This window comes from Eretmochelys imbricata, chromosome 13 (assembly GCF_965152235.1).
Source record: "Eretmochelys imbricata isolate rEreImb1 chromosome 13, rEreImb1.hap1, whole genome shotgun sequence".
In the NCBI taxonomy this organism is placed as follows: Eukaryota; Metazoa; Chordata; order Testudines; family Cheloniidae; genus Eretmochelys; species Eretmochelys imbricata.
This window is the reverse complement of record NC_135584.1, coordinates 21,237,115-21,381,293: the sequence shown is the minus strand read 5'-3', so window position 1 is coordinate 21,381,293 and position 144,179 is coordinate 21,237,115. Positions and strand designations below refer to the sequence as shown.

General features: G+C 44.5%; 1 protein-coding gene across 1 annotated transcript; it reads left to right on the top strand.

Annotated features, from left to right (window-relative positions):
• The first annotated feature begins 47,623 nt into the window (after positions 1-47,623).
• TOP1 (DNA topoisomerase I) lies at positions 47,624-132,924 on the top strand. Its single transcript, XM_077831922.1, has 21 exons — positions 47,624-47,782; positions 48,531-48,555; positions 78,064-78,166; positions 98,567-98,693; positions 99,247-99,302; positions 102,869-102,964; positions 104,329-104,404; positions 105,584-105,684; positions 112,228-112,343; positions 115,201-115,322; positions 117,000-117,122; positions 118,726-118,913; positions 119,636-119,780; positions 120,880-121,023; positions 122,706-122,891; positions 124,729-124,797; positions 125,625-125,739; positions 126,977-127,104; positions 128,734-128,828; positions 129,960-130,109; positions 131,482-132,924. Exons 1-21 carry the CDS (start codon positions 47,750-47,752, stop codon positions 131,582-131,584), a joined length of 2,301 nt encoding a protein of 766 aa, XP_077688048.1. The 5' UTR covers positions 47,624-47,749; the 3' UTR covers positions 131,585-132,924.
• Positions 132,925-144,179: the final 11,255 nt, after the last annotated feature.

Genomic DNA, 144,179 nt, shown 5'->3' with positions numbered 1-144,179 from the left:
AATGGGAAGGCCACATTCTCAGTCAGGGAGGTCTGAAGTCCACATACACACAGAGATGCATATGCACTAAAATGAATGAATATGCTACCTGCTAATTAGGTGCTTAGCTGTCTTCACACTCAGTTACCCACAGTGTGTGTGTGAGTTAGCTAACTGCATGCAGTTGTGGTGCACTTTACTATCTGAGGTACTTCTAGGGCTCCTGTTACCATAATATCTGAACACCTCCCAACCTTTGATGTTTTTATCCTCATGACTCCCCTGTGAGCTAGGGAAGGGCTATGATCCATCTTAGAGGTGGGGAACTGAGGCAGAGAGACTAAAGCCCAGATCCCCAAAGGTATTTAAGTGCCTAACTCTCACTGATTTCAGTGGGAGCGAGGCATCTACTTACCTTTGAGGCTCTAGGCCTAAGAGACTTGCCCAGGGTCACATAGGAAGTCTGTGGCAGAGCAGGGAATTGAACCTGGATGTCCCAAGTTGCAAGCCAAAGCCCCAATGACTGGTAGGTTGTGTGCAGACCTGGGCCTCCAGGTTATCTTTTTCAGAAGCCCGTAAAAGGCCATTTTTTTTTCTTTAATTTACAACAGAATTTTGCTTCGCTCACCCCTTACTTTCCACTACTTGTAATTTCCTCTCAGGATCTTTAGATGTTTATTTCCTGACCGATTTTTTCCTGTTCCACTAGGTAAACTTTTGATCTGTCTTTCTGATATTCCAGTACCTGTTTGTTGACTTCTCTACATTAACCGACGGGACCCAGAGAAATGAACCCAGAACTGTAATAATGTGCGGTAGATTAATGATCGCCGCTGCAGACAGTAGAAGAAGCACGTAGCTGTTTTATGGTGGGCCCTAAAAAAATGATATTTTTTATGCACTGATCGAATTGGTGGTTACTTGGCTGTTCTATCCAGAGAACGTTCACCCCAAGGCTTATAGGAATTATATGGTAGGTTAAATTCTGAGCCTTAACTGGCACATTGACAGCCCTGAAGAGTGCATCCCTCTCTTTGTCCACAGAACAGGCACAGCAGGGCAGGAGCTGTGCAAGCTACCCCCACACTGCCCTGCCAATGTGCCTCCTCCCCTTCATTGAGAGGCCATCGGTAGGACAGAGGTTCCCCCTCCAAGAAGGGTTGCCAAGTTTGGAAGTTCCTGGAAGTTTCATCACATGACCTAATCTTTAATTGAAAATTCATTTTTAATTCCTGGTAACACCAGGACAATCCTGGAGAGTTGGCGACCCTACCTCCAGGGCATTCAAGCCTTGGGTTCTGAGGAGAGATTTCCAACCACAGTTGACAACTTTCACGCGGTAAATAAGCAACCCAGCTTTCACAATGAGACAAAAGTCAAGCTAATCCCATTTCAAAACAAGGCCAAAACAAGCTAATCCCTAAGAACCCCAATACTCTATGTGACTAGATCCCCCCAGCATGCAGTCTGGAACTGTGGTGGGCCCGCTGTGCACCCCTGACTCTCTCCCTTCCTTGCCCCTGCTTTGCCCCCCATTGTTCCTGCTTCCAGGGAGCCAATCAAATACAAGAAGCAACAAGCTTCAAGGGAGGGATAGCAGGGGGAGGGATACTTCAGTGGTTTGAGCATTGGCCTGCTAAACCCAGGGTTGTGAGCTCAATCCTTGAGGGGGCCATTTAGGGATCTGGGACAAAAATTGGGGGTTGGTCCTGCTTTGAGCAGGGGTTGGACTAGATGACCTCCTGAGGTCCCTTCCAACCCTGATATTCTATGAAGCTACAAGCCAAACAAGCTACAAGCCAAAAACTAGCCAGCAAGCAACTCACAAGCCAATTAAGCCAAAAACAAGCCCAATTTCTGTGTTTTTTTCCACAGGTTTGGCATGTCTGTTTCCAACCAGTGTCTAGTGTAGTGGTGGCTTTTCTGGGACTGGCACATAGGAACTGGAGCGAGGTCTCCAGTGTGTTTCAGATGGAGACTGCCAAAGAGCTGGCACCATCTAATCAACTCTCTGCATGGGCTGAACGCAGAACAGAACCCTTGGAGCGAAAGGCTCGAATACCAGTAACGTGCTCCTCATGCTCTCACTGCCAGTTGCTTCTTACATTGCACACAGGAGCGGTGTGAAGCAGAAACTCCAAGCAAGCCTGGGAGGCGATTCCAGCTGCAGAGTCACCCATTTGGGAGGGGGGAGGGGTAGCTCAGTGGTTTGAGCATTGGCCTGCTAAACCCACGGTTGTAAGTTCAATCCTGGAGGGGGCCATCTAAGGATCTGGGGCAAAAATTGGGGATTGGCCCTGCTTTGAGCAGGGAGTTGGACTAGATGACCTCCTGAGGTCCCTTCCAACCCTGATATTCCATGATTCCAGTCACAGGAGCTCAGTCTGGGGGTTTTATGATCCCATGGTAGTGCCTGCACCCAGCTTCCACGTAAAAGATAAATCATACCTGGCAATAGCTCATGCACTCATTATTTTTGTCAGCCTGGGACAGCTGCTGCTGCTGCCTGAGGCAAGGTGTAACCTGTCTGCTCATTTCTCTGCGTTTCATTGTATTACACCTTTTAATAACAGCAGATCTAAGCTTCGCAGTGTTTACTTAATGAACTGCAACTACACCAGGTGTCCCATGCCAGAGACTTTTCCCTTTTCTGTTAGGATTGTTTAAGTCCCCGCATCTTTTACCTGCTTTTCTATTAATGATGGGAATAGGCCCCAGCAGAACACACGGGATCTGAAACCTTCCAGCTTCGGGTTTCATACAACACAAAACTCAGGTCTGTGGTAAAGGCTCATCTCTGTCATTTGGATCTGGATTTAGGTGCAGCCTGACCTGGTGGCTCTGGCATTGACTTGGCTTCATGTCCCAGACCTGCTGTGTGATTTTTGGACAAGTCGCCTCACCTCTTTCCACTCCCTCCTTTTGTCTGTCTTGTCAATTTACACTGTAAGCCAGTGGTGAGCAGCCCGTGGGCTGCACACAGCCCATCACAGTAATCTGCTGGCGGGCCGCGAGACCGTTTGTTTACATTGACCGTCCACAGGCATGGCAACCCGCAGCTCCCAGTGGCCATGGTTCACCATTCCCAGCCAATGGGAGCTGTGGGAAGCGGAGGCCAGTGCAATGGGGCCTTGATCCCAGAGGGACTTTCTTGGCATAGGAACATTATAAAAATAATAAAAACTGGGTTGGAACATAACATTTCTTTACATTTCGTCATCTCTTTTCAGCCCAAGGATCACACCATGCTTTGTAAGGATCATTAAATCATAGATTTTAAGGCCAGAAGGGATCACCAAAACATCTAGCCTGACGTCCTGCACATCACAGGCCACTAAACCCCGTCCCATTGATCCCTGCTTTGAACCCAATAACCTGGATTAGACTAAAGTATTATAGCCCTCCAGAGACTAAACTATTGTGTGCCACAGGCAAAGAATAGGAGGGAGCGAGGTGCACCAATGCAATGGCAGGGACTCAATTTGGTGGGATATACCCAGATCACCTCACCCACCACTGGAATGTAGCTACTTCAGCCTGTCATAGAACACCACTGGCTGTGTAACAGCACACAGCAACACCACCTAATAATCTATTACAGGAAGTGAAACCAGAATCCTATCTCCAGCTGAAGGTACAGGGGAAATATAGGTAGGTAGAATAGAATTAGCACATCAGCTTCATGAAATGTAACCAAAAAAGGAACAAGTCTAAACCTCAGAGAACAATTATCTTAAAAAACTAAATGTTAAAATGTTAAAATACCAATTTGAAGAGACTTTAGTATGTCTTACCAGCAAAGATGCTGCTTTGAAAGTGTAGCTGCAGAGAAGAGGCAAAAAACTACGCAGCACCTCCTGGAGGTGACAGATCCATAATTTATAGGGGGCAGTTGGCACTTAATAAGTATGGCATAATTTCCACCAAGCCAGTCTAATGACAAGCAGGGAGCAACTGTTTTGTTCATGATATCATCCCTTTTGCCCCCTTTGTCACTAAGGCCCTCAAGTGCACAAAAGTTTGTCGTCATTATTACTGGGTCATTCAAAATATTACAAAGTAAAGCTCTTTCCATGCAAAGCCTGATCATACAACAAACCCCATTTGATATACTATGACCAGAACCTCTATATAGACATATATGTGTACTAAACTGATAGCTCTGGAGACCGAGAGTGGGATTATCCAAAATGCTCAGCATTGACTTAACTCTGCCTCTTCCCATTGTCTTTGATGGAGCAGCAAGGCCAATGCGGAGATCCCACCCAGAAATCTGAATTGATCTCTTAGTTCAGAGTTGGAAACACTAAGTCAATCTGGGGCTGCGATGCACTACAGAGAAAAGTGAGCTGCCTGGATCCAGAGAACCTGGAGTTAGACACCACTTCCACACGTGGTGGATATCCAAGCTCAGGGGCTAAGCACTGATTTGATGCATCTAAGTTTGGAAGATCCAGTTTTCCTAAGTCAGTGAGAGACAGAGGCTGGGGCAGAATGCAGGGGTAGAGTTGAATACAGTCCTGTGAAGTAGCAGGGTTTCTGTGAGCAAACAGACTGTTCAGTTACTGTTAAGTTGCGTGGAATTTTTTTAAATTCCTGTATTTCATTTAAAGTGTTCCTCGAATAATTATTGTACAAAATCGGGTTCCTCTTTAATCTTGTGATTGAATCCTTAGCCTTAAGCTTTGCTAGCCTTATAAATATGCCTTTCTTTACCTACAGAATCTCATTCAGAACTTAGAAGCTGATACAGTACCTACAGCTAACGTAATTCTGGCGGCAGTGAGTGCACTGAAGCATGGGCCCAGGGCTGGAATAGGAAGAGGTGAGGTAAGTCAGGATTGATGTGTGTAGACAGAACTGTGCAAGGAATCTGCACTACAAGTCTGATTCAAAGCCCAGTAGAGTCAATGGGAGTCTTTCCATCCACTTCAGTGGGCTCTGGATCTGCCCCCTCCCAGATACAAGCTAATGTGATTAGTTTATCTCGCATGAGCACTACAATCCATCATTTAAGTAAGGAAACATTCTGGTACCTTTGAAGATGAGGAGCTTGGAGTTACACAGACAAAGCAGGTGTTTTTCTGCATGCATTCATAAGGCCTGACCCTGTGAGTTTCTTAGCACGCCCAGTTCCCTCTGTCTTCCAGAAGCGTTGCTGGAGCTCAGCATTACACCCATGAAGAACACACCAACTGACAAGAGCATTGCTTTTGCAGGCAAGCAACTCAGAAGCAAGCAGGAGATGGGAAGGGGCAGTCACAAAGCACCCTTCAAACACACCCCAAACTGGATACACTCCCTTCTCCTTACGGGAATTTGTTTAAATGTGAGTACTTTGCCCTCTGTCATAGGAAGACCTTAAAGCATCTTATGAGCATTAATTCATTAGGGTTCTTCTTCACTCTCTTGGCACACGAAGGGAAGTTTTCCCAGAGTCGGGTTCAGCGTGAGCAGACAGTGCAGAGTTACATACTGAGAGAAATCCATGTATTACTCCAAAGGCCTAATGAAGCACAGCAGAAACCCTGCCTGTGACTTGCATTACAGAAAAACTGCCCATTGTCAAGAAATATAACCTCCACCCCATAATTAGGAGTTTTATTCCATTGTGTGCACAGCACATGCTCTCTGTCCCCATCGTATCCTAGAACTTGAACTTGAACAGGACACTGGAGCTACTGTTAAACCAGCATCACAGGACCTGAAGGTACAGCTAGATCTAGATCTCCAGCAGAGCAGGGGGTTATCGCCAGGGACCAGGCCAAACTCCAGCTAAGGTAATCACATCCCACCTCTTTCAATTCCCCCCTGCAGTATCAACTGGATAAGGGCTTCATCATTTCCTGCCCTCCTCAGTCGTGCAATCTTGTTCTGAGCTGTTAGACAGTTGCTGTGTTCCACCCAGAGGCAGCTGCATTTCAGTCATGGGGGAACACTCCTATCTTCCGGGAGTGTTGCGAAGCTGGATCAGATAATATCTCTGATGTGCTCTGCAGCCCTAGGACAACACAATCATTGTTTTCCATCACCATACTAATAATGCCGAAGCCACTCGCACATGGTAACACGGCAGGTGTAGTCATTAGCACAGGACAGGGGGCCTCAGCATAGCTGGCACATGAAGCAGTAGCAGAGGGGTTAAAATAGCCCTTCAGGTATGGTCCCTAAGACCTAGTAGGCAGAGGATTGGTAGGAAGGGTGGGAAAAAATACCTAGGTTCATCTTTCTCTCATTTTATAAAAATACATTTTTGAGAAACCTCCACAGCTTCACTATTTCTGGGCCCTAAATCACACAGCCTGACAATCTATCCAGAACTATTTATTGTCAGGCTCTGAGGAAGCCATCTTCTGGGAGGCAGAGGGGCTGTTTTGAAGAGCAAGAGCATCATCTGCTGGAGGTTTGCTGTAATATTTTCCTGGCCCCCTTATCCCTTGGAACAGTTGTGCCCTGGAGGGAAATGGCTCATAATAATAAATAATAATAATAATAATATGTAGCTCTTTTTATCTTTAGAGCTCAAAGCACTTTCCAAAGGTAGGTGAGCACTATCCTCCATGCATTACAGGTGGGGAAACTGAGGCAAAGAGCCATTAAGTGACTTGCCCACAGTCGCAGCAAGATAGCAACAGTGCTAGCAATAGAAACCAAAATGCCCAACTGCTAACACAGACCATGCTGCTTCCCACACAACATGGTGATGCTGTGTGATGCCACCAGCTGTCTCATCAACCTTGTGAGGATGCTTATCAGTTCTAGTTCAGGACCCTTGGCAGTGTTATGGTGGGAATGAGAGTCAGAGGTCACTCTCTCTCCAATCAAACTGAGCCAAGGGGAGGCCTGGGACTCGGCAGCAGCCACTGCCAGCAGCACCAAGGTGCAGAGGGAGGGGTCAGTGGCATGTGCAAAAGTAAGCAATATTTGGAAGTGTTCACTGGAACTGTGGAACCTCAGTATAAATCAGTAACGAACCCCAAGTTACGGTTTGCACACGCCAGCTCTCAGCCAGAGCTGGCACTTAACATGGCAATTGATGCAATGAATGCTGGGCTTGGGAGTGGAGGGCGTTCAGGAGGATTTCTTGGGGGGAACAGAAAAAGAAATATCCTGATACGTTGGACTATGCACTATTCCAATACAAAGGGAGTCAGTCTTTGAGGCGACGTCTACACTAGGAGCTAGGGGTGTGATTCCTGGCTCCCGTACACACTGAAAATAGCAGCATCGCCGCAGGAGCATGGGCAGCGAGCAGGAGCCACCCTCAGTACAAACCCGCCTGAACCCCCTGGGTACACGCTTGAGGTGGCCAGCTTGTGCTGCTGCTGTCACTGCCCATGTTCCTGTGGCTACACTCCTATTTTTAGTGTGCTAGGTCAGACGACAGCTGGTGCGAGTACATCTACATCGGTGGGGGACGGGGGATCACATCCCAGCACCCAGTGCAGAAGCAGCCACACACATGTTGTATTTTGTGTGCTCCGTGGGGTGCGGTGCATAGGCCGAAACCACAGAGAATTCAACCAGTACGTGGGACTGAATGAGCACAAACTTAAGTCAACATAGCCAGGGGAGAGTCGGGGGCAGGATCATTGGGCAGGTTCAGAGCTGTCAGGGTTAGGACAGACTACATGGGCTTTGTCCAGCAGTTCCAGTGACACTGGGTACTGTGTTTCAGTGTGCAGTGCTTCAGTATGCACTTGTTCAACTGCAGGGATGTCTAGCTTTTTGGCAATCTAGGCCCCAGTTCTGCAAGATAGTGGAGCAAGTGCCCAACTTGAACCCCACAGGCAGTATCTTGAAGTTACCTTGCCGAACTAGGGCCTCGCAAACGAATATTGCTGTAAGAAACTACAAAAGAGCCCTTCAGCAGAGGATAAAACGCCACTTCCAGGAGCTGCATGAAACCAGTCCCTTGCTCAAGGTGCTTGTGTAACCCACTCAGGAAAGGGGAAACCTCCCCCTACCCTGGGATTCAATTCCCTGATCTGCCACTGACTTCCTGTATGACCACAGGTAAGTCACTTAGCCTCTTTGTGTCTCGTTCCCCATCTGTAACGTGGGGATAACAGCACTGTGCTGCCCCATAGGGATGTGGTGAGGGTAAATACATTACAGATTGTAAGGTCTCAGATACTACAGTAATTGGGGCTGGGTAAGTACCTAAGATAGGGAGTTACAGGTCCCCCTCTGTGCCCAAACCGCAGAGGATATGAGTCAGTTACAGAGGCAGGGCGTGTCACATTTAGCCCTAGAGGTCCCCAGTTCAATCTCATTTGTCAGCCAAGATGGCAGCTGTCATTTTGCTTCCTTTGGGGGAAATGCCCTTCAAAGATGAAGTTTTCAGCATGCTATGAATGTGGAAAGCCCAGGGGCCAAAGTTTCAAAGGCGTTCAGGTGCCTAAAGATGCAGATAGGTGCCTAATGGGATTTTCAAGAGTGCCTAAGAGCCTAAAGCCCATTTATGCCAAAAATTCAGGAATGAAGGTATTCAGAGTTACCAGTACAAGTGCGGTTAAGGATTAGAACTGGCTTGGGGGAGACTAACAGAGATGAATATCTTCTTAAAATCCTGAACATTCCCAATTTCCATATCCCTGGTCATCACCCTTCAGACTCCTCCTAGGCCCTCATCCTGTAGACCCTCATTCATAAGGTTAACTTTAATGGAACTACTGAAGTCAATGAGGCTATCAGCCAAAGAACTGGTCTTTTTGGATAACCTTTATTTGCCAAAGTCTACTGATGAGATTCATGCATGTAGATCAGGTTGTTAGGGATCTCCTTACCTGACTTGCATGCAGCTAAGCCACGTGTCTCTGCGACTGGAAAAATCCAAAGCTGAAATGGTGAAAATTTGGAGACTGCTTTGAGGAACTTGGGCCATAAATATGTCAATTTATTGTGTTGCCACAAGATGGTGCTGAAACCTCCTGCTTCTATTTCCCCCCTCCCCAGCACTCCCCTCAGGGAAACTCCTCTTCCTGCAAACAGCATTACAAGGAAAGATGCTTCCAGGCTTTCTCCCTAGGCTCAGAATTAGCATCAATGTTCTCCTCACTCCTTGGACAGTGCAAATGCCAAGGAAGACTCAGTTTCTTAGACACTACCCTTCAGACAGCTCGTTTTCTAAGGGCCTTGGTCTCTCTCTGGTTTTCTTTAAATGTGCAGCTCTGAATCACCTTAATACTGATGGTAATTGTTTTTTTCTCATGTTGGATGTTCATGTTGCCAATGATCAGAGCAAATGGGCTGTGTAAAACTCTCCTTTGCTGTAATGCCCACAAAAAAATTGACAATGATTGGGTAGCCCATATACTAAGACCACTGCTTGACACACACAGCAGATGTCTTGCTGTGTCCTTGTACTCCCCCATCGGTCTGTATCCACCTGTCATCTTTCGTCTGATACACAGAGTGTAAGCTCTTTGGGGCAAGGCACTGTCTTTTATTCAGTGTTTGTACAGCCCCTAGCACAATGGGGTCCTGGTCCCTGACTGGGGCACCTAGTGCTACTGCAACACAAAGAATTAATAAATATTACAGAGGCACCTGGTGGCCCCAAGCAGGATTCATAGATATTTAGGTCAGAAGGGACCATTATGATCATCTAGTCTGACCTCCTGCACAACGCAGGCCACAGAATTTCACCCACCACTCCTGTGAAAAACTTCTCACCTATGTCTGAGCTATTGAAGTCCTCAAATCGTGGTTTAAAGACTTCAAGGAGCAGAGAATCCTCCAGCAAGTGACCCGTGCCCCATGCTACAGAGGAAGGCGAAAAACCTCCAGAGCCTCTTCCAATCTGCCCTGGAGGAAAATTCCTTCCCGACCCCAAATATGGCGATCAGCTAAACCCTGAGCATATGGGCAAGATTCACCAACCAGATACTACAGAAAATTCTTTCCTGGGTAAGGATTGTGCTAGGAGCTTGACAAACACACAGAAAGAGACAAGACCTTGGCCCAAGGAGCAGATAGTTCAAATATGGGGAAGGGAAACTGAGGCACAGGACAGGGCTGTGACTTGTCCAAGGTCTCAAGCAGCATGTCAGTGAATGAGCCAGGAACAGAACTCCAGTCTCAGAGTCCAGGGCCCTAACCGCTAGACCACGCTGCCTAGCTCCAGCTTTTTGCTAGAACATATGTGATGCATTCAAGAGGAGGTCAGTGGCGGGGTCAGGGAAGGACTGAATCTCACTGATTAGCCATGGAGCTGCTCCAAGGCACCTACTGCAATCTCAGGCAGCCAGCAACCCCATGTGGCTGCTGTGCCTTTACCACCCTTGTCCCCAGCCTACCTAGCGAAGAGAAATTCCATGGACCGCTGCTTCAGAAGAGACACAGCATGTGCATCCTGTGCCAGCTCCACCAAGCCTGATCCCGCTCCCCCCGTTTCTGCTATGCCCAAGGACTCTCCTGACCATCATCTAGGATTTGCCTCACCGAGTGGGAGGTCACCATGAACCAGGAGTCTGCCTTAGTGAATGAGGTGAAATGGTGGGCTCTAGATGGACCTCAGCCTGGCGTCTGAATGTATCCGCTGCAAAAAAATCAGCCCTTCAGGATTTCTCAGCAGCCACAGCCACAAAGAGGGAGCTTAAGAATCCAGACAAATTGGTGGGTGATGCTAGTGAAGGGATGACTTGAGCTAAGCACTGCCTGGGCAGGCATAATGCAAGATTCCCCCAGGCTGCTCTGCCGGGGCCACTCATTCCTGACCTGCAGCATCCTGCTGTTTTAAGCTTGTGTTGTTTTCCAGTCATGCCATGGTGTTTCCCTGAAGCCTGTAGAGGCCATTAAGCTCCATTCACTTGTGACTTTAATAAGATTTTAAACCATTCACCATCTCTGCTACTTGGCCTCAGCCCATGGGCATGCTGTTTCCCTTAGAATAAATCAAAGAGCAAAACCAACAGACCCTGAAGGAACTGAAACCAGGGACCACTGACAGACAGGTGAACACTGAGTGCTAGCTAACTGACCAGCACAGTCACACTGAAAAAATACTAGTAGAGGTTTCCTTTGCCAGGTTTCCTGGTGGTTTAACATGGGAAGATTATGGCAGAGTCTTTGGAATATGGGCCCTGAGGGTGGATTGGGCCCAGACAGAAGAGTGTCTGAACAGCAAACACCACAGCCTACAGCCAACCAGTGCAGGGAGAAGATGGACTCTGAGTGCTTCTCCTCTAGTCTCAGGTCCCCTCATGCTTTTGACTGTTTCTATCTTCTTCCCAACGCAAAGATAAATGTAGTAAGTCTTAACCAAACCACTTCAGCCTTTATTTAGTTTTTCCAAGTGTTAAATTACAGGGAGACAGTTAGAAGCATGGTGCTCAGAAAACTAAAAGTGACTGAAGCTAGAAACCTCAAACATGGTTTGTTTTAGAGTAGCAGCCGTGTTAGTCTGTATTCGCAAAAAGGAAAGGAGTACTTGCGGCACCTTAGAGACTAACAAATTTATTGAGATCTCGGGTTTGAGCCAAATTTGAAGTTTGTTTGGATTAGATGAACAGTCTGTGTTCTGTGCTAGAACAATATACAGTATGTGTATTGAATGTATGGTTGTATGTGAAATTCCAGATTTAACCATAGTATAATTTTGACAAATAAAGAGAAGATATAGTGATATAGTGATATCAGGCAAAGCCATATTTAAAGGTATAGTGATGTGGAGAAGCGTTAAGGTTGGAACATTGATCATTCATACTTAAGACTGGGATTTTCAAAGGAAACTAAGGGAATTGTGTGCCCAAATCCCTAAGACATAATGAGAGCTGAGTGCCTAATTCCCTTTGAAAATTCCATCCCAGATTCTGAAATGTCCTGATTTCTGAGAGCTTGATTTTGTAACCTTAACATTGCATTGATGTTCATTTTTTTGGCATGGAATAATTTTTTTAGATACAGTCAGACTGGAAAACTCCTGCTCAGACTCATCTCTCTCAGTAGAAGCAACTGAATATGGGAGCTGGGACCAAACCAACTCCTTGGACCTGAGCAACCCTTGAACTTTGGATCTGAACTATGGCCCGAAATCAATGCCCATTGAGGTGAATGAAAAGAATGCCATTAACTTCAGTAGACATTGGATTGGACCCTTTGTAGTTGGAGCCCATATTTACTGAAAACCAGTTAGGAACAGTCACCGTTCCCTAGGAAATGACTAATAAAATGATGACTGCTAGCAAGTTAAGTAAAATGATTCTTCACACCACTTTCAGAAGAATGATTGTAGCCAATATTCCTATCGGCAAGATTTCAGAAAAATTCATTTTTCTCATGAGTTAGCAAAAGCAATACTAGCTATTCACAATTCATGCCTTAATCATAAAGACATTTTAAAGACTAGGATTGCATGGAATCAGAAAAGATACATTTTATCTTTTCATAGCATCTTTAACACACGCTTAAGGAGTCACATTATTAAACATTTAAAAAAATGAAACATGGTATTCTCCTGTCATCTCTTGGCTTTAGCAGTTGAGATTTAAAGAAACACTCAAGATTCTTGATCAAATTGTGGGGCCTGGCAACACTGAGACTGTGCAATCAGTTATATGTTTCTTAGAGATGAGGCAAGGAGGCAGGTGTCTAGATGTGGTTGTTTTAGATTTAACTCTGCTAAAAGCCTAGGTGCACTTCTCATGAGATTTTTGGCTATTTTGGGTTGCATTCAGGACAACTGGTTCCTTCTGGTTCTGGATTTGATGCAGAACCAAAACCTTGTACTCAGCACTTTTTTCTGAAGGTACTAGTTCTGGAGCCTCTAAACAAACACAGGTGCCATGCCATCAACACCAGGCCTCAAGCCCACCCTCCCACTGTGTTGCTCCAGGCCTTTTCCTTCACACGGATTTCTCCTACCTGAGGTTCTTTTCTTTTCTCTTCACCTGCATGTCTCTAGGTTTCTTCACAGCCCCTCCACAGGCATGATCTAGCTCGGGTCTCTCACTTTTCTGAGCGAAGGCTGCTGCTTATATACCCTAGCACTCCTTCCCAGAGTGCTGAGCAGCAGCCTACAATGCCATCTCTCAGAATTCCATTTTTCTATGCTGAACCAGGACTGGGTCATGCTCTTAGAAGCCACTCCCACTCAGTATGGACCTCTGTCCCTCTCCAGTGGCAGCTAGGCCACATATAGAGGTTGACATATAGCTTCCCTTAAAGGGCTAGAGTAGACCCTGTTACCGTAGGTTTCCATAAAGGGTTAAAATTTGTGTAGCTCTTTCCTCCCAAATAGATTTGGGAACAAGGACCTGAGAGGTTTGTTTTAATAAACTTTGTCCCTCTGTGTGTCAGGTAGAAGAGCTATGGAAATGGAGGGAAGGAAGAATGGCATATTAGGTCATCGCCATGGGAACAACTTTTGAAGACTAATAAATGCCCCCAAGAGGCCTGTGCAACTATTAGCACATTTGAGAGCCTCTTGAGCTGTTTTTTTTTTGGTTTTTTTTTTGCCACCGAGACAATGGTAGTTTGAGGAGGAAGAGTATTCAAGGAGGAAAGAATATGAAGGTTTCAGGGTTTGTTACTGTTGGGTTTTTTGAACTGTTCTTTTCTACCATAAGACTGAATTACCTGACACGAACTAACTGTTCGTCAAAGTAAAGAAAATTGGTGGCAACCTGGGAATCAGCCCATGAGGAGGAAGTCTTGTCACAGTCTGCCTTGTAAGTGGTGCCCTGTCTCATTAGGTGAAACTGGGGATCATCACCACACTTTTGAAGAGGAATGTATTTGCGAGTCTTAAGAAGGGAAGAAAAGCAATACTGTGTGAAGCTGTCATCTGCAGTTCATTTTTCTTTCCTGCTTCAAAGTGTGTGTGTGTGTGTGTTTGCAGAAGAGGTGCACTGCACCATAACACTATTGCTAGCCTACATTTCTCTTTAGCGTAAACAGCAGAGGGTTTTGAACCTGAAGATCCTGACTGCTCTGCCCAATGCCACATGTGTGCAGTTAACTGGTAACTGTGATACATGTCACAAAATGTAACTCTTTCCCCATAACTTGTTAGGGTCAGTTAGGTTGTCTTACTGGAACTATAGATTGTGGGCTTTGTGTGGGGTGTCACCAATGATCTGTCAGAATACAGATAAGGGGCAGCATAGCCTGGTGGAGTGAGCACAGGACTGGGAACCAGCATCTTTTGTGTTCTTCTAAATCCAGTACTAGCACTAACTGGATGTATTCGGCATGTCAGTTACCTCTGTGTGTCTCACTCTCCTTGTTTACCTTCCTCACAGGGAAATAATTAATTACTGGCCATACAGCACTTTGGAAATGCAAAGTGCTACAGATGCTAAACAGAAAAAACATTTTGAGATGACCAGCTCGGTCAAAACAAAAGCAACGGGGTTTGGGGGTGGGGGTGCAGTTTAAGGCAAGTGATTCTGTATTGCCTGAATACCAGATGGTGCATGTCCTGGCAACGTTCCTTGTAGTCTTCTAATGTTTGTTATTTTCTTAAAGGCACAAAGTCAAGAAAAGAATCATAGGCCTGGTTTTCAGGCCCCAGCCTCTTTTTGTGCGTGATGAGCTTTGCATGTGCACTAGCGGCTGCACACATAAGTCACAGACTTTTCCCAGGCAAAGCCCTATCATCCAGGCCCAAAGGTGTGAGTCTTCCAACTGCAAGCATAGGTGCTAATGCTCCGAGCTCCACTGAGTTGAGGCCTCACTGAAAACAGGTCCATACTTAGACTGTAAGCTCCTTGAGACAGGGGCTGTCTTTTTTGCTCTGTGTTTGTACAGCACCTAGCACAGTGAGGTCTAGTCCATGACTATGGCTCCTAGTTGCTACCACAATACAAATAATAATAATATAGACATTTTAAATAGAAATCTCTGCCCTGGGTTACTTAGCAAAAGCTACTTTGATTTTTAAAATTCCTCTGGAGTTTTATTTTATTAGGCTCTGATTTTAAGAGCCTGCCCCCGCCCCCAATATCGGATTGCAGGAGTGGGTCCATAATTTGCTTTTTACTCTTTGGGATGGAGGTTTACTTGATTTTACATTTAACTGAGCTGGGAGAGTGAAACTGGAGAGGTCAGTTTCAGAGCCGTTAGTAGTCAGTTTCACTTGCAAGTTTTTATGCATTTGTACAGGGCTGCTCAGTGAGTCCCAACATTTTGTGTTGTTACAAACGGGGCCTCAGACTATTTATTTTGATTTGATCTGGTAGAAGTTTTAGCTGGCAGTCCCCTTTGATGTGAGGCGGCAATGTTATATTTCAGTGTTTATTTTCATTGTTTTCCTGAATGAATTTGGGCCCCTGAATGAACAAGCTAATAGCATAGATAGCTGGGTCTAAATGGGATTACTTACCTGTTAATTGGGGCATTTAACAGACGTTAAACTTGTATCACAGATATCAAGAAAAGTGTGGAAATAACATGTATTAAGTGACTGAATTAACCTGCTTGTCTGGAAGCTTTACAAAACCCACTCGCCCCCCTGGGTGAAATTAGCTACACTGGCAAAAGTTCAGTTTTGCTGCTATAACTGCATTGGCACTAGGGGCTTGTGCTGGCACAGCTCTGCCAGCCACAAATCACACCTCATCACCGCCTTGACCAACAGAGCTATGCCCCCAAAAGTTTGTTGTTTAAACCTGACCCTAGGAACTTCTGGCAGCTTTCATTTTAACACATTTTGCCTATGATGTTGTTCTTTCCCTGCTATATCTAATTCTGCCCTTATCCCTAACTGTATTACAGTAAAACCTCAGAATGGAGTGGAGGTTGTTCGTAACTCTGAAATGTTCGTAACTCTGAACATAACGCTATGGTTGTTCTTTCAAAAGCTTACAATTAAACATTGAGTTAATACAGTTTTGAAAGTTTGCTAAACAGAAGAAAAACATTGCTTTTAACCATCTTAATTTAAATGAAATAAGCACAGAAAGTTTCCTTACCTTGTCCAATCTTTTTTTTTAACTTCCCCTTTACTTTTTTAGTAGTTTACCTTTAGCACAGTACTGTACTTTATTTGCTTTCTTTTGTCTCTGCTGCTGCCTGGTTGCATACTTTTGGTTCCAAATGAGGTGTGTGATTGACCGGTCAGTTTGTAACTCTAGTGTTCATAACTCTGAGGTTCTACTGTAATAATAATGCTAATACTATTACACAGCTCTGATACAGCACTTTTCATCTGTAGATATCAAAGTACGTTACAAAGGAAGTCACTGTCATTATCCTCATTATACAGATGGGGAAACTGAGGTGTGGGGAGGTGAAGCAACTTGCCCAGCAGGCTTGTAGCAACTTGTGTATCCAGAGGGTGGGGGGGGGTGTCCATCATGTACGTATGTATCTCTTGTGTGTATATACTTGTATATCCCTCTCCCTAATTGTAGTAGCATCCATGTCCTCTTGCTTGTCACTTAAAAACCTCTATCTGTGTGTGTGTGTGATTAGCTAGACAGACGGAGAGCTAGATAGTTATTATGGAAGTGCTTGTTGCAACTCCATTGTTAAGGCTGTTTTGAGCCTGAAGCTAGGGTTCAACCTCTCTTATGTGTGAATGATACAACATGACTTCCCCAAATGCACTTGCTCTTTGATTACAGAATGAATTTGTCTGAGAATTAACAAGCACATCTGTTAATGAGTTTGTTACATGAAATTTCAGTATAAAGCCTTTTAGAAATTTAGTGTTCAGCATCACATATTTTTTGTTCCACAATATTTTAATAATGGAATAACACCGACTCTTCTGGGGGGAAGGGCTAGGGAGTCGAAGTGATTAGAAAACAAAATGAATAAAATGTTCTCTTGATTTTTTGTTATTTCAGTATAAAGAGATGAGTGGAGGGTGTTCAATTTTACATAGATGTCTGTGTGCATGTGTGTGTTTTCTGAACCCAAACTGAGCAGTACCACATTAATGCATGAGAACCTGAGGTTATGTGTGTGTGTGTAAAAAAGGTGCGTTTTTACACTGAGTTAACTAGCAGTGTAAAATCCTCGTGGGGACAAGGCATAGGTAACTTTTACTTCAATGTAGCTAGTCAAGGTGACCCTCAGGTGGGGGGCATGGGGTTGAGCTCAGCTAACTCCATTGAGGTAAAAAGTACCTGTGCCACTGGATTTTCCCTACACCCCCCTGAACCCCATCAGCCCCCCCAGTGGTCAGCTAGTTACCTGCAGTGCTGCTAATTTAGTTACTTTCCAACCCCCCCCCCCCCCATAAATTCTAACGCCCCCCTATAATTTCAATTCCTGGGGAACACATTATCTCAAAGTAAAAATGCACCTGTTTTTTTCAGTGAAGACAGTGCCTGAGAGTGAAACTAACCAAAAAAAAAACCCCTGAAACTGACCGGTCTAGTTTTGTCCTCCAAAAGAAATGAAATGCAGAAAGTAAACAGGCTGCCTAAATGGAAAAGAGCAAATTAGATTTTTAAATTCTTTCTGACCACTAGGACACTAAGGTGGGGTTAATGGCACACCAAAGGGGACTTATTTGTGATATTTCATCTGAAAGGTTTGATTTTACAAAAAAATCAAACTGGAAATATAAAAACTTAGCCAGGTGTTTTATGGTACAAGGATTAGCATCATGTTTTTCTGTTACTGGGTATCTGAGGATTGGAACAGTCACACGCTGGGCAGCACAAATTCACGCATCTCCATCTTGTTGCCATTTTGGTCATGACCAAACATCTCAAAGCTTTAGTTAAAAAGATATGACTGCATGCCCATATAAACCACTTCATTGATGCATAGATATGAGGGTGGCACCCAGAATTTTGGTCTTTCAAAGGTGATGTATCCAATACAAGGGACATTGCCTTTCAAGGGTGATGTATTGGATACATCACCTTTGAAAGGCCAAAATTCTGGATGCCACCCGCATCTCTATGCTGCAGCAGAGGCCAGCAACAAAGGATTAATATATGAAGAAAAAACCACAAAGAACTGCACCAAGCCCCCTGTCACTCAATGCATTTCATATCACAGGCCCGTTCTCTATCACCCTGTACCTTGTGCCCTTGTTTATACTAGTGCAAAGTGGGTAAACATGCCAGTGTTCTGATTTGGCAGCATTTTACACCCACTGGCAAGGACTTTTCAGGGTGATGGAGGATCAGGTGCAAGACACAAGGCATGGGCGAGACAGCCCCTCCAGTCATGCTCCATGACAAAATGACAGCTCCAGTTTTGCACTAAGAACAGGCGACCATCTCTCTTTTTCCACCAAGCACATCCGAGCCAGGGAACAACACGGATTGTTAGGAAGAGAATCCATGTTTCCTGTTGCAAGGGCTTCCCCTTAGAATTTGTTTTCCTCTGCACAAGCCAGGTGTCACTGAACAATAAGGATAGTCAGGGTGCGTGGGGAAGGAGAGGGAAGGCCATTCTGGTAGGAATGTCCCATTTCAGTCTAGCCAGCACTGTGACAAATGCAAGGACCTAAATGCCAATTGGGTCTGGTTGACCTGAACCCTTGTTTGCAGCCAAGGCAACAAGAAGTGCCTCCAGCAATGACAATGAAAGGTCAGAGCTACAACAGGAGGGGAGAGGGTCAAGGGCTTTGGTTCCCCCCTCTTACCCTTACTTTCCCCTCTGCAAATGAGCCTAAATAATGGCAGGTCACCAGGGCTCAGCATCTCATTTTAGGGCTGCTAACTGGCTGCATTGAGAGGCAATGGTGTCTGTCTTCCAGTAGGGCTCCCCATGCTGTGACCCTGGGGAAAGGTATACTTGGAGCTTCCTTTCAGACAGACAGCGCTAGGACCCAGAGAGAAGCACTCATAGGACCAAAAACCATGATAAGTGGCACTCCAGGGCCCCAAAGGTCATGGGACTCAGAGCAGCACTCAGCTTCAGCCAGCTGCACTTGCACCTGGAGTAATCTCTGCACTGGTAAATGATGGTGACCCCCTGTTGCCCCCAGCACAGCCAAGGGCCTGGGGTTAGGGTGCAATGATGGTAGCCCATACTGTCAGCTGAGGTGGCAATGCCTCTGCTACGTGCTTCCCCTCTGATCATCCCAGACAGGGGCTGCCCCCAGGGAACTGGAAAGCATTAGTTGTGTGTGACTGGGCTCAATAATGCTGAATTAAGGATGAAGCTCACCTGGGCAGGAGCAGGGGGGGTTTCTTTTAAGCTAATGTAACCCTTCTGCCCGTCAGAGTTGGCAGCAACAAGGGCCGGGTTCAATATCTAGGGGATCCATTCCAATAACACAATGCAAACCGGCTCGAGCCCCCACCCAGTGACCTGGGACAAATATACACCACCCCCGCTGGGCGCCTCCAAGAGGCAATACTTCCCCTCTCGCAAGCACCTAGTCTGAGTGTAGCAAAAAGCCTTTTAATAACAGAGAGAATCAATGTGGCATTATGTTGGGGAAACACCACCAACAGGATTCATAACACAACCCATGAGCAAAAAAACCCACCCCAAGCAAATTGGGGCATGCCCTTTCCCTTTGGTTCTTGAGTCCAGCAACCCCAAATCACCCAAAGTCCAATGACCCAAAAGTGTCTGTCCCTGGTCAGGGCAGCCCCAGAGTTCGAAAGTTTATCTGCAGAGCTTTACCTCCCAACCTGGGTGGAGATGGGGGCGGGGGTAAAAGGCACCTTACATGATCTGAAGCTGACCACCCCACAGCTCTATAGGCCTCCGCTCCGCTCCCACCAGCCACCCCAGGAACTGCTTTGCTCAGCAGCCCACCAGCAGCTCCCACCGTCCCATGAACTGCTCCACCAGCCTGTCCACAAGGCACTCCAGCCATCCCGCAAATGTACCCACAATATATCTTCAGGCTCCCCCACTACTTAACACAATGCTCAGTGATTTCAGCTCTTAGTCAGTTCAGCTCTTTGGTGAATTCAGCTTGTAGTAGAGGAGCCTCAGTGCTGGTGCACCATTAGCCCAAAGTGAGCTCAGCAGCCTGTAACTAGACTCCTAATGAAATCAAAATTAGCTCTGATATTCCACAGTGGAGAGAGGAGGAAGTGCAATTAGCATGTAAGGCCCTCACCAAGGGGCCCATGCCACCAAGTATTAATACCTATCCCCAACCTCTCTCAATTCAGAGAGTTTTGGAACCCATGACCCTTGCCTAGCGAGTGCTTCTTAGTTGATGGTGAGTCCCTCCATCATAACAAAAGGCCAAGTACAGTTCCAAGCACAGTTCCCATAATCAGGGTAATAACAATTTATTCTTCCTGCCCCAATAACAGAGACACTGGGGATCCCACAGCAACCAGAGTGACCATTTGGGCAGCTATGGCCTCATTCTAGGTGGGGTGGGTATGCCTATGCAAATGAGATTGGCCCCTGAAGTTCTTTTCCACAACTTGCCACACCTCACCACCAGATGTCAGGGTGGAGCTCACCCTGACACTGCTTACATCAGGAAGCTGAAACCAGCAAGGGACTGCAGTCAACGGTTCCTCCCTGACAGGAAGGAGGAGCATTGGAGATAACCGGGTCTGGCAAGAAGCTAAAGAGGGAAGTAGTCACAGGGCATGGAGAAAGTTTGGACAGGTGGTAAACCCAGAGGCTAAAAGTAGGGAGTAGACCAGAGCCCAGGAAAGTAGTAACCAGCTCTGGGAGTAAGTAGACTATAGTTATGGAGCTTAGGGTCCCTGGGCTGGAACCTGGAGCAAAGGGTGGGCCTGGGTTCCCCTACCAGCCGCTGGGCAAGTGGCACAGCCTGTGGACAGAGGACTGCCTGGAAGGATAGGTGGACAGCTTGTCCTGAGAGACTTTGATAGACCCTGGAAAGGGAGGACTATAGTGATTTGGCCCTCTGGCCACAAAGGGGGAGCCGGGGAGTCCCAGAAAAAGGCTGCTCTGATTCCTGTAGGGTGAGATTGAGCCAACAGGCTGAGCAACGCAGGAAGGGGCATCTGACTGGTGGCGAACTAATCCCCAGGTGAGTCATGAAGAGGCGCGCCAGCAGTGAGTACTGAACCCCAGTGCCTGGTGCAATATGGACATTCTCCGTTTACAATCAGATGCATGGAGAGGGGGTGATCATTACATTCTGCTTCTCCCCACCTCCCTCCCCCGGGGCCGTGGGAAGAAGAGAACAGCTGAGCACAGTGCATTCCAGTCACCTCCCTCCACCCCCCACCCACCCCCCCACAGAGAGGTGGGCTGAGAGAAGGAGCAAGGCCAGGCCAGAAAAACTGCCCTCCAAGAGTGCAGGGGAGCAATAAAGTCTTTGCAGCAGCACTGCATTGCCCAGGGTGCCCCACTTTGTCCTCAGGTGCAGGAGGGGCTGGTTGTTCCCTCTTTAAGGCCCTGTATGCCGCCAGAGCAACGTCAAGGGGCCTTTGTGTAACTGAGAATGGGGCCCAGTGACTCTACACAGAGCTGGTACTGTGAGCTTTCAGCTCCCAGAGAAGTCAATGTTGATGTAAGTCTAAAACCAGGGAGACATGATTCACTGTTACGTGGAAGTGCTCGGTTCTGTTTATTCAAGACTTTGTTTTTATGCTAATGTTGATTTTTTTTTAAGTGGTAGCTGGTAAACATGGCAAATTATTTTTAAATAAAAAAGGTGATTAAATAATGAATGTAAATTGCATTTGTGATTTCAAGTACATTGTAATTTAATTTCCACTAACAATCGGTAAATGCCAAAAGTAGACCCATCTGTATTATTAAGCCCCTTGCCCCCCCAGCTATAGACGTCAAACTGTGCCTATGAACAGTCACAAAGACTGATTCCCTAGCAAGGCTTGGGGCATATATAGTTGGACCCCAATGTTGCCCTCAGGGGCTACTGTGCAACACCTACTGGAGTCAGTGAGAATTGCAGTGGCTTCTTGCAAAGCAGAATTTGTCCCAGGTACATGAAGTAAATCATTTCACCCCCACTGAAGTGCAGCCACCTCTGGGGTAGAACACAGCAGCTGTATAACTGCACACAGTGATGCTGCACAACAGATTAGGTCAGGAAGTGAAGAATTCCATAGCCAGTTGAACATGTAGGGGGAAACTGGAAACAGAAGGCAGAATGTAATTAACCAAATTATATCCTTTGCAGAAAGAAAGTTAGCTCCCACTACTGTCTTTGTCCACTGGGCAAGGACAGACTCTGCACTGACCCAGGAGTGAGAGACTAGAACCCGAAATCAATCCCAGGCCTCCTGCACTCCAGCACAGAGTGTTATTTCAGCAGGAGTTTGGTAGCTTTCAGGTGGGTTTTGCATTCTGATTCATGGTTTGTCCACTAGAGGACTCACTTCCCAAATTAATAAGTATTTGATCCATCGGCAATCCATCAGGCAGGCAGTGGAGGTGTAGATCTGTGTTTTGTGAATATGGCAGTAGGATGTTTGAGGGAGGGGAGTAACTGAGACCTGCCTAACCACAGCCTTTGAGCCTGAGGTCTGGAACATGGCTGCCTCCAAAATCTCTGGATTTTTGCTGCAACATTTAGTGGATGCTGCTAATGCTGTAATCCTGAAAATGGCATGAACAGAAGGGGAACAGTAGGCTAGATCCTCAGCTGGTGTAGATCAGCTAGCTTTTTTGAAGAAATGGAGCTACACAGATTGGGGACCTCGGTCTGGAGAGTCTATTCAGGCCACAAGAAGATAGTTGCTGAGTTCTGAAGCCCCACCGTGGCCTGGATTTGCTTCACTTCAGGGATAGACACCTTTTTTTTTTTTTTTAAAATTAGGAAAAATAAAGATTCTGGGGAGGTTAATCAAGAGGTGATGGTTTTCAGTCATGTCCCGGGTAGGCAGAGGTAGAGTTCATGCACCCGGAACAGTGCTCATTGGCAGGTATTCCAACCCCCTCACTCTTTTTGTCCCCAGTTGATAGTGAAGAAGACGGTGTGTGGGGGAGGACATCCAACAGGTGGTGGGTAGGAAGGCTTCACTGGTGTTACTATGGGAGTTGAACAAGATGTTGCTAAATATAGAGCAGGATGTATTGGATTGAGTACACATCCTTGTTTGACTCCAGTTTTCACTTCAAACCTCTGTCAGCTCACCATTGACTCATACCACACACCAAGCTATGCTATACACGCTCTGCAGTATTTGAATCAAGTGGTACAGTTTTAGCAGCAAGCTGAGTATCTTTCACAAAGGCCCTCTGTTAATGGAGCCAAATGTTGTCTTAAAGTCAACACATGTGCAAAACACAGATTCACTGAACTCTCTCTCTCTCCAGGATTTGATGGAAAAACAAATATCTAATCTATGGTAGAACGTCCAGGTCTAAAGCCAGCTTGTGACTCAGAAAGGATTCCTCTGCTCTTCTTCTTTTAATCTGGCCAAGAATCACTCTCCAGAATAGTTTGCTATGAATGCTTATCAGATATTCCTCTGGTGTTGTCACAATCTGTCAGGTCACCTTGCTTGAGTGAACAACGATTAAGTGTTGCCAGACTTCAGGAACTTCACCCTTTGTCCAAATGAGGTTAAATAGTTTGCAAAGGAGCATGACCATGCCTCTTCCACCATATTGAACACTTCAGGTGGCATATCATCTGGGCCAGGTGCCTTGTTTTCAGGGACTTGATTGTGGCTTCAATTTCTGCTTCCAATATATATTCTTCTTTATTGCCTTTGCAGTTAATAGCCTTAAACACAGCTGGGTCAACTTGACTATTCACATTCAATAGATAAGAACATTTTTTCCAGCTTTCAATCTTTATCTACTATATCGTTCCCCTGAGCATTGTGTAGCTGACTTGTTACAGGTGTTGAGTTCTGTGATAGTAATCCAACTTTCTGAAAGAACCCACTTTTTTGAAAGTGGTGGTCAAGTTCTTCACCTTCTTTCTCAAGCCAGTCTTTTAGCCTTTTCAACTGTTCTGTTTAGTTCCTTGATGAGCTGACTGTTTTTTCCACTCAGGGCAATCTTCAGCTTTCAGTGATGCTAGCTACACTTCTTGTGCACACATGTGTGTGTACATATATAATATGCACACACAAGAAGTGTCGTTAGCATCACTCATCCTTGTTCTGGTGCTTTAGCCCAGGGGTGAAGTGAGAGGATTTGATTTCAGCCCTGTGTGATGTCCCACGTTTTAAACCCAGACAGCTGCCACATCCTGGCCTCCACCCAGTGACTACTGTAACTTGGTGGGCTGAGAAGCTACTAATGCTATAGTCGCAGACAAGGGACCACCCGTGGCAGCTCTGATTGGAGGATCGCCAACTTCCACCGATTGATCCAATTACACTATCTAAGCCAGGAAGAGCAACAGGAAGTTTGTTTGAGCAACAAGGTGCTTTCCTGTTGTGACTGCATTGGACTCTACTTGTGCCTGCCTTGTTCCTGGCTCCTGCCTTCACTTCTGTTCCCACTGTGCTCCTACACCATGCTTGATCCTTACACCTTGCCTCCTGTCCTTACACCTCACCTCCAATCTTCAGTGACCAGTCCTGCCTCTGACCCTGGCATCTGACTTCTGACCCTTGGCTCTGGCATTTGGCATCTGACCTTGGCTCTGACCCTCAGCTTCAGTTCCTGACCTGTTCCCTGGCGCTGGTAACTGGTAGTAGACTCTGGTGCTGACCCTTGGCTTCATTTCCCCAGCCTGGAGACCTGCTCTGCCCCCTAGACCTGACTCATGCTCTGACTACTAGGCCAGACCACCTACATCTTGGTCCTAACACCCTGTTTCTACTGCACAGATGTCCATGTCGCCACTGGGACATGTTGGCCGCATTTGCCATCTTAAGAGATTACAAACTCCCTGCTCCCCCTCAGAGGTCCCTCAAGGTTAGGGTTGAGGTACATTGGAAGGGCCGGCTGAACGCACTGTGGCTAAACACAGAATTTCAGTCCGTGTGGCTATCAATCTGGCCCCTGTTCCCAAACACACCATTCACGGGGGAGGCCTTGCTTCTCATCCCAAGTGCCCTTAAGCATGTGCCATGGCTGCTCACATGGCTGCCAGCACCAGGGGAGGTTTAAATAAATCCTTTGAAACACTGTAAGGGCATTGTTTCCAACAGGTTTCCCAAGCTGCAATGTGCAAACTGTGTATTGTGCATTCTTCCCCAACACTGCATTTGAGGCTGCAGAGAAAATGACCCCTTCTATTCAGGAGCTCCTGCACCAGTCAGATAACAAATAATAATATACTGAAATTAATACATTAATTCTTTGCTTTTCTATAGAACCCAATGGAAGCAGGGAGGCAAACCCAATGTCGTGTCGTTAATTTCTCAGGGTTGAGTCTCTTCTTTCCAGCTACTGTCTTTATTTTCTTTCCCAGAGGACAGTGCCAAGCAGTGAGTATCAGTACAGGAAATGCCCAGCCTGCTTCCTCTGTACCAACCTCCTCCCACATCCCCTTTCACAAACATCCCTGTGTTCGGTCCAGACTTGATGTTATGACCTGATCTGATGCCCTACTGATATCTTGCTGTCTCAGGGCTAGTGCATGGCTCACAAGCCATGTTTAGCAGGATAACCACCTCAGAACCTTTTGATCGCTTGGGTGTTAATTCTGCAAACTACTGCACAGGGGCAGGTCCCCACTCCCACACAGAAGTCCTGCGGAGGTCCAGTGGGCCACCCACCAAGGGGCGCAGTTTGCAGGATCGGCAGCTTAGCTTCTTAGGCTGAGCCTATGCTGACAGTTTTCAGGAAGTCTCCCACCCTTGCAGCTCCACTGATGGGTGCATGAACCAACACAGGCAGCAGGCATTTTTATCACCATGTCACAACTTCAAGGGTTTAAAAAAAAAAAAAACACAAAAAAAACCCCATGAATGAGGCCCCGAAATTCACAACATTGGCTTAACAAGCATGAAGTGTAAAGAAATAACACAGCTGTGGTGTGGGGCCTTTTTAGTTGCCTTCTGGGGTTTGAGCCCTTACGGGGTCACGTTTTCCAGCTTTTCTCTGCAACCAAGAAACTTACTTTAATAAAAAAGAAGAAAGCTGGGAGTCTCACAATTCAAAGGAGCTGGGGCTTAAAGAAAAACACTAATTATCACGAGACTGGAGATAGTCGTAAGAGTTGGCAACCTGCCAAGAGCTGCTCTGAGCTATGGCCCAACCCTACAAATGTTCATGTACATGTATAATTTTAATTATGGGACGACTCACATGAGTCTAGCTCAGTGTGTCAGTGTTTGCAGGATGGGGCCTCTAGCCTCTTCCCCTGTTGTTTGAGAAGGGAGAATAACCTCTTTTTTTCTAAATGGGAGATTGTAATAGCACAAACTGGTGGGAGGCTCAGGAACAGGAGCTAGCCCCTGAAATTACCTCTCACTTAACTTTTTGTTCATTGACTAGATTGCACACTGAACTGCGTGGCCCTTTAAATTTTACACAAGCCCAGAGTGAAGGCTCCCAGGAGTAGAAGCCCAGTCTCATGAGTCCCAGTCCAGTGCTCTGTCCTCTAGGCCACAGTGACATGAACAGCTTTCTGTCCCACTATGCCTCCAATAGTTCGGGGGGGGTTTTCTTTCCTGAGTCATCTTAATAATCCTCCACCTGTATGACAAGCCGCTTGCATTATGGACTCACCTATGATAACAGGCTACTCTGTCAGCACAGAGGATGCGTCACTTCTATATTGCCCATCTCCCCCTTCAGCTTCTTGGTGGTGAGCTGGTTGCATAAGAGGCATCTGGAATTAGCAGGGAGATGAGGGGCAGTAGAAGATGGGGTGCAGCATTGAGCTCCATAAAGAAAATAAAGGAGACCGTGAGCGGGGGCGCGGGCTGGGCTTGTGGCCTGTAGCTGTAATCGCAAGTGGGTAGGTTCTCAAAGTGGAGAAATGGACAGAGGTTTCTAACTCAGAGGTTTAGATGATTAAAACATGAACTTTACAGGGAGGGAAGAGGGCACTGGGGATACATATTTAATGAGGGGAACTCTTCTTCCCCTTCTGTTCACCTTCCTCCCACATGTGTACTCAAATGCAGTGCTTCATTGTAACAAAGTAACCAATGTTCCCCTTCTTCCATCCACCTCCCCCACAATGCCAGCCCTCGGCCAGCAGCAGTTTTATGAATGAACCCTGCCCCCGCTTTGCACTGTGACAAAGGTCCCTATGGTTCCCAGGTATCTGCTGTTGCTAATTCCTGGAACTCAGAAGTAGCAGGATCCTTTTATCTTAAACTATAGCTAATGGGCTTGTAGGGTCAGATTCTGTGCTGCAGCTCAGAAGATTCATAATTCATAGATTCCAATGCCAGAAGTGACCATTAGGATCATCTAGTCTGACCACCTGTATCTCACATACCACAGAACTTCCCCACAATAATTCCTACAGCAGATCTTTGTAAATCAAGTTCGGGAGTTATTCTAATTGTCATTGATAGAGAATTCACCACAACCCTTGGTAAGTTGTTCCAATGGTTAATTACCCCTCACTGTTAAAAAAAATTGACTGTTTCCAGTCTGAACTTCACTAGCTTCAACCTTTAGCCCTTGAATTGTGTTATACCTTTTTCTGCTAGATTGAAGAACCCATTCTTAAATACTTTCTCCCCAAGTAGATACTTACAGACTGCCGTCAAGTCACCGCTTAACCATCTCTTAATTAAGATAACTAGATTGAGCTCCTTGAGTCTCTCACTGTAAAGCATGTTTTCTAATCACACTCATGGCTCTTCTCTGAACCTTCTCCAATTTATCAACATCTTTCTTGAATTGTGGACATCAGAACTGGACATTGGATTCCAGCAGTGGTCACACCAGTGCCAAATACAGAAGTAAAATAATGTCTCTACTAAACCCTGGATTAGCATGATTTATGTGTAGATTGGGGGAGGCTTGAGCGTGAGTTTGAACGCTGGCTTACCTTGCAATGTGGACATACCCTTAGAGCCTAGGCAGCGGTGGCTGCCTTAAAAGCTTGTCTACATTAGAAAAGTTGCACCGGTAAACAAAATCCATTTAAAATTTATCTAGTTACACTGGTATGAACACCTAATGCAGACCTGTTTAAATTGATTGAAATCCCATTGAGATGGGTTGCTTTTAACTGGGTAATCTACCAACACAAGCTAAATCTTGATCATCTTGGGGTTTAAATAGATCTAGTTACAATGGTGGAAATTGTCTAATAGAAACAAACCCTGAATCAAAGTGGCCAGATGGCAGGCCACTCCCATTTCTTCCCATGATATTCCCCCCTTACATCCTTCTCTGCCAGGGACTGCAGGGGAGGATGGCACAGGGTTCAGCCAGCCCTATTCGGGGGTGACCTTACATAAAGGATATATCCTAGAGGGTGTTTATACCCCTTCTACTCCACTAAAGGGCTATAAGAGGCTGTAGTAGGCAGGGCCAGTACAAGGATATTTTGCGCCCTAGGCGAAACTTCCACCTTGCGCTCCCCTTCCCCTTCCCCTGACAACCTCTGAAAACTAGTAAACTTAGCATTAGAAACAGCCTGTCAGAATGGGTAAGGGCTGTTGTAATGTTTCTTTTTTACCTTTAAGGCATTTCAGTTGTTTGCCATTGCCTCTGATGGTGTCCCATTCAAAGTCTTACTATTGTGCAAAGCTAAACAATTGAGCCTTGCATTGCATTACCAGCCAGGTTAGGCAGGGTGACAAATCCCCCTTGCCCCAAAGGGCCATTATCCCCTGGTGACTAATCTCTACTCCAAGTCTGTAAAGCAGACTTTTATGGTAAATACATTATTCCTTAAATATTACCCATGCACACATCTCACAAAGATTCTCACTCTTGACAAGTTACCAGCCTTGTGTAAATCCCTTCCACGTTCCTCTTTGTGGGTAAGTGTCCCGTAAGACATGTGTGGTGTGCTGTCAAGGTTCCTTCCCCACTCTGAACTCCAGGGTACAGATGTGGGGACCTGCATGAAAAAAACCCTAAGCTTATTTTTACCAGCTTAGGTTAAAACTTCCCCAAGGTACAAACTATTTTACCTTTTGCCCCTGAACTTTATTGCTGTCACCACTAAGCATCTAACAAATATATAACAGGGAAAGAGCCCGCTTGGAAATGTCTTTCCCCCTAAAATCCTCCCAAATCCTACACCCCCTTTCCTGGGAAAGACTTGATAAAAATCCTCACCAATTTGCATAGGTGAACACAGACCAAACCCTTGGATCTTAAGAACAATGAAAAAGCAATCAGGTTCTTAAAAGAAGAATTTTAATTGAAGTAAAAGAATCACCTCTGTAAAATCAGGATGGTAAATACCTTACAGGGTAATCAGATTCAAAACACAGAGAACCCCTCTAGACAAAACCTTAAGTTACAAAAAGACACAAAAACAGGAATATACATTCCATTCAGCACAACTTATTTTATCAGCCATTTAAACAAAACAGAATCTAATGCATATCTAACTAGATTGCTTATTAACCCTTTACAGGAGTTCTGACCTGCATTCCTGCTCTGGTCCTGGCAAAGGCAACACACAGACCGAGAGAACCTTTGTTTCTCCCCCACTCCAGCTTTGAAAGTATCTTGTCTCCTCATTGGTCATTTTGGTCAGGTGCCAGTGAGGTTATCCTAGTTTCTTAACCCTTTACAGGTGAAAGGGTTTTTCCTCTTGCCAGGAGGGATTTAAAGGTGTTTACCCTTCCCTTTATATTTATGACAGGTGCAGTGAGTTTGTCAGGCCTGCGGTGACAGCTGTTTGTGAAGATCAGGGGGCCCCTCCTTGCCAAGGGGTGCTGGTGTCACAGTGAGCTTGGGGTGGCTGACAGTATGGGCAGGGCCCTGAGGCTGGTAGGGCAGGTAACATTCACTGGGCTGGGGGGCAGGTGGTGCCAGGATGCGGTAGGGGCGGGTACATATCAGTCTCCACCGCTCAGGCTGCACCAGGACCAGTAGCCTCTTCACCTCGGAGTCTCCCCCACTTGCCCAGGGGCCACTCCTCCTCTCAGGCTCCCCGGCCGCTGCTGCCACACCCTCTGCCACGGAGGAAACGCAAGGGGCCAGGCTCAGCTGGGGCCCTGCACCTGCTGGCCGAGAGCAGCAGGAACCGGGTGCCCGAGCCCAGGCCGGCGGCAGCCTCTGCAGCAGCACAGGCAGGCGGGGAGTGTAGGCACCTTGGGCTCGGGCCGCCCAGCTCCCCCCGAGTGGCAGCCAGTTCCTGGTCTGCTCTTGGCCAGCAGGTGCGGGGCCCCAGCCAAGCCCGGGCCCTTGCATCTCCTCCTTGGCGGTGCCCCCCACCCGTGCCCTCCTGGGTGGCCATGGCAGCAGCAGCCGGGGAGCCTGAGAGGAGGAGTGGCCCCCGGGCAAGTGGGGGAGACTCCGAGGTGAAGAGGCTGCTGGCCCTGGCACGGCCTGAGTGCTGGAGACTGTCAGGTACCTGCCCCTAAGCAACAGTGTAAAAAAAAAATTGGGGGGCACCGCTTTTTGGCGCCCCCAAATCTTGGCGCCCTAGGCAGCCGCCTTCTTCACCTAGTGGTTACACCGGCCCTGAGTTGGGGACAGAATCAGACCTTTCATTTCTGTCTCTCCCCCACCCCCTTTCACTAAATCATAGGTTGCATCCACTGTAACATTCTAGAATAGCTGGTGTTTCTTGGCTAGGTTTCTAGATCACCTGTTTAGTAGAGCTGGTTGGGAATTTTTTAGTGAATGTGATGTGTTGTTTTTTTCCCCACAGAAAAATGCCAGTTTGTTGAAACTTAAACTGGTCATGCAACAGAATCAGTTTTGACAAATCTTCCAACTCCAAAAAAAAAATGGAAACAAAATTTTGAAAACATCCTGTTTCCACATTTTCAAGCAGGAAAGTTTTGGTTTTTCAAGTTAAAATGATTTTTTTGTTTTGAAATTTTAGTACATTTAGAATAAATTTAAAACAAAAAGCAAAGACTGTTGAGAATGAAATATTTCAAAAATATTGAAATAAAATGTTTTGACCTCAACAATCCTTTTTAATTTTTGGTTGGTGAAAATTTTTTTAATATTTCAAATTTTCATCACAATTAAGGACAATATCTTAAAATTTTTCACAGGGTGGGAAAACTGTTACCTGCCCCAGTCTCTTTATAGCATACCCTTGCTATAGAACAGACTGGTTCAAGTTGCTAAATGGCTTCAAGTCTAATAACTAGGTGAGCACAAACCATAAGTCACATGCAGATTTCAAACACCCAGAAGTTCAGGGGTGTTTGGACTTGGGGTTTTGGCTCAGTCCACTGAAGTGGTGATGATGATGCAGATGAGGGTTTGGATTTCAAACATCCTAAATGTAGGGTTTCAAAGCTGAGTCTTAGGTTATAACCAGTCCTTAATTATTAACTACCTGTTTTCACCTGCCCATCACTTTCTGATGAATTCTCCTTTGGGGCTGAAATTTTCCTAGCTTAGTCTGTAATGATAGGGGGAATTTTTCGGGAAAGTTTCAAGGAAAAACCCCTCAGTCATTTTTGCTTTGTGCACATAAGGGGGAAAAAATATTTTTTTTCCTACTGGAAGAAACTTATTGCCCAACCTCCCGAGGCCCAAAAGGTTCCTGTAACAACAATCATCACAACTTTATTATTTTAAAAGTGCCTATCAAAGCATTTGAGGTGCACTCACAACACAGTATTTTAAAAACTAATAAAAATAAGTCATCCACATCATTAACACTCATAGAGCCTTCGCTATTCTCAAAGCTCTGTGCACACATTAACACCATCTCTCTGAAATAGGTCAGAATAATTAGTATTAAATAATACAAACACTGTATTGTATTAGGTTCTAGATAAATATCTAGGATGAAATCCTGGCTCCATTTAAGTCAATGGCAAAACTCTCTTTAATTTCAAGGGAGCCATGATTTCACCCTTAGCCCTTATAGATATTGTTCCTCTTTTCCAAGCAGACCATTTTAATCCAGTTTGCAGGCAGAACATTTTCTAGTGTTACTCTGTTCTTATCTCTGGCTCATTAAGAGGACACCACTGGATGCAAAGAGTCTGAGTCAAAGTTCAGTGCAGTCAGTTGGAGGCTTTCCACTGACTACAACTGGATCAGACCCTATATTGGTCATATGCCCGGAGGCTATACCTCACCTGCATCTATCATTGTCCTAAATGTGATGATCAAAAATGAACACACATGACCGTGCTGCCTCGTCCTGCTTGTTTGCTCCGTGATACGTGAATAGAAATTGCTTTTGATTTAGAGTTCAACTGCAATAAAAAGCCACCATGGATCAGTTTCATCCTTATCCCTCAATGAACAGGAAAGGGCAAGTATGGGGCTTGTTTTAAGGCTCCACTGGCCACACTTTGCATGCTCCAAAGGTGGGCATTTAACTTGGAAAAGAAAACGCCTTTTCCTGTTTCCATTGTGGTTTTGCTAATGTTTCCAGCTGGAGGGGGATTGAATTCATAGTTTGCAACTTCCCTTAGTGTTTGGGGGAAGATGACATTTGTCCCACGTTCCCACCCCAAATGTAGTCCTGAAGTGGCTTAAATATTTTCCTTCTAAAATCTTCCCTACTATGGGAGTTGCCCTGAGAGATGTCTGGAAGGATAGTTCCTTTTCAGTAACCAAGCATCGGGAGGTACTGCTGAGGACTATCACATCATATCTAGAGCAGGGGTGGGAGGTTTGTATAATTTTTGGTGGTGTCCAGAACAGGTCCAAGTCCTGCCTCCCCCCTCCCCGCGCCCCTGCCTTGTAAGCCAATATATATATATTTAAAAATAATGTAAAAATGTGAGGGCTCTGGGGTGGGGCTGGTGATGAGGGGTTTGGGGTGTGGGGGGGGTACCTCAGGGCTAGGGCAGAGGGTTGGGGTGTGTAGTGAGAGCTGTAGGGTGGGGCCAGGAATGAGGGGTTCACGATGCAGGAGAGGGCTCAGGGCTGGGGCAAAAGGTTAGGGTGTGAGGGGATAAGGACTCTGGCTGGGGCTGGGAATGAGGGGTTTGAGGTGTGGGAGGGGCTCAGGACTAGGGCAGAGGGTTGGGGTGAGAGGGGTGAGGGCTTTTACTGAGGGTGCAGGCTCTGGGGTGGGGCAGGGCTGGGGATGAGGAGTTTTGGGTGCAGACAGGCCAGAGAGGACTCCCCCCTTCCACCCCCCCAGCCCTCACCCCCACCGGCAGCACACTCACCTCACACCACTGTCCCTGCATGTGCTCCTAGGGCCCCTCTCAGGTCCAGGAAGCCCCCTCGCCTACTCTGTGATGGGCTGCCATCACATTTGCACCTCCTCGCCTGCTGCTGCCCCTCACTGTAGCCTCCCTAGGAGTGGGGGGTGGGGCTGCCTCTTGGGGCAGGAGTGGTGACTGTGGGCGGGGGGGCCCCCTGTGCTAGTGGAGGGTCCCGCTGGAAAAGACAAGAGTCTGAGGCAGAAGGCCAGCCTGCCCTGGCACGAGTGATTGGGTGTGCTAGGACCCTGCGATGGCAGTTGATGCTGGGAGCCAGCAGAGCGGAGGCAGCATGGAGCTGCAGGGGAGAGGCAGGGATGCTCCGGGACCCAGGGGATGTGCATGGGGGCAGCAAGCGGGAGCCAGGGGACACTCAGGGGAGGTGCGTGGAGGTGGCAGACGGGGCCAGGGGAGAGACCCAGTCCCGAACATTGGTGGAGCTGGGCCCGCGGGCCCTGAATATTCCTGGAGCCCGGGCACCACGGGCCCATATAACTCACCGCCCCTGATCTAGAGAGCCTCTGTTTGCTCCCCCAGCAGGCACATCTCCCTTGGGCTCAGAGAAAGACGATGAGTCTAGCAAGCCAGAGCCAGCAGGCAGTTGTGCTAAGGATTGAGGCAGACGTGTGGGCTTTTGAAAAAGCCAGTTTCATCTCCTTTTTTCTTCTCCGAGTCATATTTGGTTGGCACTATGGCACACTCTGAACTGCTTTCATGGACGCAAATCAGCCATGTAAACTGTGCAGAAAGAGGCCTCCAATGGCAGATCTTCAGCCAAGGTACAAGGCTCATTATGCCCCTGTCAAGGTTCCTTCCCCACTCTGAACTCTGGGGTACAGATATGGGGACCTGCATGAAGGATCCCCTAAGCTTATTTTTACCAGCTTAGGTTAAAAACTTCCCCAAGGTACCAACTTTGCCTTGTCCTTGAACCGTATGCTGCCACCACCAAGCGTTTTAAACAAAGAACAGGGAAAGAGCCCACTTGGAGAGACATCTTCCCCCAAAATATCCCCCCAAGCCCTACACCCCCTTTCCTGGAGAAGGCTTGATAAAAATCCTCACCAATTTGCATAGGTGAACACAGACCGAAACCCTTGGATCTTAAGAACAATGAAAAATCAATCAGGTTCTTAAAAGAAGAATTTTAATTAAAGAAAAGGTAAAAGAATCACCTCTGTAAAATCAGGATGGTAAATACCTTACAGGGTAATCAGATTCAAAACAGAGAGAATCCCTCTAGGTAAAACCTTTAGTTACAAAAAGTCACAAAAACAGGAATATGCATTCCATCCAGCACAGTTTATTTTACCAGCCATTAAACAAAAGGAAATCTAACGCATTTCTAGCTAGATTACTTACTAACTTAACAGGAGTTGTAAGGCTGCATTCCTGATCTGTTCCCGGCAAAAGCATTGCACAGACAGACGAACCCTTTGTTTCCCCCTGCTCCCGATTTGAAAGTATCTTGTCTCCTCATTGGTCATTTTGGCCAGGTGCCAGCAAGGTTATCTTAGCTTCTTAACCCTTTACAGGTGAAAGGTTTTTGCCTCTGGCCAGGAGGGATTTTATAGCACTGTATACAGAAAGGTGGTTACCCTTCCCTTTTTTTTTATGACAGCCCCACTCCTGTATTTTCCACTGCATGCATCTGATGAAGTGGGTTTTAGCCCACGAAAGCTTATGCTCAAATAAATTTTAGTCTCTAAGGTGTCACAAGTACTCCTCATTCTTTTTTCTGATACAGACTAACACGGATACCACTCTGAAACCTTATTATACCTGTAACCCTGCTTATTTGTTTATTACTGAATGTCCATGTGATGAATCCAGATGTAAGCCTTGGAATTTTGGCTCCTTTCTGAATCACAGGTTGCTGCTATGCTTTCCTGTGATGTTAGATGTGGGGGGGAAATACACCCACAAAGAGATGCTCTTTGCTTTTAAAGCAGAGGCCTGAATCCAGCAGGAAGAATCATGCATGTAGTCCCCCTGCATATGGGTGGAGCCCCACTAAAGTCACTGATTCTCCAACTAGGCACAGGGGTCTAGCTGCGCAGAGTGTGCTGCAGGATTGAGGCAGTATTTATATAAAAAAAGTCCTCATCAATGCTATGTATAACAACTTGGATTAATTTAGGAAGTATTTCTGCATAGCTACTACTTACACACTTATTCCATGCTTGTCACTGTATCTGAATTCTTTGGGGCTGGGACTCTTTTCATTATGAGTCTGTACAGCTCCTTGCCCAGTGGGGCCCTGATCCAGGACTGGGGCTCACAGGACCCACTGCAATACAAATAGCAAGTAATAATTATACATATGGAATTTCCTTTGTCGTCATTTATGCCATATCATCGTTGCCAACTCTCACAGTTGTATCACAGGTCTTGTGAGAAAGTTGCATCAGCTTAAGTAAAGGTGGGATTTTGAAACTGACTTAGTTCAACTGCTACAAGACCTTCTTCGGACACTGTTAATTCAGTTTAAGCCAGGCATGTTTCAGTTTATCGTAAATCGGTTTAGGAATTCACTAAAGCTAAACTGTAATAAGAGTGTCCACACGGGGAATTGCACTGTTTTAACCAAAGTAATTTGAACTCTTAAAATGAAATCAGTGCAACTATGTTAGGCCTTGTCTACATAAGTTTCTATCCCTTCTGGTTGCAGAGAAAAGATGTAAAACATTAGCCCTAAAAACTTCATAACCAAAAAGACAATAAGAAGAGCCCAGAGTTTTAGTATTAAAATCTCATTGTTTTGGGGACATGCCTTTTTTTTGAACACTTAGGGCTGGCAGAACTGGCTCCAGGTTTGTCTGATGGTGAGCCTTTGGGCAAAGGACTACGGGGAAAATTTTCAAAAGTGCCCATATGACTTTCAATAAGACTTAGGCTCCTAAGTGCCTGAATTGCCTTCAAAAATAGATCAGTAAAAAACCCACCATTTATTATTTTTAAAAATCTCATTATTTTAATCTCATGACTATGTGGGGCTTCACTCCTGTTCTGAGGTGGGCATTAATGCTATTTAAGCTTTGTGCGTTACTTTTTCTTTGGAAAATGAATCTTGTTTAGTCAGTTTCACATGTGTTCATAATCAGTTTCACTTCTGGGATTTATTAATTCTGTGTAGTAATATTTGGGATACAAGCTCTGCTGGGGAACATTTACATCCCAACTAAAATGGTTTTCAATGGATTTTTTAAAATGATGGAAATACTTCTATTCATCTGAGATTTTGTAAAACTATCTCCTTTAATAAAAATAAAAATGCTGGGCCTAAATCAACCTGACAATGGCTTATTAAATGCTCTGATGGGGTTTGTTTAAAAAAGACTTCCTGTAAATGCCACTATATCATTGAATCTTGGCAGAATTATTGTCCTTTTAATAGTAATAGGGCTGTACCAGTTTTTCTTGGGCCATCCCATAATCTGGAGGTGAGGCTCACAGATACTAGTATGTTCTGAAAAATCTTTTGGGACTGGCACAACATTGTCCTGTTCAGACATTGAGTTTCAACATGGCACTGTCATGACTCAGCCAGTGGCCCCAAACCTTGGATCTGACTAAGATGCACTGCGTACATGGTATAGGATTTGAGGGAGGGGTAAAAAGATTGTTTTATACCTCTTGATGCCCTCTGATACCTGAGGTTGCCATGCTCTTGTTTGGCCCTGTACCCATCTGCAGTGACCCCCAAGGGTAGCAGCACTGCAGCCAGGTTCCCTCCTTCCAGGCATCCCATGACATTCCAGGGGTGGGAGTAGGCTATGTAGAGCCAGTTATGCCACCTTGGGATTCCTCCACCCCGAGGGTATCCTCAGCTGCCCAATTAGTTCCTTTGCTCCACAGAAGCATTGTAAAGGGGCCATAGTGTGAACTTAGATGTGGTCCAGTAAGTCTGATGCCCGCTGTGGGACAATGGGAACACTGTGACACTACTGACAAGTCTTTCCTGCAGGATGAATGGTGGCAACCCAGTAAATAGGCCTTTAAATTACTCTGATAGCAGGCCCATTTCATTCCAGAAGTCAGAGACAGGAACAATCTAGTAATGTCAGTGGCTCTCCAGCCACACACACTTCTTCATAAGTAAATAGCATTGTCTAGGGCTCTGGACTGGGAGTCATGACTCCCACGTCTATTTCTGGCTCTGTCAGTGACCAGCGTGTGACCCTGATCACACGATGTAGTCACATCAAGTGTAAAACGGGAGTGAGGAATCAGGCCTAGGGGTTTAAACCTGACAATGGATCTGATCCTCCCTCTCTGGCTCTTGCATGGCCCCCATCACTTAGTATCTGAGCACCTCAAAAGCTTTTCATGTCTTTATACTCACAACCGCCCTGTGAGGCAGAGGAGGAATTGTGGCATAGAGGCTTGAGCCTGGTCTACACTTAGAAGATTTACAGGCTGAGATATGTCTGTTGCGTGTGTATGTTTGTCCTAATGTAGACACAGTTATGCCAGTATAAATGTGCTTATGCTGATATATCTTACACCTGGTCTATACTGGGGGGATCGATCTAAGTTACGCAACTTCAGCTACGTGAATAACGTAGCTGAAGTCGACGTACTTAGATCCACTTACTGTGGTGTTTTCACCACGGTAAGTTGACTGCTACCACTCCCCCGTCGACTCTGCCTGTGCCTCTCGCTGAGCTGGAGTACAGCAGTCAATGGGAGAGCCCTCAGGGGTCGATTTATCGCGTCTAGACTGGACGCGATAAATTGATCCCTGCTGGATCAATTGCGGCCTGCCGATCCAGCGGGTAGTGAAGACATACCCTTAGTTTGCTTCCTGAACCAGAAGTTATCCTGATATAAGCAGTTTTATACCAGTCTAACTGTGTCTACACTAGGATTTTATTTGTTTGTTCATTTTGCTGCTTTTCCTATGCCAGCATAGTTAAAGTGGAAAAACTTTTTAGTGTAGACAAGGCCTAAGTGATTTGTCCAACTGGAAGTCTGTGTTCAGTGTTCTTGCTTTGCCAAAGGTCTCCTGCAGCTAGGGCCTTTACCACTGGACCATTCTTCCTGTGAACCCCATAGTCCTGAGAGTAGTCTTTACTTACTGTGTAATTCCACTAAAGCCAATATAACTATTAAATGGGGAAAGAGGAACTCCATGATTACAGGCTGCAGAGATGGGGCTCTGTATCCCTTTGAAGTGTTCATGCCACTATATTCAGTCAATGTATCCATCCACATAAGAACCCTGGCCAGTGAAAGACTGTTCCCCACAGGTTAGCTCCCTCCCTATTGTCTGGATTGATCTACTGGCCGACCTTAGCATATTTCAAAGCCATCAAGCTGAAGTAGGTCTTGGGCATTAGTCCGAACTCCCCTCCCAAGGCCTGCACAGCACTGGCAGCATGGCATGCTGATATCAAGATGTCACATCACAATGTCAAAATATAACCGTAAACCTGTAGCTATTTTGAAAGGAGGCTCATGGTCACAGTTGACATCAGGAAAACCTGTGGGTAAACCAGCCTATCAAATTGCAGGTGTCGCCTGCCCAGTGTGGGAGGCTCCACAGGACTAGCAAAGGAAAAGCTGTTCTGTGGTTAAAGGATAGGATTAGGAAATAGGCCTTCTTTACATTGGGGATTTGGCCCCGTTGCAGCCATTGGTAGCCAGCTACTGCTGCAGCTGCCTAGAGCGGGCAAACAAAGCTGCTGTAAGCTATCATTTGAATGGATACTTCTTCCATTTCAAATGGGGGCAAACTGCCCCCGTTTGAAAGTTAATCAGTTTAGGGGTTTGTACTGATGCAGCTGCACCAGTAGCTAAAATCTCAGAATAGACCAAGTTTCTATTTTCAGCTCTGATTTGCTGTGTGACCTTGACCAAGTTATTTAAAGCCACATTTTTGAAAGTGCTCTTTTATTTGGGGTTATTTTTTTGCAGAAGAGACTGGTGGTTACTCTTGAAAAATTCAGCCTTAATCTCTCTGTGACTCAGTTCCCCTACCTGCAAAATGGGGATTCTATTTCCCCCTTGGGTGGAAAATGCTGTTGAAGGGCAAAATATTACCCTATTGTACTTGGATACAAAATATTACCCTATTGTACTTTGGTACCTCTACTTAAGTGGTCTTTAAGTAGAGGTACCAAATTTAGGTTTAGGGATTCATTTTTTAAAAAACAATTTATATAAAGCCCAATATAAAAATAATGTTTAGACAAACATTTCCCTGCAGTGTTGTGAATCCACCAGCAGCAGGGTGATATTGCATGAGAAATAGAAAGTGAAATTGATTAGAAAAAAAAGAAGTGAAACTGACTAACCAAATTTGGACAGTAAAGTAAGGGAACTATTCTAGGGACACTGATTAGATTAAGTAGTTTCTTGTCTCAGTTGTAATTGCAACACTTCAGCATTGTAACAGAGCCATTGTGTTGCACCACATACCATGCAATGGTGGCTTTTCCAGTGCATTCTGGGACCCCTGAAGTGCCTGCCTCATAATGCCCAGTACTACTGCTGACAGCAGGACCTATGGTGTAATTTCCAAATATGGGTCACTACACTTATGAGATGGAGCTAGGAGGACTGGCTGCATCAATGCACTGCTTGTAGCTTCCTGAACTCACATTAAGGAGAATCGTCTCATCTGTTAGCAGTATGGAGTTTGTGACACAGAAGAGTTCTGATTTTATCCAGTAGAAGGCAGTGTTAACACATACACTATCCAGTTCATTACAAAATTGCGGAACATATTTCACAAGCATAATGCCTTTTAAGTGATTCATGACAAATATAATTTTTCCCTTATAATCTGATTTAAAAATGTTTGGTTTCACTCCTCTATTATGTACCATCCTTCTTTCCACCTGACTCTTGACTCCAATAATAAATAATAATAATAATAATAGCAAACTATGACAGTACATGCAAACGTTCATGTAATAAAGCAAGCCACTATCAGCTATTATTCCCTAACTAGTAATTACCCATGATTATGCCAAACCTTTCCCTTCCCAGGTGCAACTCAGTAATTAAAGCTGGCCTTTGAAAGTTACCTCGCACAGTGACACCTGGTAGTTCTGCTTCTATTTTCTCCTGCTCCCTACATATAAAACTGAATTATTGCTGTGGTTTATCAAGGTGGAAAACAAGGAGCTTTTGAAAGCACTGTGCTCATGTAGTTTCAAAACATAATGGGTATGAATATTTCTGAGCAGGTCATCCTAATAAAGAATGAGGGCAGTAATATATTTGATTGCTCATGTTTTGTACAACTCTTTTGTTCGAGTGACAATTTACAGGACTACACTGATACAGAATCCAGCAAACCATGTAGGTGTCTCAGGATACTTAATGACATTATTTAAATGGACACTGGCAATAGATACATGAAGATTTGAGAAACCCAAGCATTCAAAAATCATGGGTCAGCCTCTCCCACATCCCTCCAATCGTGAGATTTTATTTTTAAACAAGACACTTTGAGTTCTTTCTCTTTGGCATCTGGTTTCTGTGCTTTTTAAGATGCATTTTCTTCACACTTACAAGCTTTTCTCTCCAACCATGAGGGCGAGAAACTTACTTTTTCTTTTAAATCAAAGTTGAGATTCTCATGCAATCTTTTGATTCCAGTAGCTGGGGCTTTAAGAAAATACACCAAAAGTTGTGAGACTTATGATAAAATCATGAGAGGTGGCAACTCTGTAAATATGCATTGTCACTCACACTTTTTCGCACTATTGAACAGAGTCAAAGATTTGGATATTTGGTTTTTTAATCTAGAATGAATAGAAATGGAATATACACACTAAAATATAAAATCAGTGAAACCTGGAAGCAGTGTACAATAAACTGAATTTAATACAAACAATACCTAGCACAGGTGATACTGTAATGATAATGCAGTACTGGACCAAGGGCAGGAGATAAAGGGCTGAATAATTCTAGACGTTCAGATCTATAACTTAGGTTTAATGTGCTGCATGAACCATGGGGCCTTCTTTAAATTTTTACCATCTTGTCCTTACATCTGAAACACAACAATCTGCCATGGATCCTGCCTACTTCATTGACTCCCTGACTGTGCAAGCCACTTTAAATAGTAAACTACAATAAATCGAATGCATCCGATGAAGTGAGCTGTAGCTCACGAAAGCTTATGCTCAAATAAATTGGTTAGTCTCTAAGGTGCCACAAGTCCTCCTTTTCTTTTTGCGAATACAGACTAACACGGCTGCTACTCTGAAATCTACAATAAAATTGTAACCCTTACATGCACCCATTCCCATCTTTCGGAGTAGCGGCCGTGTTAGTCTGTATTCGCAAAAAGAAAAGGAGTACTTGTGACACCTTAGAGACTAACCAATTTATTTGAGCGTAAGATTTCGTGAGCCACAGCTCACTTCATCAGAGGCATCTAAATCCCTAGGCAGGGGAAGGAGAGGACAGGCTGCCACATTTGCAGGCTCCAGCAAATGGAGAGCAGGGTCTTCTCCATTGAACAGGCGGCATCTAGGCATTCCTTATTTTCACCCCCTTGACCCCTATTATGACTTCATCCAGCTGGTGTCCCAAGGCCCCCTGAGGGAGGGTGCTGCTCATTGCTAGTAGCTCAGCGCCACCAGCCTAACACTCTCCACACTTACCAACTTACACTGCACCCTTTTGAAGGATAGCAGAGCTTCCAGTGCCATGTGTGCTGCTGGGAATCCACAAGAGGGAATCTGATGGTGTTACCCAGACGTCCTCTTGGGGCAGCCTGCTGCGGTATGTCCCCTCTACACTCATCCTGCCTGCGCTGTGTTATAAAGCCGCAATCTGGCCTTGTGGCTATTGCTATCTTTCTACATTTGACAAATCCTGCCCGTCTCTCTGCAGCTGGAGAAGCTGCTGATGGCAGAAATTCTGCTGCACAGATGAGGATGATTTGGAGGAGCTATTTCTCCTGCGGAGGAGGGCACAGCAGAAGTGGCACAGCTACTGCAGAAGCCCTGAGACCACAGTGCAGCCACAAGGGAATTTCTTGCAGCCCTTGCAGAGCTCCTCAGAGCACAGCCCAGTTACTTGGACTGGTGCTGACTGCAGGATTTGACTCTTTGACATTAGAACAGGGGCGGGCAAACTTTTTGGCCTGAGGGCCATATTGGGTTTCCAAAATTGGACGGAGGGCCAGTTAGGGGAGGCTGTGCCTCCCCAAACAGCCAGGAGTGGCCCAGCCCCCGACCCCTATCCCAACTGCTTCTCGCCCCCGATGGCCCCCCTGGGACTCCTACCCCATCCAACCTCCCCTGTTCCCTGTCCCCTGATGGCTGCCCCAAGACTCCTGCTGCATCCACCACCCACTGCTCCCTGTCCCCTGACCGCCCGCGCACCCCCAGCCCTGACTGCTCCCTGCCGCCCCATCCAACCTGTCCTCTCATTCCTGACTGCCTCCCCAGGACCCCTGCCCCATCCAACCACCCCTTCTCCCTGTCCCCTGACCGACCGCGCCCCCCCCCCGCCCCTGACTGCCCCCTACCGCCCCATCCAACCCCCCCTACTTCCTGACTGCCCTCCCAGGACAACTGCCCCATCCACCACCCACTGTCCCCTGACCGCCCCCGCCCCGCCCCCAGCCCTGACTGCCCCCTGCCGCCCCATCCAACCTGTCCTCTCATTCCTGACTGCCTCCCCAGGACCCCTGCCCCATCCAACCACCTCTTCTCCCTGTCCCCTGACTGACCCCAGCCCCCCCCGCCCCTGACTGCCCCCCCAGGACCCCTGCCCCATCCAACCACCTCTTCTCCCTGTCCCCTGACTGCCCCCAGCCCCCCCCCGCCCCTGACTGCCCCCCCAGGACCCCTGCCCCATCCAACCACCTCTTCTCCCTGTCCCCTGACTGACCCCAGCCCCTCCCCCCCGGCCCCTGACTGCCCCCCCAGGACCCCTGCCCCCATTCAACCCCCTGTTCCCGCCCCGACCCCTATCCACATCCCCACCCTATGACCACCGCCCAGAACTCCCCGGCTCTCTATCCAACCCCCAATGCCCACTTACCGCACTGCCTGGAGCACCGGTGGCTGGCGACGCTGGCTGGAGCCAGCCACGCCACCGCGGAGCTCAGAGCACCGGGTCAGGCTGCGGCTCTGCAGCTGCACTGCCCCAGGAGCTCGCAGCCCCGCCATCCAGAGCATGGCACCGGCGGTGCAATGAGCTGAGGTGCGGGGGATGGGGGACAGCCTCCCGGGCCAGGAGCTCCAGGGCCGGGCAGGAGGGTCCTGCAGGCCAGACGTGGGCCGCGGGCCATAGTTTGCCCACCTCTGCATTAGAATCTGGTTTGGGTTTTTTAGCCAGGACACTGAGGTGCCACCTCCCTCTTTCAGATGTGCCATGAGAGACCTTTATCATATACTTCCACAGAACCAAATGACCCAAATACATAGGAGCCTGGAGAATAGAAATTCAGGCAATCTGAAGATTTTAGGGTTTCCTGCAGATTTTTTTGAATTCACCAGGAATTATGATTTCATTTAAAAATATAGTTTCCAGCTATTTCTTTTCAAAGTTAGCCCCTTGGATGAGGCACTGCTGTCTTGTTGAGTCAGCAGAGGGACAGATTGAAAAAATAGCACTTAGAGGTGTGGACTTCGCCATTTACATTGAGCTATCATAGCCTCTGTAAGCGGTCAGAATCACACTTTAACGTTAACCACTTCCCTGCTGGTCAATGTAATTGAAATGTCCAATTAAATTAGACATTTCTTGTACTGACATTCCATTCATTTGAATGGATGTTCCCCAGCAATAACAAAGCAAGTCCTGAATAATAGATAGTCAAATAGTCTCCCACTTACTTGGGTAAAGGACATGTTTATAAATGGACATGTGCTTATAAATTAGGTAAAAAGGGGTAACTAAAAACTGCTAGACTCCCTTGGTGCAGTTTGTAGGATGTTGCAGAATCCTGTGGGATTTTGTGAGTTTTCTATTAAACTTGTTCCAGCAGAAGTAACTGCAAAGGCATTACAGTTTAGTATGCTTATAAATATCTTTTCAATGACCGTCCTTTTGTCTTACATTTATATCTGGTAATTGGTGGAGGCTCCTGACATCCAGAAATGGGAAGATGAAACTAAGGTGCACTCTGAGCCAATTTGCAACAGTGGGTAAGGATCATAAAGTACCTGATTCAAAGCAGGGTAGGCACTGCGTGTGTTGAAGAGTCTACATGGCAGGTTACCAAGCATCAGAACATGGCTAAGCATGACAGAACAATTATGGGAAAAAATCTTCATGGATCTTAGAAACTTTCTGCTGTCTCCCTGCAGATGCCAACTCCCACCAGAGACGTGGTTCAGCGAACACAGTCCAATTTCCAGTGTGGATGGGGTTTAATATCAGGCTTCTATGGCCTCTGCCCGTGAGTAATTTTTTATTCCAATCCTGTCTCCCCAAGGATCAAGGAGCAGATTGGAAAAAGGGCAGTGGTACTCTTCCATGAAACAGGGTCCACCCACTTGAGACACCAAGATGATGTGTCACTCACAGTAGATTATCCAGATGTCCAAGATATGATCTCTGCTGGGTTCCTTGGGCTTAGTTCCCCCATAGAAGACTCAGATGTCCTGCTGGGCTCTGCAAGGCTCCTTGTGTTTTCCCTCCTTTTTGAGAAGGGAGTCATAAGAGTGGTACTATCATCCAAGCACCAGCCACCTAAGGTGCCAGAAGGAGTTGTCACTAAATGCTTTGATCAGCAGTAAAAGAGTCAACAATGTTGGCATTTAAATGATCATTATTGGGCTTTGACTTCACACTTCATTGATGGCTTCTCTACACCGTGCCAACAAAGTGCACTCAAGGGGTTGATTTGTAGAGCCCTCTAATATATTACACTTTCCTTGACCTGAGCAGACCCTGCTGGTGTGCTCCTCAAGGTACATAGTTTGTATTAACATAGCCGTCATCCTCAGGGAAGGTTCATACCTCTTGGTGCTATTGTTTCAGGCTGTCGGCAGATGTCTCTGCAATGGTTACACTCATTTCACATTTTGAAGGTTTTCTTTGCAAACGGAAGGACTAGAAACTTCCTTTAAAAAATAAATCCAAGCAGAGATTCTGGAGCACAAGATAGCACTTGGAAAAGGTGATAGTGGTATTCTGTACCTCCAAATCTCCCCCATTCAAGCTCTGATAGAAACTATCTCAAGAACAGTAAAACTGGCCCTACTGTACTACTTTCTTATAGTAAATTAAACTGCTGCTTCAAACAAATGTATCTCTAGGGGTTTCTAAGGCTGCCTAGATCCCATAATTTTGGCACCAGATAAATGTCCTGCTGCAACAAAATGCAAATAGTGTAACAAACCACTGGACTCCTATGAGTTCCTGATTATTCCTATGTTCCCACCAGGGTCATTCAGAACTTCAGCATGACTGTGGAATAGAACTCAAATATGAATGCTCTTTCCACTTGAACCAAAGGAGAATCTTTGTTAGTGCCCATGCTACACAGTCCAGCCAGTTCATTAGAATATATTTTAAAAACTATCAGTTACTAAATCAGTTGACATAATAAACAGATTTGGAGCCAGAAATATTTGGCTGGGGCTGGTAAAAGGGGAGTACTCACATCCTCTTCTGAAGATTGTGAGAAAGTGACAGAGTTTTACCCTTACAGGAATATAAATATTCATAGCAAATAGGTAGTGGCTGCTGCTGCCTGCTCACATTTCTATGTATTTCCTGAGCTCTTCATTTAGCCGGGCAGCACAGGATTATTTTAATGTCAAATCAAGGATCCAGTAGTGTAAAGGAGCAGGGGAAAGGTACATTTCATGTAGTAACCCTGGAAGGAAACTCCAAGATGAAGACTTGAGGCAGTCCAGTGAGATATTGTACCAGCCACATATACTAAACTGTCCTTTTAGTAGATCAGAGAGAAAGCCCCTTTGGTGAGGCCGTGAACTGTTGCAGAACACAAACAAATGTTTTCAGATTTTCTTTATAGGAAGGTATAAGATTCATTCTCCTTCAATTTCCATATAGGAAATTATGTTTAAGGGACTGTTTACAATACAAAAAAATCTGTTGGCTGATTGATCCCATTTTCAAAAGAAAAGATCCAACCTATGAGGCACTACTGATTATTGCCCTTGCCGTAAAGCCCAGTGCAAGTCTAGCTGTGCATTTGTCCAGCACCTACCACAGTGTGGCCCTTAGCAGCCAGGTGCTACTGCAACACACATAATAAATAATGAAGTTTGGTAATATGCTCAGTGGTTCTCCAGTACACCCACCTCCACTTATAGCCAGTACTGCTATGATTATCTCACAATTTGATTTTGAACATTTCACAGATTTAGATTGAAAGTGTCAGTGCCTGATTCTCCAGTCTACATCAGCACTATTCATTTGACTGCAGTGGAGCTATTCTGGTGGAAAACCAGTGTAATAGAGTGGAGAATCAAGGCCAAAATATATAAGAAGCCACATTTTGGAGAAAGATTTCAGAAAATAGAACAATCACAATTATTTACGCTATGCTAGAGTTGCTCCTGGAGTTTACTAAAATATAGGAAGACTTGTCCATACTCCAAAAAGTCCACAATCTTAAATAAACCATAACACAGCAGCAAGCAAAGACAAACAGCTGAAGTGGTGGGCTAGGCGTTATACAAACACACAGTTAGTCACAGTCCCTGTCCCAGAGAGTTTTCAATCTAATTTATAAAATATGACTTTGAAAACTAGCAATTAGTAGGATTACAATCAAACCCTTCCTGCGCCAGGAAATGGGCTAATTTAGAGGGAAAGTTGGGGGGATGGGAGATTTCCTTGGCTTCCTTAGGGGATGGATATGTGCAACCCCACGCACTCCCATCCACTTCTTGCTAGCCTTCTCTCAGCCTGCTTGAGGAGCTCATGTATTTCCCATCCTGATCTCTCCCCTCTACACCCCCATCACCCCAGCAGATGTTTGATCCCTGTTCTGTGTACTGGGGTCAGAGGCAGCTGAGAAGAGCTGTATGGGAGGCAGGTCGGAAAATAAAGTTGCTGCTCCTGCTCCTGCCCTCCAGCTTTGGCACCTGGCTCCTCTGCCCTTGTAATGCAACCTTAGCTGGGGCTGACAGTCAGTGGGGCCTGCAGAGAAAGAGTGGGGCCCCACATGCAAATAGAGTACCCCTGCAGGAGAATTCTTGCGCATGAGCGTTACGCGCACGTTGGGACGGGTTTTCGTTCCTTCCACCCCGGGCGGGCAGCAGTCTTCCCTCGGAGGAGGCGTGGGAGGATATGCAAATAAGCGCCTGCCTTTCCTTCGTGACTGGAGAGAGGGCTGGAGGGGCGGGACCGGATATGTAAATTGCACCCGGCGTTCTGAAAGGAGGGAAGAGTGCTGCGTACGCAAATAGCAAACCGGCTTTTTTCATAAATTGCGCAGAGAGGGCGTGGCTCTCATGCAAATCTAACCCGGAGTTCTGAGAGCCGAGAGGAGGCGTGGCTGGAATGCTAATATGTCCGAAGCTCTCTTCTAATTGGAGCTGGGGTCAAGGCGAGGCCGAGCATGCAAATATCGGAACCCACTCCTTTCCTCCTTCTCCCCCTCCCGTACCAGCCCTTCCTCCGGTTTAAAAGCAGCGGCGCCTGCGCACTGAGGGGAAATGAGGACTTAGTCTGTTACACAACTGGCTGCTGTGTTGAGTGAGGGGGCTGCACTCTCCCTTCGGCCTCAGACTCTGCTGCTCCCAGGCGCCTCTGCTTCTGTGTAGGCCTCCCCACCAGCCGGCATGAGCGGGGACCAGCTGCACAACGACTCCCAGGTGAGGGACCCGCACGCACCCCCCCATATCCCCTCAGGCACTTGGGGCCCCAGTGGGGCCCTCCAGCCCCCCAAAATCCCCTCAGGCACTTGGAGGTGCCTCTGGCCCCCCAGTATCCCTTGGGGCCACGGGGTGACCTCACCCTCATATCACCTTAGTGGGGGCGGCCCTCCCCCTCCCAGAGCTCTGGATCCCTAACCCCCTTGGCTCCCCCTCCCTATTTGCCCTCGGACACTTAGGGTGGGATGCCTTGATCACTGCCCCGCGGGCTCCTCCAGTCTCTGTGATTGGTGATTTCCCCATAGACACATAAAGGTCTGTAACCTCCCCCCCGCCCCAAAAAAAAAAAAAAAAAAATCCCAGCCAAGCCACACACGGGGGGATTTTTTTCTCCTGCCTTCCCTTTAAAAGACAGATCCGGAGAGGATGGGAATGTGCCCCCCCTTTTCATGCGGGGGAAGGGGTACCAGGGCAGGGGTGCCCCAGAGAATGGGTACATAAGCATGAGGGGGGACTTAAAATAGGTTGGGGGGAGGTTAAAACTTTGGGGCGCTAGGAAGTCTGAATTTCGCCCCCCGCCCTTGATTTGTGGGGGGGGGACCCCCTCCCAATACGTGTCTGTGTGGGAAACGGACTGTGATTCGATTTCCTTCCTCTTCATTTAAAACTGCCCCCTGGATCAGGCTCTTTTACTGTTTTTGAAAACCTACATGATTTTTTTTTCACTCGCTTCCACTTGTCCTTGCAGATCGAGGCGGATTTCCGAGCGAACGGTGAGTCTCTGCCCCCCACCCCCGCCTTTTGGGGGCGATTTACCCCACTTTACCTCCCCTTTTCGCTCCCCCCCTCTTCTGTGTTACTGAGGATGGTAAAGGACAGACATGGCGTCCCAGAGACTAAGTCCCGTCTCCTCGCTCACCGGCCCCATTGTTCCCATCGAGCTGCCAAATGCTCCTGCTTCCGAGGGGCTTAGGCTCCACCCGACCCCCTCTTCTCCTAGTGGGGGCAATGCAGGCCCCAGATCCGGTCCCTCCGGGTTTCCTGGGGTCCCCTTTGGGCCCCGATTCCTCCCTGGAAAGTCGCCTTGTCGACGGTCAGGACTTAGTCTCTGCGCCATTTTCTTTTTCTCTCTCCTCTCTCTTCTGTGTGTGTCTCTTTCTTTCCTTCTCCTCCTACCCTGAGCTGCCGAGCAGGAGCCTCCTGCAGAGAAACACAGGAGAAATCATCACCTCCCGACCCACATGCCCTCCCAGAGAAGGGGAAAGGCAAAGTTTTTAGGTTAAATAAATCACTAAGCAGCCTTTATTCCACCCACCCCTCTCTCTCCTCTTCAGTTTTGTTTCTTTCAGTCAATTCCTCTCATCCCCTAAAATGAAAGGTGGTTACAACATGTTGCTCTTTAAAAGATTCTGCTGCATCCATTTTAAGACCAGGATTATTTCTTTCTTTGCTGTTTAATTGATCTAACTTTACCTTATTGGGTAGAAAATTTTAATTTAAATAATTGCATTTTTTTTATTTTTAAAAAGGAGTGTAAGCAATTCCAGAAAGGTAGTCAGCATCACTTCAGAAAGTTTGCAAGTTGGTTGTTCATTTTTGGTGAATAGGTTGTAGGATCCCTGTAGGTGATTGCATTTCGGAGGATGGCTACCAATTTTTTGCATACTGCTGGGTCACATATTGGTTTTGGTTTTTTTCCAAACTGGTATATTTAAAAGTGGAGGGGGGGAGAGAGGGGGAGGTACAATTTGCCTCTGCATGCATATGTCACTGTCAAACGACTGGATTTACTTGAAGAGCTCTGTCTGTCCCCTAAGTAATGGGGATGGGAGGTTGAGGGGAGGGGGAAGGATGATGTGCCTGTTGTCTAAAAGTGTTTGCGTTCACTCCACCTCTTTATTAAGGTGTTTTCATCTTGCCTCCCAATCCCATTGCAATAATACTGTTTTTATTATGCTGGGTTCTTGGCATTTGTAGTCATTGGACTGTTGTTCTGGACAATATGTTTGATGCCTAATTGCTTTGCAAACTGCTATACATGTAAATATTCACAAATATAAAATATTTGTGTATGCACATCTTTTTATATTCATGCACATAAATGCATTTTATAGATAATGTAAATGTGTATATAACAGAAGTATGCAGATACAAATATGCTATTTAAAAAAAATTTCCCCTCTACAGATAAAATAATACTTAATAAATAATTATTTTAAGGAAGAAGAGAAGATAATTCATTCCCTGGAACTGTAATAAGAATTTTTAGAATTACTTTAGTATAAGTATGTCTATAAATATTTGTAACCTCCCTATGTAGGAAATATTTGCTTAAGGGTAAGGTTTTTTCTTGGGGAAAAAGCTCCACTTATATGCTGATTTAGATATGTGAAATAATGGACTCCCCTAGTCATACTTCCAGTGGACAATCTTAACAGTGTGTGTTTCCCCCCTCCTCCCCCCCCCCATATTAAGGCTGGCTGTACACTATTTTTATTGTTACCAATTAGGAGTGGTTTAGGGACATAGAGCACTTGACACCCTTCTGACTCTGTGGGTTTTTCTTGTCATCTCACAACTGCTGAAGGAAGTCTAGTACACAGATTTAAAGTAAGCATGTACCACATATCTCAGACAAAATGTATATAACTGGAGAATCAGATATGCCTGATGAATTTCAACCGATGAAGGTGTCATAGAACTCTTCCTTCCCATCATGATTCCAAGTCTTCCTTTGACTGTCATTAGTCTTCATTGTAGTTTTTCTCAAGCAACAGAAAGGCAAAATCTTCTGTGTTGAATGCTGCATTTGCTAGGCTTGTTAAGGGAGTAACGCTGTTGATAGTCCATGTCCTTTCTGACCTTGCCACCAAAGCTGAACCTACTTCAGGAACCTGCTGTCTCTTCACTCTAAGGTTCTTTCATTCTTGCTTCCACTGTACAGTAGTACCTCTCACTTCTGTGTCAGACATTATCACGTGTTGTTATTATGGCCATGGGAGTCTGGGCTTTTATGTACTTCTTGTTTGGATCCTAGTTAGTTGCAAGAAGTAGAAATGGGTAGAAAGAATCCCATATACATTATTCTGAGCACTTAAAATTGGTTTGTACTTTAATGAGATTGTATAGAGCTGTTTGATGTTGTTGTTAGGAGGCAGGGCCTGGACAGAAGCTTAGGGCCCACAACTATTTACACTTAAAAGAGTGAAGGGAAGTATTTAGTCCTGAAAGAGTCAATGTGGTATTGACTACTCAATCCACATACTATATAAGCGTTAAGCAGACATACTTACTGTTGGAACAAAGAACTCTATGGTTTTTGTCGGTAATACAGTAGCTAAACACTTGTAATTATTCTTATTAAGACAGGAAACTTGGAATCTATGACTATACCACTGTAATGTAATCACTTCAGATGTTACAACCCAAGCTAGGTGGGTGTGGATCCTCTAGTTAATGGGAGACATCCAATGTTCAAGGATGTTGGTGGTTCAATTTTTGGCACTATTATCTTTTAATAGGGGCTAAATTGATGGAATAGCATGATGTTAGCATCAAGGGGTCCTAGAATCAAGGTCAAGTGTAAAATGGAAGTGCTGACCATTCTGTTCACTAAAAATCCGCGCCACTCCTAGCAAGTGTGTCCCAAACCATTCTACCTTTGGTAATTGTATTTTGTGTAACTACCCAAATTCCCCCTGCCATTTAATTAGGATACGATATTTTTCTTCACCTGAAGTGTCTTCTGTTGTTGCTGTGCACTGTTAAGAATTTGCCATCTTTGGTTTTAGAAGTGGGTGAAGTGATTGGATCCTGTGTGTGTAAAAAGAAAAGGAGTACTTGTGGCACCTTAGAGACTAACCAATTTATTTGAGCATGAGCTTTCATGAGCTATAGCTCACTTCATCGGATGCATTCAGTGGAAAATAGTAATTGACAATCTTGTAAGTGGTGTGCTGTTTAAAACACCAACCTGAAGCGTATGTATTATCTGTGAATGGGGATAATACTGTCCTCCTTTGTAAAATGCTTTGAGATGTAAAGATGAGTAGTGCTATAAAAGAGCTAAAAAACCATCCTCAAGATCTGAATGCAGTATAAAGAAAATTTATTTCCTAGTAGGAAATATCTTAAAGTACATTTATGAAAATGGCACCTTCTTATTCAACAGATGTTACTACTTTTTACTCCTGTTAGCCTACAGAGACATTCTTGGTATGCAAGAACTACTAGCTGGATTCTTTTCTGGCTTTAGCTTAATCAATAGCATTGTTAACCAAGTTCCAGTTGAAGAACCTCTTATTGCTAATGGGCCAGAAGGAACCCATCTTGACTTTCAGTTCTCCTCTTGTGTTTGCAGAACATAGCAATTAGAAAAATCTTTGTTTGTAAAATGAACAAACTGTATATGGAGCATCTAAGATGTTCAACACCCACAATTTTATTTCTGCAGTATAAGACCATGTCTTGCGTGCCTATTATTCTGTGTTCAGAACTCCTATTAAAATTTAACGGTGGTTTTGCATAAAAATTGTTAAGAGGAGGCCCTTCAGTGAATTTTCCCTTTTGTTGGTTTAACTAAATATCTTAAGATGGGATTTAAGGCCAACGTCACTGCAGTAATCGGTGAAATACTAACTGGACTTGAGCACAAATTTTGATTGTCTGGCTGTGTGGAAGCTTATTTTTAGAAGCTGAATGTGCTTGAGTGAGAAGTGCTTCGTTTAATAGTTAACTTTAAAAATGCCAAAAGTGTGGAAAAGCAAGTATCTTGTCAGAAATTGACAGTTTTGTAGTGTTATCATGAGCATTAATAAGACAGCTTAGAGGCAGCTTTGTGTTGTGGGGGGAGCACTTGAAAAGGGGGTGAGAAATGGAAAAGGGAAATTTAAAATTAAATGGCATTGGAGCTGAGCAAATGCTTTGTAAGTGATGGAAATTCAAAGGCCACTTTAGTATGTGGTGTTCTATCTTGCATGAAATGCACATTTCATTTAAGCTGACAGAGTTGGGCATGCGAAAAACGTGACTCAACAGAAAGGAGTAAACTTAAATATTAATTAAGTTTTTTCTTAAAAAAATAAGATTATACAAGATATTTTATTAATTTTTTTGATGCACACAGCACTGGTAGCAGTTGAGTGTTGCTAATGTTGCCAGGAAAGTAATGAGTTCAGGAAATGTCAGCCTGCTCTCTATTTTAATATATTTGTAATTATTAGGAAAAATCTTTTTTTCTTAAATCTCTTCCAGAAGACTTGTGAATAACAAGTGTATTAAAATGTATTCTAAACTACAGTGGGGAGTAATTGTGGCCTGTTAAGAGGAGTAGACTAGCGCTCAGGACTCCTGCTTGCTAAGTCACTGGCAGAAAGTGACCTTTGGCAAGTCACTTAATCTCTCTGCCTCCATTTCCTGTTCTGCAAATATGTGGGTGTTATTACACTTACCTGTTTGATCTTAACTTAAAAAGATGGAAAAACTCCAAGATTCTCAAAGCCATTTTTAGGTATCCCATTGACTGAAAATTATAAGGTACTTCATAGTTAGTTTAAAGAATAAGCTTGTACGTGACTCTGCTTAGTTGGATGTCATGCAGGTGTAGTTTTTTAATGAAGAGCAGAACTCCCTATGGAATTTAGTTCTATATGTACCTAAGCAATGTTGTTGCAGGCACTGCATAGCAGTAAATGAACCTGTAAAAACTAGTAAACTTGAAGCCAAGTCTCATACTGGGGCCCCTCTTCCACTCTCTGGATTCAGAGGCAAAACTCTCATTGACCTCCCTGGGAGCGTGATGTAGTCAGCTGTCTTGGATCACAATCCAGAATATCTGACCTTAAAAAGACACAGTTTTAATACCATTTTTAAAACGTTTAAACATTTGTCTTGCTTGTCTGCAAATATCCTTCTCTCTTCTTGTGATAAATGCATGTTCTGAGCCCTAAGAAATGTAAGAATTGCAGTGCCATCGTTTCCTAACTGAGATGTTTTCACAATGCAGGCACTTTTATAAGGGCCACACCGATCCTGTATTCAGATCAGCAGCAGTTGGGGTTGCTTGCAACACTTGATGAAAACTGCTCATCTTTGGTTTTTAAAAGCACTTTTTAATATTAACTCAACAGTTATTTTTAAACCTATGGTATCCCACAACATTGGTCCCAAACACTGTTGTTTACGATAGCATTATTGCAGTGTTTGGCGCTTATACTGTAGCATAGTTCTATAAGGAATGCTGCAGGCTTTGTTACAAATGAAACACTGTAGCAAGCTGGTTATTCCTAACATATGTCTCAGAAATATCAACTGCAAATTAAATTTAGTGAAATGTAAATTTTAAAAATTTACTCCTGGTAATATCCTTTAAACATCATTATGCTGAGTAAAACTAGTGTTTCATTATTGATGTTGAAATCTGTTGTGTTAATTTTTCTGGTGTATATGTGGGTAGCTTTCAGGTTAAAACTTGGTGCAAGTCGGGAGAGCAGAGATACACGTTTCTATTAAGCTCAATCAATTTTGTTTCTGTTGTGTCCCAGCAAAACTCCCTAAAATGATTAAAGGTCTGTGTCAGGGACTAATGGGCCCACAGACTTTCTGCTTTGATAAAATACGTCTTAACATTGTAGCAATGAGAGGGGGGAAAAACACTATAAGGTAACTTCTGTTTATCTGCAGTGTTGGCCACCTCATTTTTTATGTCCCATAAAAGCCATTTGTCGGCTGAGATGTCTTTTATGCAAAGTTTCAGATCTGTGCATGACTTCACGTTTGAATTAGATATCCAGTTTATCAAGGATTTATAACATAAATTTTAATTTAACTTTAGCAAGCCAAACAGCACAACTGTAACTTCAGTTATTTGTTGGATAGACCACTGAATTCCAGCCTCCTCTTGAGCTGCGTGGTCAGTACAAATGGCAATGAAATGTAATTATAGCAAGTACTTCACATCTCGTTGACTCAAATTCTTCTATTAGTGACTTCCCAGAATGCTTGTTAAAGCAATACCTGCTTAATAAATAACCCAAGCTCCTTGCATCAAGCCACTGTTCTGTTAATGAAAGTGACGCTGGAGGCAGATCCTCAGCTAGTGTAAATTGTCATTGCTCCTTTGTTGTTACATGTCTAAAGAGAGAGGCCGTGTTGAGATACAGGTGGCTTCTTTCTTTTTGAAAGGGAAAATTTTGAATAAGAAATAATCCCACCTTGGAAAATGTTGAGGACAAATCCTTGCTGATTTTTCTTATCTTTCAATTCTGCTTGAGCTGGCTCTGCTAATTTAATACTAGATATCCTTGTTAGGCAGGCGGTCATTAAGAAATATTTATTGGTTTGAACTGCCTTTGTGACTTCTAGTTTTATAAGAAAGTCCCACAATCCACACGATAGGAGTCGAATGCTATTTAGTGTTATGGCATTATATATATTCTTAGCTACATCTTTTTAAGGAATTTTATCCTGTGTCTTAATTATCCAGATATGAAAGAGACTATTGTTACATATTCAGTGTTTACAGCCTTACTCCCCTAGAGTGTCCTGTTTGATTTGACTAACACAGGGAAGTGACACGTGACAAATATGTGCAACCATGCCCCCCCCCCCCCCCCCCGAATGACTGTTGGTTATAACCTGTTCGGCAATGTCAGCATTTAAGCAAGTATCATAATTAGACTTCAAAATGAATTCCCCATTAAGGTAACTTCAGGAGGGTTTCCTCTTAATGTTGTTCGATTGGAGAGTCAAAAGACAGCAGCATTCTGGGTTATATTTGTAAAGCTGCTTTGCAGCAAGAAGGGCTAGGAGAAGACAAATAAAAAGGTGGAAGAATGTAGGTTCTGTCAACTACAATGAAATCTGTGAAGGAGAATGGCATTAATCGTTTGTTGTTGTCCTCGGACTCTTATTGACTGTCTGCTCTAGGGAACTTTTATTAAAAATAATTTCCACCATACATGCCTCTGGTAGCATCCAGCATTTACAGCTGTTAGTTAAACTGCTGAAAAGCATGTTTAATTGATATAGTAGTTAAAAACCTCATCTGGCCAGGCAAGGGGAGACTTGCTCATTCTAGGGCTCCCATCACTGGTTCAGCTGAACTAGTCGTAGCTCTGGTAAGGAATTTTTGTTTTTAAATTCCCTGGTGTGAACAAGTCTATAGCAGCTAACGCAGGGGTTCTCAAACTGGGGGTTGGGACCCCTCAGAGAGTCACGAGGTTATTACATGGGGGGTCACGAGCTGTCAACCTCTACCCCAAACCTCACTTTGCCTCCAGGATTTATAATGGTGTTAAATATATAAAAAAAGTGTTCTTAATTTATAAGGGAGGTCGCACTTAGAGGCTTGCTGCGTGAAAGGGTTCACCAGTAAAAAAAAGTTGGAGAGCCTCTGATCCAACACATTCTTAGCATAGTGTTTGTAAAACTCCCTGGGCTGACGTAAATTCAGAATAATGCCTTTGACTTCAGCGTTATTCAGGTTTACCGTACTTTGAGATCAGAATCTTGCCCAAGTGGTGGTGTTTGTATGCACATCATTTTTTTTAATTGCTAATAATTGTAGCTGCTGCTGTTCCTGTTCACTGGTGACCCTGTAGGATCATGTGTCCTTGAAAAGGTGACTTGCAAAGGGGGGGGTGAAATTGATGCATTATGATATATAAAGAATGCCTGGAAGTTATTGGTTGGCTTTGGTGTGTGCATGCGTGCCCGTGTTTTTAAATTGAGAAATTCAGGTCCTGTTTGGATACCACGATGACTTAACAATTTACAGAATTGTGACATCAGATCCAAGACAGAAAGTTGAGCAATTGAGACGGAAAGGGAATTTAACCAGACTTTTAAATACCTTTTTGTGTGTTTTGGGGTTTTTTTGTTAATACCTACTTAACTCCAGGGACTAAAATTTTGGCTAAAAATGTTTTTTTTTTTTAAACCATCTTCCGAGTCGTACTATTGCAGGTGACAATAATATTCAATATAAAAGTTGTGTTAGAGCTAACAATAAACATCCTTCTCAGATCACCCAAACCAGTGGAGACCAGAGTTGACTCTCCTGTTATTGGTAAGGTAGTCAGTCGCAAGTGGAATGGGGTGAGCAGCCTTTTAGACCTTTATACCTCAAAGAAGCAAAAAAGGACAACAAACCAAATTTTTCTTTCTTTGTTAAGCCCTTGGCAGGTCATCTTTAACAATTAATGAAGGGGAGAAGATGGGATCTGGAATGAGCAAAGATGATCAGGGAAGTGACAGTCCTTAAATGAATAGCATTGCTACTGACAGAAACCTGTAAGCTCTCAAATATGTAGGGAGAATATTTTTTCCATCATCTTACAGCACAGATATCAGATATTAACATATCGTATTTCTGTTCTTTTTATCCCTTGTCAAAGACAAATTGCAGAACAGTACCTCTTAATGTTATGTTTCAGAGTAGCAGCCGTGTTAGTCTGTATTCGCAAAAAGAAAAGGAGTACTTGTGGCACCTTAGAGACTAACCAATTTATTTGAGCATGAGCTTTCATGAGCTTCGTTTGGAAGAATCTTTGTTTAATCTGTTGCTTAAATCTTGATGGCTTTTTCAGTTGAAAGCAGCCTCTACAGCAGTTCAGTTTAGCCGGAGAAAATGTAGTTTGTCCTGGCAACTGCTGGGAAGTTGGAAACAGCTAGTTTCCAACATAAAGGAATTACAAGGTCAGACAGCATTGAACATGCTTTCCTCTTGCCTTTGGAAAGCTTTGGGGAAAGCATAATCTGTTTGAAATACTTATCCTGGTGGGATGGGGGCAGTGCAGGCTCAGATATGGGGAGAGATGTAGCGAGGCCAGTCATTGTTACTTGTCATTGGGCTTCAGGGTACAGCTCTTATTCAAGAAAAACACATCTGTGCATCTAGTTAAATTATATAAATACTTTTTTGAAGTTGGAGGCGCTAATTTGTGGACAATATGATAGTTGCAGCATAAAGAGGGGAATGCACCGAGACAATAGAAAGTTGTTGTATTAAAGGGTTCCTGTCAGTCTCTCTTAGGGCCAAAAATAGCTTCCCAGGCAGATCCTGGTGAGTATCTTTTTAGATTCCTGGCTGGTATTTTTTGGTCATCCCAACCGTAAACCCACTTGTGCATTCCTATAATCTGCTACCATCATGACTTTAGTACAGTTTTGTGTGTGTGCTTTTTAAACTGTCACGTCTACAACAGTTGGCTGTAAAAATAACATTCAGCCTTATTGAGACACTACCTTTGGTACACTGAGAGAATGGCTTGCTGAATGAGCTTCATGGTGCCCCTCTGAAGGAGTGAATCTGCATTTTATCACCAAAGTTCATGTAGATGGGTGCTTGTGTTAAAGATAGGAATTTTATCCTATGAATAACTTCATAGGTTCTGCATTTAGCAGACTTCTTTAAAACAGTAAATAGAGATCATTTTCTTCCTTAAGGAAACCATAGTGTACACCCAACTTCACTAATCTCTGTTACACATCCTGGTCAAGACATCTTTTAGAGTCAGATTTCAGGGCCAGAAGGATCATCTAGATCACACATCTGTCCTCTCCAAAGATATTCTGTACAGTCAGGGTTTATTAATTGTGTGTGTGTTTTATATATTGACAGCTGTAGTATTTAGTGTCATTTAAAACACTTGACTATTTAAAGAGCACCTAAGATTTCAGGGAGAATTTAAGACTATTTTTCAATTCTACTATTTCTACATCTCTTATTTTCTGTACTACTTTCGCCTTACTTTAAGATGTTTATATGGAAATAGGATCTCTGTGTCTAAATACTTCATCCCCTGTTGCTATGTATTGTGCTTGCTAAAGTCCTAGTCCTTGATTTGCAATGTTTTATAAACTTCCACAGCAACCATTTGGGAATTTCACCAGTGGAGGATTATGCAATTTGAGGTAGGGAATGAACCATAGGAGTAAATGAATTTCTAGGCCTCATCTACATTGTGGATAAAGCTGTGTATAAAACCAGTTACTCTAAAGCTGTGTAAGACCCCATTCAGACTACTTGTATGAGCACTGTTTGCCAGGCCACTGTGGACCAGGTCTAACCACTTAAGACTTCCTAAAGTACTGGTGGACTACGCTCTTGTGTAGATGTGGGACTTTTAAGATCTCATTTCTGTTCAAATGTTCAGAGTAAAGCACCACCAGGAAAGAGCTGTGGAATATTTTTAATATTTTTTATTACACATCAGCTGTACATTAAAGTGCAGCTGCATGGTAAAAGTTAGCAAAATAATTAATGGGAATTTAGCAGTCCCTAAGTATAGATAGCTTTTTATATGTCTTGACATTTGTTACTTGTGCTCTACAGCCTAATGCTGCTCTTGACACATGAAAACTGAAGCTGCTAGGTGGGGACTGTTTGGGGCCTGGTTTTCTCCTTGTGTTGCTACTTCTATCGGCCTTAATTTTTTTGACAATTGCTTTTAAAATTCTGCTTTAAATTCCACTTTAATATGTTCATGTGGGACTAGGTTCTCTTCCTGTTCCCCTCTAAATATTGGCAAGGTTTATACTGAAGATTTCTTTCATAAAAATGCATTCTTGGTCAGGTTTTATATTGCAATATTTGAATAAGGGCCAAATGCATTGAAACAGTTGTTCATCTTACTCTAAATTTGCAGTTTCTTGTTTGAGAGATATTTAAGATGTGGCCTAAAAAAACCTGCTGCAGGTGGAGATGGGACATATCTCCTTCAGTATACATTCCTGTTTGGGAGGTGAGTAAAGTTTGATTTTTAGATAGTTAGAGAAATAGTTGAGTAACATTGTCGTCTTTTAATTGGAAGTGTAAGGAATCTGTGGACTTAAACTATTTTGGTATTGCATAAGTAACAGGAGAATGGCTTCTGTTTTTTCTTGTTGATGTCTGCAAGCAGAGTTTGAGAACACAGAAGTACACGTACTCTTAAACTTGCGTAAATGCCAAATAAGAAGGGTGTAGATAATGGACTACCAATGTGCGTGGGAGGTGGGATGGTTTGGAGGATTGATGTTCAATTTTGGAGTCTCTTCTAGTGGGTTGTTCTGAGGCTGACCAACGTCAGCTGAAAGTTACTCCCATTGAATGGAGAATAATAGTCTGTGTGAAACAAGTTGTGTATTCTCAGTCCACGTCCAGTTTGTGTTATGGTTCTCAGATCACACCAGCTGCCACCATAGTTTCTAGTACTTGGCACTCTTGTGGACAATGTTAGGGTATGTCTACATAGCAAGCAGAAACTGAAACAGTGAGTCTCAGAACCTGGGTCTATAGACTTGGGCTCGTGCTACAGTGCTAACAGTAGCTATGTAAAGGCTTGAGCTGGAGTTTGGGCTCTGAAGCCTAGGGAGGGGAGTGGGTTTCAGAGCCTGAATGTGACTAGCACCTATCCAGCATACTTTCATCTACTGGTGCTGTTGCAAAGCCATAGCAAGTATGAGTAGGATACCTTATTAGAGAGGTAAAATGAAATAGTCGGGATGGGCATGTTCCAGTTCCAGCTTGCCTGGGAAGTTACGTTTACAGGTTAGACAAGTGCAGTCTTCTGGGAAACTCGAAGCATGAGCTATTTGGAGAGATCCTTGTGACACTATGGTTCATTACAACATGAGCAGTATACACAAAATGGAGGAATTGAGCAATATTAATGACCTACTCCAAGGTTAGTATGGCAGAGTTAACGACCACCAGATGGGGAGTAAAAAGCCACCTGCTCCTTTGCTGCAGACTCAGCATGCAATTAAAGCTATTAAAAATGATAACGTAAAGAGATATATCTCTTCTTGTAACATTTCCTTGTTCACTTTAAATGTCTTCAATATGAAAACGAATCACTTTTTTTACTAGTATTTCCCATCTAATACGTACTTTTGTTGTAGAGTTGTTCATGAATGACTGTGTAAGCTGGGAGTAGAAGTTAAAGTATTCAAGCATTTTATTTCAGAAGAAGAAGTAGAAGAAGAAGAGGAGCAAATCCTATTCAGAAACTTACACGCACTCTGCAAACAGCTCTAGAGACAATAGGTCCATGCACACTTGTGCATGTGCTGCAAGTGTGTGGATGTATGTAATTATTTATTTTAAAACAACTGAAAGTTTTCTTTCTCCAGTGTTTCCCTGTCCTGGGCCAGCCAAGTGAGTGTGATTGTTCCTTAGAGTAGGGGGAGACAGATCTGGGGTAGCACTACTCCCCTGAGTCTGGTGCTTGCGGGCTGTCATCCTTGAATTGGTTTGTTCTAGCAGGGGAAAGCAACCTCCCCAGCTGTCTGGGATATTTTTTGCTGAGGAGAGCTGAGTTGCGTGCGCTCTGAGAATGTTGTGCATTCTCTTTAGAATTGTAGGACTGCAAGGGACCTCGAGAGGTCATCTAGTCCAGGGGTTCTCAACGTTTTTCTTTCTGAGGTCCCCTGAACGTGCTATAAAAACTGCATGGCCCCTCTGTGCCGCAACAACTGTCTTTTTTGCACATAAAAGCCAGGGCCAACATTGGGGGGTAGCAAGCAGGGCAGTTCCACGTGGCCCCATGCCACAGGGGTCCTCGCTAAGCTTAGGCTTCAGCTTCAGCCCTGGGTGGCAGGGCTTCAGCTTTCTGATCCGTGCCCCAGTGAGTCTAACACTGGCCCCGCTTGGCAGACCCTCTGAAACCTGCTTGCGGCCCCCAATGGGGCCTCGGACCCCTGGTAGAGAACTGCTGATCTAGTCCAGTCCCCTGCACTCATGGCAGCACTAAGTATTATCTAGACTATCCCTGACGGATGTTTTTCTAACCTGCTTTTAAAAATCTCCAATGATGGAGATTCCACAGCCTCCGTGACAGTTAGGAAGTGTGCCCTAATGTCATACCTGAACCACCCTTGCTGCAATTTAACCCATTGCTTTTTGTCCTATCAAAGGTTAAAGAGAACAATTTTTCTCCCTCCTCCTTGTAACAACCTTTTATGTACTTGAAACTGTTATGTGCCCTCTGAGTCTTCTCTTCTCTAGACTTTTTCCTTGCCGGCCTCCACCACCACTCAGGAATCTCTTCAAAGGACACAGAGGCACATCTTAGTCATACTCCCTGTTGTATGTGCTGAATGGCCTTTTGTTAGGACAGCTTGCTATGTTTTATTAAAATAGGTTTAAATCAAAGATGCAATCTTTTATTTTTATAGCTGCAGAAATGTTTTGGTTTTTTTTAATATTCTAGTTAGTTATAAAGAATTAACTGGCATCTTGCTGTGTTGTTTGCATCCTGAGATACTTACATGTGGGCACTAATCTTAAATGCACATGTAGGTTTATATGGTCTGTTTAAATAAACTCTAAAGAAGAAATATGCCAATACAAAAAGTGCCAAGCATTCAAATACTTGGGTGTGTTAACTGTCTCTTACTGGGGGAAAGTAGCTAATGGGGGTGTGACTATGCTTGGCCCCGGTCTGCAGTTTCCTCTGTTTGATGATGTGCTGAATTGGATCTCCTGTTAGGTTCTCTTCTTGCCCTGTATGCTGCTCCTGCAAGCTGAAACACTTGAATTGCTAACAGTCCATCAGCCCCAGGCTGCGTGGTTGAAGGAAGAGGTGACAGCTCTACCTCCTCAGAGATTGTGCCTCCTATGTCCAGTATCTGTTGTTCCACTCATTCCTTTCAATGAGTTAAAAAGTGTCCCTATTTTCTCCACACATGTCCCTATGTATATATCTTAAAGCATACACACTCAACAGCATTTATCTTTCTCATGAGCCTATCAGCTTTTTCTCAGAGCTGTCTTCACACTGAAACTGACCTGTTCAGTGCACAGTGAATTAGAACATATGAATGACCATACTGGGTCAGATTAATGGTCCATCTAGCCCAGTATCCTGTTTTCCAACCGTGGCTGGTGCAAGATGCTTCAGATGGAATTATTCAGGGAACCATCCTATCATATAGTTCCAGCTTCTGGCAGTCAGAGGTTTAGGGACACCCAGTTATTAGTCATTGATGGTCCCTATGCAACCCCATGCTCTGGATGTCCTTAAATTTCTGCCTGCCAGAAGCTGGGCTATATAGCCATTTATGGACCCCATCAGTTTGTATGTATAGTTGGATTATATTTTCCAATGGCTTAAATTTGCACTTAACATTGAATGTCATCTCCAGTTTTGTTGCCCAATAACACTGTTTTGTGAGATTAAATGAGTTACTTTCAGTATCCATAGGATTGATTGGATCAGCCATGAATTAATCTGTTCTTGGATTTTGTCCATAGCTCATCTCTTTACTTCATTAGAATGACAAAGAATCATCAGGCACTAAGGAAGAGCATTTTCAAGGCCTTGATGTAGTATAGATATAATCCATCTAAGGCTTATATTTCACATAGATTGCTTTTGGGAGAATACATTAGCTGAATTGTTTCTTGTAAAATGATTTCTTGTTCTTGAGAAATCTATCTTTGTGCAACTGTGTTCACGATAAACTAAATGATCGCATTCTTTGCTAAATTCGAGGCTAGCTTTTTAAAAATTTGTTTTCCCTTTGTAAATATGGGGTTTTCTTCATCTTGTTACCTTTCTCTTTACACTGGATTCTAGAGAGTTCGAGGTATTCCAGTGCCCAGGAGCCCATTGCTTTAGCCATAACCAAAGACAGCAAGCCCCAAATCAAGCCGTCCATATCCAATCCCAGTATTCCTTTGTGAGCTGTTTTAGCTAGTGTTAACGTTTTGGGAGGATGGTGAAAAACTTTTTGGATCTCACTTTTAATGATCATTATAAAGCTTGGGGTAATGAGTGTGGGAAGGAGAAGTGTCTAGCATTTTGCACTTGGCAAATGTGTTTAGCTTTCGAATGGAGCGGATATAAGCATGCTGGTTTTATTTAGTAAGTACAGTTTTAGTAGTGTCTTTTCATGCTAGAACATCTTTCTTTTGTGCACTAGCCTGATTGCTTAATCTCAGTTCATCTCTGGAAATAGTGTTTCACTATACTAAGGAAGTTTTCACTCTTTAAATACAGCAGAAACCACTGAATAATTTCGTGTTAGAAAAAAAATACAATAAAAGCTGTTTTATCTAGCATGTTGCGGGAATGGCGGATGCTGGTAAGTGAGAAATTCCGGTTAACTGAGAGGGAGGGAGCTTGAGCACGGGAGGGGGCTCGGGGCAGTGGGTTGGGCGTGGAAGGGGTTTCGGAGTGCCGGATCTAGGGGGCGCTCACCTTGGGCAGCTCCTTGCAAGCGACGACCTGTCCCCGCTGCTCCTAGGAGGAGGTGCAACAGGTGGCTCTGTGTGCTGCCTCTGCCCACAGGCACCGCCCCCTCAGCTCCCATTGGCCTCAGTTCCTAGCTAGTGAGAGCTGTGGAGCTAGTTCTTGGGGAGGGGCAGCGCCTAGGAGCAGCTAGGATAGGTCACTGCTTGGGAGGAGGGTAAAAAACCTTTTTTGTTAGTCTTCACTTTAAAGCAGATTAAAGATTCAGACCAACTCACCCAAGGGTATCGGTGTAGTGGTTGGAGATATAAAAATGGATCAGTACTTCTGTGGGATTTTTAGGTTTCTCTTTATTTATTTATTTTTGTTATTCTGTGTTCCCAAATCAGATTACAGCTCAGGAATTTGAAAATGGCACATGCCAGGAATTGGTTCTGAAGACTGAGCAGTTTAAAAAAAAATTTTTGGAGGGGGGACACAAGCAGGGTTTGAAAAATCAAAATATTACTTCGAACAGTGCTGCTGCTGTTAGAATTAGTGCTATGTGATCTCCTAAATCCTGTGGTCTGAATCTCAACTTGCAATGATGCTCTATCTGCGATTAATTGGCAAAAAAAAGTTGCTGAAAGCAGGTTGGTGTTTCTAAAGGGCAATAACCTGGATATTGATTGTCAAACATTTCCTTGTTTACTCTGAGTCAGATGAGACGATGGGAGGGGATGTCAGAAAATGCAATGTCTATTGACATTTCTGGATAATTTCTGATTCCAAATTAATCTTGTATGACAGGGCTGATTTTGAGATGTATATAGCCCACTGAGAGAGCAACCTTTAGGGAACTTCTGGCTGTAATAAATACAGCATTATTTAATGTAAATATACTTCTTCTTTTTTGTTTTTAGGCTTGGTGCATTATTCTTTTTTCTTAGTAAACTGAGGAATTAATATTGTTTAGCTTTAGAAAACTGTCATCTTTGGCTATGTTTTCACTGCAAGAAAGTGCATTTTGATATCAAGATAGCTATCTTGAGTTTAAAAAACACCATTTTTGGCGGTGAAGAAAAAGCCTGCACCTCACCCTTGATTTGTTACTCCAATCAGGAATATTTCTCTTGAGCAGAGAGTAGGAGCTCAGATGCTGCAGAGTCAGGCGCTGAAATACTACAGTGAAGAGCACGTTAAAAAAAAAATATATAGAATAGACATCCAAATTATGTGATGTAGACAAATGTCCTTTAGAAACTAGGTTTAGCTCATTTATAACCAAAGGGGGATGAAACCAGATCTCCACAAGTGAAAGTTAGTGTTATGACCTATTCTGTCATCCAGCCTCCCACTTTGTCTCTTATTCAGGGAGAACTTTATTTTGGGATGGGATGTTAAGATAATCTTAAAAGTGCATCACAAAAATAATTTTTCACTTATTGATATTCTAAGAATATATAAAAATTCCTTTTTATTGTACCTGTACCACACCTCACTATCTACTCCTTCCTGGACCCTTAATACTTAGTGGTGGTTGTTCCAAAACAGCGATCTGAAGTTAAGAAGTAAAACTGACTTAAGGCAGCTCTTCTTATCTCCCAAAGGAAGCATATAGCTTTAAAGAAAAATAGGTACACTTCTTTAAAACTTTCGAATGGCCTAACAGAAATACATCTACACTCTATTGACATATTAAGAGTATCTGGCTTCTGGAGTTTCAGAAATCACTGCAGCTGTTTTCAGAGACTTCTCTTCTGATGCTGTTGAATAAACAGCAGTTTGCTAGTCTGAATGGTTGTGAGCTATGACTTCCTGCCTTCAGGAGAGAACAATGAAGGTATGCTCTCAGTCCTAGAAGCAGTCCCGTCCAGTCCAGTCTGAAACACATTGACAGGGCAATGGAGGAGAGGTTTGTGCTGCTGCTTCCTCTGATGTATGTCTAGGTACAAAACAAGTAAAATGACTTCAGTGTCTAGAGCTTTCAAACTGTCATCTTTCCTGAGCATTCAGTGGATGTGAAAACATTAAAATACACATGCACTTAATTTTGATTTTTATATAAAGATCATCATAAGGCAGCCACTCAAAGCTCTGAGCGTCCTAACACTTAAAAGTCACAACCAAATTGTTTAAAAACTGACTGCGTATGCAAACTGCCTCCTGCATGTTTTGACTATAAGGACAACAGACATAACCACCAGAATTGTTAAATGACCCCCTATAACTTTCTCATCTCTGTCCCCAAATACACATGTGGAAAGAGCTATTCTCTTTCTCCCCCATCTCACAAATATTTGTGTGCAAACAAGCTATTTCGGTTGATTTCTGGAAGAGAATAACAAACGGCCCTTATTGCTCGGGCTTACTTCAGTAATTTACTCCTGGGAGAATTCTGCGCCACTGTGCAGTGCAGAAATTTGCAGAAATTAATGTGGTTTTTTTTGCACATAATTTCATTTTCCCCCATAGAAATGGGCTGCAGTGCTGCTGGCCGCCGCTAGGGTCCGCTGGATCCATCAGAGCCCAGCTCACACACAGAAAACACTGCAGGCGGGGGGAAGGGGAGAGAGTAGAGAGTTCCGAGTAGCTGCAGCTCCCTGCACGCCTTGAGGGAAGGGGATGGTGGCTCAGGAAACTCCACACAAACCTGTGACCCAGCAACAGACTTTGTGTCCTTCTGGATCCCTGGATGATAGGGGGATGGGTGTCTGGGCTCAGGGGCGGGGGGGAGACAGCTAGGTTCTGGAGCGGGTTCAGGTGTATTGGCTGGGGTCCTTGCAGCTGGACTCAGGGGGGCGGGGGGGCAGAGAAACAAGAACTGGGTTGTCATAGGGGTTTCTTTAATTCTGTACACCTGTGTGACTTTTTGTGTGTGTCTGTATTGTTACAGATATACTTGCTGGCAGGTATTTTGAAATAAATTACCACAATAATTGAAACTGGTGATTCATGATTATGTAGTGTTATTTTGACAAATAAAAATTGCAGAATTTTTTTTGGGGGGGGGGCAGAATTCCCCCAGGAATAGTAATTCCTTGAGATCTAGGAGCTGTGCTTTGTTATTGCTTAATGATTTAACACCTACAGTAATAGCACAGAACTTCAAAGCTAAGGTTGTCTGACTACTACTTCTCCCTGCATCCTTGTCCCCTCCTCCCCCAAAGAAATTATAGCCGCTTCAGAAAGCGGTGTGCCCTCTTCTCAGTCAGCACTGAACCACTACTCCATCTTACTGTTTAGTGCACTTTGCTTGGAGATGGTCTGTAGTGGCTGAGATATAAAACAGGAACACAGTTTTACAATGCCCAATAGTGGAGAAAATAGTGGACTGCATTTCTTTCCCTTTGAAGGGTATGTCTTCCCTGCAAAGTTGATTCAGATGACTGACACTCAGTTGGCGTAGCTGGAATGAGAACAGTCACACTGCATAGTTGTCAGGTTAGCAGCTCAAGTGTTGAATACCCCTGATGGGACCGCTAGCTCAGGTATAAAGCATCACCATATAAGTGAGAGGGGCTTTAATGTGTGGTGTTGGGACTCTGGTTGGGGCAGTAAGAACATAAGTACTCAAGAAAAAACCTGAGTTAACTCTGTAGTGAAGACAAGCGCCGAGTGAGATAACTTAATGGGGCTGTCTAGCTCTTCTGGAACAAATTTAGACAAACTTTCGCCCCAATCAGATCAGCATGTGGATGGCTCCTCTTGTGTGGAGCGAGTCCCATTGATGTCAGCAGGTTTCTGCATAGATGCAGGGGTCTGCGCTAGTGGATTCGGTTGCAGGATCAGAGTATAATCTTATATTTCTGGAAACAACATGATTGACCTGCAAAAAGAATTAAAAACAAAAACAAAACTTGAATTTCTACTAAGCCCATCCTGATCTTTTAGCCACAATTCATACTCTGATCATGCTCAGCAATGAAGCTATAAACTATTTCCAATAGTGCATCTTCTTGCAGCTCTTGAGCAAAGTATGTAGGAGAACAGTAATGCCTGAGGCCGAGTCATGCCTACTACAACCTCTCTATAGAGAGAGATTAAAAAATAATCATATATCACTGTAATCTCTTCACTGGGAATGTTGCATATGTTTCAGTCTAGAGTGGCTCCCCTGTATATACCATGGGTGAAATCCTGACCCTAATGAAGTTAGTTTTTTTGCTGACTTCACTGTGTTCTGGATTTCACCCTGTGTTTTCTTGTTCCTCAGTGAAGTTCTTACTTGGAGGAGACCCTGTTCTGGATCAAGCCCAAGGTATACAGAGGTATCTGACATGTCCTTGCCTTGCGTTAGTATGAATACGAGCACTATTTGAGGCGCTGTTGAGACACAAGCGTGGCCCTGCTGCTGAAACAGGGCTTAATGAAAGCTTTACAAATATCTTTTTAGTGTGTCCAAAAATGTTAGCCATTTAAGATATTTGTGCTGTACGGAGAGCAAGTGAAAATATTTTTCTAGTTTAATACAAACGCTGTTACAGTGTAATTATTCTTGACAATAGAGCAGATTTCCTGTTGGTTGAAGTACCATTAAAACCAAAACTTTCTTCAGATTCTCAATCTCTTTTTGGAAATTTGACTGATGCTAGGAACTGTGTCGTTCCTCACCTTTTCTAATGATGAGGTATGCAGTCAGTTACATTATAGTGAATAAAGATGGAAAACTCCTATTAGGTTAAGTCTGTGCCTCGACAAGGATAGGATACAGTCCATAAAGTTCTGTCTTCTTCTCACTGCATTTGTGCAGTGCCAAATACTCAGTTGTCAATAAATAGTAATAGTCCCTGATATAGGTTGTGCCAACTGATACTACACTAAATCTTAGGTGTATGGCCAAGAAGCAATCCTTTTCATCTAGTGACGGTTTACACTGCACTTAGCTTGCAAGAGTTCTGATTTAAAAAATAAAGGACTTTACACAGTCATCCAGGAGCTGAAGGGTTAACTGGGCCATTTTGCTTTTGATTATGAAGTAAAGGACACATTATCTCCTGCAGTTGGCTGATTCCTCTGAAGTCTAAACGTGGCTGTGATGTTGCAATAGCTTCTGCATGGGGAACACTTCTGGAAAACTGAAGAGCAGAATTTACATAGATGAGGAAGTGCTTGTAATTACTGCATGTCATTCTGGCTGTGAGCATGACTCCAAAGACTCCTGGCAGTTCCTTTGTATTCCTATTTGCATGTGTGTCTTTCTCCCTCTTTCTCTGTATGGAGAAAGAATGTCACTAGCATGTATTGGGATATTTTGTCAATGAAGAATGAAATAAAAGTTCTTTGCTAAAGCTTTGGCTTTGTATTAAGGGGTCATTTCAAAGTCTGACTGGCCTGATATTGTACTAACTCAGAATTGGATAAGTGTCTTTCACATTGTCCCACTAATCCCCCAAATTCTATTTTTCTTCAACATTTAAACTAAAATTCCATTCGTGTGTGATCCTACATAAACCACTGCCCGGCCCTTGGTTTCTCAGTAGGTATAATTGTTCTTGCTGTGCTTGTTTGCTGCATTTAGCTCAGAGGTGAGGAATATAACTTCAGGGGTGAGGGGAGGAACTCAATATTCTGGTAAAGATTTGACACTTCATGGATTTAAAAAAATGCCCCCAGAGAACCTCCTTTTATCACTTTTGTTTTATTTTTGAATGCAGTTATTTCTTTGTACATAATTCTACATTTTACGTTCAGCTTCCATGATAAAGAGATTTCACCACAGTACTTGTATTAGGTGAACTGAAAAAAACAATTTCTTTAGTTTTTTACAGTGCAAATATTTGTAATAAAAATAAATATAAAGTGAGCACTGTACAGTTTGTATTCTGTGTTGTAATTGAAATCAATATATTTGAAAATGTAGAAAACATCTAAAAATATTTCATAAACGTCAATTGGTATTCTATTTAACAGTGCAATTAATCATGATTAATTTTTTTGAGTTAATTGTGTGAGTTAACTGTGATTGACAGCCCTAAATATTTCCTAATGTAAATTTCTTAGGCTCCTAGACCGAATCCAGACCATGGGACTCATTCCTGTAGTATTTGAATATCTCACAATCTTGAATGCATCTCTCTTCACAATATCCCCGACCAGTAGGGAGGTATTTTTACATAATTTTACTAAGTGACTTACCCAAGGTCACACACGAAGTTTGTGATAAAGCAGGAACTTTGAACCCAGGTCTCCTAAGTCTTGGGCTAGTGACCTAACCACTAAGCCATCCTTCCTCTCTATGGACTGGCTACTTTTCCACTGCCTCTTGCTAAAATACCTACCTGCTACGGGCTTGTTCAGGTTATTAAAATTCCAATTATAATGTAACCTGAGTTCAGGCTGACTTCTTCAACTTTTGGTATCCTGGAGACTTCAGTCACACAAAGGGTGGGTATTAGTGATCGCTGCTCTTTCTTTATTTCTGGCCAATTAAACCGATTTTCACCCATTTTTTAATTTTTGTAATAATCACCAATATATTGGCACGAAATTGTAAACAAAGTGAACACCAAAAATGAAGGGTCTTGTTTATATAGCACCTTTAAAGTGTGAGTGAGAATTTACCCTCGTAGTCTTCACTGGGGTGCAGTGTAGGCAAGACCTTAGAGTGGCTGGTTCTAGTTCTTCAGAGTCTGTGTGGCCCATCCTGGGGGAGGGTGAAGGAGACGGGACGACTGGTAAAGCACAGCAATGGGAAATATAGGGGGTTTAAAATCAAGACTAACAAAAAGTGCTGATTCTGTGGATTCTTTCCCTTATTGAAAAGACAGTGTCGTATCAAAATTCTGTGCCACAAAAGTACCTGGTATCTGCTTTTATCCCATTGTACCTGACCAGGGGCAGAATCCTGGAGACGCTGGAAGTCTAACTACAGGGCCATGTTAGACTTTTAGCTTTTAGGAGGATACAAGACCATAGGTCTCATCCTGCTCCCATTACATTCACTGATAAAATCTGCCTTCAGGGAGAGCAAGACTCAGCTCCATGTCTTGTAGCCAATATATTCCACCGTTGATGACCATCTTTCATACATGTCAGTACTGTCTGTCACCTGCTGGGTCTGCTTAATGAACAGGAAATCTAGAGGCAGAGGATTCTTGGAGTCTGTGTGTCTCCAGCTGGAGAATAGTTGGGGGATTTAGACTGGAGATGCTAGATTTCCTTGTCGTCTTCACTTAAGAAAAATAAAAACACTTTGGGAGCACTGTCATGCTGCTCATTAATTTAGGAAGTTCCTATTTTGATTATTCTGCCAATCTACCTTGTTTATCCTGAAATTATCACTGGTTTATTTTTGTATTCTTTCTGTTCTAGTGGGTCTAGAAAATAGATGATTTGAGTTTCAAAAGCAGCATCAGTCGTTAGCATTATTCTGGTTCTGAGGCTTGTTATCTCCTGGGTGCGGTTTTCTGTGTTCTCCTTACAGTTTATTCCAGCATTTATTTTGATTTATAATTATTGCACAGTGAAGTGGAAATCTTCCATCTTGTGATCCAGTTTAAGGAAGGGAGAACTGAGATGTCTACCCCAACCATCACTTGGAATATAACAGACCCCTTTAAACTAACCAATCTGAACTGGAGATGAGCAGAAATAAAATGGGTCTGAATAGATCTGTATTGTTTTATTATTTTAATTAGACCGCAAAAGAGTCTAATAGGCTTTAGAAATACTGAGCGTCTTCCATTTCATTGAGGCCAGCCAGTTCTTCCCTGATCCCTGTGTATGGATGTGATTTTATTAGCTGTGGGCTAGAGGTAATCTGGAGTAGTGTTCATTGTAGGAATACTTTCGAACTCGATTGGTTAAGGGTCACACTTCAGGCTGCTCTTGAAAGAAAGCCTTTTAAGCATGTTGCTTCTAACTGAGCAAGTAGGAGCCTAGTAAATTTGCTTCAACAGCTCTAAAACTATTTTCTTCCTTGGGACATAGTAGTGCTTGAAAATAAAAGTCCACTCTCTTCTTCAGTCTAGTTTTTCTTATTGAGCAAACGTTGTTTTCATCTTCCCCAGTGTTTCTAATGGAGCAAAAATTGGCATGGTTCCCCACTTAAAATCCAGAGAACTATCCAGTCCCAGATAATTTAAGGTGAATCAGAATCTGTCTTAAAATGGGCATATGTGGCTGTTTCATGAATTATAATACTTTCTAAAAAGAAAAGGAGGACTTGTGGCACCTTAGAAACTAACAAATTTATTTGAGCATAAGCTTTCGTGAGCTACAGCTCACTTCATTGGATGCATTCAGTCACGAAAGCTTATGCTCAAATAAATTTGTTAGTTTCTAAGGTGCCACAAGTACTCCTTTTCTTTTTGCGAATACAGACTAACACGGCTGCTACTCTGAATACTTCTTAAGCACTTCTATGGTACTTTTCATCTGGGGATCTCAAACATTTAATGAGCTAAGCCTTATGGCACCTCTCTGAAGTAGGAATTGTTATGCCTGTTCCACAGTTGGGGAAATTGAGGCACTAAGCGACTTATCATAGGTCTCACAGGAAGCTCATCCCAGTCCAATTTATCCACAAATCCATATTTCATCTTTTAGAAGTGCCAATTGGGTATATCAATTCCAGTTTTACCTCCAACCATATGCAGAGATCTGGAAAACACCTTCATCTTCCACCTCCTTCTGGTGCTGCTGTTTTCTTCTGATTACTCTTTTCTGCCCTCGCTCCTGCCTCTCTTTCGGGCTGTATGGTCAGTGATACCTGGATGTGACTGTTATTTTTTAAACCATCTCCTTCCCATCTAGAACAGCAACCACTCTCCTTGCCAAGTACATCTCTTCTCTTCATGCCAATCCCACATAACTGAAATCCAGAAACATGGTGTAGTCTCATAATTATTTTAACTTCATGATCAAACTTTGCATTTCTATAGTATTTTTACCTGAAGAACTCAATGTCTTATAAATAACTAAAGTTCTCAAAATGCCTGCAAGTACAGAAGCATTACTGCCATTTTAAAGTTGGTTACACTGAAGTATGTAAAGTTTATGTGACTTGTTTGGGGTTGCAGAAAGATTCTAACTATTTGGAGTTCTAGATCCCAGTCCCCCTCCCTCTGCTACCCATCTCGCTTCCTCTTTATACATCTGGTGCTTCATAAGATGCATGGGGGCCCTGCCACTGCCTTTCTGCTCCTTCTTGCTTTTGTACTTGTAGAAAGCTGTCTGAATCTCTTCTTTGTAACATACACTTCTTAACATTGTAAAAACCAACCAGAACCTCCCCAGAGCGAAGTTTATAAATGGGATTACAGTTCAGCTGGTAAATTATCTCCCTCCGTAACCAAGTCACTTTGTTCACTTTAAAGATCTTGAATAACTGCTAAATGTTATGGTTTAGGTTTTCTTTCTGATCTAATCTGTATATGTCCAACTTTGTGCTACAGTAAACCCTCTTAATCTGGTGCCTGTTAAAGTAAAATAGTTTAGTTTTTGTTTTGTTTTTGACAGCGGGACAATGACTGTTTCAAAAGGCTACACTGCCACAATTACTTGAGCTATAACATGTATATGGTGAAAGTTTTCAGTCTAACCTCCAAGGACCCTTTTAGCACCTGAACCAAAATCCGCTTGCTTCAAGTCATTCTTAGAATAATGCTATATCATAGTTTACCAGCCTTCTCTACCCCTCCCTGCCAATGAATGGGGGGGGCGGCAACAACCCCAAACACCATTGTGAATCAAGGAGAATTCCTTACTCCAAGGGATCTAAAGGGAAGATGGATTTATCAAGTCTGTCCAGTTGGGCAATTTTTATACAAGCTATTTTGGAAAATATCTTTTTCCTCTGCTGGTAGGTGCTGGAATTAAAGCGACTGGAGTCTAAAACCAGTCTGTCCACAGAAGAGGTGATAGTTGTGTACACTTCCTTTAACTGCCCCGATGCTGATTAGGGTTGGGAAATCACATCTAGGAACCAGTGGAATTCAATTTCCATGTCCTCTCTGCCTACCTTGGTTTCTGTGATACGCATACCTGAACTGGAATGAGATGACTGAACTTGTTTCAGGCAAGCCAACAAATAGCCATTAGTAATGACTCGCAGCTGCAGTTCACCTGTAAATAGATAAGACTTTTATGACCTACAAACAAAATATTTTCTTATCCTGCTACTTCTGAATAATCCAGTATCCCACCCTCTAGCTTTTTTTTAACATGAGTGAGTTTGATAGACTTGATTTTATTTTGTCTTTTGATGGAATTTATACTTCAGTGAAATATTCTTTCTGAAGAAAGATTATTTTGGGAGCAGTCCCCATCCTAATCTAATTGCTTGTAGAGATCAGTGCAGATATATCAATTCTGACACTCAAAATGGTATTCACTAAGAGTCAAGGCTACTCTGTGCGTCTGTCCTCTTCATCCTGTACTTCCAGTGTTTGTACACTCCGTCCTGGCCTTGCTCCACTTCTGTAGGCAGGTACCTCTCCGTCTCTGAGTGAGTTTGCCTAAAGTTCTCTTGCCCCTTTTTTCCCTTAATCCCTACAGAACAGACAGCCGCCTGCTCCCCGCTCACTTCCATCTGCCATCTGGTCTCTGTCACATGGCAATATTCCAGCCTTCCCACTAAAGCACCCTCCCACAACCTCTTAGTATTAGGAAGTGACAGAAGTGGGAGGGACGTAAACGTTCAGAGGCAGAATTAGTCCCACCGTCCAGAGACACCACTGTTGTTGTACCCCTTGCTGTTGTGCCTGAAAATGAGCCAGTCCTCTCTTCACATCCATCTGCAGACTAGGTCTCTAGGAAAGAGCTTGGGAGCTAGGATTATAGCTACTTCTTTCTTTTTGAGGAGCATTTCTTTGATTTCCTGACCACCTGGGTAGAAGTAGTCGATGGTGTTATCTTTTTTCAATAAAACTTTGTAATTAAATCCCATCTTCTCCAGTATATGTGTTTTGTGGTGTTTGCTTCCCATGATAAGTCACAGAGTTAGTTCTAAATTACACAGAGAGAGTTCCTAAGTTTGACTCAGGTGTTTACTGGTTGTGGCCCTGCCAATAATTCCAACAGGAGCTGGCCAATAACAAACGTCCGTTTTAAATGGAAAGCAAATGCACTTGGTTGGAAGGGAGTCCTGGTGCGAAGATGGAGAACAGTGCTGTCCCCCCTTTCCTCCCCAGTCAAAAAAATAAATAATCTTGCTGCTCTCTGGGCAAAAAGAGAATAGTTTCAATAGCACAGCCCCAAATAAATATTTTCCAACTTCGGAATTGAGGGAGCTGGCAGACAGTTGATAGGGTTGTGGTGTCACATTTTTTCTGTGTGCCTCTTTGAAAATCAGATGCAATATAAAATAAGTGAGTTCACACAGTTTTATGTACAGCAGTGTTGTAATTGATTTAGCCCATTTGTCACATGTAAATGGGTGGAGTTTACTTCAGTGATTGCTTTAAGAATCCTTGAGAAAGGTCCTGTGGAATGACACCCCAGCAGTTTCCAAACTGCTTGGGCTTCCAGTTAGTGACTGAATTGAAAAATTACAAGACTGGCACATACTGCCATGGAAATGTGTGATGTATTTTTTTACAACAAGAAATCCCTGCTTGGCAGTTCTGAGACTGTAAATATACCTGCCTAGAATTTGCTGAAAGATTGCTGTAAGGCTTCAGCAGGCTGGGATACTTTGCTGCTTACATGGCTAAAAACTCCTACACAGTTTAAGCTGCAGCACTAAAATCCAGAAATGTCCTGTCACTCTGTGACCCAAAATGTCATAGATTAGGTCATCTTTGCTTGAGCTGTAAGTTTGTTAATGCGGTTTTATGTATTTGATAAGACCTTAGGTTGAGGAGTGTTAGGAAGGGATTTTGAATTAACAGAAGCAAGGAAAGGAGCAGAAGCCAAATGGGGAGTTTGGAATGTTATACATTACTTTATGCCTCTTTATTACAGTACTTGAAGGTACATGTAACAATAGATTAAGTTGAACTTTTGTTGGCTTATTATTTTGTTAGTATTGTTGTGCTATAACTCAATGAATGTTTTGAGGATCTTTGAGCCAGTTTTGGGCAAGAAAAAGAATGATTTTGTGTCTGAAGCACAAGACTCGGGGTATGTCTACACCAGAAACTTAAGTTGACCTATATTAGGTTGACTTACAGCCACCGCAGTAATTGCTATGGTAGCTCATGTCCATGCTACCCTCCCTGAGTCGGTAGTGCACGTCCTCAGTAGGGCCGCTTCCACCGACCTAAGAGGGGCAGTTGGCAGGGAGCTGAGAGCCTGGTCTCTCACCTCCTGGCTGCCTCACAGGCTCCTGATGGGCTGACCCCCCTCCCTTGCCTACCCATTCTCCTCCAGGAGCAGGGGAGGGATGGGTGGCAGCTGCCTGGGGTTTCTCTGCCTCTCTTCATTCCCCATCAGCCAGGCAACCTTGTCAATTTCAGGCTCCAGAAGCCCTGAAATTGACAAGACAGCAAGTGTTCCCACAGGCTCCAGCTCTCCATAGAAGGGGGGGAGGGGGCAGCTGGGCTCTAGCTGCTCCCCTTTCTTGTCAATTTCACTGCAGGAGCCCTGAAATTGACAAGACAGTCAACAGCCTATATAAGTAAAGCAGTATCTACACAGGCACTGCGTCACCCTAACTACACTGACATAAGCCCTACGCCTCTCATGGAGGTAGAATTGTTGTGTTGGGGTAGTAGGGCACTTACATCTGTGGGAACAAGGCTGTAGTGTAGACACAGGAATAATTAGGGGGATAATTAGATTGACGTAAGGTGCCTAACTGTGTAGCGTAGACCAGGCCTAGGTTCTATGCAACAGATTTTCTACCTGATTATAAAAAAGTCACTAAATTGTTGTGCTTCAGTGTCCTCATCTTTAAATTGGGTATAATAGCTGCTTTACAGGGGAGTTGTTAGGATTAATACATTTGTGAAGACTTTTGAGATCCTGGGACACAAGGCACTATGGAAATGCGGCTATCATCAGAAATCAAATGGAGTTGCTAAACAGTAGGTTTGGCGTTTATTCCATCTATTCTGAATCAAAGTTGGCACAGCATTCTAGTTGATAAATAGATGTCCTGAAGAGAGCTACTTAACATGTTAGTGGCATTAAGAAGCGTGCACCTAGAATGAGGGGGGGGGGAGGGATTTCTTGTGGATGCATTGCATATGTGTTTACTATAAACAATATAGCATGCAGTTCAACCTGTGAAGCAATCACTGAAGAAACCAACAAAAATTATGTGGCTCTCTACTTCAAGTCAACAAAATTGTACTTGAAACCTTGGCTACTTTTAAAATCTCCTCTTTGGGACAATGGGATCTTCTACTGGAGGTAGGCTTTAAAAAACAAACAAAAGACCCAAACCCTGTTTTTCCTGTGTTGGGCCATCTATTTGTTTTGGTATTTTTAAAGGACTTTGTTCCAATAGTAGTGCACAGTACCACAAGCACTGGGGGGATTGGGAGAAGGCACTTTTGAAAATAAAATTATTAAACCATTGTATTTGTCTAAACTTCAGCCTCCTGCTGTTTGGACTAGCCTTGATCTACATAGCTGGGCTTCCACCTGGGACCTACTACGTGCATATCATGAAATGCTGTCAGAGGCATCTTACTTGTCTAGTCTGTTCTTGAAGGCAGTTGCATGTTTTTGTGCTGTTGTGGACTCTAAAAGAAGAGCTGTTTTCTGCTGCAGAAAACTGAGAGAGAAGGTTCACAGCCTTCCATTGTGGGCTGCTTTTGCCTTGTTCTATGCCAGTCAACCCACTCACCATGTGGATAAGAGTAGTATACTGCAGTTCCTTAAAGGTCTCTTCTCTAGTATTAAATGCTGCTGGAGGCAGTGTGGCCTAACTGTTAGATCCAGGAGGCCAGACTTAATTGTGATTTCATGTTTGTAAAGCATTTCAAAATTGTTGGAACAAAAGTTCTATATAAATGCAGCTGCTGCTATCTTGAGTTAATTTGTCCCAACGCAATGATGTGTCAAATTAGTACAGTAAGACCTTTCAAAGCTGAGATTTTATTCCTGTATTTTATTGTGAAGGATACTTTAACAGCAAAATAAATACAAAGCTGCATGAGGGAGCTGATGACTTGACACACAGTTCACTACTCCCAATTTTATTTCTTAATTCCTTTCCTCTTCTGCTTACAGATTCTCACAAACACAAAGATAAACACAAAGACCGAGAACACCGGCACAAAGAGCACAAGAAAGACAAGGAAAAAGACCGGGAAAAGTCTAAGCACAGCAATAGGTGAGGAAAATCAATTGCCAGGTCACTGTTGCCAAAACCTTTGCTCACCCACAGTCAAGGCTTCATAAGAAGAGTTAATGTGGTGATTAATATGCACAGTATTGCTATTTTTAAGTGTTTAAAAGAATGCTCACATATGAGTGCAGGTGTTCTTACATGTACAGGTTAATTCACATAATCTTAAAAATGGAGATCAGTGTTAATGTAAATTGGTGTAATAAAAAATCAGTTGAAGAAATAACTACTAACTGCCAAACTGTGCAAACTTTAGCTCAGTACTGTTGATACTTTTGGTTTTTTGTGGTACTGTGTGTGTATTCATTAACAAAAACATTACATTATGCATCTTAGAATTTCAGAAATGTCAGATATTTTTGTGCATTGTGGCCAAGTTCATATTGCAAACTTACTACTTGGTGTTCTTGTAATTATTTTTATTATTTAAGTTTATTTTTTTTATAGTAAATATCTTACTACTTCATGTTCTGCTCGTTGCTCACATATTGGCACTGCATCAGTCTGTAGCTTCTCAACTTACTACTTAACACAGTTTCTTTTTGTGCATTCTTGGCTCTACATTTCCAAATGTTTTTCACCTAAATTTAAAACCATCTTTTTTGCGAAGTTAACAAAGCACATGCCCTTCAATTACATCCTAATGTGTTTTCCATATTTGAAGTTTGAAAGCTCACTTTTATGTTTTGAGCTGCCTTCTCTTGGGGGGGGAAAGTGATTAAGATTTTTTTTTAAGTGGAAAAATCTTTCACCAATTCTAATTCTCAAACAGCTCATAACTATTGGTTTATATATATTTTTTTTTTTAAATAGCATTTGGGCAGCTTGAAGTTGAGCAAGTGGAATGGGTAGGTTATAATGGAGATACTGAAAGTGATTACTTAGAGACTGCTTCTTGGTCCTCTTATGGGCGAGAAAAAAATTAAGCTCACATTGGGTCAGATTGATAGCTTTACTCACATTGTATAGTACCTCACTCCACATGTGTTTCCACTGAAGTCAGTGGGACTACTCATGATATATAGACTGTCTCTTGTGACTACAGGCATCACAGTCTGGCCCATTATGTCTAAAGCCTTCAGCACTCCTGCCTATGTAACTTGCTTGTCCTGAGGGCAATACTTCAAAGCTCTTGTGTCAAAAAAAAAAAAAAAAAATCAGTGAGTTCTTTAACAGGTACACATGCTGTACTTGCAGCCTGTGGTTTTGAAAAGCCTGGCACATCTGAGTGTGTACAACAAATTCTTGCTAGTTTTGGTGAATGGTTACCTAATATTGTTGACCTACCTCTCCTATGTACAAGTGGTCTGTGAGGCACCTAACTTCCCTTTTGCAGTTCACTTCTCCAGTTTGTGCACACAAGTTGCAGGTACATGTGCTTATGTGCATTTTCAGCCTTTTCAAAATATGTCCCTGAAGGTGAATATATTTGGCCTGTTGTATCAGTCAGTCGTGACTGCAGGCTGATATTCCTGGGATAATAACATTACACTCACATTAAGAACACTTCAGGACTTTTTGTTGAGGAGCAGTAAAAAAACACCACACTCTACCCCTGTCCACACTCAGTCATGCACGGCATAGCAGCTGCTCGCTCTATCAAATAAAATGATTTTTAAAGCAGACATGACTGACTTGTGGAAACAACTGCCTTTTATTATGCAAAGTTTTCTTTCCCAAATTTTCTTATTAGTATTCACCAGTAGAATTCCATAATATATACACCGCCTATATAAAACCTTGATTAAATAATAATCCCTGACCTATAAAGTGCGCTCAAAATATGGGGCAGCAGTTTTAGAAGAAGAGGCACAGAGAGACCAGTGGTGAGGAAAACTATTGGGGGAAGATTCATGGAAATAAGAGATTTAAAAGAAGAGGGGGCATGGTGGATGAGAAGTGAGGAGACTTCCAATGGAGACATAACAGAAGGCATGAATCTAAGTGTGGGAGGAGGAGACACAGTAGAAAGGTCAGAGGACTGGGGGGGAATTGAGAAGCAAGATGATGAGTAGGGAGAAACCAGTGCAAAGATGTAGAGCTTCTTGGGTGAGGATGAGAAATTTGAATCTGAAGGGATGAAAGTCAGCTAGGGAAGGGGATTCAAGGAAGAGGACAACAGGGTCAGAGCAGTGAGAGCAGAACATATAAAAACTCCTGAAGAAGTTGTAACTTTTTCCTGGAAACAAAAAATTCTTTCATATTGGAATTGTCATAATTTACCTCAAACTATGGTTATTTAAACAATGTTGACACTCTTGGTGATTTCTTTAAGTTTGATTTGGTGACTGGATGTGGACTGGCTGGGCTCATTTTAAGTACCTTTCATTGTCCCTCTTACTATTACTGTTTTGAATATATCTGGTGCAACAGGTAGGTTTTGAAAATATTATTTTTAGGATAAACAGTCTGTTTAGAGACTGAAGCGGGGGGGGGATGGGACTTATTTCCAGAAACTCATGAAGAAATGCTGCGTTGCAAAATGGCCACCACTTCTCATTTTTCTATATTGGAGTGAAGCCAGGCTGCCCTTAGGGAAGATGGTAACCCTTCTGTTATCAGGATGTGGAAAAGAGCTGGTGAATGGTCCATTTTGGTCAAGGGAAGCCCATGACTTCAGTCCCTTTGAGAACCATGGGAGATAGAATTCCCCAAAGAACTCTGAAGTAGTACATATGTGTCTGCCTGTGCTGAAGGAGAAACTTTACCTATGAAGTATAACTGCAAACATAGCTATTAGTATTTTTTTTTTAAAAAAAATCGATTTTAGCTAATGCGTGCGATTTCAGTGAGTGTTAAGTATATGGGGAGTTTGAAGAGTGTGTTGCTCTATTATTAAGATCATTAGGGACCAGAAAAGGTCTGATGCCTGGTGTGAAAATTAGAAATGGGTCCTTTAAGAAACTTAACTCAGACTAACAGAATTGCTTATAAATTCTCAGAAAATCCTTTCTGTACTCGGCTAAGTGCTGTAATCTTGTGGAGGACGTATGTATTTTGTATTTTTCATACATAAGAAGTGGAATACTTTCTTTCAGTGTAAAACTTAAGTCAGCCTTAACTATAGATTTGCCTTTAGCACCTCCATAATGTGTCATGTATAACACATTAATAGATGTTCCTTTTTCATAAGGGAGATGATGGGGGAGGCGGGGGGCCACAGACTAATCTGCTCCAAAAGGTACAATTTATAATTGAATGTGTGCAATTAGGAACAATTCCTGGTTGTAGAGGAAGCGGACCTATGCTCTCCATGTCTGTCTGTCTCTAATAATTTGGCAGCTCTATCATCTCTCTTAAACAAGGTTGTTTTATAAACTTCTGTCGAGGGCAAAAACATTCCCATGCATAAAAATAATTTCTATGTCTTGTCTTTGTGTGAGTGGGAGGTCGGATCATGGTTCTGAGCTGCCAAGTGATAAGTGCTTTAAAATACCTAAAATAGATAATCATGATCTCATGTGGTAGAAGAGTGCTGGCCTCGTATGCATAACTCTTCAATTTCACTTTCTGGTTTCATCCTCTCCCACTTACTAGATGACAGTTTTATATCCTAACCACTCAAGTACAGATGTAGTAAACTGGGGGAAAATAGCACTCTTGTACATTTCAGGGGTTTTTCTTTATTTCTTTGCCCTGTTTAAAAATAAATAAATACAGCAAAGCCTACTTAAGCAAATTCTGTATCAAAGTATAGATCTACGTCAATGTATTGAGTAATACTCAGAAGTCTTTTTGTAAATAAATACCAGATAAAGGAATAATGAATACATTAAATATAGACTTCTTTGCCTGGAAAGGCAAAATGCAGTAAATTAATCTGTGATACATTGAAACCAGGTATTTCAAAGGTCATTTATCAAACGAAAAGACTTGGTAAAATAATGGGCCTTTTTGAATCAGAGCCTTTAACAGAGATCAGTTGTTGTTTTTTAATCTTGAAGTAACAAGAGATTCTTTCTTCCGTGTGTCTTGGGTTTTGTGCATGGAATGCAGGCTTTCTGTAAATTGAAGTCAGCAGAAAACTGGTACTGTGGTGTATGGAGTGAAGAGACTCCCCACCCCCACATTGGCAGTACTGATCCAAATTGTCAGCATGACAAGTGTCGCAGCTTCAGAAAAATCCTCCTCCAGCTTGCATGTTCACTGTGGTTACAAAACGTCTCTTGCTATCTTCTGCGTTTGAACAAATGTTGAGGGTGTAGTAGGGATTATAGACCCAATTCTCAGTGGTGATTTATTGATTTTGTTTTGCCAAAAACAAGAATTGGGATGGGGAGAGGAGCTACTTGTCTCTCATACACAGGTAAATTCAGATAATGGAAAATTCTGGGGCTTCTCCCGTTTTCTTTACCATATTTCATGTGTTGTCTCCCAAGCTATTTATCTAAATGACAGAGGGAAGGAGAAGCGGGAGGAAATCTGGTTGGTCATCTGTAGATGTAGAGGAAAAAGGTCATTTGAAAATTTCCTTGTGCTTGCTGGGGGTGGAGGGGGAGACCGAAAAGGGTTGGCTCCCTCCCTGTGTCCACAATCGACCTTGGGTTGCTAGCTGGTGGAAAAACTGACTTCTAGTAGTAAAACTGTTACTTTCCAGTAGTGCCTAGAATATGCATGCTCTGCCTGGTCTCAGTCCCAAAGAGCTTACATACTCATGAGGTTTCATTTTCATCTGTCTCCAACTGATGATTACAGCTCTGGCCTTCTGTTTTATTCCCAAAATACTGTGCTCACTAAGGACCTGATCCATTGTCTGTGGAAGTTCAGCAGGCATGGGATCGGTTTCTCATGAACTGGTAGCTCAGCTGTGTAATTTGGGCCCACACAGGCTTTTGCACCCACTTCTGCTCTGTGGTGGTGCATCTCTAACAATGAGAATACAAAACTGCAGGTCAGCTGAAAACTTGGCCTTTGCTAGTACAGTATTTATTGGTCTGAATGAAATCACAGCTTTCTAACAGCATTGCAGTAAGTCAGGCAGCGTAACTTCTGTACTATCCCTGTTGGTTTAAGATTTCTATAAATTGAGAGTTGTCGATTACTTAAGCTTCAGTTGGATTCTGACAGATATCAGTTGTCACACCGAAGTGCTGTTTGCAACTAGTTCTGATGCTTAATAGTAGAAAATACTCAGCCGTGCTACTACAAGCTAATTACAGCTGAGAAAATTAGAGGGGAAATAGAGATGCTTCAGATAAAGCATCTTTCCCTGTTTGTGATCTGAAGCTGGGATAGAAAAGGCATTGGAAGGGGAGGAAGAGGATTGTTAATGTACATAAATGGTACCTGGAGAATGCAGTGTTAAAGTACTCAAAGCTGCTGTGGTTTGAAGAAGGAAGCTGTGTATGTGCACATCTGCCATCCTTTGGAAACACTTTCCACTTCTGGCTTTCCATCTGATCACAGTATAAGCAGCTGCTGCCAGATGCACATTCTCCGCTCCCTCCCCCCATTTTTTTTTTAAAAAAAAAAGCCCTCCATCACATTTTCCTCCAGGCAGCTCAACGAGGGAATACTGTTAGAGTTTTCAAGGAGACAGATTTTTTTTGTGGAACTTAACATTTCCATCATTCTTCCCCTGTCTCCCCAAAACCCTCTGAGATATTGTATTATACAAACCTTCTAAAAGGAGAGACAGGAAACCAAGCTGGTGGTATGCTGTGGGGCACTGGCTGATGTGTGCCTATTACATGAGGTGTTAAATTAATTTCTCTTGTTTCCTCCAAGATATCGGACACATTCCTGCCACATTCCAAGTGGTGTTGCAGCAAGACTACTGTTTAAGCAGGCCTATTCTTTAACCAGCATTTATCTGGTCTAAGCACAAATGTTGTACCAATATAACTGTGTCTGTTTAGGGAGGGTGACCTTTTTTACTGAAATAATTACACCCATACAGCCTTGTAGTGTGGGTGCATATATGGGTGTATATATATGCTTAGACAGTACAATGTATTCCTGAACAGGAAGGTGGGGGGTTAGCTGTAGTGGTATAAAGCCTTATACTTTGTATTGATCCTCTTCAGTGGGTTTCGCAGTCTGACTTTTGGGTTTTAATCTGGCTAGCTCTGCAGGGAAGGATGCAACTGCGGTGACAAAAGGAAGGATACAGAGGGCTGTAAGGAAATAGGTTACATGTCATAATCCTATGGCTGCATCACATCACATCTTTCTGTAAAGAGGGAAACAAGTAGTGTGTAAAGTCTGAAATGGACAGAAAAGGATTCTCTGATCTTCAAAATGTGACACATCCATCCTAATCGTAGCTTTAGGCATCGTTGTGAGTAGCGTTCCGATGGAAGGCTGAGACCTATTCTGAAGGTTAAGGATGGTGCCTTGGAAGAGATACCATGTTGCCCTCTTCTGTTATAGTTTCCAAACTGTGAAGTGTTTCCCCTGGAGGCTTCCCTAGATATCCTAGCCCAGGGGTTCTAAAATTTCATTGAACCGTGATCTTGTTCTGACAGAATTACTACATGACCCTGGGTAGGGGGCGAGGGGCCAGAGCCCGAGCCCCACCTCTCTGGGTGGGGGTGGAGCTTGTGCTTCAGATTCAGCCCTGGGTCCCAACAAGTCTAATGCTGATCCTGGTGACCCAATTAAAATGGGGTCTCAATCCACAGTTTGAGAACTGCTGTCCTAGCCTGATAAACACGTGCCAGGCCAATGTCATTCTGTTCTCTGGCTGAAATAGGTACGTTTGGGGAAACTATGTGCCTCTTGTTACTGTTGCTAGGATTACTGGCTGAAGTCTACAACACCAGCATGTTCCCAAGCGAAACACATCAGCACTGGCATAAATCAGGCTCTTCAGGTAGGCAGGATGGCATGAGCCTGCTTTTGCTATTTAGTGCATCAGATTTCAGACCCACTTGTCTGTCTGTAAAGTCAGAGCTGTGTTTTGGTGCCCAGAGAATGTGTAGGTGTGGCAAACAATCTGTTTATGAATGGGAGAAAGAAATACATTTTCCTTCTTGCCTCAGAACAAGTAGCAGATGGAATTTTGTTTTATTGGGGAAGCTTCTGTTAGCCTTATAATGGGAAGAAAGGTTGTGGTGGTGGTGGGAATCTCAGAATTCACCACCTATATCACTGTTACTTAAAAATGGGTTTTGCAGGCTAACGCTCAAGATGCTTAGGATCTTTGAGCCTTCCCTCCCCATGCTGCTTCATGCTCTGAAGAGCAATGAGAGGCAACTGTTAAAGGTGTTGGAGGGTAAGAAGTAAGTTGCCTTGCCAAAAAGCAAAGGGAGGAAGGGGGTAGTCTTAGGGTAAAGACCCAGGACTGAAGGTCAGAAGCTGAGAGACCTATTTCTGGCTCCACCGGTGATGTTTCATAGATACTAAGGCCAGAAGGGACCATTATGATAGTCTAGTCCGACCTCCTGCACAACGCAGGCCACAGAATCTCACCCACCCACTCCTGCGAAAAACCTCTCACCTATGTCTGAGCTATTGAAGTCCTCAAATCGTGGTTTAAAGACTTCAAGGAGCAGAGAATCCTCCAGCAGGTGACCCGTGCCCCATGCTACAGAGGAAGGCGAAAAACCTCCAGGGCCTCTTCCAGTCTGCTCTGGAAGAAAATTCCTTCTCGACCCCAGATATGGCGATCAGCTAAACCCTGAGCATATGGGCAAGATTCACCAGCCAGATAGTACAGAAAATTCTTTCCTGAGTAACTCAGATCCCACCCCATCTAACATCCCATCACAGGCCATTAGGCCTATTTACCATGAATATTTACAGATCAATTCATTACCAAAATCATGTTATCCCATCATACCATCTCCTCCATAAACTTATCGAGTTTAATCTTAAAGCCAGATAGATCTTTTGCCCCCCACTGCTTCCCTTGGAAGGCTATTCCAAAACTTCACTCCTCTGATGGTTAGAAACCTTCGTCTAATTTCAAGTCTAAACTTCCCAATGACCAGTTTATATCCATTTATTCTTGTGTCCACATTGGTACTGAGCTTAAATAATTCCTCTCCCTCTCCGGTATTTATCCCTCTGATATATTTATAGAGAGCAATCATATCTCCCCTCAACCTTCTTTTAGTTAGGCTAAACAAGCCAAGCTCCTTGAGTCTCCTTTCGTAAGACAAGTTTTCCATTCCTCGGATCATCCTAGTAGCCCTTTTCTGTACCTGTTCCAGTTTGAATTCATCCTTCTTAAACATGGGAGACCAGAACTGCACACAGTGTTCCAGGTGAGGTCTCACTAGTGCCTTGTATAACGGTACTAAAACCTCCTTATCTCTACTGGAAATACCTCGCCTGATGCATCCCAAGACCACATTAGCTTTTTTCACGGCCATATCACATTGGCGGCTCATGGTCATCCTATGATCAACCAATACTCCAAGGTCCTTCTCCTCCTCCGTTACCTCTAATTGATGCGTCCCCAGCTTATAATTAAAATTCTTGTTATTAATCCCTAAATACATAACCTTACACTTCTCACTATTAAATTGCATCCTATTACTATTACTCCAGTTTACAAGGTCATCCAGATCCTCCTGTATGATATCCTGGTCCTTCTCTAAACTGGCAATACCTCCCAGCTTTGTATCATCCGCAAACTTTGTTAGCACACTCCCACTTTTTGTGCCGAGGTCAGTAATAAAAAGATTGATCCCAAAACTGATCCTTGAGGAACTCCGCTGGTAACCTCCCTCCAGCCTGACAGTTCAGCTTTCAGTAGGACCCATTGTAGTCTCCCCTTTAACCAATTCCTTATCCATCTTTCAGTTTTCATATTGATTCCCATCTTTTCCAATTTAACTAATAATTCCCCATGTTGTCTAAAAAATCTGTTACTTTCTCAAAGAAGGAGATCAGGTTGGTTTGGCACGATCTACCTTTTGTAAAACCATGTTGTATTTTGTCCCATTTACCATTGACTTCAATGTCCTTAACTACTTTCTCCTTCAGAATTTTTTCCAAGACCTTGCATACTACAGATGTCAAACTAACAGGCCTGTAGTTACCTGGATCACATTTTTTCCCTTTCTTAAAAATAGGAACTGTGTTAGCAATTGTCCAATCATATGGTACAACCCCTGAGTTTACAGATTCATTAAAAATTCTTGCTAATGAGCTTGCAATTTCAGGTGCCAATTCCTTTAATATTCTTGGATGAAGATTATCTGGGCCCCCCTATTTAGTCCCATTAAGCTGTTTGAGTTTCGCTTCTACCTAGGATATGGTAATATCTACCTCCATATCCTCATTCCCAATTGTCATGCTATCATTATCCCAGAGATCCTCTTTAGCCTTATTAAAGACTGAGGCAAAGTATTTGTTTAGATATTGGGCCATGCCTAGATTATCCTTGACCTCCACTCCATCCTTGGTGTTTAGCGGTCCCACTTCTTTCTTTTTCTTCTTATTTATATGGCTATAGAACCTTTTGCTATTGGTTTTAATTCCCTTTGCAAGGTTCAACTCTACTTGACTTTTAGCCTGTCTCACTTTATCCCTACATGTTCTGACCTCAATAAGGTAGCTTTCCTTGCTGATCCCTCCCATCTTCCACTCCCTGTATGCTTTCTGCTTTTTCTTAATCACCTCTCTGAGATGCTTGCTCATCCAGCTTGGTCTACAACTCCTCCCTATGAATTTTTTCCCCTTTCTTGGAATGCAGGCTTCCAATAGCTTCTGCATCTTTGATTTAAAGTAATCCCAGGCCTCCTCTGCCTTTAGATCCATAAATTCTTCAGTCCAATCCACTTCCCTAACTAATTTCCTTAATGTTGTATTTGGCAAATAACAAGTCACTCAAACAACATTTTCAAGAGTTGCAACTGATTTATTTTGGGGTACCTCAATTTTTGGTTTCCCAGCTGCAGACCTTGGGCACAACAGAAGTGGAAGCCGTAAGTGTCTAGCGCTTCTGAAAATGAGGCCTACAGGTATGGGGTCTCAAATTTGGCACCCAGAAGCAGTGTGATACTCTTGAAAATATTGACATTTAATTTCTGATCCTTTGCCTCTTGTGAAATAGGGACAACACCATTTCCCTATCTCACGGAACTAAATCATTGTTGTTTAAAGTGCATTGAGATTCATAGATACAAACTGCTGTAAAAGCTGTTGTAGTATTTGGATGAATTTAGTAAGCCATGCAATTGCAGGTGGGATTTTAAAAACAAACCCATAGAAGAATGCGGGGTGACTAGAATTTGGTGGTCAGAAAATAAAACAATGTAGACTTGCAGACACAAGTCTAGGTTGAAGCCCTACTGTGGGAGGTAAATAGCTGTATTACCTTTCTCACCCGACTGGCACCTCCACATGCATCTGTCTTCTAAACCCACAAGGCATCTGTTGCAATAGTTTTCTGCTGTTCTACCTGGGCGGTTCCTTAATCATCCCTCTCTTGCACTTTTATAATTATGAAATTTAAGCTTACGAACAATGTGAGAATCATCAGCTTGTCGTCTTTTTCATTTTCCCTCTAGGATACCGAAGCTGGGAAATGTATCTGAGGTAACAACACAAGTGTAGCAGTAGCAGGCATCCAGTTGACTTTTCAAATTCAGTTCGGGGTTCTGTGTGCGCTGCTGTCATGATCACATAGCGTATACAATGTAATCTGCAGTGTGTGGTCTTTAAGTCTGTGCTAACAGGCAATCCTTGGTATGGCATATCTGTTTATGGCACTCTAGAAATGCTTAATCTCCTTCAGTGTTTAGGCACTCTTGTACGCTGTTCCACTAGTCTAATCCTGTCACTAGAGAGAGAAATGGAAACAGACTTCTATCTGGAGACTTCATAGTGAGATGCTTGTATTGAATTAGTGAGATGGCCACCTCCTGCTAGTGTAATATAAGCTTTTCATTCTTACTGTTTTGAACCAGCAAAGGGAGAGGCTGTCCTAATGCAGTGACAATTTCCCAGTGCTCTGCACTGTACTGTGTGCAGTAGATTCAAAATCCATTTAAATGTTGCATGGCGTAAAGTGAATGCCCTCAGAACTGGGATCTTCCTCCTTAACTGCTTGGATTTGGAGACAGAGGCGCATATTACAATATGGCACTTTGAGCCTGGTCCTCTGGCTAGACCTTTATCAAGTGCAACTCCTGACGAGTCCATGGGAGTTGTATGCGTACAGGCTGCAGGATGAGGTTGAAGTCAGGTTTTTCTCTGCAGTCCTACAGGTGTGAACAAATTGGTATATTGTAACTTTAGATGCTCATCTCTTAATCACTCACAACCTTTCTGGGTGCAGAATAACAGTCGTCATGTCTTTTTGTAGTGTTTAGACTTGCAGCCCGATTTCTGCATGTCCCTATTTGTTTAGGTAGTAACAAAGGAGAACTGGAGAACTTGTGTCTCCAAAATGCTCCCTCCCATCTTGCATTCTAGACGTGACTTTTTCCAGTGTGTCACCATTCAGTGTCTTTACTTGCACTTGAGTGTTAAATGACTGAAATAAGGAAGCTGCGTACGTTTTCATAAAGCTTTGTATTATTAGTTTTTTGTTATTTGTATTGTAGTGCCCAGGACCCCCACTGTTTAGGCGCTGTACGAACACAGAACAAAAAGATAGCCCCTGCCCCAAACAAGCTTACAGTTGAAGTGTCCATGAAGAGATGACAGATGGATATGGACAGATTGATGAGGGAGTACCAGCAAACGGTGAGACCGTATTGGCCAGTAAGATAGGCTGTTGTCTCAGCACACCAGCAGCACAACCTTTATCAAGATTTTTGTAAGCAAAGGAAAGGTTTTAAGGAGGGATTTGAAGGAAAACCATGAATGGCTTTGTGGATGTTTATGGAGAGCTCCTCCCTATGTGAAGGGCAGCATGGAAGAAAAGTACAAAGATGCATATTTGAAAATTTAACAAATGGGCAGTGGAGGCTGGTATCTTAAGCTGATCACAGGTGGGAGCTGACTTTTCAATACTGAATGAGATCTAAATAGTGTGTGGATAGGCTGTGAAGGACCTTGAAAGTGAAGTAGCTTATGTTTGATACACAGCTTAGGGTATGTCTACACTACGAAATCAGGTCGAATTTATAGAAGTCGGTTTTTAGAAATCGTTTTTATATATTCGGGTGTGTGTGTCCCCACAGAAAATGCTCTAAGTGCATTAAGTGCATTAACTCGGCGGAGTGCTTCCACAGTACCGAGGCTAGAGTCGACTTCCGGAGCGTTGCACTGTGAGTAGCTATCCCACAGTTCCCGCAGTCTCCACTGCCCATTGGAATTCTGGGTTGAGATCCCAATGCCTGATGGGGCTAAAACATTGTTGCGGGTGGTTCTGGGTACATATCGTCAGGCCCCGTTCCCTCCCTCCCTCCGTGAAAGCAAGGGCAGACAATCGTTTCACGCCTTTTTTCCTGAGTTACCTGTGCAGACGCTATACCACAGCAAGCATGGAGCCCGCTCAGCTCACTGTCACCGTATGTCTCCTGGGTGCTGGCAGACGCAGTACTGCATTGCTACACAGCAGCAGCAACCCATTGCCTTGTGGCAGCAGACGGTGCAATAGGACTGGTAGCCATCATAGTCATGTCCAAGGTGCTCCTGGTCGCCTGTGTGAGGTCGATCAGGAGCGCCTGGGCAGACATGGGTGCAGGGACTAAATTTGGAGTGACTTGATGAAGTCATTCTCTTTAGTCCTGCAGTCAGTCCTATTGAACCATCTTATGGTGAGCAGGCAGATGATACGGATTGCTAGCAGTCCTATTGCATCATCTTCTGCCGGGCAGGCAAGAGATGAGGATGGCTAGCAGTCCTATTGTACCATCTTCTGCCGAGCAGCCATGAGATGTGGATGGCATGCAGTCCTTCTGCACCGTCTGCTGCCAGCCAAAGATGTAAAAGATAGATGGAGTGTATCAAAACAAGAAATAGACCAGATTTGTTTTGTACTCATTTGCAAACCCCCCCCAGCTCCCGTCTAGGGGGCTCATTCCTCTTGGTCACACTGCAGTCACTCACAGAGAAGGCGCAGCGAGGTAAATCTAGTCATGTATCAATCAGAGGCCAGACTAACCTCCTTGTTCCAATAAGAACAATAACTTAGGTGCACCATTTCTTATTGGAACCCTCCGTGAAGTCCTGCCTGAAATACTCCTTGATGTAAAGCCACCCCCTTTTTTGATTTTAGCTCCCTGTAAGCCAACCCTGTAAGCCATGTCGTCAGTCGCCCCTCCCTGCATCAGAGCAACGGCAAACAACTGTGCATCTGAATTGAGAGTGCTGTCCATTTAAGTCGAAATAAAGGGCTTCATCGTGTGGACAGGTGCAGGTTTACATTGATTTAACGCTGCTAAATTCGACCTAAAGTCCTAGTGTAGACCAGGGTTTAGTACCAAGGAGTGATGGAAAGTGTTTCTTTAAGGCCAGGGATCTTTCTAAGTTAAACCAATGAAGAATAAACAGTGATAAAAGAGAGAGTGCGTTATGGGAGTTGTTGTCCTGATGGAACTGAGTCTGTAAACTGTCAGGACAGGCAAGACACTTGGTGTTTCACCATCCCCAGCATGAAAGGGAATCCAGTTATTCTTCTTCGAGTGATTGCTCATGTGTATTCCACAAAAGTGTGTGTGCTCACCACGTGCACCGGTGCCAGAAGTTTTTCCCCTAGCAGTACCTGTAGGGGGGGAATGCCCCCTGTGACCCCTGGAGTGGCGCCTGCCTGGTGCAGTATAAGGGGAGCTGCACGCTCCCCCCACCCTCAGTTCCTTCTTGCCGCCGGTGAAGGTGCTTCGGAACTACTCTGGTCCAGCTTTGCTGTGGCTCGATCCCCAGTACTCTTAGTTCGTTCAGTGTTAGTACCTGTAGTTGGTTAGCTGTTTAGTTAGTTTAGTCAATCAGCGAGCCCGGGCCAGGGCATGCCCCGTGCCCGGGGTTTAAGTCGTGCGGCCCTTATAGGCGTTCTATGTCAAGAAGTGATGCACAGGCAGACTGTTTGCACTGTTTGGGAGAAACCGATATCAGCGAAAGGTGCAAGATTTGCAAGTCGTTTAAGCCTCGGACCAAAAGAGAAAGGGACATTAGGCTCCGGGCCATACTGATGGAGTCGACGCTGACCCTGACTCCAGCATGCATCTCCGAACCAGTCCCCGGCATGGCGGCATTGGTACACGGCAACCCTCCAGACCCATCGACCAGTTCACACTGCTCCCCATTCATGGGGCATGCCAAGAGGGCCAGGAAGACTCCCTCTTCGCAGCGGCACCGAGGGAAATCTGGGACAGAGGCTAGACCCATGTTAGGCTGTCCTCACTCCGCACTGGGCTCCAGGCCTCCGACTCACATTGAGCGGAGTACCCCGGCCCCTTCAGAACAGGCCTGTCCAGATGTCCGGATACCTTCCACGCCTGAAGCCCTCCAGGCGGCCCGGGACGTTATGTCCATACCAGTACCAAGAGCACCTCCAATGTCGGCCCCACGCTCCAGAGGCAAGCCACCGCTGGATCTCCGCAGTCGCCTCCGGCTTGGTATCGGTCTCTGTGGGGGGAACGTTCCCGAAGCCGTTCGCTACCCAGCGACTGCTCAGGGCAGAGTCCAGATGGATTGCCCTTGACACCTACCAGACTGTTGGCTGGGTTCCGTCCAGCCAGGATTCTCGGCATCGCTCATCCTTGAGGAGCAATCGTTGACGGGACCGCGGCAGGCGCCGCCAACGGTCCTTGTCTCGGAGGGGGGACCGCCGGTCACAGCATGGTTGTTGACACCGTTCCCACTCAGCCTCCCGCTCCAAGTCTCGCTGTCGCGGGTCTGCCCGTTGAGGCTGTTCGCGGAGCAGCTGCTACCATTGGTACTGGTCCTCCATGTCGAGATCGCGGTCCCGTGGCCAATGTAGATCCCAGCACCACCACTCCTCCCGGTCCAGCAGATCGTACGCCAGCCTGGCCTCCATTCGTAGCCGTCCTTCAATGGGCCAAGCCGAACAGCCAGCCCCGCCGGTGGTGTAGCAGGTGCAGTGGCACCGAGCGTTGTGGCCAGCCCAGTGGTACCAATGGGCACCGTGGCCTCTGGCACAGTCCCCGGTGGGAGCTTGCTCGATGGCCAGAGCTTCGGAAGCACCATCAGCCTCCCCCTCCAGACCCCCAAGGAAGGAGTCGGTGAGACATGCATCCTCGGCACCGTTCCCGGAGTCTGACCAGGTGGTGGACCCTCCAGTGCCAGCCGATACCCAGAGCATTGCACTGGCCTCCTCGCCCCGCCCGGGAGGAGGTGATTGTGGCCCCGCCCCCCTCCACCCCGCAGGAGGACTTCAGGGCCCATCAAGAACTCTTAAAGAGGGTGGCAGCAAGCCTCCATCTCCAGGCAGAGGAGATGGAAGAGCCCTCAGACTCCCTGTTTACCATGCTGTCCTCGTCGGCATGAATAGGGTGGCCTTGCCTCTCCATTAAGGGGTGGCTAAAATTTAAAATGCCCTGTGGCAGACACCAGCCTCCAATTGCAGGCTTCCAGTAGCGCAATGGAAAGGAATTAAAGGCACTAGTGGAGGAGGGGGCAGCGGCCGCTAGGGCATCCCTACAGGCAGCCTCGGATGCTGAAGATATGGCCGCACGATCTATGGCCTCCGCGGCGTCCATGAGACGGGTGCCATGGCTTCTGCTCTCTGGGCTTTCCAGCGAGGTGCAGTCCTCCCTGCAGGATCTCCCATTTGACGGGAAAGCCCCGTTTGCGGAGGAGACAGATACAAGGCTGCACGGCATGAAAGACTCCCTCACGACCCTCCAGACTCTGGGCCTATATGTACCGGCTCCGGCAAGACCTAAGTTCAAGGCACAGCAGACTCCTGCCCAGGCCACCCTCCCGAATTATGAGGCCGCCCACAAGAAACAGCGGGACTATAAGAGATGCCCTTAGAGGCCGTCTCGGCCGGCCCCCCAGCCTGGCTCCTCTAAGGGCAAGCAGGCAGTCTTCATCAGGGATCCACTCTCAATAAAGCTCCCTTTCTCCAACCGGTTGTGTGCTTTCCTCCCAGAATGGTCGCGGCTAACCTCGGACCGATGGGTCCTCAGCACCATCTCCCAGGGTTATGCCTTCCAGTTTACTTCCTCTCCGCCCAACCACCCGCCGTCCCGTCCCTATTGGAGGACCCCTCGCATGAGGCTCTGCTCAAGCAGGAGGTGGGGTGGCTCCTAGGACTAGGAGCGGCAGAGGCGGTGCCCGAGGAGTTCATGGGCAAGGGGTATTACTACGGATACTTCCTTATCCCAAAGGGCAGCTCAGACCCATTCTGGACCTGCGAGGTCTGAACCAGTACATGGTGAAACTCAAGTTCCTCATGGTTTCCCTGGCCTCCATCTCCTCCCTGGATCCCGGGGACTGGTATGCTGCCCTCGATTTGTGGGACGCATACTTCCACATCCCCATATTCAAGGGGCACAGGCCATTCCTCCGTTTCATGGTGGGAAAGAATCACTACCAATTCACGGTCCTTCCGTTTGGTCTGTCCACTGCCCCCAGAGTGTTTATGAAATGCATGACGGTGGTAGCGGCCTACCTCAGGCAGCGGGGGTGTGGGGGGGATCCAGATTTTTTCCCTATCTGGACGATTGGCTGGTCAAGGGCACCTCCCAGTCGCAGGTGAGGGATCACATGGCGCACCTCCTGTCCACATGCACCGCCTTGGGCCTGTTGGTAAACAGCATCAAATCCATGTTAGTCCCGGTCCAACGCATAGAGTTTATTGGGGCACTCCTGGACACAGCTTCGGCCACAGCCTCTCTTCCTCCAGACAGATTCAAGACCCTGAAAGGTCTCATCGACTCGTTTCAAAATTCCCAGCGACAACAGCCAGGGTTTGCCTGCAGCTCTTGGGTCACAAGTCGGCGTGCACATACGTGGTCCGTCACGCCAGACTCAGGATGAGGCCCCTCCAACTCTGGTTGGCCTCGAAGTTCTCCCAGGCCCCAGACAGGATGGACAAAGTCCTCACCGTGCCGGACTCTGTGATCACCTCCCTACGGTGGTGGTCCGCCCCAAACAACATGCTCCAAGGGGTCCTGTTCAGGTACAGTGCCCCGTCGTTGGAGCTGGTGTCCCCAACGTTGGACCTGGGTTGGGGGACCCATGCAGGGAACTTTCAGACCCAAGTCCTGTGGTCAGCCCAAGACCTGACCCTACATATAAATGTCAAGGAACTCAGGGCGGTGTGGCTGGCATGTATGGCCTTCCACTCACACCTGGAGGGCAAGGTAGTCAGGGTCCTCACGGACAACACTTCCTCGATGTTCTATATCAACAGACAACGCGGGGCCCGATCCTCTGCCACGAAGCCCTCAGGCTGTGGGACTTCTGTATAGCCCATGACATCCACCTGAGGGCCTTCCACCTACTGGGTGCCCGGAACGAGAGAGCGGATCACTTGAGCAGGGACTTTTCCTTGCAACACGAGTGGTCCCTCCACCCGGAAGTAGACCACCGGCTCTTCCGAAGATGGGGAACTCCGCCGGTTCTGCTGAGTCGCGAATAGTTCCACCTGGGATGTACCCGGTTCTGCTCCGGGGGGGGCCTGTGGAGGGGAGGCGATCTATGATTCCTTTATCCTGTCTTGGTCAGGCCAGCTTCTCTACGCCTTCCCCCCCATTCCCTCTAATCAGCAGGGTCCTGGAGAAGATAAAGACAGACAAGGCCCAGGTCATCCTGATTACTCTGGAATGGCCCAGGCAACATTGGTATGGGACCCTCACAGGCCTGGCGGTAGCTCTGCCGTGGCTGTTGCCGCTCCACCCGGACCCGCTCTCTCAGGACCAGGCTCGCCTCCTCCATCCCAAGCTAGCGGCTCTTCACCTCATGGTGTGGCTGCTCAGTGGTTAGGCGGAGAGGAGAGAACATGCTCAGAACAGGTTCAGCGCGTCCTCCTTGACACCCTCCACTTGCCGCACTTATTTGGTGAAGTGGTCCCGTTTTTCTAGATGGGCGGCGGACCATGGTGTCTCTCCCGTGACTGCCCCGATCCCTTATTCTTGACTACCTCCTCCACCTGAGAGCCCAGGGCCTGGCGCCTTCGTCAGTCAGGGTGCACCTGGCAGCCATATCTACCTTCCATCCGCTAGTGCAGGGGCACACGATATTTCCCCATGCTATGACTGGCCGGTTCCTCAAGGGGTTGGACCGTCTTTTCCCATATTCTAGACTCCTGGTCCCGCAGTGGGACCTGAACTTGGTGTTGGCTCCTCTCATGGGGCCCCCTTTTGATCCACTGGCCATGTGCTCCTGGTCTCACCTCTCATGGAAGATGGCCTTTCTGGTTGCAATCACATAGGTCAGGCGAGTCTCGGAGCTCAGAGCCCTGACCTCCAAGCCGCCGTACACGGTTTTTATATAACCAGCTCCGCCCACACCCTGCATTCCTCCCGAAGGTGGTCTCCATCTACCGCATGGGTCAGGACATTTTTCTACCGGTCCTCTGCTCCATGCCCGCCCCACACGTCCAGTGAGGAGTGCCGTCTCCACACGCTCGATGTGCAACAGGCTCTGGCTTCCTACCTTGAGTGGACCAAGCCGTTCAGGAAGTCCTCGCAACTGTTTGTCACCTCAGCCGAGCGTGCGAGGGGCCAGCTGATTTCCACTCAGCGGCTTTCCAATCAGATCACTTTGTGCATCCGCACCTGTTATGAGCTGGCGGGTGTTCCCCCGCCGCCCATTGTAAGGGCACACTCAACTCGGGCACAGGCCTTGTCAGCTGCCTTCGTGGTCCACGTCCCCATGCAGGACATCTGTAGGGCCGCCAACGTGGTCTTCAGTTCACATGTTCACCTCACACTGTGCGATCATCTCCCAAATCAGGGATGACACCGGGTTCAGCAGGGCTGTCCTCCATCCTGGGAACTTGTGAGCTCCTACCCACCTCCAACAGATATAGCTTGCAATCACCTAATGTGGAATACACATGAGCAATCACTCGAAGAAGAAAAGACAGTTACCTTTTCCGTAACTGGTGTTCTTTGAGATGTGTTGCTCATGTCTATTCCACATCCCACCCTTCTTCCACTCTGTCGGTGTTGTCTGGCAAGAAGGAACTGAGGGTGGGGGGAGCGCACAGCTCCCCTTATACCGTGCCAGTCAGGCCGCCCCCCCCCCCCTCCGCCCCTTCCCCCCCCCGTACTGCTAGGGGAAAATCTTCTGGCACTGGTGCACGTGGCGAGCACATACACCTATTGTGGAATAGACATGAGCAACACATCTCGAAGAACACCAGTTATGGAAAAGGTAACTGTTTTTTTCCCCCATGTTTGTCTTGCAGGGAGCCATGGTCTTTTTCTTGTGTTTTAATTGGACTTCATTCAGTTTTGTAAACAAGCCTATCTGAGGCATGTTGAACTAGTAGTATTGCTGCTTGGCTTCAAGAACCGTGCTGCTAATTCTGTGTTGCCAACTCTTGTGACTTTTTTAACATGAGTCTTGAGATGTTTGGTGTGTTTCATGAGACTGCAGCTCTTGGGATCAAGTAACAACCTGAGAATCTAGCCCTCATAGTTCAAGTGAAAAAGTTGAGAATGTGATCAGAGTGTATCCTAAAAGGCTCAGAAACCAAAAGGGGAAATAAAAAGAACCTCGGGTTTTTTTATCATGACTTTGCAGACTCATTTATTATTTTTGAACACTTGATTGACAATGCTGTAATCTGCAGCACTTGAATCTGAGTGGCAATGAACTCATAGCATTTGTTAAAACTAGGCATAGTAACATCTCTGCACTCCTGTCCTGACTTGTCGTTGTTATTCTGACTTGAGCTTCTCCTGAGCACAAAGCCAATTGTGCTGAGCTGTATAGTGATTTTGACAGAGGTTTAGTGAGGCCTCGTTTGAGCAAGCAACTAGGAATTAGGGACTGCTGAGTTTTATTCCATTGATTTAGGGTAACCCTAGGCATGTCACTAACTTTTCTCTGCCTCAGTTTCTCCTCCATTGATAGGGGAATAGTCACCTACCAAATGTTTATAAAGTGAATTTAGTTCTTTGGATGAAAATGTCAAAACTACAAAACTGGTTTGTATTACTTACTATCTAAACAAATGTCCACAGAGGAGTGGAATGTGACTATCAGTATCGCTTCACTTGTGACCTTTCAGGATTTAATTGGAAACAGAAACAAGAACAGTGAATAGCCAAGCTAAAGTGTTTGACCTTGGTAAATATATCATGTTGTGATTTTTCACTGGCAACCTCACACTGATGCTGTTAACCTGATTTGGAGTACTTAGCGGCTGTGGTTTTACCCTGTGTTCCTTCTTCCCCTTTTGAAGAAAGTAAATGCCATGAATCTGACTGATTTGTTGTATCTTCCTGTCAATTTGACTTTATTTCAGATGATTGTAAATTTCATACAGTTGACACTGTAAGTTGCTCCTGTTGGTCAAGCCTCTTAAGAGCCCCTCACTGAACTGACTCTTCTATCTTGCAGTGAGCACAAAGATTCCTCGGAGAAGAAACACAAAGAGAAAGAAAAAACCAAACACAAAGATGGCAGCTCAGAGAAACACAAAGACAAACACAAAGATAGAGACAAGGAGAAACGAAAGGAAGAAAAGGTAGGTAGTTCTTTAATGTGGGTGGGAAGGGGCAATTCTGCTTTAACTGTTGCACTACATGAAGACACAAGAACTGCTTCTAGTTTTTAGTTACCTAATAGTGGAAACTAACCCCAAATTAAGTTTGAGACTTAAAGCTCAATATCTTGTAAGCCACAGTCTCTAGGGGCCATATCCTCAACTGGTGTAAATGGGCACAGTTCCACTGAAATCAATGGAGCTGTGCCTACTTACACCACTAAGGTTCTTGCTCTACATCTTTCCTATTGTAATTCCACTCTGAAATCAATGTCAAGTTTAGATTCATAATCGTCAAAGGTCAATTTAGATTAAGTTCATTCTATGCAACAGCAGGCTTCAGTTTCCCAGTATAAGATGTAGCAGATATTGTACTGATAACTACACTTGACCTTTGCCAACTGACACTAATGGAAGGCCAGAATGTAGCTGATAACAAAGATGTAGGCATCCTGGGTGTGCTAAAAGGACTAAGGTACAAATAGTATGAGCACTTGTTCCTGCTGCAGGTTCTCTGTCCCCTTTTCTCTTTCAGAGCAAATCTTCTGGTGATGTAAAAATAAAGAAGGAAAAGGAAAATGGTTTCTCCAGGTAAGAAAGTGAGTCTGGGGTCTGTAATCTGATGTAGCAGTTTGTCATGGTTTTGCTTTGTTTCCCAATCCTCAAATTGTTATGGCCCCTCCCACCCAGTTTGTGGAGGCAGACGCTCTGATATTGCAGTGACTTCTTTCCTCCATATAAAGAGCCCCCATCTCAAGCAAATGGATGCACTTTTGGGTAATTGGCTGACTTCCCAGAAGTCAGTGATGGGAAAAGACCTGTTAGGACATCTGGTCTATTCTATGCATTCAGGATTGTTCCTTACCATGGATTCTTGAATGCTATCATCCAGTGATCTGGAAACTAGGTTCTGCCCAGGGCAGAGCAGACTCCTGGAAATGGTATTAACTGGGAGCTAGAAGAAGTCCTTACTCTGCTGTAAAGTGGGTGTCGTGGCAAGCATTTGACTCTCTATGCATTTTGTCTTCTGGAGTTGGGGTTGATAATGCTACGCCCCAGGTACTTGCTTATCTGAAAGCAAGATCGAGGGACTAGGATTTCAAACCCTAGTTTGTAAAGAAATAGCAAATAGGCCACTAGTTAAAATTTAACAAAAAAAATTGAGAAAATTTGTCACTTATTCTACTCTATTGACTTCCTAATCCTTAAAGAACCATCTAGACTTCATGAATATTGAATTGTACCAATCACCACTAGATTTACTTGTAGTTCATTTACTTGTGAATTTTTAATAGAAGTGCCATTTATTTCTTAACATCTGACAAACAATAACAATGTTTACTCCTTTAAATCCAGTTCTCAGATCATGAATCTGGGTCCTGTGACTGTTTTTCAGTTTGGGGTGCCTGACCATCTGCTGTGTATTGAAATAGATCTGCTGCCTTGAAAGTAGTTTATATCTAGGGTTGGAAACCTCAAACCCTCCCTCCCTCTCCCTCTTTTTTGTTTTTTGGGGGCGGGGGGGCTGTCTTTAGTTTTACGCACTACTGAGAATTCATCCCAGTCTCACCTTGGTCTGAAGTGGAATTGTGGCAGGGAGGGTCATGAGAAGGAGCCTGCCTGTGCTCTACCTGATTAGAATCATATGCTTATTTTGAATATCTCTTCTTGATACAGTAGTTTCAGTTCTCAGGTAGCAGTATTTGAACATGTAGACTCTGCATTTAACGCTTTTTTCTGACTTGGTAGAGGAAAGAGAAATGCCCCTCTCCAAGGACCTTTCAGAACTACTATCTTGGAAATGCAAACCGTAATTATCATAAGCCAGTGGCAATTGCCATAATTACCTAATACAGCGCATGGTACCTTTTGTTAACTCCTTCTGATGGAACATGCTGCCTATAGAGGTTATGGAAGCTCCTTCACTTGGTTTTCAAAAGGAGACTAGATAGCCATCTGTCCTGGATGGTTTAGACACAAAAAATCCTGCATCTTGGCAGGGGGTTAGACTAGCTGACCCTTGTGGTCCCTTCTAACCCTGTGATTCTAGTCAGACAATTGAGCACTGTCATAGTTTCACCGAATGTATGTGTTTTAGGCCTGGTCTCCACTAAAAAGTTAGGTCGACCCAGCTGTGTTGCTCAGGGGTGTGAAAAATCCATGCTCCTGAGCACTATAGTTAAGCTGATTTAACCCCTGGTGTAGATAGCGCTGGGTGGATGAGAAGAATTCTTCCATTAATCTAGCTGCCACCTCTCAGGGATGTGGATTACCTACGCTGATGGGAGAACCCCTCCCGTCGGCATAGGTAGTATCTGCACTGAAGTGCTACAACAGCTCAGCTGCAGCTGTGCCACTGTACCGTTTCAAGTGTAGACAAGCCCTTAGCTGGAAACACTTGGCCCTCCCATACTAACGGAATTGGCTCAGCACAGGTTCCAGCTGCAGCACTTTGTGTAACCAGTGCATCGTTACCTCCTCATGCCAGTTCAAGACTTTTCCCAGACTCTCACTGTTGGTAACCCAAAACAGGCTAATAGGGAAGTAATTTGTATTTCTCCCACTGAAATGTTCCATTGTCAAGCTCACTAGAAGTATGTCACCTTCCAAAAAATCTAAATTACCCAAAATAAGATTTGGAGGATGCAGGGGGAAGCATTATGGCCTGGGTTACATCTTGGCAAGCTAGATGTGTGTTCTCGGGAACAATGTGGTACCCCGTTTATTCCATTTTGCATTGTCTGTCTCAAACTTCATTTCCTATTGCCAACTGCTTGGAGATGTTTCTGCATTAAGATTCCTTGTATAAAGCAGACAACATTTTAATAACAGTGATGATGATAAAAAGCCACAGAGCTCTATTTCCAGGGAGAATAAATTGTACAGGGTAAACGAATACTTTTTTTCCCTATGGTGATACTTTTCAAACGTCTGGAAGCTTAAGTCTTGGTTAGTTATAAATAATGCCATAAAAATGGCTCCTTGTAACAGCACATATCTGTTCTCTGTCTTCTGAGTTACATCTGCCAGCGGCACAGAAGCTATACAGCTGTGAAAGAGCAAACTGTCCTGTTCTGCCTCATCAACACAATTGCCAGCTAAATTAAGATTCCAGAATGTCTCTCTCTGAGGGTGATGTACAATGCAGACTGCTGCTTGATTTCTCTTTTCCCATTCCACCCAATAACAAAATCTGAGTGTTGACTTGGAAACTGAGCTAATTTGATACAGAAATCATTTGAGGGAATGTGAATAAGAAAGCTCAAGATGTTGCTCTTAGAGTTGCTTACCTGACCAGAATTGCATTTAGGGCGATTCAGAAATAGTTAGATTTCTGATTCCTTTTGCAGCTTATTTGTTTTATAAAGATAAGTGAAATGCTTTTTACAAAAGCAAAGACTGAAATTTAAAAACAAGTTAATTAAAAGGACAATCTCTTTTAAAATAATGTCTTAAAATTATTTCTGCTCCTAGCATTATGGCACATTAAGACTGAAAATGTTATGCCTAATTTAATATTTATGTTGTCTGTTTGAGAGCGTGGGGAGAGCATGCACATGTTGCACTCTTGCAGCTTAGATATTGAAAATAGGCTAATTAGTGTAATTTTTTGTTGATCATCTGTTTCATATCTAGTTCTCACAAATTAGTATAATGCTGCAAGGTTCTATTTGCAAATGCTGTTTTTAAAATCAAACTGTTTTCATTTGAGATACTGTTTTTAACAAAGACTCTGGACTTCTGTTACTCGATGATGTCCCTGTTTCGCAGCATAAATGCATAGACTTCAGTAGTTTTTAAACAATACATTTGTAAATTTTTGGAAGCTGCACTGTGTTTACTTAAAATATAAGCCTCAGAGTAACCTAGAACCCTAACCTTAACACGTAAAAAATTGCTGCATTCCTTGCACTGCTTTAGGTCTTTTGGATAGAGTCAGCAATTGTGGGGGGAATTGCATACTCCCAGACAGTGTAAGGGGTGTAGCTCCCTACACTGGTGCAGGTGCTAGGAGAAATACAGAACTCTGCACTCCAAGACCAGCCAGCAGTATCTCTTTACAGTTCACTTCTTACATTGAATCGGTTCTGTTTTAAAAAAATTATTTGACTAAGTGTTCTGTATTTAAACAAACAACACTCTGCCTTTTTCCTTAGTCCGCCATGTATTAAAGATGAACCTGATGATGATGGCTATTATGCATCTCCCAAGGAGGACTCCAAACCCCTAAAGAGACCTCGGGAGGAGGACGAGTAAGTAACTTGTGTACTGTGCCTGTGTGAAGAGAATGGTTTAGAGGGGTTTTGGGCCTTTCAGAATGAACAAGTTGGATGTGGGACTGGGGATCTAGATCCAGATTTTTTTTCTGGAAGATAAATTTGCTACGCTTAATATCTACGAATGTTCTAGGTGTATTTTTGATCTGGTACCCATGCAGCCCTTTTGCAAAAGTATCCTTTGGTGTGCTCTGTGTCGAGGAGGAAAAGGTGCCGTTAAGCATTGCAAAACTAGTGAATACAAAATCAAAAAGCAGGCAGAGAAAAGGGACATGGGTATTAAGAATGTAAAACGTAAATCTGAGTAAGAGGGGCATAATCATTCACTAAGTGGCTGCAGTAATTTCTGCTGCGCGGTGAAATGACTGCACAGGAGAAAAAAAGCTTTGTCAGCCCTAATTTCGCCTGTGCTGCTTGGCATGGATTCCCCTTTAAAAGGGTCTAAATATGTTGTGAGTTATCCCAATAATTTAATCAAAATGCACACCTAAGACTTACAGGCCATGTGATGTCCCACAGTAAAATGGGCTTTTTGCAAAGCACAGCTGTATCTTATTGTGACCCATCTGAGTAAATCACTGCCATTACTTATCACTGCTACTGAGTTGAGGAGCACAGTCATGCTTCCATACTTAGTAAATGACCATTACCACAGTCCCATTTTTCTTCTGTTACTGTGTAGTATTTGTCAATTTCCAAAAGAGAGATGGACGTGACGTTAGAACTTTTCTTCTATATAGTCAGCCATTGCCTTCTGCTTGATAAGTTTTAGTGACTTTCCAGTCCAGTGTCTGTTATGGAAGGATTATGACCCCACTAACACTATCGTGGCATTGTTGAACTAACTGGTACGCAAGAAGTGAGCTGATTGGAGTGAAGTGACATCTGATTGTTAGCAGTGACAAGGAAAAATGAGTGAGATGGGCTTTTTCCCCCAAAAAAGTCTCTTGTAAAGTGTTCCAGTCTTTATCTGGTATTCTTCTCAGTGGGTGGCCACTAATGCCTGGGAATTGGCTCACTTGGAGTTAGTGAAGTTCGCTAAATCTTTGCACGTTCAGAGGATTTTTCACATCACAGTTTCAGATTTGTAAAGGTCATTTTAGGGATCTGTTGGCTGTATGGTGAGGGGCAGAGCTTCTGAATCCATTCCAGCAAAAAAGTGCTCTTCTTTCTTTTGAAAAACTTAGTGAGGACCCCACTGTAAGTTTGGGAGAATGGGGAGCATGGGTGTCCATCCCAGAGGTGTTTGTGAATTTGCACATTTAGCCTTCATGCTTATATGTAAGTGCATATCAGGAAACGAAGTGATTTTTTTTTTATCTGGTCCGTGTCTCTTACAGTGATGAGTATAAACCCAAAAAAATCAAAACAGAAGATATCAAGAAATCAAAGAAGAGGAAACAGGAGGAGGAAGAGGTAAATTGTGAGAAAAAAGTTATAATTTCTGGATTTAAGAATGGAGTGCTTGTGGTATTTTGTAGAACAATGAAAGCTAATCTGTCTGATGTCCTATTAGCCCAAATAGGAATTTAAGGAGTGTTTCTACCCTGAAATAAATGGGTGATTTTTAAGACTCATTCAAGAAGATAACTTTCTAAGGTCATGTCTACACTGTGGGACATTATGCTGGTATAATCCTGTAGTGTACATACAGCCTCGAGTGATGTAAGGTTTTTTTTCCATCGCTGTGGGAGCTTCACCTCCCAGAGTAACAATAGCTAGGTCAACAGAAGTAGTCTTCCATTGACCTAGCTGTGTCTTCCCGGCGATTATGTTGGCATAGCGATGGTGCCCCTGGGGGGCAGATTTTTTCACACCCCGGAACACCACAGCTATGTTGACTTAAATTGTAAGTGTAGATCAGCTCTAATGCTCCCAGACTAATCCACGTAGCACGCCCCTCTTTCCGTACAGATGCATTTATCAATGGAAAAAGGAGCTTTATTAACTTTTGGTATTGGCACAGATGATGTGATGCAGCTCAAAGGCAAAGAAGTTGGTACATGGTTTTGCTGTAACAGTCTCAAAGCAGCTGCCGAGTGCTTTTTAAAAGCCATTGTAGATCGGCCCTGAGGTCCTGCCCTGTTTGGAAAGGAAATAGAAGCTATTAAGATGACTAGATTTCAGCTACTTGCTGGGCAGGAACAGCGCTCCAGGATCCTAGTCTGCTGGCAGAGGGATGCTGGTGAAATGTATTTTTTGAGTGAGCGGTTCCAATTGGTGTGCTTAGCTCTTGAAGGTGTAGTCTACACTTAAAAGCTATGCTGAAATAGCTGTACCAGCAGAGAAAACCCTAGTGTAGATGCAACTTGCCAGCAGAAAAGTGCTTTGGGCTGGTAGGGTTTATGTGCAAAATAAGCTGTATCGGCAAAATCACTCTTTTATGCCAGTATAACTATGCATACACTAGGGCTTTCAACAGCACAGAAATGTCACAGAAATTCACATCCCTATCCGACATTGCTATACCTGCAAATTTTCTAATGTAGACCTGGTCTAAGTAAGAGTCTTTCTATTTTAAAAATATCTTGTTGAATAAAACGTAGCTGTGTTCTAATAATCCTTCTGCCTTTCCTCCTTGTCCTCCCTTTGTAGGACAACAAAGCCAAGAAAACTAAGAGCAAAGATAAGAAAGTCCCTGAAGGAGACAACAAGAAAAAGAAGCAGAAGAAAGAGGAAGAGCAAAAGTGGAAATGGTAAAATCTCTGTGATAAATTAACCTTTTGTCATTCTCTGCTTACCCTCAAATCCATTATATCGTGCTCTGACTAGAGATTAAATAAACAGGGACCTGCAGATCCACTATCTTTTACAGTTGGCACATATCAAGGTTTGTGTTCTGAATGTGTGGTTTAATTTTCAATAACATTTTTAAAATCTCGTTTCAGAATATTCATTCTTTACGTTAAAAAAATCAGAACTTTAAATGCTACGATATTCATTTTTCAGCTTTTCTGAGCTGCCTTAAAATGAACTAGTTTCCTTCCTATCCTGGAACAAGTGATCCAGAAGCTGATGGATCCATTCTCTTCCCTGCTGTAAAACAGAGGCTACCCATAGTGATCGGACACTAGGCATTTCCTCCATCATGAGGCAATATGAAAGCTCCTCCGTTTATTGATGATTTAGGTTTTTTGGTTATGTGCAGGTATATTAATTGGAGACGAAGCACTGTATCACTTCAAAGGCAAACCTGATCCTGGGAACTCCTTAAACTAGAAGGATACAGTTGAAATAATTTTGGCTTTCACCCCCGTTTATTACAGTCTGATCTCAGCTGTGCAACAATCTCCCTTCACAAAAGGGATACTACCTAAAGAACACATGAATGAAAGCTGATCAACACATTCTATTTGAGGTTTTTAAAAGCATTTAAGATTTAATCTGTCAAATCTGGAAATACAGTTTGAATGGGAAGCATTTTTCCCCTGTGCAGAATCCAAAAAGTAATGTAACTGGAGTGACTGAAGTTCAACTTTCACTGACATTGGCATTTAAAAATATAGATCTACAAATAAATGAGGATTCTCGAGTTTGAGTGCAAGAGGGAGAAAATTATCTGGCTCTGGGATATGAGAGGCACCTGTGTTGTTTTCCCCTTGAAGAACTTGTCAGCTTGATGACTCAGCGGATGAATTTTTCTTTACGAGTGGTTTTGTACTGGCATCTCAGATACAATCCAGTGTTGTCCCCCAGAGTATGTGTAGGGTAATGAATATTCATGTATTTGAGGACTGGCCCTCATCATTCCCTACAGTTTAATACAGCTTGGCTTCAAATGCAAATATTTTTCCAGACTCCTGTCATCTCAGCACTCTGTAAGACCTTCGAATGACTCAACTTCGGAGCTTCCATCTACCTCTTCCCTTTGAGGGGTTATTGTGCTGTTTTATTAGACCTCCTTGTTGGGAAACCCCTCTTAGTATTCACCTTGCATTGCTCAGTTTCACCCCATCATGCCTTGCATCACCCTAAAATAACTCCTCTTCCTCAGAGTGTTTACAGCCTTCAAATATGTGACTCCAATTGTCATGATTTCAAATGCAACCCTGATCACCAAATGTCCTTGTATGTTTAGGTTTTACTCTTTCATCCTAAGTGTATCATTTGAGCCCCTCCATAACATGCTGGTGCTCTTCTCTGTATTCCCTCCTAGCTTCCTGACCTCTTTCTGGTCCTCTGGCTTTCATCTATTTCAGTTTTAATGTAACCATTAGTACATAAAGAACTGGTGATCCAGAAACGGTCTCTTGCCCTAACAAGCCTCTCTTCTGGCTTTATCTCAAGCAAACCTTCCTGGTTTTTGTCTCTGTATCCTACTAGTTAATTTCCCCCTTTTATATCATAGTCAGTATTGTCAGCAAGCCTTTATTGGAAGGCCACAGAACTTTCTACTTGCCTGTCTTGGCAGCATAATTCCAGTTAGCTGTGCCAGAGCTCAGCAAATTGTGCTGACTGCTGAGCGAAGCTGTATTTGAAAGTGCAAAACCCGGCAGTTAGTAGGAATGTCCTTCTGCTGGTGTTTGCTTGGTCCATCTGCAGCTTTTTATAGCATGTCTTTTGTGAAATGGGTTTCATCTCCATCTTGTAGCACTTCAGACTCAGCTCTTCAAGGGATTTTATGTTCCATGCCAGTCAGTTTTCTGAAGATCTGAATTCTTTGTGTTGTTTTCTCTAGTGCTTGCCTTCTTGAGCATCTTAATTCTAGTGATTATGGGATTGGCATCACCATTTTACAACCAGGGAAGCTGAGGCACAGAGGTGAAATGACTTGCTCAAGGTCACTCGGTTAGTGGCAGAGCTGCAAATAGAACCCAGGCTCCTGGGTCCCAGTCAAGTGTTCTATCCATTAGTTGCATGCCCCTGCTTCAAGAGCAATGTCTGTCTAGTCTTGAGCATCCCTAATTGGAATGTGGATTGAATAGTCTTGCTGCTGTCTTTGAGTTACTTAGTCAGAGGAAGCACGCTCTTTAACATGAATTTGATTCTAGAGCACAGAATTACAGTCTGAAGTCCTCTAGCATGGAACAGTCTATTTGAAGGCACAACCACTTTGGAGTCAGCTCAACTTCCAAACCGGAGAAGTGCCCCCACAAAACAATGAATCTAACCTCAACATCACTAGAGAGTAGGATGGCTTCAGAGGTACAAAATCTCTACAAGGCAATGTCAGGAGCGGTGTTGGTGAGGGGACTAGTGAGGCAAACAAACATTAAAAGTAATAGTAGCAAATCTATCCTAAAGTATTGCAACAATAACGGCTAGGGCTCCGTGTCTGTCACAGAGGTCGCAGAAGTTAGGGATTCTGTGACTTTCTACGAACTCCATGACTTCTGCAGGGGCCAGTTTGGCCTACCCCAGGACTGCCCAAGCAGCTGGCTCTGGGGCTGGCTGCTCAGGTGGCCCGGGGGACAGCCATACCGGCTGCTGCTGAAGTGACCCGGGGGACACAGCCACACCAGCCGCTGCTGGAGCAGCTCTGGGGACAGCCACATCGGTCACTGCTCCGGCAGCCTGGGCAGCAGTCCCCAGGCAGCCTGCCACAGCGGCCCTGGTCCCCCTTAAGATTTAATCACAGGTACAGGTTCCGGGCCGTGAATTTTTGTTTATTGCCTGTGAGCTGTCCATGTCTTTACTAAGAACACCCGTGACAGAATCGTAGCCTTAGTCATGGCAGACTATCTCCTTCCCTCTTCACCGCCAAATAGCCACTATTCAGGAGTCACCTTTTTCTCCGTGCTGGAAACTTCAGGTTAGAAATCGCCTAGTACTACAGGTTCAGGTCTCAAAGTGATCAGCTCAGCCTTTGCTCTCGCAAACTGGATACGTCGAGATGTGCGAAACATAGGCTATGTCTCCACTGCATAGCACTGCGGACTACGTGGGGTGCAAATTGCAGTGCTTGCCAAAAGGCTGCTCTGTAACTGCCCCATGTGGAGACTACTGGCTCAAACTAAGAGGTTCCTAGTTCACATTAACATAGCCCTAGAGGGCTAAATTGACATGAACTAAAATTTACCTTTTAGTTCGTGCCAGCGGCGTACATGTGGGGCAGTTATAATGTAGCACTTCTGTCCACCCTGCAGTTCACACCCACATGGTACAAACTGCAGTGTCATGAACGGAAGCCCTCGGTTCGTTGGTGTCTTTACTCTGAGGCTTATAACAATTGAGATTCTGTCTGCTCTGCTTGGACACAGAGGATCTCACTGCACATCTTGTAAAAGTAAAGGTGGGTCAAGGTGCTTTGGCCAAAAACAGTATCATCCTATCATAGCAGTGTGCTATGTCCCAGTTGATTCCTGGTCTCCTCTCTGGCTGTGGCTGCATTTCAGCCGTGCCTATTGTGACAAAGTTCCTCCTCTACCTTGGTGGATCTTGCGCTTATGGGCGGATTTGCTTGCCTTTGAGCTTCACAGCAGCCCTCAATTTGGGCATTTTCATGAACCCACAGTCCAGGACAACTCCTCCTGTGTCTGACCAGGAGTTGGGCGGTTTGTGGGGAACCCAGGCCCGCCCTCTACTACGGGTTCCAGCCCAGGGCCCTGTGGCATGCAGCTGTCTAGAGTGCCTCCTGGAACAGCTGTGCAACAGCTACAACTCCCTGGGCTACTTCCCCATGGCCTCCTCCCAACACCTTCTTTATCCTCACCATAGGACCTTCCTCCTGGTGTCTGATGATGCTTGTACTCCTCAGTCCTCCAACAGTCCACGTTCTCACTCTCAGCTTTAAGCGCCTCTTTCTCCCAGCTCCTCACATGCACACCACAAACTGAAGTGAGCTCCTTTTTAAAACCCAGGTGCCCTGATTAGCCTGCTTTAATTGATTCTAGCAGCTTCTTGATTGGCTGCAGGTGTTCTAATCAGCCTGTCTTAATGGTCTCCAGAAGGTTCCTGATTGTTCTGGAACTTTCCCTTTTACCTTACTCAGGGAAAGGGGACCTACTTAGCCTGGGGCTAATATATCTGCCTTCTATTACTCTCCTATAGCCATCTGGCCTGACCCTGTCACACTATATGGATATAGGCTAATAAGCACTTAGGGCTCCCTCAGAGAGAAGCCTTATTATATATTTATATGGTACCTGTCTCTTATACAGTGATCCTGTTATCTAATTAGGGCTGCAGCAACCAGCACTTATTTGTGCATAACATTTCCTGCGTTGCTGCCAGTACATGTATGTCTTCTCCCAGCTGATGACTCACTCCAGCATGAAACTGGCTAGGGGGCTGGGGATACAGGAATCGGGAGCAGCATGGAGAAACATGGCATTTTTTTGTCCAGCAAGTTGGCTGGGTGATTAAGAGATCGAATGCTGTGACAGGATAATAGTGTCCCCCTGCTGCATAAATGCTAAGGTGAAATAGACTATTTTCTCAGCAGGAGATCCTGTCCCAGTGGTATGTAACAATTACTTTATTGCCACTTGTCAAGGTTCTTTCCCCACTCTGAACGCTAGGGTACAGATGTGGGGACCTGCATGAAAACCTCCTAAGCTTATCTTTACCAGCTTAGGTCAAAACTTCCCCAAGGTACAAAATATTCCACCCTTTGTCCTTGGACTGGCCGCTACCACCACCAAACAAATACTGGTTACTAGGGAAGAGCTGTTTGGAAACATCTTTCCCCCCAAAATACTTCCCAAAACCTTGCACCCCTCTTCCTGGACAAGGTTTGGTAAAAAGCCTCACCAATTTGCCTAGGTGACTACAGACCCAGACCCTTGGATCTTAAGAACAATGAACAATCCTCCCAACACTTGCACACCCCTTTCCTGGGAAATGTTGGATAAAAAGCCTCACCAATTTGCATAGGTGACCACAGACCCAAACCCTTGGATCTGAGAACAATGAAAAAGCATTCAGTTTTCTTACAAGAAGACTTTTAATAGGAGTAAATAGAAGTAAAGAAATCCCCTCTGTAAAATCAGGATGGTAGATACCTTACAGGGTAATTAGATTCAAAACATAGAGAACCCCTCTAGGCAAAACCTTAAGTTACAAAAAAGATACACAGACAGAAATAGTTATTCTATTCAGCACAATTCTTTTCTCAGCCATTTAAAGAAATCATAATCTAACGCATACCTAACTAGATTACTTACTAAAAGTTCTAAGACTCCATTCCTGTTCTGTCCCTGACAAAAGCAGCATATAGACAGACAGAGACCCTTTGTTTCTCTCCCTCCTCCCAGCTTTTGAAAGTATCTTGTCTCCTCATTGGTCATTTTGGTCAGGTGCCAGCGAGGTTACCTTTATCTTCTTAACCCTTTACAGGTGAGAGGAGTTTTCCTCTGGCCAGGAGGGATTTTAAAGGGGTTTACCCTTCCCTTTATATTTATGACACCACTATAACAAAAGATCAGTGCAGATGTATGGAAGGAGTGTGGTGTGGTAGTTTGAGCAAAAGACTGGGAAGCCAGGACTTGGGGCTCTTCAATTTGTTATTGGATGTGTCATTGGCCATTGATTAACACCAGAAAAGTCTCTAAACCTTTCTGCCTCAATTTCTTCAGCTGGAAAATAGTAATACCTACCTCATGGTTATTATGGGACCTAATTAATTATTGCAGTAGGAGCCTTAGGGCACCTTTGTCCTTATCCTTTGTTTTGTGCTTGCCTTAGAGAACATGTTCTCTTTATTATGGAAAAAAAAAAAAAAGGAAAGGAGCGCGAGGTGACAGAGGGGATTAATTAATTAATATTTCTTCTCTGAAACACCTGAGTTTGCTTAGGTCACAAGTGAAAATCAATTTCTCTTTGTCATGTCTATCCTTACTGGAACATCTGTCCACATCAGAAAGTGATCATGTAATTTGCTACTGTTGTCCATATTTGTTCTGGAGAGAGCTTGGACTGAAAGTTAGATGAGGGCTTCGTTAAACTGACAGTTTGCTGTAAAGAAGCCTGTACTATACCTGGCATTCAGTCCTTTCCTTTCTTAAGTACACATGCATGCATTTGTTTGGTGAAGAACATGATGGGCTAATCTCATCCGTGCTGCAACTCAGTTGAATATAACTCTGGCATAACAGCATTAATTTGTGTCTGGAGCCTGTTCCATGCTTTTCAAAAAGATGGCAGTTGGTGTTCTAGGTTTTGCTTGTGTACTGCTCATTGTGAACTCTGAAAGGCAGTGCAGTGATTGCTTACTGTTTTTATATGTCACCCTCCCGTGTAGACACTGAAATGATGGCTAGAGGGTGAGTTTGTATCAGCTTGTCGGTCTCTCTTTAAAGGTGGGAGGAAGAGCGCTATCCTGAAGGCATTAAATGGAAATTCCTAGAGCACAAAGGTCCTGTGTTTGCTCCGCCATATGAACCTCTGCCTGAAAATGTCAAGTTCTACTATGATGGTAAGTTGTTACGGGTTCACGCTTACTGGGCTAGACTGTGGCATCCTGAATAGGAGATGAGGGTTCTCTTGCGAAGTAGTGGGGTGAGGTGGTGGTCCAGGCTAATTATTTGCTCTATAAGCAAATTCCAGGGATCATAAAAAGAGGAATAAGCTTTATAGAAACAAGGAAACCTCTGTTAGAATCTATTTGGATTGAAATAAGCAATTGCATTTATTTTCACTGTGATCACAAGGGTACGTGTCACAGCTCACGTAGCATGTGATAGATAATGCTTACACCAGGTTTCAGAGTTCCACGGTATGCATCTGATGAAGTGAGCTGTAGCTCACGAAAGCTTATGCTCAAATAAATTGGTTAGTCTCTAAGGTGCCACAAGTCCTCCTTTTCTTTTTGCGAATGCTTACACCATAAGTGACGACGTTTGACCAAGGCACCATGTTGTTGTAGTTATTTTTCATTATTGCTGGTCTTCCTTGGGCCCTCATCCTTCTCATTCAGTGTTGGGGTCTCTTTTTTCAAAATTATTATTATTATTAATTCAATTGCAGCTTTCTATATCCAATTAATTTTTCCTATAACACCTGCCTGAAGTGATCGGAATAAAAGGCAGAACTTATTTTAATATAAATGATGATTTGGTTCCTGCAGGTATGATCTTATTAAATGGAGGAACATATTAACCAGGGATTAGATTAAGTGACAGGTACTTGAGTGGATGAAAATTGAATTTTTCACTCTAAAGCGGCATCTGTCTGTAAAATGGCTTCAGAAGCAGTGGGCTGTTCCCATGAAACATTGTGGAAGTTTTAAAATTAGAAGTGGTGAGATTCTTTTTTAATCAGTAACACGTTCAAACAAATGTCCAAGCCACCCCAAAGACCATCTCTAGGAAAATGAGGTGTTGAATTCACACACATGCTATTGTGAGAGATCTGCTCAGCATCCTACTGTCTGTGCTCAGGAGACATTGTCCAATTCAGAGATTACCCTAGAATAACTTCTAGCCTTCAGTACTCCACATTTGGTCAACCACCTGCCAGCTTCCTCTGAGTAGAGGAGTCCATCCCAGGACCAGTCCTGCTTTTGCAGCAGAATGCCGGCTTCCATCTGACAGGGTGTCCATAATTACTGCCTGAGCTATTGCTAGAGCTCCCAGTCACTTGCAGCACCAGACTCCTGTAAAGGAGCTGTGGACGCCAAAGTAGCCTGTTAGTTGCTCTTGTTTTTTAAGCTGAGTTACTAACTTCAGGGCTCTTGATAAATTCCATAGTACTGAAGTTGTAGTCCCATCACAGGAAGACTGCTCAAGCCTTTGAAAGAAGGGAAAGTGAGGGATGAAATTCAATCCAAGCAAGTCTGTTTCTGCAGTTCTGTTTACGAAATAACAACCGAGGCCAGTAGTTACTCTGTGCCAACTGTAGGCAACTTTTGAGCAATTTTTAATGGGATTTAACCCCCAAAACATCTTACCAGCTGATCACTGGCACGTTTTTCAACCTTAACCCTTTTTCCTTTACAACCCTCTGTTTTGCTGCTTCCTGCTATAAGTAAACAAACAGTGTATATTTGTTACAATTAAATTAACAGCAATCCTGTTGGTATCTTAGTTTCTAGTGTGACGTATTCAATCATCTTTGGCCTAAGTGAGCCTTCCTTTGCTATGTTTTGTTGACTTAAGTTCTTTAGGTTGGGCAGATAGTTTCCTCACTTTAATTTTTGCATATAATGTAAATCTTTCACTTGGTGAATCAAGAGGACTACATTTTACTTCCCCAGTATTTTAATAAACAGTTAACATCAACAGTTCTGGCAGTGACTTTTGTGAGGTAAAAGAGTCAATTAAAAAATCACTGGTGCTGACTCTTCAACAAGCAATTGGGATTTAAAATATTCCTCGCTATTAGCTGTATCCATGAGATGCATTCAAAATATTTCTCAGAGAGCGCCGGAGCATAATGTGATGTCAACAATGAGATCTGGGACTGAAGAGGCATGCTCAGTAGAAAAGGTAGACCTTGAATGTTCAGCAGTTTCTTGTTCCCCACTCCCAAAAGATCTCTTCTTCACAGTGATTTCATTTTGAGGAAAGGCTCTATTGTGATCCTGCAACCAAGCTGAAATATGACCTCACCGATCACTGAAAGAACTAAATGTGACTCTATTTTGAGTATGAGGAGTTGGAGACACTGGAGTGTATTCCCATGTTACCTGAATCTCTCATTCCATTGGTTGGTAGAGTTCGCACATACTTACCTTCCTGTGCGAGGGGAGATGAGTGTTTGGCACCACTTACTACCCTACTTGTGGGTGTCACTGGCGCGTGCTTTCGCAGAGATTTGCCTCTGTTCCTGGCTAGAAATAGCTGCCTATTCATAGACAGGAAGTTGACCTGTTTTAAACAGTGTGTGTGTGTGTGTGAGGGGAATAGGAAGGCTAAATGATTTGTTGTCTCCTGGCTTAGTAAAGATGTTGAGAGGCAGAAGATGGAATTGAATAAAATCCATATTATCATATCATATGATCTAGATGTTATAATAACTATTTTAATGCAAGTCAAATTTTAGGCCTCAATAGTCTGATCATTCTTCTCTACTCCCTTTGCATCCCATACTTAGTGTCAAGGGACACTAGTTTGTGGTGCTATACAGCACACTGAACAAAACCTCGCTGAAATACTAGGACAAACTGTATACTTCCATAGGGTGGCTAATCTGGCTGTGTATTGTACATCCACAGCAGTCCACGGTTGCATGGAAGGGTTCCAAGATCTCTTGAAACATCACAGTGCAAAAAGCAGAATGATTTAGGGGATGAACATCTTCAGCTGACCTTTTTTAAACCTCCTCTCTCATAGGTAAAGTAATGAAGCTGAGCCCCAAAGCAGAAGAAGTTGCTACATTCTTTGCAAAAATGCTTGATCATGAGTACACTACAAAGGATATCTTCAGGAAAAACTTTTTTAAAGACTGGAGAAAGGTACGGATCCCTGGACTGAGATGACAGCCTACACGGCCATTTTCTCCTGAGTGTTAGAGAGAGAAATGGGCTACTCTGACTTGGTGCACAAAATGCTAGTGCGAGGCAGAGACCAAAGGGCTGGCTCAGATGTCAGCACTGAAAGTTCCTGTTTACGCTGTAGTTTTCCAGGAAGGGCCTCCTGGTAAATATTTCTTAAACGAACAAGGGTTGACCTTTTGCAAGTCATACTTGCATGTGATGTGACATGGCTGAGCTGATCATGACGTTTTTATCGATGACCTGGAAGAAAATGTAAAATCAGCACTGCCAAAGTTGCAGATCACACAAATATTGGGGAAGTGGCAGATAATGAAGAGGCCAGATCACTGATACAGAGCATCAGGATTGCTTGGTAAACTGGGTGCAAGCAAACAACATGCGTGTGAATACAGCTAAATGTAAATGTCTACATCTAGGAACAAAGAACGTAGGCCATACTTACAGGATGAGGGACTCTATTCTGGGAAGCAGTGACTCTGAAAAAGATGTGGGGGTCATGGTGGATAGTCAGCTGAACATGAGCTCCCAATGTGATGCTATGGCCAAAAGAGCTAATGCAATCCTGGGATGCATAAACAGGGAAATATTGAGTTGAGAGGTTATTTTACCTCTTTATTTGGCACTGGTATGGCTGTGTCCAGTTCTGGTGTCCACAATACAAGAATGATGTTGATAAATTGGAGAGGGTTCAGAGAAGAGCCAGGAGAATGATTAAAGGGTTAGAAAACATGCCTTATAGCGATAGGCTCGAGGAGTTCAATCTGTTTAGTTTAACAGAGACGGTTAAGGGGTGACCTGATTACAGTTTAGCAGTACCTACACAGGGAACAAATATTTCATAATGGGCTCTTCTGGCTAACAGAGAAAGATATAACACAATCCAATTGCTGGAAGTCATAGCTAGATAAATGCAGGCTGGGAATAAGGCACACGTTTTTAATAATGAAAGTTCCTAATCGTTGGAACTACTTACTGAAGGTCGTAGTGGATTCTTCATCACTGACCACTTTAAAATCAAGATTGGATGTTTTTCTAGGAGCTCTGCTCTAGGAATTATTTGGAGAAGTTCTGTGGCCTGTGTTTTATACAGGAGGTCAGAATAGACAATCACAGTGACCCCTTCTGGCTTTGGAATTTTATGAATCTTTGCCCCACTGAAACTGTGGAATTGAAGAGCCATCACTACCTTTGTATCAGAGGCTAGCCCCTTTCTGAGTCTTGCGAAGTTGGAGCTTCACCACCCCAACCAGTGTAAGCATGCCAAGAGAATAAGCATATTCAGGCAGCTGGCCCAGGTTACCTCGGTGGCCTCTCCTTCCCCCAGTAACGTCGTCAACCCTTGAATGGCTAAGTGGTTTGAAAGGTTGCTGTGTAATAGAATATACACTCCGTGCATGCAAAGATCAGACACAGTCTTAATGTTCTGTGTGCCACATATACCCTCTTCATCCTTTTCTCATTCTCCCTGACTAGGTTGAGTACTTACTAGAAGTTGACAGCTCTTTGATAGACAGGCAGAAGCTGTGTTCATTAGGAGCACTTGCCCTTTGATACCTTTTTAGGGGCTGGGAGGGGCAATTAAATATCCTTATTCTAACTATAAGAAGGTTTCAAGCTCTACTTTCATCCTCCCAGGAAATGACTTCAGAAGAAAAGAGTACCATCACCAACCTCAACAAGTGTGACTTCTCCCAGATGAGCCAGTATTTCAAAGCTCAGTCAGAAGCTAGGAAACAGATGTCCAAGGAAGAGAAACAGGTACTCTAGGGAATTGTAGAAGACTGTTCTAGCCATTTAGGTGTTTTTTTTATCATTATCCTTTACTCGTTCCTCTGGCCATATCATCTATGCGCAGTCTGTCACTCCTCTCACGCTGAAGGGATTTGCTAGAACCTTCCCCACCTAGCGGAGATTGGCAGAAGTATTGCACTTCTAGCTAAAAGTCTGTCTCTCTGCTGATCTTAATGTGATGACTAAGAGGCCAGCAGCTTGTTTTCTAGTAACATCCCTGAGATTCCTTGTGTCACTTATGTCCCTCTAACATGTCTGCATAGGTAATATGTCGAGAGCAATGTTTAGCAAGAAACCTCCACCTACTGCAGTTCTCTTTCTGATGATAAAACATTTCTGGCCCTTTCTCCTTCAGCACCACGGTGTTACTAGGACAAAGAGTTTGCTTTTTTTTCAAGGAGTATCTGCATGTCTTCCCTCCATTCCCACACAACCCCTAGATACCCACTTTAGTAAGAACTAGAAACTTATCACAAGATCTAAATCTGGTTCCATGTAGTGCCTTGGGTAATGTAATTCTAGTTTAACTGTCCTAAGTGGTGAGGTTCAGAGCTCCTCTAATTGGATGGGGGATGGTTTTCCCAATACAGTTGAACCCCATGGTGTCAGGATTCAAAGGTTCCCAATATGGAAAAGAGCATGTGCCTGGCTTTTCTGGCTTTCAGCTTTTTATTTGATAAATACTGGTTGACACACACCCCACCCCAGATAACTAATAGAGTAGAAGGGGCTTTTTTTGGTCCACTTCTCAGTTGGTGCAACTTCATTTAAGGATGCATTGATTGATTTCTTCATACCTTTCAACCTTGTGTTATTAGGTCTCAAAGTGAGAAGCTTGTTTCTTTAAACAACATGATGTTAAATGCAGTGGATCAAAAGTCCTTAAACTTGATGTTTGTGGCACATGGACAGAGGGGAATGGAGAGGCAGTTGGTTTGAGGAAATAGGTCCGAGACAAGTGAAATGTAATTACAAATTTAGAAAAAATTGTACATGTTGCATGTATTACATTAGCCTATTAGTAAGGCTAAGATTTTGTCTTGGATGTTTTTAGTAAAAGTCACGGACAGGTCCTGCAGGGTCAATAAAGAAAATTCACGGAAGCCCGTGACCTGTCCTTGACTTTTACTAAAAATATCCCTAACAAAATGGGGAGCTGCAGAGTCCCCACACTGCCTGCGGTGGCTGGGTAGCTGCGGGGGTTCCAGCTTGGAGTTCCAGGGTCCCCCACCCCAGGGGAGACCCTGCAGCTCCCAGTCACCACGGTCTGAAGTCACTAGGTCTCTGGAAGTCATGAATTCAGTTACATCTGTGACAAAATCGTAGCCTTCACTATTAGTTCCTGACTTTATTTCTGTTTGTCTTGCCATTTAGATTGTATGCTGTTCTGGGCAAAGACTGCCTTTTATTCAGTGTTTGTACAGCACCTAGTACAATGGAGCTCCAGTCTGGATTGGGGCCTGTAGGTGCTACTGCAATACAAATAATAAATGAATTTTGCTTCGTTCTGTCACTGAGCTACTTGGTGTCTTTGGGTGCAGTGCAATCCCCCTGCTTTGTGTCTTCCTAGAAAATCAAAGAGGAGAATGAGCGGTTACTAAAAGAATATGGCTTTTGTATCATGGATAACCACAAGGAGAGGATCGCCAACTTCAAGATTGAACCCCCTGGTCTCTTCAGAGGGCGTGGCAACCATCCCAAAATGGGCATGCTGAAGAGACGGATCATGCCAGAAGACATCATCATTAATTGCAGCAAGTGAGCATGGGATGCTTTGCACCTTGCTTTGCTTACTAGTTAGGATAACTTTTTTTTATCGTATATGTAACTTGACATGGCATCTAAGCATTCAAAAGTTCATGTGTTGGGTTTCTTGGTCATTTTAGGTGTTTTGAAGGGTGAGAAGTATAATGAAAGCATCAGTTGTCTACAAGCCATTCTTTACATAAGACAGACCCAGAGCTCTGTCCACACACCTCAGTGTTGATCAACACCAGCATCTGCTGTTACAGTGCAGGGCAGCTCCTGTTACATTCTATTCCCTTGGGGCCAAAGGGTATTTATTTTATGTATGGATCTCCCACTTGACTTTTTCTTGTTTCCTAAGAGGCAACAGACCAATGTGTAGGGTCTTCAGACTTCTCCCTCTCCATGTAGACTAGTGAAGCTGCAGAAACATCCCCAAATCAAAGCAACGAGCTTCCCAACAATGCTACTTATCACAATAGTTAACAAAATGGAATAATTCCATAAGAAGCATAACCATGACTGTGTATCTCTTGATCTTTGACTTTCATTTTGATTCATCTTACTATCCTGCTACAGAAATGCAGTTGCCCAGACTAGAGTAGGGAGAGAGACTTGTTTAATATTTGTTGCTGTCCATCAACACTTTACTCTTTGCTGGTCATCTATATTTTGTCACCTGGGGTCTATTAAGACCACTTCTTTCCTCTCGCTGTTTTTGTTACCTTATGCAGGGATTCCAAAGTTCCCCCACCTCCTCCAGGTCACAAATGGAAGGAGGTCCGGCATGATAACAAGGTGACCTGGTTGGTGTCATGGACAGAAAACATCCAAGGATCTATTAAATATATCATGTTGAACCCCAGCTCTAGAATCAAGGTAATGGTTTATTTGGAAGGTTGCTTGGCCATGCTGCATCTTAACCAACTCTCTTAAGGGGGGGAGTGTGGCTATCTAGTGGTTAAGGCAGCGGACAGGGAGGCAAGACCAACTTTTTTCTTACTCTACCATTGACTCACTGTGTGATATTGGGCAAGTCACTTTGCCTTAGTTTCCGCATCTGCCAAATAGGGAGTAATAGCTATTCTGTAGGGGTGTGGAATAATATCTATGAAGTACTTTCAGATTTCTGGATGAAAGGATGTTCCCGTCCTAGTTGGGAGCCTTTCATGCTCTGGAGTAAACGTAGAAGAAAATTTCTGCCAGTTTTGTCTCTAAGTTTGGTCCCAGTGTCTCCTGCCTGATCAGGCAGTGAATTCCTAACTATGTGCTGGGTGTCAGTCAATTGAAAAGGCATAAATCCAGCTATGTAACTTCAATGCAAGATGGAGGCAAAGGTGATGTTTTGAGAAGAACAAACCCCTCTGTAGGCACGGATAGCTGGTAATTGTCAAATCATGTAAAACAAATGATGAGATTTTGAAGGTAATTGGATTTCCTTTTTTAGTAGAACAGATTTTTGGCCTTCTCAGCAGGAAAATTGCCTGTTTTTAAGAGAGCCACTACACTTAGTCGGTGGCTCCCCTGCAGCGAAATAAGAGTCTTGACCTGAGTGTGTGGTGGGACATAATTTCTGCTGACCTATAGTAACCGTATCATCACACACATCTAATGTGCTATTCAAATCTTTTTTTAAATGAGTTCACTCTGCTGTCTTTATGGCTTTACTGAGTGGGTCTCTAATTGTGAGAAGAGGACCGCTAAGAAAATTGCAATCTCCTTAATAGAGTAGGGGGTACCTTTGTACATTGAGGGGCCTGGAAGACCCAAGTACCTCTCTCATCTGATTTCTGACTTCTGTGCAGGCACTTGATGTCATGGCTACTGAACGATGTGCAACTGCATGAGAACTTAGTTCAGGCAGAACTTTGAGCAATGAATTCCCAGTGATTTTGTGCACATAGGTTTGAGTAGGAACTCTCTCTGCTTCTGCTGCTCACTTTCAGGTGTGCTGACTTTCTTGTGACTGTCTCTGCAGGGTGAGAAGGACTGGCAGAAATACGAGACGGCTCGGAGGTTGAAGAAGTGTGTGGATAAGATACGGAATCAATATCGAGAAGACTGGAAGTCCAAAGAGATGAAAGTGCGACAGAGAGCTGTGGCACTGTACTTCATTGATAAAGTGAGGGTTGATTTCTGGCAGTTTCCTCTTCCTGCCTCATTCTGAATAAAGATGCTGGGCTGTTGGGCACCTGTCCCTAAGCCCAAATAAAATTCTGATAGAAACGCTCACCCACTGCACAAATTAAATAAGGGAGTTGAAGGGCTTTGAGAGAACTACTGGTTATTCTATTAGAAGTCCAGTCCTCAGAGGACCCAGAGGTCTTCTCCTGGAGTGACTCTGGTCTCCACTTCCTCCCAATTAACTGGAAATCCAGATCAATAAATTGCCATACTGAACCTGGCTACGTTGGGCAATACTGTTTTGTTCAGACAAAAGTCACAATTAGGTTAATTCCAGAGTCCCCCAGTTGGATCAGTGGGAGCTCTGCAGGTGGGTGTATGGCCCTTGGCTTCCAGTGGTTTCTGACTCCTACTGAAATGCTCTGCTTTTTATTACCACTTAGTTATGAAGCTCACGACTCTGACGTGAACTGTGCTATTTCCTCTTGCCACAAGTAAGAAAACTGTAGTCCGTCACCAAGTTTACGTAATTGTAGTATTTAAAACTGTGTCCCAAATAGTGATAGCACTGCTGTGTGGCTTCTGTGACCAATTAATTACTCATTTTGATCAATGTGGATTGAATTAAATCACAATAATTTTAGTCATGATTTAAATTAGCAAGCAGGAAACTTTGTAAATAATTGCTTTTAATCTTGTTTTGCATGTGTACTTTTTAGTTATTTTCCTAAAGAAAGGTTCATTCTCCTTGGTAGGTAATATTAAAACATGTTTGTTTGCAATTATATGTAGCCTCTAAATGTGGTGGTACTTTTGGCCAACGAGGAGGATACGCTATAGCTATATACATTTATTTAGGCTATCATATAGCGCAATCTACACTTATGCAGATTCTTATTTTTAAACCTGCTTATTTGCTCTTAATATCCCACTGGGAACCTATCTATATCCTAAAGTGTCTAAATATCTTTGAAAATCTGGTCCCATGTCTTTAGCATTAATAGATTTCATCCTCTCCCACCTGGTTTGTATGCCTATATTGGAAGAGGAAAAGCTTTCCTGTTTGGTCAGCTTTGTCAGTGTCTCTCACCTTTGAATAAACTAGTGCAAATGAAGAACACTAATATATGTTCCCTCTGCAACTGCTAGCTAAAATGAAACCAAAAGTAACTAAGGCACGAGCTTTCTTTTTTATTTAAATAATTTTACTAATTATAGTAAATTAGGGCTTACCATAGGTTGTCATAATGTCAAATTTAATTTTAAACAGGGTTTTTTTAATGTTTTAATTTATATAAAAAATCCAGTTTTTAAAATATAATCAACTTTTTATTTATCCTGATTTTGATGTATCTTTTGATGTCTTCTCCCTCTTTTGGCTCCAGGCATATAACTTCCATTGCACTTCATTGTGTATTTATATTTTAATGTCAGTAATCTAAGTTTCAAACTTCTCCTTTTGAGAGTTACCTGTCTTTAGCTTCTCTGAATGTCCGTACTCCCCTTCTCTTCAAGGATCAGGCACACACTGTACCCCGCTAAATCGGAATACCCTGGTTACTGGGCAGACAAAACTCCTAGAGGACCCCACAATCCATAAATTACCAGAGCAGTTTGAAATGTTAAACCTCTTATTTTGATTCCATTTGCCCACCTCCCCTTCTCTTGTTCAATTTGTAGCTTGCCCTGAGAGCTGGTAATGAGAAGGAAGAAGGGGAGACAGCGGACACCGTTGGCTGCTGCTCCCTCCGAGTGGAACACATTAATTTGCATCCGGAGTTGGATGGCCAGGAATACATGGTTGAATTTGACTTCCTCGGTAAAGACTCCATCCGATACTACAACAAAGTCCCCGTTGAGAAGAGGGTGAGATGTTTCTCATTCTTGTCCCCGTGCAGTGTTGCAAGGAAAGGAGGAACTGGCTGGTGGAAAATCTCCAGAAGTGGCAGTTCCTGTACGTCGTTTTTTATCCAAATGTGAAGGCAGAAAATAAGATAGCTTATCTTCTGACCTTCCCTTTCTGTGGGTGCTTTGGAGGAGTAAGGCTGCCACCTGCCTGGTTCTGATGTGAAGTAACCACCTTTATTGAAGTTTTCTCCTTTTCTAAGGTCTCCATGCTCTGAGCTGGTGGCCATTTAATCCGTGCCATACCTATGTGACCAGCAATGGTTATTTTAAAGCCATTATGTGGACGGGTTGCTAGTCTGCAGCCTTAGCATCCTGCTTTTTTCTCGGTGGTAGACGTTTTTGGGACACAGTCATATCCACAGGTGCAAAAGCCAAACCTCCCCAGCAGCATGAAGGGCACAGGGTGGCCAGTACCGGGCTGCATTGTTACTAGTGTAGCAGTAAGCAAAAGTGGAGTTATGCCTCAAGTATCATGGACATGTGCCTGGATATTATACAAGGGATTGCTTTTCTTGAAGCTCACATCTGAATGTTTGCCTTCAGTGGGCTAGGCCCTGTTCTCAGGTACTCTGGTGTAAATCAGTGGAGCAGCTTCGCTGAAGTATGCCTGACCTAAGAACTATTGTACAAAGTACATACCTGCTGACTGAGACCTTCCTGTTCCATGCAATATTTATTTGCTTTGTTTATATTCAGTCCACCAGTTCTATCTCTGTTGTTACTTGGATCGCTCCAGAATAAATCTCCATCCATTCAATATAAGCAGAGGCATTAAACAAAATCCAGGGAGTTATTTATGCTGTATTTACTCTGGTGTAAGAGATAGGAATCTGGCCCACTAACTATGCACATAGCACAGTGTGTAAAATACAGTGTTTGTAATGCTGTGACGAGTTGAATGGCGAAGAGCAGTAAATGTTGACTTTTTTTTTCAAACTGCTGCTGTTATAGAAATGAGGGGGTCACAGGGGTTAAGAAAGAAAAATCTATTTTTCTGTTACTAAATTCATTGGCATTAGTCCCTCTTGGGGTGTGTTCTTTAAGAGTTCGCAGTGGGGGAATTGATTATTATGGAAATAGAAATCTCTGTGTATTAGATGTCGTCTTGTTATCAAAATGTGTGGCTGAAAAGCCTGGAAGTTGAATTTTCAAGTGATTTCAGAGCCATGTAGAGCAGGGATTCATGGTCTGTCTGCATAATCTAGGAAGCCTTGATTGTTTTTGAGTGTAACTGCTTGTGGTGTAGTTATATGAAACATCAAATGCAACTAAGGGATGTGGCTGTATCAGGGCTCCAAGGCAGTTTATGTCACTGGTTTGGGCCTGAGATGGCAACTCTGCCCAATGGGAGAAGGATTAGGGTGCACACTGGATAGCAAGGATGCTCCGAGAGTAACCTTGTTCTGCCAGGGAAAAGTGCCAGCTTGGCTCTCTCTTTAACCAGGGCAATTAATAGCAACGGCGGTAGTAGAGTCTCCCTCAGCTCTGACCTAGAGGGATCACCTCAGAGGTGTGAGATGGGCCATTCACTCCTTGGCTCTTCTGCTGCCAGGGCAGAGACTGTTAGCACAAGCTTGAGTGGTGACTTGGGATGTGGATACCTGTCCACTTGGAATGGGATCCAACTCTTCTCACATGGATGACCAGGTAGCCTTTAGAAGGTAATGACCTTCAGGCACTGTTGAACTGGGAACCCAGAAGCAAAAGGCTCTCTATCCCATTCCCAAACCCCAGAGTCATCTAGTCTCCTTGCTTTGCCTTGTGAAGTATTTTTTCCCCTTCTCCTTTCTTGTAGGTTTTTAAGAATCTACAGCTGTTCATGGAGAACAAGCAGCCTGAGGATGACCTCTTTGACAGACTCAATGTAAGCAGCAATACTGCTTCAGAGCTCCTTACTCTAACCCTAGTGATTCTTACTATGCTATTAGACGAATGTGGTACGATGGCTCTGTTGTTTTGGCCAGCCAATAGCAAATCGTACTGCCACAGAGAAGGCCTCAATTTCATCTGTCTCCTTCCAGTGGGCCTGGCAAAGACTGGCACAGAGGCAATGGCCATCTGTCTCCATAGGGATGTGCCCATTTACATGACTGGTCTAAAATCTTAGTCTTTAAGCAGACTGGCTTGCTCCGACTAAGGGCTTGTTGCTATGCAACAGCAGCCTAAGCATGGGGAGGAGGCGTGGGACGTGTGAGGTGATAGCCTTGCTACCCACCCCCACACACACACACTCAGATCAGCTTAAACGCTGTGAAGGAGCTGAGTGCCTCTACTGAGGTGAGACAGACCCACCCCCACGTATTGGGGCCAAAAGTATAACAGTGAAGGAAGAAGAATTGCTTTGCCATTCATTCAAGTGATCACATCAGATGCTGGTTCTTCCTCCTCCCTAGTCTTCATCAATGCAGATCTACAGCCCAGTTCCGCCCCAGCCCCTTGTTCATTTTGTCAATAGTTGTAGCTACCACATATTCCATTATTCCTATATTGGCCTAAGGAAGACACGGCAAGGTTCCAGGCATGGGTTACATATTCTCCTTGCCTGGATCATAGTGTGGGTACCTAGAAATTCACAGTTAAACCTCTGGTCCAATGGCAAGACTGTGAGTCTAGCAAGGATGAAAATATTCAGAAGGATTCTAGTCCTAATGCTGGAGTGACTGAAACCTCAAACTCTTTCTGCTCCCTTAGACCAGTATCTTAAATAAACATCTTCAAGACCTTATGGAGGGCCTGACAGCCAAGGTATTCCGTACTTACAATGCCTCCATCACGCTACAGCAACAGCTAAAAGAACTCACTACCCGTAAGTGCTATTTGTCTGGGACCACCTAGCCTCATTTGTGGTGATGATTTGTGTGGTGGTGATGCCTTGGGGTGGATCCCCGGGGTGCCTCAGTGAGTACAAAATGGTCTTGCTGGATAATGAGGCCCAAAACCCTAGGAACGGGATGGACAAATTATTTAGGATGAAACATGGCTTAGGATTTCTCCCAAAACTCTCCCCTCTTTCGGCTTAAGTTCCAAAGTTTGACCTCCCTTGAAGTGTTTAGATTATTGGGAAAGTATATTCTGGTCCCTCACAAGGCTGTATTGTCCCACTGTAGTGGCACAAGGCAACCTCAAAGAGGACTTTACCGGCTTCCTAGGGATTCCCTTAAAATGCCAGGTGGCATAGGGTTGGCTATTCTAGATCTATGCTACTCCCCTTGCAGCCCCCAACATAAGAGGCATGGCTGACATGAGCGAGTTTGTTGAGGGATCTGCAGCCTCTAGCCAATCCACAGCTGCCAAAACAGCCCTGTGGCTACTGGCTTGCACTGGGGATGGGCCAGTGACTCCAGGACTGGGGTGATGCAGACTTGGCCTACAGCCATCTTGGTGCATTCATACCATCATCTCCAGGTGTGCTGCAGCCAGCACAGCTAGGTCTCCAGGACCTACCTGCCTCCCACTGTCTTGATGGGTGTCTTTTATCTTATGAAACTTAAAATTCTAGAAGTGACCCTTTGAGGTCGGAAGAGAGGGAGAGTGGCTGTGTCCTGGAAAATCCCCCCTTCAGATGTGCAGGCCAACATTAGTACTTGGCCATTTTTGTAACGCCATCCATCCAAATGCTGCACAAGACATGGGTGAGCCAGCCCTCCTTCTAAGGCAAGGAGATACCGTCCTTCCTACAGAAGGGGGAATGGCGGCTTAGCACAGTTAAGTGTCAGGCCCAAGGTTACGTACTATCAAGAACAATACTGACTTACTCTGTTCTGACTGCAAGATATGTTGTCCCTCTCCATTGTTGACTGTGATGTGCTCTTCTCTGCTGAAATTACTCATGACTGTGGTACACAAAGAGAAGTAAATGGCATCTTTAACTCCTTGGTCCCAGAATAAAATTTGGGTTTGGGATTTAAATGAGGCTGGCATACTAGAGATGAATTCAGACTAACTTAGCCTCATTAGTGAATATGAATCAGTAAAAGCAACGGCGCATGTCCGTGGCTGCTCAACCTCTCAGAATTGTTTCACCTGCTTTTCGACTTTTTCAGCGGATGATAACATCCCAGCAAAGATCCTTTCCTATAATCGTGCCAATAGAGCTGTTGCTATTTTGTGTAACCACCAGAGGGCGCCACCAAAGACTTTTGAGAAATCCATGATGAATCTACAAACCAAGGTAATTTTTAGTCTCCTTTCGATTAAAGGCAGAGCTAGAAATCACTTTTTTTTTCCTTTGGTTGTGGGTGTATCATCATTTGCTTCTAATTGCGGTGTAGCAAATCCCACTGAAGGGGAGTCCACTTTCCACTGCCTATGGAGTGCTAGTGTGGCTGGGTCTGAAACCACTCTGTCTTGTAACGAGTCCTCTGGTTTTTAAAAAGAAATCTTCCACTTGAGGACAGACTGTCTGAGACACAAGCACCCTTTTTCACTTGGATAGAACGAAATCTGCCACCTCTCAGCTAACTTTCTGCCCCCTAGCCAACCAATCAGGTGCCAAGGTCATGAGCTGGCTTTGTAAGCCAAAAAAGTCCCTAGAATATCTTCCTTGCAACATGTCATTTTCCCCTCAGCAAAGTCTGATTTGCACGCTGAGGACACTTAACTTAAAACCACAGTCCTTTTCTCTGATTTGTGGCCCTGAAAGGAAACCAGAGCAGGTGTCTACTCCTTTCAGAGTGGCCTGGTAGACCTTTGTATCAATTCAGCTTTTGCGTGCAGTGCACTCTACTCCTCTAACTCGACCTCTTCCTTTACAGATTGTTTCTGCCGAAGGCCATGAGGTCAAAATGTGGCTAGGTCTGTTCACAGCCTGACTTTAAAATAACCCTCTCAATAAGGTGTTCTGTTTTAGCATTAGGGTGTTCTCTTGCTTCTGTAACACCTAACCTGGCTGCCCCCACCCCTGATTTTTACAACTGACTTGAGTTGTTACATTGGGAGGAGGAGGAGAGTTTCAAAATAGCAGTTGAGGACTAAGGAGCTGGGAATCTTTAAACCTTACTAGATCCCAAGCTAAGACTGACTGTCTAGATTCAGTGCTTGTAATCTTCCAAAAAATATCAAGAGCATGGAATCCTTATGATTCAGGGCATAAACTGATCACAAGCCGGGGTCAGGAAATTTCCCTCCATGGGATTGTATGGTATATTTAGATGAATTTTTATTGGTTTGCATCCAGCATACTCAGAGAGGCTAACTGACTAAATGGGCTATTGGCCAGCTCTGCTTTGTCAAATCCTACTATACTTCCACTCAGTTCCCTTGCTCAGATGCCAATTCCTGAGCAGTAACCAGAGGCCTTATCCTACTTACTACCTTCTGGTTGGAACTGTACATTCCTAATGCCACAGGAACCCCTTTCTGTGACAAAGATAATCCCCTCTGCACTGTCCCCAAGCTGGTCTCTGTGCACAACACATCTGAAATACCAATGGCCCGATTTTTACAAAAGTGATTAGTGATTTGGAGTGACTCCATTTTCCAGTGTTCACCTTGGATGGGCTTGATTGTCAGAGGGCAAGTGCATAGCAAATTAGACACCATTATGGTGTCTTAAGTCACTGGTCACTTTTGAAAATGTAGGCCCAGTGTGTGAGGTTTTATTTAAAGCCCCAGGCTCGTGTCCCACTCAGACATATACTTCACCGGTTGAATCCCAGGCCCTTCGATACAGGTGGCGAATCTGCTAGGAGGTTTGTACAGTTGACCTGGATGTCAGCGAACCCCTCTTCTGTAGTCGTTCACACTTTGTGGGTGTGACTCCTAATTCCCACCCTGCTCTCTGGGTTTTTGCCTCTTCTAGATCGATGCCAAGAAGGACCAGTTAGCCGATGCCAGGAGAGAACTGAAAAGCGCCAAAGCTGATGCCAAGGTCCGGAGGGATGAAAAGTCCAAAAAGTAAGTCTGGCTTCAGTACAGATAAGCTGTAAGAGGTCTCACGCGGCAGCGCAGGGCAACAGCCCCAAACGGGATTGTTACTTCAGCGGTGCTGCTTTAAATACCTCCCCCCTTCCCTCCAGATCCATGATCCTCCGAGTTTTTGTTCCCCACCCCCCACGCTTTCGAGCCTGCATTAGCAAATGGCCACCTAGCTGAGGAGCACGATGTAGTCTGTCATTGTCGCTCCTTACGTGGTCACTAGCCAGCTGCATGGATCTCTGCTTTTCACAAAACATACCCTCACCCGCAAAGCTTCCATGAGCTCAGCATGTGGCTGATGGTTTAGTGAGAGACTGGAAGCATGTCTGTGACAGGAGAGTGCAGAACACTCCTCAGAATCCCCAGGTCACATCTTCTGAGCCTATGAGTGGGCCGTCTTCACTCTGTTAATTTTCAGTTTCTTGTGAAGAAATCATTCTGTTATGACTTGTCCAAACCTCTCTCTGTTCTGCTCCGCCACACAGGCCCTACCTACCTACCTCTCCCAGGAAGCAGTTTGCTGAGCAATGTGCTTTCCCTCTGGTGCACAGAGTAGGAGATGGTTGGTATCTTAGTGTCTGCTCCAGTAGAAACTACAGAGCAGCGTGTTGGGTGCTGAATGCAAAAACCAGATAGGAGCGTACACTTGCACTTAGACTTTCAAGGGGGTACTCTACAAACAGAGTAGGAAAAATGACCCTCTTTCAGATCAGACTGAATACTGCGCTCTTGTGCTTAATAGATGATCTCATACCACTTCATGCAGGAGTGGACTGCCTGGCTTTAAACTGGGGTTTCTCTTTATACGGGAATAGGAATGTTACCGCTAGAGTCCTGGACAAATTCCAACTTGGGGAACTGCATTCTGCCTCCTTAAAACGTTATCAAATAGCTTTAGTTGATACCAGATTCTTGATTTTGTGTATTGAACTGTTTAAAGTGTTGTCACCTTTCACCTCAGTGCTGACTGGTATCATTTGCCGAGCACTGGATCTTTTCAGGGAAGGTGCGAGTTACTAGGGTCCCTTTGGATCCCCATAGGATAATAATGCACCCCCACGAAGGCCTAGCTCTTTCTGAACAGTTCCCTGATTCTTTCCTCATCCACAGGACAGTGGAGAGTAAGAAAAAAGCCGTGCAGAGGATTGAGGAGCAGCTGATGAAGCTGGAGGTTCAGGCCACAGACAGAGAGGAGAACAAGCAAATTGCCTTGGGCACCTCCAAACTCAACTACCTGGATCCCAGGATCTCAGTTGCCTGGTAAGCTGCCATGTGGGGAAGGATTCCCGCCTGCCCCTGTGCTGTGTGCACTGTCCCAGAGTGGTGGGAGGCTTAGCACAGCTCTGCCTAGTAATCCGTTTCCAGGCAGTAGCTTGACCCTCCTGGAAATCTCAGCCTCTCTGAATCTTTTGTATTTTAGACCGACCTCAATCATTTTTTCTAAGAGCAGGAACCACAGTGACTCTGGGACCAAAAGGGCAGTGACTGTTACATTGTTGCTTCTTACATTTTGGTGTCTTAATTTAGCATCTGTAGAGGCTAGAGACAGGCATGCTGTGAACACTTCCTTCCCCTCCCCCTCAGCTCTCCTAGCACATCTCTCTTCTCTTGGCCAGCCACCTCATCCTGCTCGTTATTTCAGTCCTGAGCCCCTTCTGAGCAGACACTGCGATCATGCTAGTTTTGTATGGGAAGTGGCTTGCGATGTGGACAGTCTCAATCTAACCTTTGTCAGACACAGAAGTTGGGGATTCTGCAGTCAATGGTGAATTCAGCCTTTTAAATTGCCTACGGTATTAGAAATTCCTACTGCAAAGGCTTCTGTTTGAGAAGAGGTGGCTGGTGCCAAGAGATTTCCGTTATGCTTTCAATGCATCCATATAGACAAGATAAAAAAACTCTTCAGCAGCCTGGATGGTTCTTAGCAAAGATACACCTGTCCTGTGATCTCCATTAGCCATCCTAACATCTCCTTTGCTACTGGCACTTGCAGGATGGTTTGCAACTTGAGCGTTATCCTTGTGAGTTAAATCCCATCCCAAAGTAATCACTCCGAGTGACTAAAACAGCTTGGACTTGCTAGCTGCAGAGCCTGCCATGTGGCATCGGAAAGATGTTGTGCAGTAATGTCTCAAACGTGACCTGTGATAACAGTGATGGGGACAGATAAGGGTGCCCATGCCCTTGAGTTTGGCATGTCGGTGACCTCGAGGACTGTGGGAAGGGAGGTAAATCTGCAGCAGGCAGGGTGGGTAGTGGGTGAGATTGGGAAGGAGGAGTAGCAGGTTGTAAGTTCTTTGACACGAGCACTGTGTCGTATACCTTTTGTGTACCAGGCCAAGCACAATGGAGTCCTGTCCCCGATTAGCCTAGCCTAGCCTCTCTTTGCAAATATTAAGGAGCGGGACAGCTAGCAGCAAGCTGAGTTGGTCAAGAATTGGCAAGACTGGTGGGAGGATCCAACCTGGGGGGGACCAGCTTTGTGTGAGCCAGTGAGTAGGAGGGCACAGGAGAGAACAGGAAAAACGTTGCATTGGAGCGAAAAGAATAATGATCCTCGGACAGGTGCTCCTATTAAGAGAGCATGTTTGTGAGCATGGGTGACTAACTTTTGTCTCCTTCTCTCCTTCAGGTGTAAGAAGTGGGGGATTCCTGTAGAGAAGATTTATAACAAAACCCAACGAGAGAAATTTGCCTGGGCAATTGACATGGCAGACGAAGATTATGAGTTTTAACCTGTTTTTAATGAGCTGGATTTTATGGAAAAAGGGGTGGGGGGAAGCCTGGTTTTAGGGAGATTGATAAACTGTGAGCCTTACTTGTCCTAATTGTGGGGGAGGGGGTAAGGAGGGGCAAGCGAGCATCAGACAAAGAAACCAACATCTTTGAGAAAAGATAAACCTGGAAATATTATAAAGGAGCTGAGCCAGTTGTCCTATGGACAACTTATTTAAAAATGTTTCAGAGATCCAAATTCTAGCTGTATGGTTTGGTTTGGTTTTGTTTTGTTTTGTTTCTCTCGAGGCAGGGCAAGTGGATGGGGGATTTGTCAACCTTCCACCAGGCAAATTCATCATTACACTGAAGAGCTTGGGGGATCTTTAGCTACTGTATACAAAATCCAATTATATTGGTGCGTTTTTACAGTTAGGGTTTTGCAATAACTTCTATATTTTAATAGAAAATGGACTCCTTAAACCCCTGCCCCTCCCTCTGCCCCATTTCAGGAATTTAACAAAATTTTAAAACCCAACGCACCTGACACAGCTGTCACGATGGTCATGGAGGTACCTGCTTTTATTTTATTTTATTTTTTTGTTGGTTTTACTCAAAACAATCGTGGCATTGGAACATGAATTTAATAAAAACGCAAAACAACCCACCACATCTGTTCAAAGCAAAGCATGATGGGAAGATGCTTCCTGACTTGAGTGTTCTTTTTTAAATGTGAATTTTTATTTCTTTTAATTATTTTAAAATATTTAAACGTTTTTCTTCTTGATCTTAAAGATCGTGTAGATTTTGGGGGGGAAATGGGGAGGGATGGATGAGTGTGGGGGGGAGGGATGAGTGTGGAATTTGAGGAGAAATGAAATCAGTGACAAACAATTTTCCCATCATCCTTTGTTCTGAGCATGCTCTATACACTTCAAGAATACCCACTTTTTAGGTTTGGCAGACTGTTTTCTTTGCTTCCCCCCCTTTTTTTTAACCCCCCTCCCCTCTTTTACTTGAAAGATTTTATTGTGTAAAAAGAAGTTTCACAGGTCAATAAATTTCGAGGGAAATGAGCATTGGTCCAAAAAAGGAAAAATAATCAAGATTTTAGGGCTTTTATTTTTTTCTTTTGTAATTGTGTACAAAAATTTTAAAAATTAAAAAGCAGAATTTTAATGTGAAACCTTTTTTTTTTTTTTTTGCTATAATCATTAGTTTTAGAGGCATTGTTAGCTTAGTGTGTGTGAGAAGACCATTTCCCGCAGTCTTTCCTCAACAAGTATCTTCTATTTTTATCATGAATTCCCTTTTAATCAACTGTAGGTTATTTAAAATAAATTCCTACAACTTAACCGAACGTTGGCGTTTGTGTGTTCTTCCATCCAACTACCCACGGGGGCCAACAGCAGCCTCCAGCAGTGAGCGGTGTGGCTTAGGTGCAACAAAGCAACATGCTATCCCTCCTCCTCAACATGTGCAAGCTGCCATAACATGGTCACTGGACTGGAAGTCAGGACAATTGTGGGGTACTCCTAGCTCTGCCACTGGTCTAGTGTGTAACCGTTGGGGAAATCACTTCACCCGTACCTCTGACTTCCTTCCCGCCCTTTGTCTGTCTAGATTGGGGACAGAGATTTTCTCACTGTATTTATACAGCACCTAGCACAATGGGTCACTGCCATTACACAAAGAACACCTCAAGCTGTAATCTCATTGCAGCTCATAGACTAAACATAGTTCTTAGGCTGGGTCAGTAGATGGATATGAGAGCTTCAAAGAAAACCATGTGTTACAAAAATTGCTTTTGGCGATTCAGTAGGTGGCACTCTACCCTCTGAAACTGTGGCCTGGTGTGGTACTGGGGCACTGTGTGCCTGGAAGGGCCAGATTTTTGATGAGCTCTAAAATTGAGATTTTGATTGAGTGGTCTTTGGATCCCGTCGAATTTTCTACCACAGTCAAAGGTGTTTGCCTTGACATTCTGTCATTGTGCTGCCTTTATAAACTGTTCCTTGTGCATTGTGTTGGCTAACTAGTCTTCACTTGTCTTCCTAGCTATTGTGTAGTGTTTGCGGCGTGCTGAATTTCATCCCAGTGCTGGGGGGGGGGAGTGTACAGCACTCTGCAGTCCAGTTGGAGGGTGGGGACTCAAGAAAAAGGGGTGGCCATACAGGATTATTACTTCATTTTAACTCAGTCGACTGTTCCTCCTCTGTTCCAGTCTTGGTAATGCTGACAGACAACAGAGAGATGATCTGACTTTCACCAAGGCTGAACCTGCTGTACACTGTCATGCTGGATGGCTCCTACAGCTTCCCTTCTTACACTTGCTATAAGACTGGATTTGCCTGGATTTGAGTGTATTTGTATGTATGTGAAAACATGAGTGTCTGGTTAAAAATGATCATTCCATTCCAAGGGCCCACTCCTGCAAGCTTTCCACGCACAGAGCTGCCCCTGCAGTCAGTGGGAGTTCATTGTACAATGCAGGGCTGTCCTCTGGAGATTTAGTCTCAAGATGAGGCTGGTCTCTTGAAGGCTTTCCTGTCTGTGTGCAGGCTATACAAGGGGAGTGAAACAGATAAGTGGGAGTGTTGGAAAGCAGTGAGTTGTCGAATGGGAGATGTGGTGCACTGCTGGGGAATGGAGCAGCCATTATGGGTTTAGCAATGGCTCATGCCGCCATGGGTGCTTTAAGCTATTGGAGTAGAAGAGGAGTGTAGGCCGGGTGACAGGAGATTTCCTGGCCCTCTACAAAAAGTCCCTTCGGTTCCTTAACTTCCTCTAGAGAGAGACTGGAAACAAATACCAGGGGGCATCCACCTTGCCTCAAAGAACAGGGTGGCACACTCTGCTCTTGCAGGGCTGTAAAGCAGAGGTGGGCAAACTACGGCCTGTGGGCCACATCTGGCCCACGGGACCGTCCTGCCTGGCCCTTGAGCTCCCGGACGGAGAGGCTAGCCCCCGGCCCCTCCCCTGCAGCCTCAGCTCGCCGTGCCACCAGCACTCTGGGCGGCGGGGCTGCAAGCTCCTGCCAGGCAGCACAGCGGTGGGGCTGTCTCCGGGCGGGCAGTGCAGCTGCCAGACATGCTGCTCTGAGCGGCATGGTCAGGGGGCAGGGAGTGGCGGGATTGGATAAGGAGCAGGGGGCAGTTGGATGGAGCAGAGGTTCTGGGTGGGGGCCAGTCAGGGGACGCAGGGGGTTGAATAAGCATGGGAGTCCCGGGGGGCCTGTTAGGGGGCGGGGGTCTGGATAGGGGTCGGAGCAGTCGGGACAGGGAGCTGGGGGGATTGGATAGGGGGTGGGTCCCGGGGGGGGCGGTCGGGACAAGGAGCAGGGCGGGTTGGATGGGTCAGAGGTTCTGAGGGGGGCAGTCAGGGGACGGGAAGTGGGAGAGGGTGGATAGGGGGCAGGAGCCAGGCTGTTTGGGGAGGCACAGCCCTCCCTACCCGGCCCTCCATACAGTTTTGGAATCCCGATGTGGCCCTCAGGCCAAAAAGTTTGCCCACCCCTGCTGTAGAGCGTCAGCCCTGGATAGAAGCCGCCATTCTATCCGTGGGACCTGAACTTACCACCCTTGGCACAGGGAATTGAGTGACACTTCAGGAAACTCCATTTGTACCTTATTTTTCCTCAGGCCAGCAAATGCCACCTGCCCCACTTCATTAGCGTTTGAGTTGGTGATGGTCTCGACCAGTTCTGCATTGATGGTCTTCAGCACTGCACCCCGTATATGATCTGCAGCTTCGGGGCGGGGGGAAAGGCTAAGGAAGCCGATCTGCCCTCCCACCCCTACAGCTGCTCCCCACACACTAGGCTTTGGGCTGTGCCCCATGTTTGGAAGCCTGTCCGGCCACTGGCTGCAGGACAGAGGGCTCCAGACTGGCACTTTTTCCCAATGCTGAACTCACTCAGAGACCTACTAGTGGGAGGAAATGGTGAACATGCAGCAACTTGAATGGATGTGATAAAACTAGCAGTGTGATTCGGGGGGGGGTGTCGCAGAGAAAGGACTAACCCCAGCTACGTTGGAGCACCTGCTCCAGTCTGTCCAGTGCAGAACTCACAACAGGAGAAATGCTGAAGGCTCTGATATGGTGCAGTCTGTTGGTGGAGTTGTGGGGTGAGTGTCGGGAGACCTGGTGCTCTATTCTTGGCTTAGCCATTGATTTGCCGTGTCCTCACCTCTTTGTGCCTCAGTTTCTCCATTTGCTGAATAGCAGTGCTTTGGACAAATTTCACTCCAAGGCAGGGGGGAATTGGATCAGGATTGCATCATTTCCCTTTTGGACACCCTTCTGGCTTCATGAGGGAAGGGTGGGGAGGCAAGGAAGACGTGTGAGGGTTTCCCCATGTAAGTTAAAGTCGGGCTTCCTTCTGTACTGTGCCACTTGTATTCCAGGGTTTGGCCGAGGTGTGGTTGTCCCACAGGCTGCCTGCTGCGAGGGGCTGGGGCCCTGAGAGTATTGTGGAGGAATACTCTACAGGAATGCTCCTGCTTTTTGTGAGTGCTCTAAAGATCTGTGGGGAAAGCATCATGATTTTGGGGCTACCCACTGGTTTTGATGACCATGCCACCCGTGCCCAGATGATCCTCCAGGCTGCAGGCATTTTCCATCAAATCTGAATGACCCTAATGATTTTTTGTTTTTTTTTTCCAAACACTGTGAGTCAGAGTATAGCCAATTTCAACATCCAGTGTGTTCTACTAGGAATAACCCCTCAGTAAGTCCATGCTTTCAGCAGCCTGAAGACAAAGCATGGCTTCCTGCCTGAATTATTCTTTGCTATATTTCAAGAAAGGCTTTTTTGTTTGCTGTGATTTGCTGTCTGTAGGTAGCTGCAGCGATTTGACTTTCAGGTTACTCGGAAGGCTTCCTTTTAAACCAAACACACGCTGCAGAAAATGCATGCCAAGAGAACTGGAACGTCCGTATTTCTGTAAATAGCTTTCCTGAGCCTTTCCGGCTTGCTCATGTTTGGAACAATACGGATGGATAAAAATATCCTTTCTGTATATGCAGACCCTCCCCCCCTTTGTCCAATAGTTGAGGACTCTGGAGTGGATTATTTTCTGGTGCCTAAGGTTACTGAGCACATCACCCATATTTCAGGGAAACAGCGCTTCTCACCGGGGATTCCCTCTTTCTTTTGTCTGCTCGAAAGCAAGCAGGAAATACAAAGCTCCAAGACCTCTCCAGCATGAAACATGATACTTGACGTGATCAGTGCTGCCAAGTGAGAGAACACAAGGGGTTCGAGTCTATTCAGAAATAATTTAAAGTGATACTAGCCCATTGTTTGGACGCAGATCTTGGCAACGTGAACTTCTGGTACTGAAATATACTGTAGGTGGTGATATCTTGGACCTTCGCTTGCTGCGTGTATGGCTGTTGATTGCAAGACCCATTCTTGTTCCTGCCGAACTTGCTGACAAAACTGTATCTGGACATGAAAGCAAGTGCCAGGCTTTTGCTAGTTTAGAAACAGGTGAAGAAAGCCCAGTGTTGCCAAAGGACCAAATTTTTTTATTTATTTTTTTTTTAGGGTCAGGGGAGGAGAAGACATTGTATGCATCCAAAATAATAGAAGCAAGTGAGTGACCAAGCCGTGACCCTCTTATTTAGAGAAATATCCCTGACAGTTGGTATCTTCCAAGCACTGTTACAAATGCTGATTAATCCACCTTGTATCCCTGTGATGTGGTTACAGAGTTATCCCTATTTCAGAGATAGGGAAACTAGAGAGACATTGGCCCAGATTTCAAAAGCTCAGTTCCCTTTTGGGCAGCTAAATAAGGGGAGGGTGTTTAGACACAGGTCTCAGCACACTGGTTGCTGCTGGAGGCTGAGTGTTTCTGGAAATAGGAGAGCTTCTCGGAAATCTGTCTCCAGAGGTAGATGCTGAGCACTTGAAAATCTGCCCCACAGGGCCTGATCCAAAACCCACTGAAGTCAAGGAGGGAAGACTCTCACTGTCGACAGTTGGCTTTGCATCAGGGCCAAAGAGGTTAAGTGACTTGCATCCAAAGGCTAAACCATGGCTCAGTTCCCACATCCTCCCGCAGCTACGTGTGTCATTGAGGTTGCTCTCTGAGCCCTGGTGCACCAGGGTGGGGGGAGCTGTTGCCATTCTCGGGACACAGCGTATTGGAAGTAACTTGTCCAGCAGGAGGCAGTGTGCTCTTCCCCTCGGCCAAAGTGACTCGAGGCACTTGTCTAGTTCCACATTTGGGGGAGGCATTTTCCAAAGTTCCTAAAGGACTCGAGCCCAGTTCCCACTAAAAGTCAATGCAACGTGTGCTCCTTAATCCCTCGGGAGCTTTGGAAAATCTCCCCCTGGGGCTCTGTGTGAACCAGCTTGCTCTGTTTTCTGTGCACCCCACCAGCATCCTCCATCTGCCATGTGCTGTCAAGCAGATACAGTGTTCCCAGTTCTCAAGGGGCCCAGCCTAGCTATGATGCCAGAAGCTCCAGCCCTCTCTTGAACTGCAGCCCTGCCTAGGGGAAAAGCTCCCTCTGATTGGATGTCGTCTGCGTTTGCCTACCTCTTGGAGAAGAGCCACCATTCAGAGCTGCTGCAGGAAGAAGGCAGAGCTCCCCCACCCCAAGCCAAGAGGAGGTTGTGGGGAAAGCGGGAGAGAGGGAGCCACTGACTCCCTTCTGACAGGAGGGGAGGGGAGAGTAGACAGAGCCCAGTCACTCAGGCCAGCTCCAGTCCTCCTCCTCTCCTATGGACAATGGGTACGTCAGCTCTTGGCTTCCCCCTCCTCATCCCTGCAACCCCATGTCTGGGGGCAGGGAGAGGAGAGCAACTGGCGCTACAGGAGCAGCAGGTTTGGGGCCGGGGGAGAACTGATGTGGGGACTTAGGGGATGCATAATTAATTTCTGAGCTGGAGAAGGAGTAGTGATGCAGCTGGGAGGAGACAGTTAATTAGGAGGTGGGGTGTGGGGAGAAGCTGGAAGCTCGGCACTCAAGCATCAGTGAGAACTCTGGCAGCAGGGGCCAGGTGTCTGTCTGTCTCTCACCCACAGGCACCCAGCACCTGGCGGGGCAAGAGGAGGTCAAAAATCAAGACGGACCCACCCCCCCACCCCTCCCAAAAAAAGACTATATATTTTGTGGCCAGTTGTATGATATCTTTGGGGTCTGACTCCTGATTTTTGAATGTTTAGGGTTGGCAATACTGCAAATTCCTTGTGAGTTACTGATGCTTTGACAGTCAGAAAGTCTCTCCTTGGGCACAACAGAACTTTCGACATGAAGCCACCTGTGCAAGAGACAGAAGTTTCTGAGCTGGGCTGATCCCAGACCGCAGAGACTTCCCACAGGTACAAAGGACGTCTCAAACCTCACCTTCTGCTCCAAAGTGCAAGGTGCACTTTTCTGACTTTGCATTCTCTAACACATAGCAGCGTGTACGTTTGTGTTTAAGAAAAACAAAATAAAACACCCTACCAAAACAAAACACTCCACTGCACACACAACTTTCCCCCTGGGATGAGAGAAAGCACAAACCACATGTGAAAGATGTTAGTCACAATGCTTAATTCATTATTAGAAGGGGTTCTGAGTCTGCAGGGCTGGGGCAGTCTTTCATATGGCAAGAGAGGTGATGAGCAACGTTCACATAACCACGTTCAGATTACTGAGCCAGTGAGTAGCTTCACAAGTGGCTTGGTGCAAACCTGAGATGCTTCCAGCCAATGATTTAAGTGGGCATGCATTTATAGTTTGCAGCTGGTGTCCACAGTCACATTGTGCACTGTCTCTCATCTCCCAGATGTGTAAGAGATGACAGCATCTTCCATGCGATGTTCTGGAATGGTTCAAAGTCAACCACTGTTTCCAGGGTAGGTTGAAGCCTCAAAGTTGTTTTGGGGGGTGGCGGCCATCAGATGTGTTTGGGACATGAGCATTATCCCAGAATTATTCCCAGGGCACCTTAGGATTGCATGTGGACACTTTAAGTATTTAGCCCAACCCCAAAAAGGCTTGCAAGATTTCAGGTGTGTCTTCAGAAGGTTCTGGAGGTCCTCATGAATTGGTAAGTTCAAGCTGGCCATGGTTTGATTGCACCCACAAGGGCGGGGGGAGACTCTTTTTCTCTGTGTGAATGTTAGGCGGGGTGTATGTGCCAGAGTGAGCAACCATTGAATGGGTCTTGATTTTCATGTTCCAGTTATGATTCTCATAGCAGCATTAAGCTGTACATCCAGCGATTTGGTAAGTGAGCTACTCGCAGAGACGAGTGCGCAATATTCAGCCACTGAATATACCAGTACTAGAGTCCCTGTTCCAAGTGTGGGTGGATCGTCATCCCGAGTGCCAGAAAGTTTTGGGATGAGGCTAGTCTTTGTTTTTACATTTTCATGTGCCTTTGCCAGATGAGCTTTAAAAGTCAAGCATCTGTCCAGGGTTATGCCCAAGTACTTGGATAGGGCTCATTACGGATCTGTTGACCACAAAAGGTGACACTGAGTGATTCTTTGATGGCTTTGTTGTTTAGGTGAAAGGCTATTACCAAGATTTTGGTGGCTTTGGGATGGAGCTTCCACTATTGAAAGTATTCTGCAGGTCGGTCGAGAGAGAGTTGCTGAAGGTGGTGAGATCTTTGCCTTGTATTGCAAAAGTGATGTTGTCAGCATAAATTAATTTACACAAAAATTCTAAACAACCACCTTCAGGTTGTGCTCTTGTTATGTGTTGTTGATTAACACAATGTTGTGAAAAGGCTACTGGACATCAATTTCTTGATCTCCTGGTATGATAAGGATCGTATATAAACCTATATACAATAGAATATATGGTGTTCGTGTTTATACGTTTGAAATGTTTTTCTAGTACAAAAATATGCTGTAGGACGCAAATGCTGCAGGAGAAAGAGATGGTGTGCAGGAGTTCTGATGCTTGTAACAGGACGCAAACTGATTTATCATGTATGTACTGGGTTCCTCAGCATTATAAGTACTGTCACTTTTCCTTGTTGGAGAAAGGGCAAAGAACAGTGTTTGAGACTGTGAAGTGGGGAGCTCTTGTTTTTAAGGCCTGGCCTATGCTGGGGAATTTGCCCCAACTCCAGCCAGCATTGGAGGTGCCCCAGAGCAACATAGAGCTGGGTGAGAAATGGTTTTCCCATCCTGTGAGAATCTGAGAGATCAAAGTTTTCCTGTCCTGAATCAGGATGGAAAATCTAAATCTGGAACATGTTTGCGACCCAAAAATCGCAAAATAAATAAGTAAAATTTCAGTGTGGGTCAATAATACGTTTTTGTTTCACTTTTAACATTTTGTTTTCTTTTACTATAATTTGCTTAAGTTGCAAAATGAAAAGGCATTTCAGAGAAGAAAACAGGAATTCTCCATTTAGAAAATGTCAAAATGAAACATTTTGCTGATTTTTAAACTTTTTTCAAATGTTTTCGTGTTGAAAAATTAATCAAATCCGACTCTTTCCTGTGACGAGTTTCAGTTTTGGGACATTGTAATTTTTACCACTCTTCCCCTCTCCCTCCCCCCAGCCCCCCCCAAAAAAGGTTAGTTACAAAATTCCCAACTGGATGTGTTGCAAAGCTGTAGCCAAGGTAATCCATCCTGTGAGTTGGTGCTCTTTACCCAGGTCCATGCAGAGGTGAGCCGCTCTCATCCAAAGCATGATTTACCTTGTCTTCGCTAGGGGTCTGCACTGGTGCAACAGCATTGGTGCCTGGAACTGAGGCAAATCCCCCTTTTTGTCAAAAGCCTTAGAGGCTCTTTGGGACTTGGAAGGGAGGAGAGGGTTCTGCTGTCTGCCTGGAAATGGGATCAGTGCTTGAGTTCAAACACAGCCATTAGTTTGAAAACAAGACTTAGGCCTCACGGGGGGTTTTGAACCTGGGGCATGAAAAATGTTCACATTGCAACAACCACCTATCGCTGCATGTAACAGACACTGTGATCAGCAGCTAGCCCACATACCTGTAGCCTTAGGGGAAGTGAGGACTAGGGCACTGCTCTTCCTGCTCCAAAATCATTGGTTAAAGGAGAAGCGCTGGAAGCTGCCAGTTGGTAATATCAGGAGTCTGAATATCTTTGCATGCCGCACACTAAGATGGCATGAAAAATCACAAATGCTTGTGCAACTCTGATTCCATCCAGCAGAGGGCATCGGAGCACGTTCGTACATTCAAGCTGGGCCAGAGTAAGCCTGACTCCAACCAGTACAGGGCACTGGTGAGCATTCCTAGCGTCCAGAGCAGCTCGGACTCAGTCCGGTAGAGGGATATGTTGCGTATCATGCGAGCCCAGACCATGACCGAAGGCTTGTGTGCATACAGAAGGAAGTGTTCAGAGCCTTCGGAGCGATTCTCTGCAGGGTGTGTTGGCATCAGTCCGTGGCCAAAGCGTCTAGCCTACCTCGCAGCATGGGTTCGAATGTGGCCATGTTCACTTAGCCCTTTGCCGTCCCGAAAGAGAAGAACTGAATTCCATGTCCATTGTTTGTGGACGAGCCAGTTCTCTGGGGTGCTTTTCGGTAGAGGTTAACTCGACCCAGCCCCACTCCCTGTACCCCTGCTTATGCTGTGCGCCAATTGCTTCTAGATTCAGGCCCTTTGCCCCAGAAGTAGCCGCACTCCAGGCAGCAGTGCGGGGAGCCTGAAAGAGGCTCTCTGAATGTCAATCCATATTAGAGAAAGAGGGCATGGAGGAAGAGGATTTGTTTACAGAAATCGGGAGGTTCCAGGGTGTTGTGTGGGAGTGAGGAGGGGGACCCTGCTGTAAAATTGTGGGGGGAAGTCCTGTTTATGTAGCAGTCTGGCATTTTACTCATCTGATCGTACTACGGCTACGGTCCGCCACAGGATGTGAAAGTAGCGAGCAGCCAACCTGCTTATGGTGGAGATGGAATGAGGGACTCGAATGGAGCCCCTCCCCCCACCCCAACTCCATGTGTCTGAATCTCATCTCTGCACGCCGCTCACTAAGATGGCATGAAAATCCCACACACCTGTGCTTCCAAATCTGGCGAAAGCTCTGCCCATGATGAGGCCCTAAGCTGCCTCTTCATGGGGTTACTGTAAATCTCTCCCATTCTTGTTAACTGGACAGCCTTTGCTTACGAGATTGCAGCCTGGTGGTGTGGCTGAGCCAGGCAAAAAGCTATTTAAAATGATTCATTAGCTCGGTCTGTTTGGGAACTCTAGTGAGCGGGGAGAGATTCCCAACAGCAGCCACAGTGCAGTTACAGACTCCCTGGAGAAACTGATCTAAAAGCTTCAGCAAGTGCAGTATAGAGAGTTTTCAAGCTAGACATCCTGAGCTGAAAGAGCAGTCATCTTCCCCCGGGGATGGCCACTGTGCTGCGGCTGAGCCATGGTCAGGCTCATTTTTCATTGAACCTTTCCTCCTTTTACTACACAATTCAATGTGCTGGTCGGAGAGCTCCAGGGAAGGGGGACAGGCTGTTTTCTTAAAGTCCATTCAACCTGCATGCATTTTATTAGTTATCAGGTCAAGTTCAGCAAAGCCCAGTCTAAGGCACTGAAGAATTAACACAGTGATCGGGTGCGTGGGGTCATTATGCCGTACGTGTCGCACAAGATACAAATCCAGTTGCAGAAAAGGCAAAGTCAGTGTAGAACAGCGAGAGGAAGCCCTGGTGCACCACAGGGTCCAAAGCTAAAAAGAGAGGTACAATGCTCTTTATTTTGAAAGCTGGCCTGGGAAGAATCTCCCAAACGTTTTCCTCGGCTCGCATTTCAAAGGAGTTGTGAGTCTTCTGACGATCTTTACACCTGGCGAGAAGTTTTAGATTCTAAATTTTGTGTTGCCTCGAGAGTGTGCGGGAGGAGCGTCCAGCAGCTTCTCGGCATCTTTCTCTTTCGGCAGAAACATTCCTCTGCTGCTGAAATGTAAAAGAAGTGCTTGCAGTGGAACCCTCCGGAAATGTCCCAGTATTTGTAGAGTGAGCTCGTTATTTATTACAGTAGCCCCCCTTTGTGTGTGTTAGGCATCTATTTTCCGTGCAAGCTGCAGAAGTTGTTCTGTTCTGCTCCCCAGGCACAATCCCTTCTTCTAGTTAGTTATTCCCACAAGCATATGTTTCTGGTGCCTAATAAGACTTTTGCGAAACCATTCAGCAACTCAGGGTGCCAGGCTCCCGTGCAGCCTGGCCCAGGCAGCGAGGAGGTCAGCTGGAAAGACCCAAACAGAGGTGCATCTTGCAGCCATGTCTAACAGTGACCAGGTTGAGGCTTAATCTTAGGCCTGCAGTGAATCCATGCCTAAGGTATGGGCCTACAGGGAGAAGACGTTGGTCGAGAGTTATGTTTGTATTTCTGTATGTTGTGCGTATACACACACGCATGCCTCTGACCATGGAAAGCATTAGGTCACCTTAACTACAGGCATCTCTGCCAGCTCCACCTGTAATACAAATCCAGCTGGCTGAATTATTCAGCAGTGCCCGTGTCCATCTCTCTGTCTGTGTCCTGCTGTTAGCAGCATGCCCTTGGAGAACCTGCAGTAAGGGCACCTTGCGGCTAGAGGGCAGTGCTCACACTGCAGTTGAGCCCAGGACAGAGGTTCTGCAAGCATCCCACACCTCACCATGTACAGTGCCGGGGGCAT

Coding starts and splice junctions, on each gene's coding strand:
- TOP1 (XM_077831922.1), top strand. CDS start 47,750: ATGAGCGGGGACCAGCTGCACAACGACTCCCAG. Junction 118,914..119,635: donor ATCATCATTAATTGCAGCAA/GTGAGCATGGGA, acceptor TACCTTATGCAG/GGATTCCAAAGTTCCCCCAC. Junction 121,024..122,705: donor CACTGTACTTCATTGATAAA/GTGAGGGTTGAT, acceptor TTCAATTTGTAG/CTTGCCCTGAGAGCTGGTAA.